At 42.5% G+C, this 119,282-nt stretch overlaps 1 protein-coding gene across 1 annotated transcript; it reads right to left on the bottom strand.

The window, feature by feature from the left end:
- Positions 1-30,457: 30,457 nt before the first annotated feature.
- Positions 30,458-106,486, bottom strand: LOC147893560 (ARM repeat superfamily protein). Its single transcript, XM_087386455.1, has 30 exons — positions 106,374-106,486; positions 106,162-106,284; positions 105,900-106,057; positions 105,750-105,794; positions 105,410-105,488; positions 85,040-85,113; positions 84,795-84,901; positions 84,525-84,707; positions 83,910-84,341; positions 82,588-82,864; positions 82,354-82,428; positions 81,840-82,204; positions 81,548-81,737; positions 65,452-65,695; positions 64,958-65,300; positions 64,619-64,799; positions 64,218-64,355; positions 63,869-64,130; positions 62,719-63,764; positions 62,465-62,607; positions 62,200-62,384; positions 61,705-62,082; positions 59,820-59,945; positions 59,667-59,732; positions 51,250-53,156; positions 50,656-50,935; positions 50,338-50,559; positions 49,306-49,896; positions 31,372-31,504; positions 30,458-31,145 (listed from the first exon to the last, which is right to left on the bottom strand). The coding sequence occupies exons 1-30, from the start codon at positions 106,440-106,442 to the stop codon at positions 30,895-30,897; spliced, it is 8,673 nt and encodes a 2,890-aa protein (XP_087242581.1). The 5' UTR covers positions 106,443-106,486; the 3' UTR covers positions 30,458-30,894.
- Positions 106,487-119,282: the final 12,796 nt, after the last annotated feature.

Genomic DNA, 119,282 nt, shown 5'->3' with positions numbered 1-119,282 from the left:
CAACAACAAGGGAATTAGTGGCATTCTATGCTGATTTGTATCTTTCATGGCAGCTCCGTGTTTTCATGATCACCTATTCATTGCAATGTTTTTTCATTCGGAGAAGATGAAAGTCTCTATGCCTATACTCGTGACAAGATGGAAAGTCTACTTGTTCGTGATATTCCCATGAAGGACAGCTAAATCACTTTAATTTCAGCTTTACTCTCATAACTCATCTATGTATTAAGCCTGCATTCCACGTATTCATTGAATTTGCAAAATCAATATGAAGTTCTTTTACAAAGATTGTAATCACAAGAATCTAAGGTTGAATTTGAATATTACAAATCTAACATGAACACCAGTGCACATTCAACTAGAAAATCTCTCCAGTGAAGTTTTTATTGAGAACAATTTTGCAATCATTTCTATTTGGTCAATGTCTTTCTACCTTGTGCTTCATGCCCCATCTATAGTGAGTGTGATTATTATATTGGGAAGGCCCCATGTGCTAATTATTGCCATGTGAGTGATCTAATACCTTATTTTCAAATGGTTCCTAGTTTGTGCTATCAATATACACATTGAATTGAAAATATTTCATTAATACGAATTTTGTAGAAACCTTGCTATCATTTTAAATTACCCCACATCCAAAACCAATCACAGACAGAGTTTGGGGTAGAGGTCTCATATGGGCTAATTTTCCCATAGTTCTTAGGGTGATAATTGGAGGCAGCCATGACCCTGGAACAAGTCAGAGTACTCCATTGCAATTATAGCTCTATAGGGATTGTCTCACATCATGTGGCTCATGATGGTTGGTTTGTTAGTCATTGTGCTCTCAATCATTTTAGGCATGTTATGCAGGCCATGTCTGATGAAGGATTCCTTTGCTAGAAAACCATGTTTATGATGATTTGTGGTGACGTGTACTGGTGCATTAATGCAGCAATGTGTTGATGGCAGTGCTTAAAATGTTTCTATTTTTCCCCAAAAGCAAGGGTCATTTGAGAGAGAGAGAGAGAGAGAGAGAGCATGGGGGGTAAGGGAGAGAGCATCAACCATCCAATAACCCCCGATGCAAAGCATAAATAAAAATCCCATGCACAAATAAGAATCAGATTGAATATACAGACACTAGGCAAATAGTAGCATAACCAAAGAAAAAGTAGCAGTTTCATGACTAAAAGCAAGAGTAGAGCAGCATGAATAAAAGTAGGAGCGATCATCACCAAGCCATAGAAGTAGCATTACCAATAGTAGAGCAAAATAATTATCAAAATCAAGTAAGCAAGATTAAGCAACAAATTCAAGCAACTAGAGTAGAGAAGAGAAAGCAAAGAGAAAGGGGTGAAGAGAGAGAGAGAGAGATGTGAAGGGAGGCGAGAGGTAGCAAGAAGGGAGATTGGGGGGGAGCAAGAAAATGGAGTAAAGGGGTAGGTGAGGGGATAGAGTGAAGAAAATGGATCTGAAGAGAGAAAGAGAAGCAAGAGGAGAGGAGAGAGGGAGTGTGTGCTCACCTTTTTTGCATGTTTTGAGGGGATAGAGTGAAGAAAATGGATCTGAAGAGAGAAAGAGAAGCGAGAGGAGAGGAGAGAGGGAGTGTGTACTCACCATTTTTGCATGTTTACCAAAAATGCTCCCAAAAAAGAGAGAAGTGGGAGGAGAGGAGGGAGGGAGTGTGTACTCACCATTTTTGCATGTTTACCAAAAATGCTCCCAAAAAAGATCCTTGAGTCCCTCTCATTTCCTACGCATTCCATTCTTTCCATCTGACCTAGATGACCTTTTAAAAAGTAGTCTAACTCTAATGTTAAATGAAGACTTGCATATTTGGAAGTCTAGATTCAATATCATAGTAAAGATATCCTTGGAAAAAATGTCAATCTGAATATGGTTTATCCTTTATCAAGCTTTGTGGACTGATGCTGTGAGACTCAATTTGAGGATTCAAAAATTTGATCATATGTGCAAAGGATGTTTTGGTCACATGGAAGAAATTGTTTGCTTATTTGTCACATGCCTTCTTGTGAGGAAAGTTTGGAAAACAATACAAATTCTTGTTGGAAGCCTATAAATTGGAAGGCCATCATTTTGTCAAAGTAGCAAGAGTAGTAACTGCTCATTGCTTAAAGCTCATGCATTATGGTTTACATGGTTAGATAGAAACGATCTTATCTACAATGCAATATCCTCCAATCTTGATAGTAGCTAGCTATCTTAATATTATAGGAAGAAAAAGCACTAATGTGTGGAAGAAGAAGATGGGTGGGGATGAGAGAGAGAGAGAGAGAGAGAGAGAGAGAGAGAGAGAGAGAGAGAGAGAGAGAGAGAGGACTGCATTCACAAGATGGCCAACTATACATTGCTTTCTATTACAAAGAAAACAAAAAAATATCCATGTTCACCCCTTAGGGTTAGGGTTTACCCCACTTATTCATAGAGGATAATGGCAGTTTACACCTTTCTCAACATCCCCTCTTGAATTTCATTGTATAAGTAGAGGGTGCTTTACAAAAAATGTTTTTTGCCTTTTTGTTGCTTTATGGAAACAACAAAGAAAACTAAAAAATGGTGCACATAATATGTACAGTGAGAACTAACCTTCACTTCCCTCTCTTAAGTTGTGACTGTTTGTGAAACCAAGCAAATGTGGAGGGAAAGTGATATTCTCGCGATGCCAAAATTGATCATCCTTCTCCTTTGTCAATGGACCATTAATGAAATAGCACAAGAATCCTTACAGATGGGAAATGATGATCTTGTGAATAGTTTCAACCATAGGATGGTGTTGTACTCTTGGATAAAATATCAACATCTGGCTAAGAAGCATTTGTTGACTTATTCTGAATTCAAGTTGGAATGTCATTGGGACTTGAATGTGGAATGAAATATATGATAAATTGACCAAGATGGTGTCAAATAACATATTATGATATTTTTTGATCCAATATCATAGACTTGGTCTTGATATCTAGTAGGATCTAATTTAGATATTGAAGGACAAATGTCTTCACATGTGGACAGACTTAAAGATTGATTGTGATTTACATGGACCTATGCCAAATGATTTTGTTGATTCTAAAAAGGTGTGACGTTGAATCATGTTGCTGATTGCTAAAAAAGTGTGATGGCATGTGAGCACTTTGGAACTAGCATAATGGAGAATGACTCAACATAGTTTATCCTTAAGTTTATAAAGCACCTCATCCAAGCTTTTCATTAGGCATGTACTCATACACATAGAGGCTTTGTGTCATGCATAGAGAAACTTTAAGAAATCTTACAATTTGCAAATGCCTACTTATATTGCCAAGTGTTTGGACTTCAATTGAACTCGTAGTATCTTTGCTAAAAGGGATGTTTGTGGTAATGACTTAGCAACGTGTGCTACCATGAACTTGTCCATGATGAATTTTTTTGGTATGCTACAAGGGATGCTATCAAGAATCCTAAAATGTTTATGCCTATGAGATTTCATGTTTTAACTGCTATGTCAAAATAACACACAGAGATTCAAAAATTTACTATTTGACATGGATGGTAATGGTTGGCTCGTAATCAAACTAGGTGGATCTAGTTATTATGTAACCCAATTAGATGAACTTATTTATGATGTAGTCAAACTAGATGGATCTTATTACTATGTAACCAACTAGATTAACTTGATTATTATATGATCTAGCTAAACTATTTTGTCATAATGTAACCAAACTAGAGAAATGCACGCTGCACATCTATGACAGTCTACTCTGTAATGCCTGAGCATCCAAAGAATGCCTATCATGAATCCAATTATGTATGAGATACAATTCTCACATACTAGATTAAGCTTTGTGAGAGGTGATACCTATCTACTGCATCACACACCCTTTTTTAGACGGTGTGGAGTCCTTGATGAGTTTTACCTCGTAAAGCTAATTGATGGGACTCCATTAGGGCACTGGGATTGAACCCCACTATGAAATATTTATGCAATGTATCCCAGTTGATTTTCTCATCAGGGTTCAAAGCCTTTAACCATTGTCCATCCTTGTTATCCAGACTTAATCCAAAAGAATTTACCTTGTCCAAATCTGATGTCACCAAATGTCTCACAAATCTGCTCAAAGCATTCAACATGGGAGACTCGATCTCCTTTCTCAAGAAACTTGGTAGTAAATTTAAAGATTGTAATTCTTGAAGGATTTGTATCCCTTCCTGGAAACATTAGAGGCAAGGCGAGCCCCCTTCCTAGTGCTTGCACTAGGATCCTCTTGGCCTCATCCATTAGAATTGTTTGGGGAATTGAAGTGGCTTGTGGGACAATAGTTCTTGCATCATACACAAGTGGCCTTAGTGGTGCCCCACTGAGGCAATGGCACAATCATGGATTTTGATACATTGGGCACTAGAACGATGACATGGGGCCAAGTAGGCCTTAACAATTGGACTGATGGGCCTTAGGGATTGGCATATTCACCCCAAACATGGATCTATATGGGGCGGTTGTTGGGTGGGCACGCCTCTTGTGTATTGGGTCCAAGTCGAGAGAACATTGTGCTTTAGTGGTAAAGCGTCTCACAAGTGGACCTTCTGGAACGCTACACTACCCCCTTGGATCCAACACTTGGAAGTCTTGAGGTGGTCATGGGCGAGATTCTCTTCCAAGTCACTAGCTATCATCATAGGGTGAATACAATGGGGGTTGGTTACAACCCAGTGGCATATGGCTCCCTAAACACGGACTTAAATACCATAGGTGGAGTGGAAACTGGTGGCTATTAGGGCTCTTCCTGACCTCTGCTTTGCTAAGCAATCATGCTTACCATATTTGAAGGCTCAAACTTCCAAGCCTTCCCATCATATTGGTGAAGGTGCCCCGAATTCGCATTGCTGTTACGAAGGGAGTGGGGAAGTTAGGTGGTATTTAGCTGAAGTTTGGGCCTTCGAGGTAGGAAGAGAGGTAGAAAGGGATGGGCAAAAGGAGAAGGAGGGGAAACAGGGGGAGAGGGAGGGGGAGGGGGAGTGGCAGTCACAAATGCACTATAAGGAAACAAGAGAAGACTCCAAACAACTCATAGAGAGAAGAGAGCTCGTATTCCAAATGGTGCAAACAACAAGTGAAGACCAAATCCAAACTTTTAGTCTTATATACATCTCAACTTTTGAAGGGAGGTCCAACCCTTTTCTCTTCCTTGCACTCTCTCTCCTCTCTTTTTATAATTCTCTTGGGCCTGTGCGGCTCCAAGGCATAATCTCCTATACAAGCTACTCCATGATCCCTATGGGATTACGAAAATGTCTTGAAGTTGAAATGGTACCTTTGTTAACTAATGTGGTTAACAATATGGTGTATCTTTACACCAGCCAATGTATGCTTCACAAAAATGGTATATCTTTACACCACTTATATGCTGAATTCAACAAAATCTTCAATTCCTATATTAAAAACATGAACTCTATGCATATATTATCATATCTCCACTATCAAATACTAAAGAAAGGTGTAGAAGTGAGTTGCATATTGTCAGAATTGAAGAAAATTTTAGAGTTGACTAGATCATTATTGAATGGAGATCACCACTTATAATATTGGAGAAGTTTTGGTCTTAGAATGCCATATATGTGTGGAAATAACCTACGTAATATCAGTTTCACCCAATTTTGGAGTTTACCAAGTGAATATTGAGTGGAGGTGACCATTCTGGAAAAATATTTTAATGAAGTAAGAAAGTCAAAAAATGTTGAATAGTGTGTTCATATGTATATTTAGGATTAAGGGTTGATATTTCAAGGGCTTATAATGTGCTTATTAAGGGCATTTTTAGGGGTCTTTGAAGCATATGATATCATAAACAATGTAGCATTGCATATATATCCTAAGTGGATGCCCTTGTTATTTGCACTCTTTAGCACCAATGAGACTCTCCTCACTACCTTTTGGATTTTACTAATCAATATGTAAGATAGCATGTGGATTCTAATAGGCTTTATTTTCTTGGGGAGTTGCATAAATTATAAATATAAAAGGGGTTTCTTTTAATTGAAAATTTCCATACAAAAGGGGCACTTTTATCATCTTGAAGTTACAAAAGGGGTTATATGGGTTATAAAAGTCTATGAGTAGGGGGTTTTCTAAATGCCCCTTGAACGCACATGCTATATGGGGTTTCTACATAGTGAATGCCCTAGGTTCACTACTAGCTAAAGAAATTGCTCTCAACTATATTAATGCTTTATTAATATCTAACACGTTGTGTCCTTTTAATAAATTTCAATAAATCCCTTTAAACTAAGGCCATAAAATTTTCAACAACATCTCAATAGGGCTTTTGATCTTGCTAACATGGTCAATGGCATGATTGCTTGCAAATTTTGAAATTGGCCTTGTGCCCTATAAACATTCCATAAGAAATATATATTATTTTTATTCTATAAAATTAGGAGACTTGTTCAATAGTTGGATTTGATCCATGATGAGATAGAGGCTCTAAGGTAGCTCTATGAGAATTCAAATATCTTAGGAAATGAACTTTACAAAAGGTGAGATGGAAGTAAACCCTAAAAAGCCCCAATGTATATAACCCTTTCTTTTGTCTTCATTTAGACCAAGCTGGACTCTCTCTCTCTCTCTCTCTCTCTCTCTCTCTCTCTCTCTCTCTCTCTCTCTCTCTCTCTCTCTCTCTCTCTCAAAAACACACACAAACACATACTCTTAATATAACTTAGCTTCCTTGACTTTTCTCTCATATGTACGATAACTATTTTATGGTGCATAGCCTTTCTTTGGATAAGGTGATAAGAACCTTCTAATTGGTTGAAACATGGCATTTTTAATTTTTTGGTCCCTTGTGCCTCTTTATAAGGTTCTTGATGTTGGTCAAACATGGGTTGTTTGTGTAATTTTTTGGTTTCTTATTCCTTTTACAAGGTTCTTAAGGTTGCAAGCATAGGTTCATCTTTTGGCTTTTTTTTTTCACTTCCTCTGGCTTCTATGGAGGATCAAGTGTTTTTATATTGGCAAGAGATTTAAAATATGGAAAACCTTTGCTAAATTTCTCTTGTTAATTAAGAGCTTATTGCCATGTATTCAAGGTGAGACATTCGATCTAGAGAATGCATTTGAATTATTGGAAGGTGAGCATGCTCACACTTTTATTTGATTCACTTGGATGATATACTCATCCATAATTTTGGTGAGATCTCAATGGTGAAACTTTCTCTTATGCTAATCCTTACATGTGGATGGTCCCATGGGTATATTGAATGGATTAGTTGTGCATATTCCAGGGGATGTCACCTCTCCACTCCCCCTCTTGGTGGTCTGCATTGGCACACCCCCTCTTAGAGTGCTAATCCACCCCCCTCCCATAGTTTGCATCCCCCCCTCTCTAATCCTGCCTCCCCCTCTTCCTCTGTGTGACCCTCTTCCCCACTCTTCCCCCCTCATAGCTCGCTTAACTGACCTTTGTTTATACCTCCAAAGTAGGCGTTATTGGTACTAATCTTATACCAGCTCTAAGAATTGTTTTTCTCCATTATATTAAAATGGCCTCAATAAGAATGTGCTTTGGATTCCAAGTGTGGTACTTAGCTTTCTATTTATAAAATTATGTAGCAAAGTACTACACCATAGAAAAGAATCCCCCTTGATGCTCTAGTAGTCACCTCATGACGGGTAACGTAAGATAAAAAGCTCTTAAAGATTTGGTAGCCTAAGCAAGATGATGATACCCTTTATGTCTATGGATCTCATAGCTTATATTACTACTACTCTACTCTATTCCCCCACATACCCCACCTACCCTCTATTGTATAGCATACCTAAAATCCTCTAGGCCCCTTCTCTCTCTTACAACTTCCTCATTTGAGGCCCTCCCTATTACGTAGCCATAATCATGATAGCCATGGCTTAGTTATGGTAAAGTGGGAAACCAAAGGGCTTGCCAATGCTTGCTAATGTGGATTAGATAGCTTGGGTCTTGGGGGTATTCCTAGGCCTAGGCACTAATTAAAGGTTAAATTTGGAATGACCTTGAGAGGGTTTAAGGAAAGGTGCATCATGGGCACATGGAACAATAAATGGTAGGCATTGGGCATGGGGGAGGGTTCCAAAAATATGGAGTTCCATTTGCGAGGAGGTTACGAGAGAGATCTCATGTATGATATCATCCAGCTCCATTCCCATAACTCTGTGAGCAATCACTAACTACACCCAGTCTATCTTTTTTAGGACAACCTTTAAAATATTTAATTTCTTTTTTCCACTATGAGTAGTGATTTTCAAAGTGCCCTAATCCTATTTTATCTAGGCTACCTTGAATGAAGGTCTACCAAGCAAATTTATGGTTTAATTCTCCTTTGTTAGCCCATTTGCACTTGAAAAGGTGTGGGGTCTAATCTAGATAGGCCCATTTTCTTGTACACAAATTGGGGTAAAATGCTTACCTTGGATTTGCCATTTAGCAATATATCGTTCAAGTCCTAATCATGGACTTGTACCTTCAACATCTTTTGGTTCAACATGGTTTATTTGGGCACATAATCATTTCCTCCATGGGAGCATCGATGTTCTCTGTATTACTCTTTGTTATAGCAATTCCTTTACCATTTTCTTCCAAACTTTTGGCACTATGTGCAACAATTGGTTGATCGTGATTTGAACCTGTGCCTATTTTAATGCTTTGAATAAATCAACACAGATATTCTCTGATTCAAAAACCATGGCCTCAATTGATACTTCTCAAACTTCCTTGAATTAGCTTTTGGGCATAAGTCAATTCTTCTTAGTGGTTATGGGTTACCACACCACTTTGGTCGTGTCTTCCACCTGTAAGCTCCCTCTAGCTAACTTGTCAATGGGTTTTTTTCCTTTGAAACTCAAAGTAGTCCCTTGGGGCAGGTGATTCGATGAGCATCCCAAACCTTTGTGGATCCTTTGGAACTTCCTCAATATATATACAAGTTGAACAATCGTACTACTCTTGTGCATCAATTAAATTAATTGCGGGTCTCTTACCAGTTGTGTTCTTTGTCCTTTCTTTTTCTTGCATTTCTCTATGTGTTTTAGAGATCTTTGACTACCATAGCAACAAAATGCACCAAAGAAATTATATATTAAGTATTCTTTCATGTATGTACATTGGCAGTTAATGGATTAAATTTAATAAAAGCACACTTACCTTTCTATATACCTTCAAATTTGTCATGGTAGGCCTTCAAATCTACACAAGCTACACATACATCAAAGCAATTTCACTTGGGTATTTTCATATTCTTGAATTCATTCTTTTATATTCTAGTCAAATGCACAAATGAGAAATAAGGCTCATGTGTGGTGCTCATGAAGTCCTTGTACATGCATGAATTTTCCTCTTGGAGAAGTTATTCAGCAAATGGAGAGTGCCACTATTAGGCGATGATTTTGTGTGTTTTTAAAAGAGTCCATCCATCCATTCCTTGAAAATACTTCCAATTGGACCTAGTGTCCTCATTTTTTGGGCCATGCATATTTGAGGGTCCTCCCTCAATATTTTTTCAATCTATCTAGCCTATGATTTCCCAAGCAACGAGCAAGTTCAAATGCCTTGCAAACCAACTATTTGAGATCCAAAAGAGTACTCAAAAGAAATATCTTTCTCATTCCCCCACATGAGGCCGTGTATATATGCATGACAGGTATAGACTTTGAGATCACAGTTGAGTGGAACATACTCTTCTCATAATACAATTGAGGCATCCTTTTCAAATTTTAAGAGACACTCTTTCTGGCAACAAAGAGTATTGAAGGTTGCATTTATGTGGCCTGATGATAGAAGAACATATGCTCTTGGTCTTGTATAACTTGACAATCTCAAATCCACATTCAAGGGCTTCCCTTAATGATCCCTAGGATTACCTTGCACTGATCAAAGCAATAACTAGGAAGGATACTACCAACTTTTCTTCTTTTGCTGCTCTTTTTACTTGGTGTGACCATAGGGAGTGCTTGACATCATCACATACTCCTCAGTTGAGCTTTTATGTTCTACCTTACCTACCTTCTCTTGTAATGTTGACACAATGATTTTATCATCATTGGAGTTGAAGCTTGGCACACTATGAGCTCTTAAGGAATGAGGAGGTGTGAATTTCTTATGGGATAAAACTTCTACCTTCAAGCAACTCAACTTTTGAGCATAAGTCTTTACAAAAAGACATGACACATGGATTGACTTCTTAATATCCATTGCTCCATTTGTGCCATCAGAGGTAGTGATGGACACAATAATTGTATGAGAGGAGGAGGATGACAAACCCCTTACTATCCCCATAAGGTGTGCATAGAATTTTTATAGGACTAATGCTCCAAGATAGATAGTCCTCTTTAAGGGAACTCAATAACAATAAAAATGCTAAAAGATAGTCCTCTTTGAGGGAACTCATAAACAATAAAAGGATTGTTGAGAATGGTGCGTAAATTGCACCATAAGGATTATGAGACAAAACCTAACATTAATCCTAACCCTAACCCTAAGGGGTCCATGTATATATTCCTATTTTCCATGGAATACAAGTTAGTGTACACTTAGAAATCTTGGTCACACTCCTCTCTCTCCCTCTCTCACATCCGCTATCATGGTATCCGAGCCAATGGTGCTCACAAGCTCTTGAAAGTTGTCAAGGCAATAAGCCCTCCACATGTCGGGCATCCTCCATCTCCACTTTGGAGATTTCCACAGTGAGAGAGAGATTTCTTACCACTTTGAGAGAGTGTGAGAGAGACTTGAGTTCAATATGAGCAACTATGGAGAAGCATTTAGGTCTCCAAAGTACTAAAGCTCAACATAGGAAGCTCACAAAATCCCTTAGGCTCCTAAGGTGCAGCCTACAATAGCAACCAATGACAGACACGATGCTTGAAGGCAACTACAAAGGTCCACCTATGAGATGTGACACCAATTAGCACAATTCCATGACCTACAACTTTGGTCCTCAGCACCATCACAGGGATTTGAATAGCAGCACTAGATGCAAAGCGGCCAAGCTCCAAAGGATGTCGACTACATCAAATGACAACCAAAAGCCCAAGTGAAGCTCTCCAACGACCGACAGCAGTGCCAATCTCTCCAATAGGCCAAGGACTTCAAAACTGAGTGCCACTCCAATCAACTCCCATGGTACTCCAATGTCGCCCTTGTTTCAAGTGGCTCCTATTGCTCATTGCCTCCTCGACTAGCTTATGCCTTCAGCTCCCACAATGGCTCATGAGCCCTCTACAACGAGCAACAAAACAGTGCAAATGAGTTGCCTCCAAATGGCAGCTCTACAATAGATGCTTCTACAACACACACAATGGCTCTAGCTCTGACCTCTGCTCCAACACCATCTACAATGAAGGCCTCCCAAGCTCCAAATAGTGGTGACTACACGACGTGCATGAACAATGACCAATAGGGGCTGTGCCCACATGCCCCAACCAACATAGTCTCCCATCAACGACACTCAGTCGAGAAACTAAAAAGCACGTACAACCAAGCTCCACACATAGCAAGGCTACCAGATCACTTTAACAAGCAACAAAGCTCTTGCCTCCATGCTAAAACACTCTCACCCGATGTGCAATGGCCCCTTTAGCAAAATAGACAAGCGTAAGGTAGTGTAGGCCACATCCACGTCCCTGCCAGAGCAACCTAACTTCATCGTTGACCTGCAGAGAAGCTCACCATCTCTCTCTACTCTCTCACTATCCTATCCCTCTATCTCTCTCTTCCTTCTCTCTCATTGACATGTGGCCGATAAGCCCACCATGGTTAGGTGACACTGACCCTTTTTTACCCTAGGTTTACTTGGTGACATGTGGTAGATAAGCATAGACTCTGGTTAGGTCAATTTGATCTAGGGTTTGGAGAGTAATCAGGTTTTAGCCACGTGGCACCCTTACCCAATATTATGTGCCACATCACCCTAAGTACCTTTAACCATAGTTACCTAACCATGGTTACTTTTGACCAGTGCCACCTCACTTGACACATGGCAATGCCATCTCATAGTGCCACCTCATTATTTGTGCTTCAAAGGCACACTACATGTGACCATCCAGTGCATCCACATCATCATTTTAGGGCCCTCTTGTGCTCAAAATTTTGCCATTCTTTTGGGGGTTGCATCTTTTTATCTAGGTGGAGTTTAGAGGCATTCCAAAAGGAAAAATTGCTCCCCAGCTCATGCTCTACACACTTGTCACCTCAAACTTTACACTTGGAATTTCTACTTTGTAGTATTTGCAGAAACCTCTTCATCGACACCCCACCAATCAGAGTGCATCCTCTCTAAACCAAACCAAATCAAGATAAAATCTATTTTGCTGCTTTTTTATCTCAAAAGATCTGTAGACTAGTTATAGGACTAGCTATCATAGAGGAGAGAACTTTAAAACAAGCCAACTGAAGCCCTGCCCAAAAATTTCCTGTTAGTTCCCAACCGGCATTAGTCCTATCATTGGTATCATCTCACACATATCGATAATTGTCCCATTCTTTAACAAATGGAAGATTCTCTCTTGTTGAGTCACTTGGTAGTTTGGGTTACCGATTCAGGATAGTTGCACCTTTGCACTCAGATGCCACCTTGTAAAGTCACTAGTTGACTATTTGGCATCCTGCACTACTTCTTCAAGCCTTGTAAAGCCTCCGGCTATCACCAGCACTTGCTTGCTATTTGTATACAGGTTTTAATTCTTGGTGCACCATGGCAAAATCACATGATGATGTCATATTTCTTGATCAAAGTAACAAGCTCGATGATAACAACTATGGCAATTGGAAGTTCAAAATGTTGAGCGCTTTTCAGCTAAAGAACTTGTGGGACATTACCACGCAGAAGATGAAAAGAGACTCGAGCCTACCTCGACAACTACTCTTACTACAGATCAACAACTAGAGCTCACAAAGCAACAGAAATTTACTTAGATTGAAGGATCTTGCTGATCAACTCACATCACTTGGACAAGAGGTCAAAGGAGAGAGACTAGTCCATCTTGCCAGTAATGGACTTGGACCAGATTATGGCAGTTTGTGATTGCATTAGTCACATGAGATGCACCACCAACATTTCAACTCATGTCAGACATGCTCATGCAAGAAAAATTGAGACATAGTCTCAAAACATATTCTAAGAATCATGACATCGACTTCACAGAGCAAGAGGAAGTGGAAGAGCATCGTGTAGAGGAAGAGGCAAGAATTTCGGATGCTCTAGAAATCAAGGGAAAGGTCAGTACCATGCAGATATACCCCTTGCAAAATGGGCTTGGTAAATAAAATAATAGGGTGATTGCAAAGTCATTTAGATGCATGCTTGATGAGAAGAATGTTTTGAGACAGTATTGGGCCGAGGCATGTGAGAGTGCTCTCAACGGAAGCAAGAATGGAAGAAGGAGAGAAAGAGACAGAGAGCCACACAACTTTTGGTGGGTGCAGAACCACCCTAATCTTCTTTTTCATTCATTTATATGTGTGTTTGAGTATTGTACATAACTGGGGTTAAGGCACAGTGACCTTTAACCCCCACAACCTCCCACTTAAAGGACAATGTGCCTTTAAGGGAGAACAACCAGTGAGCATACTATCCAATGCCCATCAATACACGAGAATACTCAAACCGCTGACTAGGTAGACTCTTCGTCAGCATATCTGCAGGGTTATCATCTGTATGAACCTTGACAAGCTCTATGCGCTTGTCCTCAAGTACCTCCCTGATGAAATGGTACCTGACCTCAATGTGTTTGGTCTTTGCATGAAAGACCGGATTCCGTGCTAGCTGAATAGCACTCATGGAATCACTATGCAATGTCGGTACACCTGTATGAATCCCCAAATCTCCCACTAGCCGATCAAGCCATATAGCCTCCTTGCAACCCTCTGTGGCTGCAACATACTCAGCCTCTGTGGTAGACAAAGCAACGCACTTTTGTGCGCGAGACATCCACGACACTGCACCACCTGCAAAGGTGAACACATAACCAGAAGTGGATCTCCTACTATCCACATGCCCTGCATAGTCTGAATCTGTGTACCCAAGTACACGCATGTCTCCTTTACCAAAGCAAATGCACATCTCCTTGGTACCCTTCATGTACCTCATGATGCACTTAACTGCCTCCCAATGCCTCTTTCCTGGATTAGCCATATACCGGCTAACAACTCCCACTGCAAATGCAATGTCTGGTCTAGTAGCTATCATAGCATACATAAGACTCCCAACTGCTGATGCATAAGGAACCTTGGCCATCATGGCCCTTTCCTCATCTGATTTGGGACTATCTGTATGACTCAGTTTCACATATGGAGGCAATGGAGTACTCACTGCCTTCCCCCCCTCCATATTGAAACGTTGCAATACTTTTGTAACATACTCTTTTTGTGAAAGCCAAAGGAGTTTCCTACTCCGATCACGCGTGATGCGCATACCAAGAATATGACCTGCAAGTCCCAAATCCTTCATATCAAAGGCCTCATGCAACTTGGCCTTTAATGCATCTAGCTCATAAGTATTCTTGCTAGCCAATAGCATATCATCGACATATAGTGCCAAGATTATCAGGCTATTATCCTTAGCCCTTTTAGTGTAGAGGCAGTGATCAATTTCACTCCTTCTAAAACCCTGGGACCGAATGAAAGCATCAAACTTCTGATACCATTCTCTAGGTGCTTGCTTAAGACCATAGAGACTCTTCTTCAGCTTGCAAACTAAATGCTCTTTGCCCTTTTCTTCAAAGCCTTCCGGCTGCACCATGTAAATTTCCTCATGCAAATCCCCATGCAAGAAAGCTGTCTTGACATCCATTTGCATAAGCTCCATATCCTCTGATGCCACTAGTCCAAGCATGCATCTAAGTGTGGTCATCTTCACAACCGAAGAGAATATCTCATCAAAGTCCACACCCTTCTCTTGCTTGAACCCTTTAGCAACCAAACGGGCCTTGTATCTAGGCACATCATCACCTGTGACCTTCATTTTGTAGACCCATTTACATGGCAATGCTTTCTTTCCATGTGGCAAAGAAACCAAGTCCCAAGTTTTATTCTTCATAAGTGAACTCATCTCTGATTGCATAGCATACTCCCACTTGCGTTGATCCTCACGCATCATAGCCTCTCTGTAGCAAGAAGGCTCCCCGCAATCAGTAAGCATCACATAGTCTACCCCTGGAACAAACCTATCAGGCGGTCTAGACACTCTAGATGATCTTCTCAAGGGCATTTCAGCTTGCTGTCCCACTTGCATATCAGCCACATTTGGCTCATCATTTCCACCAATAGATGATCCATCATCTACCCTTGATTGTATACCTGTGGGAGTACTTGGTTGTACCATTTCTTGCACATTTGGTGCATGGACAGCTTGCTGTCTATCAACATATGCAGGTGGATTCACATCCTGGAAAGTGATTCTCCTCATTTCCACATCCCTCATGGGTGCCTTATGCATCTTCTTCTCATTGAAGACCACATCATGGCTGCGTATGATCTTCTTTGCTTCTGGATCCCAGAGACGATAGCCCATCTCTCCACTTTCACCATAACCTAGAAAGATGCATTTCCTAGACTTAGGATCTAGCTTCTTTCGAAGCTCTTTTGGCACATGTGCATATGCCTCACACCCAAATATACGCAAATGAGAGTAAGAGGGCTTCTTGCCACTCCATGCCTCTTCAGGAATACCACCATCCAAACTCTTACTAGGTGATCTATTGATCACATGCACTGCAGTCTTCATTGCCTCAGCCCAAAAACCACCAGAAAGACTTGCATTGGAAAGCATGCATTGCAACCTTTCTTGAATGGTACGGTTCATCTTTTCTGTAACTGGATTTTGCTCTGGAGTACGAGGGGATGTGAGCTCCCTCTTAATCCCACGTGTATCACAGAAATGCTGAAAGTCATGAGAGAGATACTCTCCACCATTATCAGTCCGTAGGCATTTAAGCGTTCTACCTGACTGATTCTCAACCAAGGCCAGCCATTTCTGAAATACCGGGAACACATCACTCTTCCGAGCTATAGCATAAGCCCACACTTTCCTAGTTGCATCGTCAATGAATGTCACATAGTATTCAGCCCCGCCTAATGACCGTGTAGGCATGGGACCACATACGTCTGAATGCACCAAATCAAGCATTTCAAACTCTTTCTTTCCCCTTCTTTTATGGGCTGATTTAGTCTGCTTCCCATAGAGATAGTGCTCACAAAATTCAAAATCAGAGAAACTCAAATGCGGTACATAACCCAAACGGCATAAGAGTTTCATTCCATTCTGGCTCATGTGCCCCAACCTGCAATGCCACAAAGAAGTGCTTGGCTGCTCGGTTATTGCAACAACATGATCAAATACCCCTGATACATGTAAGGGATACAAAGTCCCACACTTGGCACCCCTGGCCAAAAGCATAGAGCCCTTTTGAATTTTCCAACTCCGAAAGCCAAAAGTGGTGTGAAAACCAGCATCATCTAGTTGACCCACTGAAATAAGACTCTTGGTCAACTTAGGCACATGTCTCACATGTTTCAAAACAAATGCAGACCCATTTGCAAAAGAAAACTTTATGTCACCTGCTCCCACTATGTCACATGCATAGTCATTTCCAAGATGCACACAACCTGTCTTTCCACTATCATAAGTGGAGAACCATTCCCTATGGGGAGTAACATGGAATGAAGCACCAAAATCCAAAATCCAATCCTGGGAATATGCATCATCTGAAGTGGCAAGCAACTATGCAGATAAACTAGACATGAAGAGAACGTCATTGTCACTATCATGTGTGACTGCATTGATCTCCTCGATCTTCACTTTTCCTTTGTCCTCCCTTGGACTCTCTTCCTTTTGATTTGCACCCCAATTTGCATTCTTTTTCTTATCCTTTTGCTCTCTTTTCAGCTTGTAGCAATCCTTTTTCATATGGCCCTTCTTGCCACAGTGGTAACACTCTCAATGTTTCGTGCCCTGGATTTGCTACGAGACTTCCCTCTTTCTTGGGACTTCCCCCTGAACTGTGATCTGCCCCTTTGCACATTTAAGGCTGCATCCTGCTTGTTGCCATCCATGGACTTCCGTCTAATCTCCTCGGCCAACAAGCTACCCACAACATCATCAAATTTCAGTACTCCACCAGGTGCAGAGTTACTGACAGCTGTACGGAAGGTATCTCACGAGGATGGCAATGAACATAAGAGAAATATTGCCTTAGTCTCCGCATCAAAATTCATCTTCTGAGCCTGAAGCTGGCTGAAAATAATATTGAATTCATTCAAGTGAGAAGCAATGGAGACCCCTTCCTTCATTTGCAGCTCAAACAACCTCTTCATGAGGTAAACTTTATTAGAGGCAGTTTCCTTCTCATAAGTGGCACACAGTTTCTTCCACAAATCTTCCGTAGTTTGCTCATTCACTACTGTGAAATAAACTGACTCTGCAAGATGAAGCCTAATAGTAGACTTTGCTAATGCATCCAACTCATTCCAATCATCCTCAGACATATTTGCAGGCTTAGCTTCAATCCCTGCCAAGGGTTTAATCTGCTTCTTTTGAATAAGCACATCCCTTATCTGTTCTTTCCACAAAGAAAAGTTTGTCCCATCAAACTTTTTAATGCTGAAAAACTCCTTTTCAGGCATGGAAGAGGATGCCATGATGCAAATAAAGCAAAATCCCAAATGCTAGTGCCTGCAAGAGAGAATCACACCAAATACTAGGTGCACCCAAATGTGTATGCCACAATAGAGTGAAATATCACCAAAATTCAAAGCTCAAAGCATCAAAAGATGCATCTGACTCATGTGCATATACTATGCATCCATATGAGCAAATCTGGCCCAAAAGAAAATGCCAATAAGTGCCAAATGACTCAAGCATAAACACTGTCCACTGGCATATGCATCAATAATGTCTCATCCAAGAGAGCATAGCACTATCAGTGCATCACCTGCAATGTGTCAAAGCTGTCCCTCAGCATAAAATAGCATCCATGTGCAAAGCGTCCATAAAAATAGCATCCCACAAGGCAATTTGGGCCTATCAGCGCATCCAACAAGGACCGCAATGCATCCAAATGGCCTATAAATCATCCATTGCAACCCAATGCATACCACGAATGAGCGCAAACTGCAACCAGAGTGATCTGCATAAGGTATGCTCAAGAAATCATAGTCCCACGGTAATGAGCGCTAGTGAAAATAGAACCTGAGATGCCTCAAAACATGGGCACCATCGCATAATCGGACTGAGCAAGAAAATCTGCAAATATCTCTCTTCTGCCAGAACTCCAAAATCCCAACCGATGAGTGAGAAACGGGAGTCAATACTTATCCACTGCCATGTGGCATAAATATAAGGTTTCAAAACCTTAGAATGAAAAATGCATAACAGAGAGACGAAATCGAATACACAGAGATTTATAACTTTGAAAATCCTTCATCGAATCGCGCAAGAACTGACAAGTAGGGGTTTTTGGGCGTCCGGAACGCAATGGGACAGACGGTTTTGGAAACCGTGGTCTCAATCACTGGGTCCAACACACGGACTGAAAAACGTTTTTGGAAACAGAGCTATTTGTAAACTCCACCGGAGTACGAATGATGAGCAACATAGAAGTCTTAGGACCTCCTGAGTCCACCGGAACTGACAGATCTGCAAATGGTTACTCCAAACTTGAGTTCCAACTCCCGGGCAAAAAACGCAGGAATTGACACAGTGAGTCAGAAATCCAATGAAATGATCCCAGATTCAAGAATGAAGGTGTTTCCAAGCTCCTGAAGTAATGTGGACACCAAAAGCAAGCAATAGTTGCCTCCACAAGTCAATACGGAGTCTCTGTCATCGAACGGAACAGGGAAAAGCTCAAAAAACGACTTTTTCTTTGAAAGCTCTTAACAGGCTCTCAAAACCACTTCGTAAAGCCAAAGTGACTTTTCCAAAGGTTCCTCCAAGGTCTCTGCACACTCGGTGCAAGTAAAGTCACCCACAAAGCTTCCCACAAAGCTTCTCCTTCCTCCCACAGAGCTGCTGAGCTTCAAAGCATTCACGCACGCTCAGCTAGATCACCCGGGCTCTGATACCAGTTGAGAGTGCTCTCAACGGAAGCAAGAATGGAAGAAGGAGAGAAAGAGACAGAGAGCCACACAACTTTTGGTGGGTGCAGAACCACCCTAATCTTCTTTTTCATTCATTTATATGTGTGTTTGAGTATTGTACATAACTGGGGTTAAGGCACAGTGACCTTTAACCCCCACAGCATGTGACACAGCTATGTCCTTGATGAATAGAAGTCCCATTGCTTCATTGGAAAACATGACACCAAAAGAGGCATTCACAAGAACTAAGCCCTCTATTGGTCACTTGAGAGTATTTGGCTCTCTTTCTTATGCTCATGTTTATGATGCACTTAGAACTAAACTTGATGTCAAATCAATCAAGTGTGTTTTTCTTGGATATGCTGCAGAGTCAAAGGGATACCGACTCTATGATCCCGTCAAGCAAAAGTTGATTATATCCAAGGATGTTATCATCATTGACGAGGCTTCATCATACTTTGACAATTCGACTACCATTTCTACTCCAGCCTCAGCCAGTAGTGCCAATGATACATCAGATTTCTTTGCCTGTAGAGTTAGATAGTATGCAGTCCATAGTGACCACTCAGAGTAAAGGCAAAAAAAAGGTTCTTCACATAGTGGATACAGTAACTACCATGATCATCACTAGGATTCCTAAGAGTTCCACTTCCAATCTCAGAAGATCTTCTCGTGATAAAAAAACACCTGAGAGGTGGACCCACAAAAGCAATTATGCATTCATGGCCAAAGTGACAGATTTTGATGAGCCAACCTCCTTGAAGGATGCAGTGCAAGTCCTTGAGTGGGCAACATGCAATGGATGAAGAGTACAATGCTCTTCTCAAGAACCAAACTTGGACCTTGATAGATCTTGTCGCAGAGAAGAAGCCCATAGGATGCAAATGGGTTTACAAAGCCAAACTCAACTCAGATGGTGAGGTTGATAGATACAAGGCTAGGTTGGTAGCTAAAGGATATGCCTAAGAGTATGGTATAGATAATGAGAAGACCTTTGCACCAGTTGCAAAGATGACTACCGTTAGGATAGCCATAGCTCTTGCAACTCACCTTGATTCGCCCATACACCAGATGGATGTGAAACATGCATTCCTCAATAGTTTTTTGGATGAGGAAATCTACATGGTACAGACTCTAGGATATGCTATTAGCGGGATGGAACAAAAGGTTTCCAAGTTACAAAAATCACTTTATGGTTAAAAACGAGCTCCTCCTGCATGGAATGCAAGGCTTCATAGTCACTTTCTGATCTCTGGTTTTCAGCCATCAAATTTAGGTCCATCTCTTTACATCAAGAAGACTATATAAGACATCCTTCTTGTAGTGCTTTATGTTGATGATTTGATCATCATCACGAGCTCCAGTGGACATCTCATCTAAAAAACAAGGAGTCAGCTCACCTCAAAGTTTAACATGAAGGATATGGGAGAATTCTATGATTTTCTTATGATAGAAATAGGGAGAAATGCCACAAGGATTACACTTTCTTAGGGTAAGTACACTCATAAAGTATTTAAGCAGTTTCAACTACATGATTGCAAGCCATTCCTACTCCTATGGAATGCAATATCAAGTTGTCAACACTTGACATTTCTCCAGCTTTAGATCCTCTACATGATAGACAGCTCATTGGAAGCTTGATCTACTTGACTATCACCAGGACAAACATCACATATGTAGTTGCTGTGCTTAGTCAATTCATGCAAAATCCCAAGAAGACTTGCCTCCTTGCAGAGTAAAGAGAATACTCAGATACCTTCATGGTACATGGGATCATGGACTACATTATGCCATCATCTGACTTACACTTCCATGGAAGCCAAGTCATCCAACTTACACTTCCATGGAGCAGGTCATAGATATCTTCACAAGCCACTTTCCCTAGATAAGTTTGCACATTTTTTACATCACCTTGGTCTTCCAATTGCAACTTAAGAGGGGGAAGTGAAGGTTAAGTTGTACACATTTGTACGTACTTTTTCCACTGTGCTCTTTTTTCACTCTTATGGATCTTTTCTGATCTTTATTTATGTTGCCATCATACAACATTTAGAAAATCTAAAAATTGTGTTTTGTAAAGCACCCTCTTCTTATGTAGTGCAATTTAAGAGGGGGTGTTGACAATGGTGTGTAAATTGCACCATAAGGGTTATGGGACTAACCCTAACCCTACCCTAAGTGGTCCATGTATATATTCCTATTTTCCATGGAATACAAGTTAGTGTACAATTAGCAATCTTGTGTGCACTCCTCTCTCTCCCTCTCTCACTTCCGCTATCAAGGACTTCTAGAAACTTGGAGTGAATTAGAGTTTACATATTGAATATCAATCATGTTCTTTGTCCACCTATTGATCCATGAACAAGACTATGCCCTCTTGAAATATGCAAAATTATTCCAAGCATGTTAAAAATATAAAGAGAAGGATGTGGAATAATCCTTAAGTAATAGTTGTAGATCAGGTCATTTTAGTTGATCCAACTCAATTTCCTTCTAAGCAATCATTTTATAGAAGAACAATGGATGACTACAAGTATTATGTTCTTGGTGGAACAAATTTGGCTAAAGCAAAGAGGCAATTGCATTTAGAATATCCAAACAATCATTATGATAAGGTTTGTAGCTCTAAAGTATTCATAGGCTTGACAAATGAGGAAGCCAAGCTTCTTGCATTATATAATAATAATGATAATGATAATGAACATGGTAGAGCAAGTTTGCTTTTATCATAATGAGTTTATAACTACTTGCAATGAGGATCAAAATATTGCAATTTTTTTTACTTTAAGGCTTCATTATTAGATGGATACCAGCATTTTCTTGCCATTAGATAGAGGAGGTTGGCAAAGTGATAAGTCCAAAGGATATGATAATCTATTTTAGCTTGATTTTCAAACAGGTGAAATTTGGAACTTAATAGATAGTGTCTTTGCAAAGTGGGATGAGCAAGAGGTGAAAGGAAAGAAAGAAGAAAGCAAGTGATTGCATTGAACCTTCTCTTACCCTGTTGTATTAACTTCCTTGATTATAGCTTTCTTCAATGGTCTCTAAAAAATCTATAGAACCATGACCTCCATATGTCATCAGCTTTGGAGGCTGTGGCTCTAGTGGTATAAATACCACTACATTGGGCTCAAAAGTACCTCCATAAAGACCAACTTCTTGATATTGTTCAAGTAGAGTATGCAAGCTGGCAATCCTTTTGTTAATGAACTCGCATTGGAATACATATTCTCTATAGAAATAACATTATACCCATTCTTAAGGGCCGAAGATGTAGTGGTTCCAATTCCAACAATTAAATGTAATACCCAATCATTTTCAAGAAAAAAAGATCCACCAATTCATTGATTGGAAGCATGTAAAGAGAAAACAACATCCTACATGAAAAAATTTCTTTTAGATTCACATTAAAAGAGCTCACCAATACAAGCAATCATGAGAACATAGTTTCTCATGTTGTATGGCTACCTCCACTTGTCTAGCTTGCTATATAGAATGGAATATGACTATTCTCTAGAAATATGACTATTCTCTAGATTGGAGAAAGTGAGACTTCTTTGACCTGTTTAATAGGCTTCCTAGTATTTTGATATGTAAAAGGCTTTTCATCAAAAGTGGATCTTGCATGATTGAAACCATATCGAATATTTGCAATAATCAAGCCGTAATCACCTTAGGAATTAGATTTTGTAATTCCAAGTAATTGCCCATCACTCCATAGTCAATAGATGACCTTGATTTAAGAGATAATGTGGATAATATTATCATCAACCATGACTTGGATTTGTTTATTTCTGCTCTCTCTCTCTCTCTCTCTCTCTCTCTCTTTGCATGATCAATAGTTGACGAAAGCTTTTTGGAACCTTATTTTCTTCTTCCCTTTTTGAATGTTTCTTTATGAGCAAAGACATTATGATAAAAAACTAACTTTCCAAGTTCATAAAGAATGAATACTAAAGTTATAGAAAAATATTACATTCATATGTTTGAAAGCCATAAAGGAGTAAGGCACACCATTTTTGCTTGATACAAACTACTCTTGTACCACCTTCATCTAGTATGCACATTTCAAGATCCTTCCCATGTGCTCTTGAATTATTATATAAATTTTATGCTTGCATAAACACAAACAAATCATTATCATTTCCCAAAATATAACAAACTCGTAACATTATTAAAAATAATAAATTTAGATTTAGGATAGAAATTGGAGAAACTTACAATATAAATTGATTTGACATTTCTTCCCTCACCTCCCTTGAGGTTGATCCAATGTTTGGAGATCGTTAAGAAGCGAAACTTTTATATTGGTGTCGAAAGTTTGTATGCCCTAATAAAAATAAAGTTTTGAAACATTCGCTAAGATTTGAAACTTTTATGAGATAAAATTTAAAGTTTCGCCAGGATTTACAACTTTTTCTTCAAATTTCAAATGAAGACATAATAAATTGTAATATATTCTATCAATGTTACATCCCTGCAAGTTCTTTGTAAGTGCAATCTTTTTTTTTTCTCATTCACACGTTTTATTCAATACATCAACTACATCATTTTATGTTTTTACTTGTTGGTATGATTTATTCAATATAACTAGTACATATAACATTTAGATATAGAAAATATTCATATTTCTATATTTAATTTATAATTATAAGTAATGCTTATGGACTATAACTTTATGAAAATTATTTAGATAAAGAAAATATTCATTTTTGCATATTTATTACTAAATTTTTTGGAGGAAATGAAAAGAGTATCACTAATGATAGAGATAAATATATTGATTCAATTTACACATTTCCATGTGTAAGAATTGTCTCCAAGTTAATTGTCTCCAACTTGGAAGGTATTGGATTTGGTACCACTAATTATTGGAGGAAATAAAAATAGCATCAATAATTTTTAAGTTATAAAAGAGTGTAAATTCACTTAAAGAATAACAAAATATGTTAAGAAAGAGGCTTCAAAGAGATTGTTTTTGAAAATTGTCTATGGACATGCAAAAAAATGTCTTTAAAATAAAGTCACCTTCAATAAGCATCAAATTCATATTTCAATAGATTAAAATAACATGTGCATATCAATATACTAATTGAAAGGATAAGAAGGAGCCATAAATTGATATACCTATATACATAGTCAGGCTCTAAAGAAAATATTTTCCCAATGAACACAAAAAAAGTACACATTGCACCTTTGTGGTCATATGAAGTAGAAAAAGTGAAATTGGTTTAGAAAATAGTTTACCAAAAATATGAGCACAACATTTAAATATTGTTATGATAATAAATCCATTCCCAATGCCATTTTGTGATGCATGCCTAGATGCTATTGCAAACCACAAGGTATAGAGCTTTCTAGATGGCTTCAATGGATATAATCAGATCCAAGTGGCTAAAGAGAATAAGGAGAAGACTGCTTTTATAATAGCATGGGGGGTTTTTGTGAGCAATGTCATGAGATTTGGGTAAAAGAATGCACTTCCTATGTTCTAATCTTGGATTCAAAGGTATTTTTGCCATACTTGATGATCTTCATGAGAGTCTTCCTAGATATCTTTAGTGTATTTAGCAAAAGAATGGATGACATAAAACACCTTAACTCTGTTTCGAGAGAAACTCCCAAGTACAAGAAGTACATACAATAGCTCAGCAAATGGAAGTACATGCAATGGCTCACCAAATGGAAGTATAGAATGAAGTGACTGAGGCAAAACCAATTGGATAAGATGGTAAGTGAAGGTGTATAAGGCACCACGTGTGCACTGGGTATGGGGAGTCCCAAGCCTCGCCCCCTAGCCATGCAAAAGGCCTCTCTCTCCTCCCAAAAAATCTTAGGAGGGATAAGAGAGAGTGGGAAAATGAGGCCTTTATATCCAAGTCCCCCAATATACACATATGCTTATGGGATTACTCCCATTAGATTCCATGTGTCAAATAGGTGAGGGCTCCCCTTGCCAATTCACTATGCTTCAAGTGAGGGGTGAAGGCCACCACCTCCAACACCCTCCTGTGGACAAACTTCGAGCTAAACTTAACCCCCAACGAAACCAAGGAGGGGCCAACCACACAAGAGGCATGTGAGACACAGGAAAGTCCACGTTACCAAACTGCCACGAGTCGCTAGCTGCCAAATCTCACGAGAGGAACGAGTTATGAGAGCCACCGTCAAAAATCATCTCGCACTAAATTCCACATGTAGATCGCAACACTTCTACATGCTGTCGCACTCAATACTCACCACAGATTGCAACGTCTCTGTAGCACACAGTCGCACTTACTACCTGCCATAGATCACGATGTCTCTGTAGCACATAGTCCACAGAAGGTGTGCCGCCACCATGTTCCATGCAACCCACAGTTCATGACGCACAATTTGCATGATCTCTTTTTTGCTCTAATACCATGAAGGCGCAGAAGGTGCCATGTGTGCATCGGGTAAGGGGGGTCCCAAGCCCCTCCCCCTAGCCATGCAAAATGCCTCTCTTTCCTCCCAAAAAATATCGGGATGGATGAGAGAGAGTGGGAAAATGAGGCCTTTATATCGAAGGAAACATAATATACACATATGCTTATGGGATTACTCTCCTTAGATTGCACATGTCAAATAGGTGTTGGCTCCCCTTGCCAATTCACCATGCTGGGGTGAAGGCCACCACCTCCAACAGTAACAATGGTAAATGATGTTCAGGAAAGGCTACAAGAGATGCAAGCAACAATTCATGTGTAGGTAGTAAATATAACCCAGGGAACTGCAAAATTGACAACTAAGAATGCATTGTTCTAGGAAAGACTAGATGCTCTAACAAAAGTGTAAATCAGATTCGAAGTTTAGTAGAGGAGGACAACATTGATGTTGATGGAAATTTCATGAGTATTATATAATTTTCTGACATGCAATAGAAGTTAAAGAGAAAATTGCATGTATGTATGTCAAAAAGAGAATATAAGTTCAGTACACATTATGAGTAATCACTTTACTAAGAAGAATTCACAACTTTCTGTATTCCTTAACACAAACAATTTCAATCATGTTTTTCAACACAACATCTTTTAAAATTCAACTAGCATATTTTGGCACTTAGGTTTCGTAAGTATTTTCTTTTGGGCTAGAAAATACTTATGTTTGGAAAGAGCTTGAGTCTTGGTATTGCACCAGGCACTTCATCCTCTCTTCTAGCATAGTCACGGTGGAGTAATAGATCAAGAATTTTTCCCAAATTCCTAGCCATCGGTGTGTCAATGGTATATGAATAAATATGCATTGTATATTTGGATCTAAGTTTGTGAAGTAAATCTCATATAGTCACATATATGAGGAGACACCACCTATCAATGTAACTCCTAGGTTTTCATACGACTTTTGGTATTGTATCTAAGAGAGAGATCCAAGGAAGTTATATGGTCCTATGAGAAAAATAATCTTCCAAATATGCAATGATTACAAAGTCCATATCTTTCGACTGTTCTATGTTGAATAGGTGACTGTTCTAGTACTTTATCTTAGTATTTGAAGATGGTGTATTCAATGATTGATCTAATGTAGTTTTGCGAAGTTCTTCTGAATTTTTGGAGAGATCTTCTGTGCAATAATATTGATACAGAACATGAATAGTCTATGTATTAAATATGTATGTTCAGTATTTGTTTTGACGTATAGTTTTTGTTCATAGTATTAGAGTCCTAGAACCTCATAAATGCTTCCATACCTTCAAAAATTCATTCTTTCATCCCCGAATCCTAGTCTTTGCCATTTCATCTTTCCCTCTTCTGTTATGAAATTCCCTTCCCTCTCCCCTCCCCTCTCCTTCTCCCTTTTCTCTCTCCCCTTCAAAAATTCCCTTCCCCCTACCATATCCTTCTAAAATTCCCTTCCTCTCTTCCCTTTAACCTCTCTCTCTCTCCCCTTTAAAAATCCGATCTCCATCTTTCCCTCTAGTCCCTTCTTTAAATCTCTTCCCTTCACCCTTTCCAAGTCCCTTCACCTCTCCCTTTTCCCTCTCCCTCTTCCTCCTTTATCAATCTTTGTCTCTCTCTTCTCAACTTCTCCCATTCTCGTTCTACCCTTCTAAATTAACTCTAATTCTCCCCCTCTTATACCCTCTACCCTTCTAAATTAACTCTCTTTAGCCCCCTCCCACCCCTCTCCCCTTCTAAATTCCCCTTCTTTGTATTCCCTTTCCCCTTCTCTACTTTCCTTTCCCTCTCGTCCTCCATGCCCCTCTCCACATCTAAAACCCCCTTCACTTTATCCTTCTCCTTCTCCTTCCCCCTCTCCAAATATTCCCCTAAATTCTCTCTCTCACTTCCATCATGGGCTCCCTCTAAAAATTCATTTCCCCTCCTAGCTTTGGTATATTTCTTGATTTTGTCAACCCCTTGTTCTTTCTTTCGTTGGATTTAAAACTTGGTATTCCTTGTTTAAAATCTCCAATCTAATCTAGAAGTTGGCTAGCAATACAGAATTTAACATATGAATTATTATCTATCAACCTACTGAGGTAAGATTGATGGTTTCAATCCCCATAGAGAATGTAGTGTAGCTTCAAACCATGGCATCTTGTGTTTTCTCTCCCCTTCTCTATTAGAATCCATCTACCCATTTCCAATTCTCTCTCTCCTCCATTCTAAAATTCCCTCCACATCTCCCTCAAGCTATCCTACTTCCACCAATTGTGCACATATGCATATATGCAACTCAAGCTATTAACATGGGCTTTCAACACTATTTTAGTATGTTGAAACATCATCTCATGACAAGTTGACAATTATTTCAAAGTTGCTTAATCCACAAGTTGAGCACCTACACCGTTCTCTTTGAGGTCGAAGAGTTGTCTAACAAGGCCATTCCAACAAGAGAAGGAACTATTGGCATTTTGCTCAAAGGGCAATGTTCTCTCAAGGGTTGATAAATTCTCTTATAAAGACACTTCCAACAAGATGCTTAACATCAAGCAATGATTGATGTTCTCTATGGCAGTGTAGAATTGATTAATACAAATACTCTTGACAATTATAAAAGGTGCCCTTGGGCATTTGGATCAATGGGCAATGTTCTCTCTAGGGTTTGTGGACTTGGTGATAGAAGTACTCCTAACAATCTAAGGCAACACTCGGCCTATAACTTAATTCACATAAAGGGTAGTGCAATATCGAGTCATTTTGTTACCCAACATTTTCTACGGTTACCGTAAATGATATTGAGGCCCAAGATGCACTAAAGCTAGTGTGTTAATGTTTAAAGGGAGGATCCAACAAGAATATGCACCTTAGATAAGAAAGTAAAAAAATTATAAGATGCAACCTTGCTCGATGCATTAGAATGTAAGCATAGCTCATGTGGTTTGTCTAATCTTAAACAAATAAGAGCATTTGCAACAAGACGCATTGTATCAAAACAAGCCTACATTATACCAAGTTATGGAGTACAATTTAACTTCCATGGAAACTCGATAAAGTCTAAAGCAATAATGATCATGTTATGTGTTGGAACAAGACTTTAAAAACTTTTGGAGGAGAATGTCTTACCTCAACCACAAACCTATCCGATAGAAGAACCTTCCAAGAACAAAAAACATTGTATATTCTCAAATATTTAATAAAGCACATGCATGATGCAATTTCTTTCTATACAATGTATAGCTTGTGGAGTCCCAAAGAGCCAAAAGACAAAACATTAATTATGATCACTTAAAATGAACAAGCCGAAATGCACCATAACCTAAAAAGTGAGATTTAACATCAACATTCAATGCCAAAAGGAAGAATCTCACTTCTCTGTCTTATTGCCATACCCCCTAAGCTATAAGTAAACTTTTTCTCAAATCCCATTCAAGTGAGCTAGAGTATTTTATTCTGTTATTTGCGCATGTGTGCATGATGATACTTCTCACAACGGTTACTTTAAAAGCCATCCATGTTTTCATGAATGATCCCATGAAATTCTAGCTCAAACACAAGGTAGAGGGGCTCAACACACCAAAAGATGGAAAGGCCCATTTTTAGAGACACATCAAAATTCAGCCTTCATTGGAGAAGCCCCTGCCTCCATTGCCACCATCTCGTATCCCCCCACCCCTCTCCCCCTCCCACCCCCTTATGGCACCCATCATCACAACTATACCTCTTTGGAATCTTTATGACAAAGATACTATTCATTACATAAAGACATACCAAACCCCCAAGTAAGGATTGCCATTAGTCCTTCCGTACAAGTATGAGTTTGTTTTTGAAATGGAGGAGAATAGTAATTTAAGTTAGTGAGGCTAGAACTACAAGTCATCTTAGCAAAAAGAGGGCTTTAGAAGGAGGATGTGGGGGAGAACTACAAAAGCCTTACACCCATGTATTTGGACTCACGGTATGACTTGACACTGGATGTACGTATGTGTCGATTCCTTCAACGTTATACCAACCAATCCATAGTGTAGATTTAGCGAAGGGTCATCTTTCACCAATTTTAAGGATGCAACCTACTTGGATTGGTAAAAAATGTTTAACTAAGGTTTCTTCTTCTAGGATATTGACAAGGTATTCAACATAGTGTCAAGAAAACAACAAGTTCTACAGACGATGGATATTGATCTTGTAAGCAAATGCACAAGAAAAATTGATAGATGAAAGGAAAGCAGCCATTGTGTATGATTGTAAGAGTCTCATTCAGTCGTACCTACAAGAAGGTGACAAAGCTTGGAGGAGCCGTAGCCATCCACATCACATTAGTTCTTAAAAGATAAGTCAACAATGCAATGGCAACATTGTTCATTGGATAATAATTGGAACACAAGATCCATATTGCATATTGATTTGTGAGCTGCTATCAAGGAGTCCAGCAATAGAGAAGTTTTTTGGACTAAATGGACATCATATTTTCATTGCAAATAACATTATTCATTTGAGAATAATGGAAAACACAAAGATGTATGCTACATATTGACATCAATTCCACCCCAGCAACTGTCTTTCAATTGGGCTTCAATGGAGGAAAGATTGAAATAGATGAACTGCATGTTTTCATTGCGTACAAAGAGGATCTAAATAATAGTATCCATACTGGCAGACACACAACACAAGCGTTATTTAAAAGACCAAAGAACTGGTGTATTTTACTGGATTTCTGAGTATTCATGTGCCCCATCAGTTCCAAGCTTGCCCAAAATTTTTCGTTGTTTTTTAGACATCATATTATATTGCACTTTTTATTTAAAACCCCAACAAGTTTCTGAAAGAGAATATGGGAACCCAAAGAGGTAGTGATGAAGCCACTACAGCCCAAGGGGATGTTACGATAAAAACAAGCGAGTACAAGTACTCGTGAGCACTGCCCTTAGAGGGACGAGTTGATTTGGGAAGAGAGAGAGAGAGAGAGAGAGAGAGAGAGAGAGAGAGAGAGGAGTATGGGTATTGGATGAGTGGTGAAACGTGGCCTACAATACCTGGAAGGACGCTTTTTTAAAAAAGTGTTAAGGAGACTCGGGCAGCCTACAGCAGCACAAGGACAACAAGAAGAGCTAGCCAAAAAACCGCAAACAAAACAAACAAGATTGGCAAGCATCCTTGCAAATGATCAAACCCGAAAAATGGCCATGTAGCATTGAATCAAACTCACTTCTATGTACAATCCCGAAAGTCTACCTGTGACCACTAGTTGTACAAGCAACCATCATGCACAGGAAGATCATCATATCCCCACGAGCCTGTAAACAATAATACTACAAAGCACCATTCATGCTCCCCTTCAAGTCTCCTCACACTTGCTTTCAACTCCAGATACCAAGTGCCAGTGCCAAGGGCATGTACAGAATCGACTGTTCTCAGTCATGGCTGTGTCTAAGTTCAATCTTCTTCCTCCTCTTCTGTGTCTGACGCTTGGCACTAAGCTTTCTCTTTCTTTTAGCATGACGCTCAGGATCTACAAGAACTTTAAATTTTTCGGCACGTTTCCGTTCGTCCCTCCTACTCTTTGTCGTCTGTCTTACCTGATTATACGCTTGTACAAATGTTTCAGTACCAACGACTTCTCTCACATTATTCAATACACTCTCCGCAAGAGTTTTGATATCACCTACACAAAATTAGAGTGCTTAGGACCTGTCTGCAGAAAGTTTTCAAAATGCTTTAAAATTACAACAGAGATGGAGAAATTGTTTGATTCATTTCAATGACAACCTAAAGCACACATATTATCATATATTGCTATACGCATATCCAGAAGCCACAAAGGACAGTTTGCAAAACTTACAACGTGTCCACAAGAACCTATTGTGTACACATTCAGAAAAAAGCCTTACCTGAAATGATTTTAGCAGCAAAATCTTGTGTGATTTTGAAAAGTGGAACCAGCATACTTGACAGATATGGCTGGACACCCTCCCCTCCAAGGTGCTCTGTGATTGCTTCATACCAATGCAATACAGCTTTTATCTGGCAATCACAAGGTAGCACAATTAAACACCTTGTATTGGAGAGATACTAGGATGTTAGCTCTTTTGTAGCTCCCAAAATGCTCTCAAGAGTCCTTAACTACAAGACATTTTCTAACAGAACAACTAACTTACTTCTAGCAGTATCTAGTTTCAGAGAAACCAGAGAAAACAGAAAGCAGACATAGCAGAAATAGAAGGGAAAGATAGAGAAAGTTCACTCTTAATAGGAAGAGGACATGGAATGTAGACAGGTCCCATGATGCTGGCCAGCCAAAGCTAGATTCAGTCCTTGCATGTGCAGCTAATCAAGGCTGATCCTTGAAAGTACCAAACAGTTACAGATTCTAAAGTTTATTGATCTGAATGCTCTGCAAGTACATCTGAAGCCCCTCTTATGGCCAGCACCTAATGGTATATGGGACTATGAAACAGGGTTGCCACATGGCATGCCCTCAGAGACCCAATAGCACTACCATTTGTACAGAAATACGGAAGAAGTTAGAATTATTGTGACCCTTTATGGACTGATAGGGCCCATTATTTAACTAAATGCTAAACTAAATTTCACTATTGTTACAGTCCTCTCCTGCTTATAGGAATTTTGTATACAACTGAGTGGGGGAGAGTATGTATATGTAAAACAGATAGTGATGGAAAGACATCCAACTCATCTCAACAGATGAAACTCCTGCACTGTACTCTCAGGCTGCCATGATACCTCCTCTGGTAACCCCTTCCATTTAACGTAGTACTCTAGCAAGACTTTATTCTGAGGATTTTGTTTCTGTATCCCAAAATCTTTTCTGGTATGTAATCTATCTGCCCTGATTCATCCATAAGAGGCAATTCTGCAGTGACAAAAACATCTGCAAGGATACATGGACTACATTGTGGATCTTTGTAGAGGAAGGCAGGTCCAATTGATATGCAAAATCACATACCCTCTAAGAATTTTACAAGGGCATAGAATCTGTGAGCCAGCTTAGTGTTGGTGTTACCTTTCAATGAGCCATACCTATGCCTGTGCAGCATTCTCTCCGACCCATCCCTTCCATGTTGATTAAGGAAAATCTGATATTTGAGTGGAGAAGGTAACTTAACCTCACCTCCATATAAGGCTCAAATGGGGACACCCCAATGGAAGTGTGCCATGTAGAATTATGACAGATTCTGCCAAACATAACCACTTATCCCATGACATTTGTGTGTCAACAAAAATGCCTCAATTACTCTTCCAGCCACTTATTTACCATCTCAGTTTGACACAACAGCTCCTATACCTTTAACACTTGCATCTGCCTCTATTAGACATGGCCTTGAAAAGTTTGGCATAACAAGATTGGAGCTATCATGAGGGCTTTTTTGAGATCATCAAAGGCTAGCTGAGCAGGAGAGTCCCACACAAAAGCCACTTTCTTGAGAAAATCGGTGAGTGCAGCTGCTCATTCGGAGCAGTGCTTGATATATCTTCTGTAAAATGATGTCAAACCAAGAAATCCTCTCAACTACGTGGGATTGGCCACAGCTTCATCACTTGTACCTTAGAAGGATCAATTGAAATAACCTCGGGAGGAATAATGTGGCCTAGGTATTCCACCCTTTGCACCATAAATGCACACTTAGAAGGCTTGTCCTTGAGTTGATGCATTCTGAGTTGGGCCACATGTTGTAAATGCATTCTGAGTTGGGCCACATGTTGTAAATGCTCCTCCTTACTCTTGCTATATATAAGGATGTCATCAAACAATAGCAACACAGACTTGAAGAGATAAGGCCCAAGAATCAGGTTCATCAAGTATTGGAAAGTGGCAAGAGCATTTAGTGAGCCCCAAAGCCACCACTTGAAATTCGTACTGCCCTCTTTCTATCTTGAAGGCAGTTTTATATTCATCACCTTCCTTGATTCTTATTTGGTGGTACCCTAACTTGAGGTCTATCTTGGATTACTATCTAGATCTCTTCAGTTCATCCAAGAAATCATCCACCCTAGGGACGGAGAATCTATTTTTTATAATCATTTTATTCAACTCCTTGTAGTCAATGCATAATTTGGAAGTACCATCCTTCTTCACCAATCAAACAGGAGAACCAATGAAGATTGACAATGAGTGATAAAACATTTGTCCACAGCTCTCAGATCGGCTTGGCAACCTCATCTTTCTCTACCTTTGATAAACCTGTAAGGAGCCTTCATGATGGGCTTTGATCCTTCCTCCAAATAAATGGGATATCAACTTTCCTTCTAGGAGGGAAAGTAGGAGAGAGTTCTTGGACTATGTCCCGATATTGCTGTAGCATGCCTAACATGTCTACATCTTCCACTTTGAAGCCCTTACTTTGTTTCTGGTTATCTCCAGCCTCAAATTTTATGGCATAAAGAGTGACAGCTTTCTTGAGGATTCTTCTCATTTGTTTGGCTGTGACTAACTACAACTTCTGAGAGTGTATACCAGACACACTTTCTTACTCTTGCTATTGAAAGCCATTGTCATGTCCTGTAAATTCATAGTAAAATTATCCAATATTTTTGAAGCTAGTCACAACCAACTATTACCTCTATGGGCCCTAGATCCAAGATCAATAAATCAGTAATGCATAAGTAATCTGAGGAAAGCTTGATTATTGCATTGGTGTAAAGATTTTAACTGGTAGTGAAGGTCCCATTAGTCACTTCAACCTTTAAGATGTCAAGAAGATCGAGCACATGCAACATCAATGATGGGAATCTACCACTGTCCACAAGAATATACGCATCTCTGCCCATTACCTTCCCCTAGATCTTGAAGGTGGTGGAGCTGTTTACACAATTAAAAGCGTTTGTACATATCTTGTAAAATTCTAGTTGGGAGTCCCCTCTTATTTCTTCATCAGTCATAGAACTCATTCCCCTCAGCCCCTCTACAAGGGTCATAACAATCATAGGAGTTTTCAAAGTTGTAGAGGCTATGCTTCCACACCACAGTAGATGGATTGTGTACAAGCTGTGAGGGATAAGATAATAAATTCCAAGTTCGAGAGCCATTCATAGCTCTCAGTTCACAATGATTGTTGTAACAATGAAGCAATGGCTAAGGAGTTTGGGACATGATTGCAAATGAAGAACTCTATGCTTCATCCACCAATCTCAAGGTACGGAAGTAGTGTAATGATAAATCCATTGCTCTTATTGGTCTTTGTCTAGCAAATACACCCATTCACAACATGGACTTCAAGTCAAAAGCCAAGGCAGTATGGGATCGCCTAGAGAGTTTTTTTGGTAATAAGATCGCTAACTCAAAAGTCTTTTTGAAACTCAAATTCTACACATTGAAAAAGGAAGATAATGATGCGTTAAGTGATCACTTGGCAAAGATGCAATCTCTTGTCCAACAACTCTCAAGTTTGAAATGCCCACCTGATGATGAGGACAAGATGTTTGTCCTTATGAATAGTATGGAAGTAGTTTCCCGGTTTGAATAGACCCTTGAAGTTGCCATTACCACATTTAATGATATGGTGGCTCTACTTATTGAAAAAGATCATCGTAATAAGGAACCCCGTGAAACTTCTCCTATTGATCAGGCAATTGCTTCCATAAGTAAATGGAAGACCAATGAAAATGTTATTTGCAGGTTTTGTAAACAGAAAGGTCACATTGAAGCAGACTGCTTCAAGAAAAAGGCTAAAGAGCAAGATCATCATCATGCCAACTTGGTCGCAGAAGACCAAGTACCAAAAGAGGCACCTGTAGAGATCCATGCGCTTACAGTTGAAGTGTCAAGCCTCTCCATTGAGGAGGATGATGATGTTTGGGTCTTTTAGGCCCCCTTCTATCTGTGTGTTCCTATTGAGTCAATAAAGGTTCTCTACCTTGAGTAGTCACTCTAAAATGATTGTACTTGGAGTCAGTAAGGGTAATTTGCCCTGGATAGTCCCCCAAAAATGATTGTATTGGGTGTTTACTCTTATGGCTATGCTAGACTCCTGCCTAGTTCAGAGTAAGGGAGGGTGACGAGGGATGGTTCTCACTGCCGGTCGCAAGCTGACAAAGAAGTCACTATCACACGCAATATTGCAGTGGAGGGGGGATCAGTCTACTTCTTGCGTGTTGGGTCTCACACTCTTTGCTCTGAGGGGGGATGTTGGAGAAATCATAGTCAAAGAGTCTGTTCTAGTGTGTACTAGGAACTAGTTCATCAGTCTTTGTGTGAGAGAGTGCCATGTGGCATCTTGGGAGTTATTCCATATACGTATGGTACTTGAGTTTGTGTGTCCACTCTATATGAGTGTTGTCCTTTCACTTGTCACATCAATCAAGTCAAGTCCTTTGGCCATGTATGTGCTCTCTTGGTTGTTCATTGCTTTCATTTCCATTTCCTTTCATTTCCATTATGTTTCCATTTGAGTATCATTATCTCTCTCCCTAATCTACACTCTCTCTCTTCCTCTCTACCATGTGCCTTCATCTATGTGAATTCTTGTGACACGACTTCACATCCCGGCTGGGCATCTTCTGCTATCATGTGCACATCTTCATGGGCAGTTCAGAGTATTCTCTTTTCATGGCTGATCACCATGCATTGCTATCCCCAATATAGCACTTGTCACTTTCAGTGTAATCCTTTCCGGACATCAGAGCTCTTATTGCCTTCAGTGCGATCTGTCGCCTTTAGCACGACCATTCACCTTTAGCGTGGCTCTATCACCTTCAGTGTGATCTACCGTCTTCAATACAGTCTTCTTTTGCGATCTTCAGCATAGCCATGGATCTTTTGTGTCCGTCATAGTCAGTGAGACAGCATGTCAGAAGCTAGTGGATGGGGTGGACTTCACACCAGTGAAGTTACGAGTCGAATGACTATCCGGATCACCCTCCACCTAGTATTAAATTACCAACATGCCGTACAAGACTGATGACACTTCGCACATCCACAAGGGTTCTCCAGACCTGATTGTTCTACTCCTAACACCTTCAATGGCTTTGGGGGTGAGCCTTGGTGTGTTAGGCTATGATGCTTAGTCAATGAGGACAGATCTAGAACACATAGTCTTGTGAGTTGGAATTGATCTCAAAACCCAGTCCATGAGTATGTAGTTTCTAGGGCTTTCCGAGAGCTAAAAGATGGCTCCAGTTTGGTAGAATTTTGAGTTGTTTAAAGCTGGATACAAGCGGGTAAGTTCTAGGGTTAACTGAGTCCTAGGCCGTAGATTAATTAATTGTGCGCATGGTTAGAGGGGTCATGGGGCAAAATTTTTAAGAGACCTAATTAAAGTATTCAAATAACTCCTAAAGACTATTCTAACACAGAATAACAAATCAAATACTATAATTAGAGAATAAAATATTAGAATCGTTTTTTCATTTTTTCGCAGCTTTTTCAGCCTGCTGTTGGTGCTCTCTCAGCTTTTGTAGCTTTCTGCTTTCACCCAAGGTCTATATAAGGTTTGGGCTCAGTTCTAAGCAGTCACACTTGCTCTCTCTGCAAATTTGCACCCTCTCCCTGCTGCTCTCTTTGCAAATTCGCCCTCTTCCTAGCCATCCTCCTGCTGTCCAACTAGATGTTTGCTGGAATTTCGGCTTCAGCCTACCTTTCTTCCTTTCTAGTGCCCAAGACGAGTCATGGGGTAAGTATTCTTCGTGTATTTCACTTTTATCAATCACTACACTTTCTTTTACGCACGGTTTTTCTCGCATTCAATTCCGTTTTGTCTTTTAGGCTACCAGAAAGTAATTTTCAGATTTCATTTTTCACTCATAGGGCTTTCTAAAACTTATTTTATTTATACTAAACATGTTCCCTTCAATTTCCAAAGGTTATGTGGAGGTCGAGGAGCAGGTGTTGGACCTGTACCTGAGGTAGAAGGTGGCGATATCAAAGGAGCGCTCAGTGGAGGAGCACTCTGGCGAGTAGGAGCTATATCACCATCCTGAGGAGGACCGCCATGTGGAGGTTGAGGAGCAGGTGTGGTCGCCCTCTAATGCCAAGCTCGCCTGGATTCACTCTTGCACCTGTCGCCTTGTAGGTGTGAGGCCCACAATCGACTTGTCGTGAAGGGACTGAACTCCTTGATGAAATTGTTGTTTGTCAGCCCTTCAACCTCAGGTGCCTCTCGACCTTCTACCTCAGGGGCACCTGACGCATACCAGTGGGTTCTGGTTCGTGTGCAGATTCCTCCTTCAGTTCACGAGGAGACACTAGTGGACTCTGCTTCACCTCCGGTTGTCCCTCCAGTCTCACCTCACACAATCCGAGACGCTTCAGCTACGACCTCCTCTCCGGTTGCAACTTCTCCCCTAGAACCAGCGGTGCCAAACACTCTCCTCGAGGGAATAGAGGTCTCCGCGGCAGGGCAGACATAGGATCAAGAGCAGTCCTCACTTCCTCCCTTAGATAGAGGGAAGGGGATGGTTTACACTATTGATCCTCTTCCCTCAGAGGGGATCCTTCGCACTCCGATGTCTGGCTTGATTCATAGGAACTCATTTTCAGCTCTGACAGATGCTTCAAATTTCCCAGAGGAGTTTGTGCCCTCTACTTTAGTTGAGCTAGTGATTGGGTTTCCTGTTGACAGGGCTTCCTCATCAGGTGACAGGGTTCTTTCCCCTGTTGATTTTCTGCCACTTGGTTCCATTCCTCGCTCCTCGAGCAAGAGGTTTTTCCCTGTTGAAGGGTTTGTTTCCGCCACTAGGTTGGGTAAGGTGTTCCACTCTACATCCTCCCGTCAAGGAGGATTATTAGCTGGAACATACAGGACCTAGGTGGCATCCCACATCGTCACCGCAGAAAGCTGATTCGAGATCAACTTCATCCAGGTATTACTGGGGGTTCCATTGATATCTTATTTATTCGAGAGCACAAACTGAATTCTAGAGATTGTGCACAGTCAGGCAAGTTGCTTTCTGGCCATACCTTTTGGTTGCCTGCCTTGGGCACTAGGAGGGGCACTTCTATTTCAGTTTCGCAGTCGGTTCTCCCCTTAGTTGTTGGACACGGAGTCATTATTCCCTCTAGGGCTCAGTGGATTATTCTCTGATTGGAGGGCGTAAGGTTGGTTTCCTTAACCTGTATGCCTCCAACATTAGAGGGGAACGTGTCATTATGTGGAAGCTGGCGAGATGCCCGGGATGCTCACAAAGGGTCTCATCCACCTTATCCCGAAAGGAGGTTGCAGAAATTTAGTGTCCCGGTGGAGGCCTATCGCACCTTTGGGGACATGTTACAAGATTCTGGCCAAGGCAATCAGCCTCCGATTGCAGCCCCTTCTCCCAAATCTTATTCATGACACTCAGACGGGATTTGTGCATGGCAAAAGCATTTTTGATAGCATTCTCTCTTTTTGGGAAGCTTTAGAGTGGGCCATGCAGAGCGGCCAGAATCTAGCCATTCTACTCTTGGATTTTGAGAAAGCTTATGACAGAGTAGATTGGGGTTTTTTGGAGGGCACCCTTCTACGTTTTGGCTTTACTGATGCTTGGATCAGAGGTGTTTCCTCTTTGTACAGATCAGCCCACAGCGAGGTACTTATTGGTGGGGTAAGGGGTGAGAGATTTCAGATTTCCAGATCAGTCCGTCAAGGATGCCCCCTTGCTCCTTTTCTTTTTTTGTTCGTGGCTGAAGCTATGAGTATATGTTAGATCTCAAGTTGACATCTTTGGGCTGAGACTTCCCATCAGAAGGGAAGAGGAGCTACTTGACAGTGAGTTGGCAGATGACACAGCAATTTACTTGGATGCCACGCCACAGACGCTCACTTCTTTCAGGACAGCATTGGATTTATTTTGCTTGGCGGTGGGGGCGCAGATAAATTGGCATAAATCCAATGGCTTTTGGATCAATGATAAGGACACTCTAGTTTGGGGGCTTGACATAGGATTCACTTGGGTTCAGAGGGGTGTGCCTGTCAAGTATTTGGGCTGCCAGGTCGGCTTGGATAATTCTTCCACGCAGCAGTTTGCTCCCATGTTGGAGAGCATCAGGAGGAAGCTCCTTTTTTGGAGCTCAGCCAAGCTGGATCTTGCCTCTAGAGTTGTGGTGGTCAACCAGGTCCTCTTGGCCACGGCCTGGTTTGTTTGTTCATGCTGGTACCGTTCTAGGGACTACATCACTCAGCTCAGGAGACCGACCAGAAATTTTCTTTGGAGTGGGCTTGATGGCACAGCAGATGCGTTAGCCAGGGTGGCTTGGGAGACCCTCATCCTCCCTACACAAGAAGAGGGTCTTAATATCATTGATCCAGATTTACAGTGCAGAGCTTTAATCTGCACGATGGTGGTGCAGGGACTTATGCCAGGGTAGGAGCCGTGGAAGGCATTTCTTATTAGCAACATACACACGTGCACACCTTCTTCCAAAAGGAGACTCGATGAGCAGTATTAGGTGGATTTTCACCACACCACACCTCAGATCACCTTCGTCCCCTCTCATGGTTGCCATATTGAAAGCATGGGCCAGTTTCAGGAGCACCCTTCAGAGGATTCCTCCTTCCTCTCGTGAAGAGATTGATAGGCAACCGATCATGTGGAATGACAGTATATTGGATGATCATGGCAGACCACTTGGTGCCTCACTCTACATGCAGTGATCCAGGTGGGAGAGGGGACCCGCATCATCTTTGGGGTCATTTAAAGCTTTCCGCAGGCTTCCAGAGGAGACCAGATCTCAGTTGACAGGACATCTCAGAGGGAGTGCAAGGAGGATCTTGCAGATTGAGGCAGCTCTTCTAGCGGATTGGGTAGACACAGATGATATGCCACTCACTTGCTCCACTTGGGCAGGTACTTTTACGAGAGAAGTGTTCCTCTTCAGGTTTTGGCCTTTCGAGATGCACATGAGGATGCTTTAGTCTTTAGTGTGCATGATGGTGGCAAATTGCTCAGGTCCACAGAGGACATCTTACTTAAATCTGCTTTTCAGCCTATCAGGGTTGTAGGTCTTTTGGTGCAGGGATCAGATTCAGAGTGGTTCCTCGACCCAGACCGCGGCTACTCTCCATTGAATCTTGGAGGCTTTGGCTCTACGGGGGAGTTCCCATTAGGTATTTGCAGTGGGACCCTGGAGAGTGGGAGTGGATTGACACAGGGCATCAAGAGAGAGCTTCTCCTTCTTTTGTTACACGGTCAGTAATGCCACGAGATTCCAGCTCAGTAGTAGAGGTTGGAGACCTTCCAGAGTTCCTCATTGGGAGACATTTGATATCACTGCGGATTTGCAGAGGTGCTTTTCGAAGAGACTCTGGAAATCCCACAGGAAGATCACTCTCTTCTTTTGGCTTTCTATCCATGGTGGGATTGCAGTGAACCTTTGGAGATCCAGATTCGGAGCCGACCCTACTTGCCCTCGTTGCCTCTCTGCTTTAAAGACTATTCACCATTGCTTATGGGATTGCAGATAAGCGAGGATGATTTGGATGGGGGTATCTCGGATTTTCAGTCACTTTGCCCACTCCCCGTTCCTTATGACATGGGGCTCAGTGGCCATGGGGCTCAGTGGCTTGGCTTTCTCTTATAGGGCCTCAGATATTCTATGAGAGACTTGACTCCTCTCGGGCCATCTCGATTCGACGTCATCGGGTTGAGTCCTGTTCGTTGGATGTGATACCACACCTTCCTTTTGCAACTGTACATGCCTCTGTGGATACCTCTTGGGAGATTCTAGCGAGCATAGCATCCTGGCATATCTGGAGAGCCAGATGCACAGAGGCATTGGAGGGAACTCAGGTTCATCCCTCGCACACATTGGCTAGTATCTAGACAGACACTGTACATACCTTGATGGCCGTATGGACGAGTATGCAAGGAGAATCCCGTGCAGCCTCAGCTAGGAGGGCTTCTTTCTTCAAGGAATGGAAGGATTCTCCTTTCTTCTCTGAGACTCCTACAGGGTTGAGGTGGAACTTTCAGCCTCAGCCTTGGTTGTTTTCCACCTCACTTTGAGGGGGTTTATTTATCCTCATGATTTCATGATGTATTCCGCTTAGAGCTTGCTCTCGCGGGTTTTTTCTCTTATTTAATAGAAGTCTATTTCTTGAAAAAAAAAAAAGAAGACGACCACATTCGGGAGGTCACCATCTATGGGAGAGGCGTCTTCCTCATCTAGCTGAGCTCCCCTGACACAGCCTTGACACTTGTGGAGCAGAGCCCCATCCTCCTTGGCCTGCATTTGGTGTACCTCTTTCCTTGGTACCATGGCTTTACAATGGAGGACATGGACACAACACACCATGTTTCCTCGCTTCCCGGTTGCGCTTAGCTTCCCAGGGCTCCCAAAGGAGTAGAGAGCCATCCTCCCCTCCATTGGTTGAGCATTGGGCACAGTGCTCGAGTCTCCACCAAATTCGACCGCAACAGTGGTAGCAGATGACGCGGTCCCCAAGATAAGACTAGTGGTTGAGAGCCCAAAGCCCCTCCCAAAGTTGATTCTTCTAGAGACTCTTGAAGGGGGCACACTTCGCTAGCGAGTGGAGATTTCTGGGTTACCAGGCCAGTGTCTCCATTGCAGATTGATGGATCACTTAGCCAAAGATTGTCCCCAAGGCCATGGCTGAGTGCCTCCCTCCCCACCCCCGCAGAGCATGTAGAGTCAGCAAGCCCAAGTCCAGCACCCTGTCAGGCAAGAGCAGCAGGAGTCTCAGACCCCCTGGGTTACCCCCTCCGAAGGGGACTGGACCCACGTTAAAAAGAAAAAGAAACCAAGCAAACAGGCCCGCAAGCGCTGCAGGCAGAGGGGCTAGACGCAGAGAGAGGGAGAAGGTTGACCTAGAGGCCCCTAAGGAGGAAAAGCCGGGGCCACCGCCTAGCCAGATGATCCTCTCGTTTTGGAGGTTCAACCTCCGCACTCACCCTTTCATCAACAGCGAGCCTCGGGAGCTCCAGATGCGGCGATGACGGAAGTTGCGGATGCTAGCCCGACAGCGGCTCTGCAGATGAGCGGATCCATAGACCCAACGAGCCTGATCAATAGGGGGGGCCTGCGGTCATAATTATCCCTTCCCCTCCCCCTTCCCCTCCAGATCCCTCCCCCTCTTCCTTTCCACTTCCCCCACCCCCTCCAGAGTTCCTCCCAACCCCTCCTGCTATGATCACTCCCACCACCCACCCCCCTCCCTCCACCCCCCGCTCCCCTACCTCCCTCCCCGCCTCTCTCCACCTCCGCAGCAGGTTCTTCCGCCTCGACGCCCCTGCCAGCATGCAAGGGTAAGATGACGCCCCCTTCTGCTTCCTCATCATAGCAGTCGGTCCAGCCAAGGAGGGATCCAGAGGGACAAGGCTCGTCCTCCCGGTCAGCACCTTCCAACCTCCAGCTTGGGCGTCCCTTACCACGGGACTTCTAGAGGTTAGGACCCTGGAACTATCTGGAGATTCCGGACTCGTATCCTCTACCACTAGAGGTAACGCTCATGGTCCTACAGCCCCAGAAGGGGGGTTTGATCAGTGCAGTGGGCTCTCAGACACATCCCATTTGGAGATTCCAGTTTGCCTCCACAGGGTTGGAGAAGTGGTCCCCAGAGGTGTTTGATGCTATTATGGGAGATCATATTTCACGCATGATGGACGAGTGGATGGGGCCACAGGGACTGGACCTTTGGCACACCCATAGTGTAGAGGTGAACTTTCAACTGAGCTTCACGTGTATTTGGCGGTAGGAGTTATCAGATTGCCGCTGGAGGCAAAGGTGGAGCATGCATATTACTGGCCCCTCCAGAAGTATGCGGAGCTGTTCGGGGTGGAAGTCTCCTTCATGATGAAGTGGGCACGGAAGATCGGTATTGAGCCGGTATCCACCCTAGTACATCGTTGCACAAACACGGAGTATTCGCCCTCCAAACCCCCAACAAAGTCACACAAGGCAATCTTTCTGGAACAGGCACCCACCTACAGGAGAGCCTTGTTCTCAGCACCCCCGTCCTCATGAGTTGGACCATAGTGAGTTGGAACGTTCACGAGCTCCACGACCGTGCTCGTAGCCAGCCGCAGTACTTGATACTCCGGCAGGAGTTGCAGAGGGCACTGGTAGGGCGGACAGTGGACATCCTTTTGATTCAAGAGCACATGTTTTCAGCATCAAACATCAGACGACGACACCACCTTCTCCAAGGGAGAGGTCCAAAGGAGTGGTCCCCTGCAGTAGGACGGAGCGGTACACGATCAAGGCGAGCTCATCCCAGAACGGGCAGTTTGGATGGGAGTTTGGACAGGAGAGTCCAGGATTGGGATCCTAAACGTGTATGCCCTAGCGTGCAGACAACACCGCCCGATCTTTTGGAGGAGGCTATCAGAGTGTCTTTCGGATGTAGACTCCTGAATTGTTGAAGAGGACTTCAACAATCTAGAGTTTGGGGAAGACAAGCAAGGCGGCGCCGCCTTCTCTGAGATGCCAGCAACAGAGCGTAGCACCTAGGAGCAGTTTATTTTCATGATCAGTGGCAGAGACCTAGATTTCAGTCGGACACCTGGTAGACTTCTCTTCTCCTTCGGATAGAGGAGACATGATGGACTCCTCGAGAGACTAGACCGTTTTTATGTTGGGGACTGGGCACTGCACAGAGGCGGCTCTACCGGGATTCTAGTAGGTACCACGATGTCAAACCACTCTCCAGTAGTACTTCACTTAGATCAGCCCCACTGAGGTCCCCCCCAGAAGGAAATATGCATTCCAGAGGACCTCCTGCACGACAAGGAGATCCAACAGGCCATGGCAGGGATTTGGGAGCAGTCACAGATGACACCGTGCGAGGGCTGGGCTGCGTGGGTGGCCGATGCGATCAAGAGGAGCAGTGAGGAGTTGCAAGCTCACGCCCTTAGGCAGAGGAGGACTCTTCAGGAGCGTGAGCGGGCTTTGAGGAGAGACCTTGCCTCCATAGAGCAGCTCAAAGAGTAGGACCTAGGTTCTCAGTGGCTTAGCAACAAGTTCGATAGCGCTCGCCTTGAGCTTCAGGACACGGAAATTCGGCGGGCTGAGTTCTCCTATCACTCCTCCTGGGAACGGTGGGTGCAGTAGGGGGACAGGATGACGAAGCAGTTTTTTCAGACCATTGGGCCCCGATCGGCAGGCACACGATTGCAACGTCTCCGTGATTTGCAAGGCATCATGCACACTGACCCGCAGGAGATTTTAAACCTGACCACAGGTTTTTACAGCCAACTCTTTCACACGGAGAGGTAAGGCCTCACAAGGTTGAGGCTCCCAATCACACACGAGGAGGAGCTGCTTGACTCGGAGTTTGCAGACGATACGGCCTTGTATGTTGAGGGCACCACAGTGAGTCTGGGGAGAGTCAGGGGCGCCCTGGCTATCTACTGCGAGGCCTCGGGTGCACGGATCAACTGGACAAAATCCATAGGTATCTTCACAGGATTTGAGGAGACAAAGGAAATTCGTGAGTGGGGAAGTGACTTCGGCTTCAGATGGATACCGCGGGGCCAAACAGCGAGATACCTCGGATGCCAGGTTGGTATTGACATTACAGCAGAGCAGTAGATCGCCCCGGTCCTTGAGAGTGTTCGACACAAGTTTCTCTACTGGAGCTTGGCCAATATCTCTCTAACGGTCCGTGCCTTAGTGGCAAACCAGGTCCTTGCCACGGCCTGCTATATCGCCTCCTACTGGTGCTTTCACAGAGGATGCATCGGGCAGCTTCGACGGTTGGTTTGGAACTTCCTTTGGGCAAGTTCGGATGGCACAAGAAACACTAGAGCCCAAGTAGCTTGGCAGACAACGATCATACCGCAGGCACTGGGAGGCTTGGGTATCATTGATCCGGAGATGCAGAACAGAGCCCTTCTGGGCAAGTTGGTTATTGGCCGCCTCACCCCAAGTGCAGAGCCTTGGAAGCTCCTCTTACAGCGAGGGCTTCTAAGGAACACCGCACACACTGGGGGACAGTGGCAACCTTCACACATATGGATCTTCTCAAAGGCTCCCCTTACGGGGTACGGTTCCCCCTTGATGAGGAGCCTCCACAGGGTCTGGCAGAGACTCGCAGGGGGTCTCATTCGTGCTCCGCCCACATGCAGAGAGGAGTTTGAGCGTCAGCCCCTTAGGTGGCACCCAGAGATCGGAGATCAGAAGGGACGTATGCTCGGACAGCGGACTCACTTGGTTGGGCACAGTCGAACAGTGGTCCGGCCGGGTCATTTGGCTGTTGGAGCAAATTACCAATGGAGGCAGAGGCGAGGCTTGACGCCCTAGCGCATCTGCGAGGTGCACGGCAACGGATGAGCGAGATTGACTTAGCCATTCCTGAGTCCTGGTGGGAGGGACTTCGCGTATGGAGAGACAGCAGATGGTTGGGGCAGTTTTCTTGTACTGTGTCCCCTTGAGGATGTTGATGCAGCGAGGCAGCACACACCCCGACTTCTTCCGTGTAGGACCTGGAGGCCTACTTCAACCACTCACTGAGAGAAACCCTGAGATGGATGGGAGTCTTGATGGTATTCATTGGCAGATGATCAGAGTGGTGGGACGTTTGGGGAAGGAGTGGCACATTGACCCTCGCAGTATCTCAGGGCAAGATGCCCCTAGATGGGGCCTTTGGCTGTGGGAGGGTAGACCCTTGAGGGAGGTCCAGTGGGATCCGGGAGAGTGGTTCTGGCCTTCCAGGGACGGCCTTGCTGAGCAGGTGGATCAGCGTCTCTAGAAACGTTTATGGGTTTTGCCAGGTGTTTCGTCTAGAAAAGGGTTATAATTTTGTATTTTATATTAATTATATATCAAACATAAATAATTATCTCCATGTTCTCTCTTTGTGTGAAAAGAGCTCTCAGATACACACATCACACTGGGCACACTCAAAAGAGTAAAAAATAGTAACACTTTGGCACGAGGGCGTTTCGCCCAATGCGACACGTTTCGCCTGGGCGAAACGAGTTTTCTGGTTACACTGAGGTGGATGAGGTGCCCTTCTTTTCCTACACCACATGGATTGACAAGAGACTCCAGATGGACTCGTTGAGGTGGACCCCCTCGAGGGAGAGGCTTTGGGTTACCTAGAGAGTGCCCCGAGATGTTCGTTCTAAGTTTTGGATGCGGTTATGGTCCAGCTTGCGGCCGAGGAAGATATCCTACTTCTGGCTGGCTGCCCAAGGAGGCTTGCCCATCGGACCGTGGTTGGAGCAGATGCGAGTGGAGAGACACTGCCATTGTTGCTCCGATGGTCTTCTGGAGACTATCCCGCACTGCCTGTGCAGCTGTCGTAGTGCAGCAAGGATTTGGATGGGGGCCCTCAGGATCATGACACGTATGCAGAGTCTTCAGAGAGACTACACCTGGGGGATGGTGGCCTGGTTGACAAAGGGAGGACGAGCGCTTCAAATTGATGAGATCTCCCCAGCCTACCGAATACAAGGACAGAGCATCCAGAGGATAGCACTCCATGAGGCAGCCCCTCCTGACAGCCTTGCTCCCCCTTCTCCTAGGGAGGACAGCGTTTGGGAGGTGGCAGCCAGCATCACGGCGTGGAACATTTGGGTGGCTCATTGCAGCCTCGTGATGGGTGAGCACCCAGTTCCACCCTCAGCTACCCTAGTCACCATCTGGCAAGACATCATATACACGCTACGATCCACCTGGGAGCGTGGGACTCCAAGCTCCAGGGCGACTATTGAGAGGCGTGCTTATTTCTACAAGGCTTGGCCTGCAGGGGCTTTCTACATCTTCGCCCCGCGAGGGATTCGTTGGTTGTATAGTCCCCCCACTTGGTTGTTAGCCCCAGTACCATAGCTCCCCTAGGCAGTGAGCTGGGTTTCTCTGGAACAGGCCGGTTCTTTCTTTCAGCCTTTTCGTTTTTTCCATACTCAGCACCTTTGGGGCTGCTGTCTTGCATGAAATCTTTCAAGCATTAATAGAAGGTTCCTTTCTTTGGGGGGGAGGAAAAAAAAGATGTTTCTGAATAGGACAACCTATTTCTGATCAGAATCGACCTTTTCTTTGCCGATTCCAACAGTACATACCCTATTTTGGGGAGCACCGCTTGTTTTTTGGTGGTTTCGAGCTGGTTTTTAGTAGTTTTCGACCTGTTGTCAGTAATACCTCTATACTAGAGGATAATTTGGATGGGACCAATTATTCTCATGGGACTTTCTGGTCAACAATCTTTTGGTTGCAAGGAATTTATGAGGTGATGTTACAGGTGAAGACGCCCGACCAAGAGATGCAATCATTGCTCTTGGTACCTCAGTAGGGAGATAGCCTCAATGGACAGCCAGCTCAGGTCAGGTCAAGCCAGTTGCAGCAGTTGCACCTGCTGCCCCTACACAAAGATCAGAGGAGATGGGCTGCCAGAGATGCCCATGCTTTGTCTCTCATTGTCTTGTCTGTAAAAGGTTCCTCATACCTCATATCTGCTCCTCAAAGACTTCCAAGCAAGCTTGCAATACCTTGGAGAATATATCTCAAGCAAAGTATGTGGCCAAGGTCTCTTTCTTCAAAAGAGAACTTGATAATGTCAAGATATTGAAGGGTGACTCGATGTCAGATTATTTGACTATGATCCAAGATCTTAGAGAACAGGTACTGAACATTGAGGAAGTCATATCCAATAGTATGTTTATATCTGTGACTCTAAATTCTTGCCAAATAAGTACTTGAATTTTTGAATTTGTCCATGAGGAGTACAGTTCCACTCACTTTTCATGACCTTGTGGTACTGTTGTTGCAGGAAGGACAGACTAGGAAAAATATGACTGTTAAGGTGCATGATGATGACCGAGCCTTGTTGGCCAAAGGCAAAAATAAGCCTCACTTTGGTGGCTCTCAATCCAGGATTGATTCAGCTCAGCTATCAAAAAAATGCAGTCAGCCCAAGAAAAAGCGTAAATACTATTATTGCAAGAAGCCTAGGCACCACATAAATGAATGTAGGAAAAGGTTGGAGAAATACAGGAACAAGAGAGAAGCTGGAATGACAGTTTCAGACTCCAATGTATCAGATGCAAACAAGGGTAGTGCCTCAGCTAACCTTGTTACAGAAGATTGGTCTTTTTTGGTTTGCAGTTATGATGATGCCAACCATGAGGTGCCCTCACTCAGTGTGAGTGATGCCTCACATATGCTGTATGGTACTTAGATAGTGGTGCTTCCCAGCACATTACTTTCCAAGGAGTATTTATTTCAGATTTGCAGCCTGCTTCTGTTGGCAAAACAGTGTCTTCTTCATATCCCGTGAAAAGAGTCAGGACGATTTTGCTGTTATCAGTTGATGACACTGATTCATGACATCTGGATGTCCTCTATGTCTAGAGATAAAGAAGCGCTCATATTTTGGAAATCATATACATTCTGCATAATTATCTAAATTGACAAATATGTCCTTTTTCTCCTAAGCATTGAAGCATATGACCCACTAACAATGGCATTGCAGTTACCAAGAGGCACCAACAAGAGCTTATGGCACCTAGGATAGAATTATATTACACTCACAATTGCACTCTTGAATGGGATTCCTTTTGCATGTAGCTATGTTTCTAGATAATATTACACCTAATGGATGTCCACATATATTATCTTTTAAGCACTCTAATTTTCAGTTTTTCTGTGTTTTGTTGCTACAATCTTGAAGCTGAGAGGCCCGCATGTAGGTTGAGTAGACAACCTTGAGATGCACAAAATACAATAAGAGCTTGAGGAGCTGTGCCACTAGGGTGAGGGAGTTCATTGCCTTCCATTAGTGTGGTCCTACACGTGTGAATTGATATTAGTGCAACCGACAGAAGCTAACCCCTCACCAACCCACCACAAAAAAAAAGTCAAAACGAGCAGCTAAATATCACATTGTCAATCATGCATGTGAATGGAGGTAATTAAATAGGAATGATTAGATTACCTGAATATCAGTGCCTCGTAACAAAATCTTTTCCAAGCGTTTGAAAACAGGAAAAAGGACAAAATATCTTCCTCGCTGAACTATGCCCTCATTTTGTTGGCTGTGTTTGATTGTTTGATTAATTGACCCTTCATTTCTCTGCATGCATTCTTCCGTAGTTTTATTGGCCTTCCCACCTTCTCTAAATATCCACGAATGCACCTGAAGAATATTCAAAGCTTTCATGACTCTAGCTTGTTCAGCAGTTTCACTTTGACTAGCCAATTCCAACCATGAAACCATCCCTTCTGTTGTGGGGAAGGTAGAATACAAGTAAGAAGCAACCAGAAGTAAAATTTTCCAAATCTGCTCAGCCAAGACTTCATCTATAAGCTGCGAGCAAAGTCCTTCACAAAGGGTTGCTGCCAGAAGAATAAGCCTAGCAGGTTGCAATAAAATAGACTCCGTTGCAATTTCCAATGGATAACCTTTTCCTGTGCTGTCAGTATGCAACCGATGAGCTGTGAAGTATATGTCTAACAAACGGCAAGATGCCTTCCGAATCCAGACATGGTGGAGTAGCAAGCAAGAGCAAACAAGGTCCCACAGTTCCTGCAGGAAAATATAACAGCTCAAATGACAAGATCCCCCCTCCCCCAAAAAAAAGAGCACAAATAGAAAATACAAAACACCAAGTGATTAATTTCTCAGTTAAATTGTCTCTCAGCATTGAAGCTTCTTTCCTACAACGGATGAATAGCGGATCATGACCTCCTTTTGTTGGATGCTTGAATGCATGCCAACATTGACCTTATGTAGTCCTACTTTTCCATTCACTACATTACGTTATTTGTGTGGAATCTTGAATTTTTCATCTTTAATATTTGTTAAATCTTGGATATTTGTGAAACATTGAGAATGTACCAGCCCCATGTTGCTTTCTATCTTCTGTAGGTTGGCTTGACCACAATGAAGATGAAATATATGCAATAAAGAGGTTAAAATGTGTATACATGACTGTAAGAGAGGCAGGCCATGTATTAAATAAGATACCTCAGAGGTTCTTTGTAAACAAGCATCTGGAAACTGCTTTAACAACTTTTCAAGCAATGTTAGTGTGTAATAACCCTCTTGCCAGAGTGCAGATCCCATTCTTGTATCTTCCTTCCCATCAGCTTCTGATACGAGCTTCAGTAACACAACACTTGATGTTAAGGTTTGATGGATATGAGGAGAGAACCTTTCTTTCATGATCTCAATCAAAAATCCCAGTACCTGCAAACCAAAATCCGTGTTAGTGTATAGTTCTCTTCTTAATTGACTCCAACATTTTGATAAAAACGGGAAGGAGTGCTAGAAAGGAGTGTAAACCTGAGCAGCTGCACGCCAGAGTTGGTGTTTATCTCCCTTCAGCCATGTGAAGCAAAAATCCAGCATTCGCTGCAGTGACCTTTGGCTAACTCTGCCCATCAAAACCTTCAAGACAGTCCCAACCATTGCTCTCGCTTGGTTTGAATCATCATTAACTAGCCTTGTCACTAATGGTAAAAACAAAGTCTCTGACTGTTCATCGACAGCTTGAACTGGGAATTTCACAATAATTGCATGCAACATTTCAAGTGCAGCTTCTCTTCCACTTGCATGCTCATAACTTCCAAAGAGGAAAAAAACCCCACAGGGAAAGAAAAAAATGACAAAAAAATAATGGGTAGAGGAATCAGTTCAGTACCCAGTAAATAAAACATGTTTTAAAGGGAAATGTGTTAGGTGATACTTTTCACGTTCACAGACGAGCATTTAGTAAGTCATGAAAACCTCAAATTTAATCCCCAATTTGTGTTAACTTCCCACCTGAATGCCATGGCTTCTCAATTTTAGACCAGCCTAATCCACTATTTTAAAAAATTACAAATACAGTCCAGTTTTTAAAAGAAAAATGAATCCAAAAGATTATGGGAGACAAACCTGAGGTTTGCAACAAAAAAGTCCAAATGCTGCTGCAGTCTTTTGGATCCGAGGGGATAATCAAGTAAAAATTGTAACAAAATTTGGCTGCAGTAGCGGCGAACTAAGGCAGAATGGCTAGTTACCATAAGGTGAGCAACTCTATTAATCATGTCATAAAGCTCAGGAACCAACAGTTTCCGACCTACAATTGCCTTAAGTAATGCAAGCCCCGTGTTACTTTCAGTCATCCCTAAATCAACAAAAACTGGAAACTGAAGAATCAAGCGCAGCTGCTCCTCTGTAAGTTGAGCACCCTTGGAATGTTTCAGAAGAGCCACAAGGACGTTAAAACATGACTGAGCAACATGGTTCTCAGCTTTCCCAAACCTTTGGGCCATTGTAAGTACTTTTGTGATCAGATCGCCACTTATCAGGCCAAGAGATGGCAGTGGAAACCTTAGTAAATGACACAAGCATTTCAGACCCAAACCCAGGACTCCTCCATGCTTAGATTCGAGGCAGTCTTGCAGGAGAACAACCATTGGGTCCAACATCGACAAAATATGATGATCCCCTTTGTTCAGCTTAGCTCGCTTCAAATGAGAATCCAATAGAAGGAGAGCAAACTCAGTGATGAGATGATGACTGGGCAAAAGAGCTTTATTCTCAGAGTCCAATTTTTGTGAACTGTCAGACTCATCAACTAAAGAAGAATCTTGTGCTACAGACGCACTATTTACATTAGAACTTGAAATCTTTGCAACTGCTCCACCTCTCGATGCCAACTTCTCCTTTATCATGCCATCTTCAACCAGTCCATGAACAAAAACGAACAGCTCCTCTTGCGTCAGTGATGGGTTCAACTGGATACCCAAGGCAAGCTGTTTTAGCACCCTCTCTACTTTGTTTTTGGTCTTGGGAACCAAAGCATCCTTTAGCCTTCCTCTCACTGGTTTCAGTAGAGTGGTGCCATGCAGTTGAAATGTCACTGCTTGGGCAACCATCCTCACACTTTCAAATGACTGGGTCTTTCTTGTCTCCTTCATCTTGAAAGCTATTTGATCTACTTCTCTCTCTTCTGATACATCTTCAAAAATGTCATTTCCCAACACATCCAAAATTTTCTCGACACAATAGTCAATCTCCCCTACTTTGAATGAAGGAAAAACCTTCATAATTAGTGAATTCAAAGTGAAGCCTAGAACGTGCACCTCATATCCTCTTCTTAACGATGATTGCATCTTCTCAACAACAAAACCCACAAAAGGAGCACCTAAAATCCCCAAGACAGCGGCAATTCCAGCCCTCGCTTCATCCCTCACAGCCTGGCTTCGACTTTTTAATAGGTTCACGATGTTTTGAATGATGCGTGGCAGTTCAAGTTCCATAACTTCCTTGGGCATCAGCTGCAATAATTTGACAACAGCAAGCGCAACATAAACATTAACAATGTTTGCCTTGGAGACCATCAACTTGCTGAACTCTGGAAGTATCCGCTTCTGGAGAAGTTTTTGAATTGCCTCTGGCATATCAGAATCCCTATGCATTTGAGTATCTAAATAATCCTTCTTCACACAGAAACCCTCATTTTCAGCCTTTGTACAAAATTCACCCTGAGGTGAGCTTGCCGCCTCCACAACCTCCACAATTTCAAGTCTTCCCTGATCACAGATTGATGACATATGGAAATGAAACCTGTCGAGTATGGAGCACAGTAACCTTATAAATGACTTCTCATGCTCAGGATGCAACAAAATCATACGGGATACCCGCATCAGTAAACCATAATACGGATCCCAGTGCAGCTGTGCAGCAATGCATGCTAACACCTCCACAGCAGACTGCACAAGGTTTCCATCCTTATCTCCTTTTCCTTCAAAAAGTGAGTTCATAAACAGGGGAACAAATATTCTAACAAGAGTTCCCTGCAAAACCGATGTTCACAATACATAATCATTGAATCTGAGCTTCATTCCAATATTGACCCCCTCTTGCTCCAGACAAGAAGAAAATAACCTAGAACAATTTTTGTACACTAATCCAACTTGTGCTAATCACCAACAGCGCTGAATAATATCCTTTTCTTTACCCTGTTACAAAAGAACTGAATAGAAGAAGAATTTTATGAAAAATATCAACTAGTAAATCATAACCACTAACGATCGATCAGATTGTATACGTAAAGTGGCACGTTCACATTTCTGACTCACCAATAAAAGACTCAAGCATTGCTTACGAATACTAACTCAAGGTTGAAGAGTCAGGAGACCTGGGTCCCATTTATTTAGGACATTTTTCAGCCAACTCTCCAAAAAAGCAGCAGGGAGCCCCGGGCGGACCATGCAAGACACCTATCATTGCATGAGACTCAAGCTAGACGTCCGAGTCACACAACACGTCTTCATTCATACATGCAAGACTGTACTTGCGTTAAATATTTTGATAAGAAGATCCATCCATGATGGATTCTGCACATCATCTTGTCCACTCATTCACCTAGTGTCTAGGTTCTTGAGCTGGATCGGGTGCATCAGGTGGTGGTGAAAGAGAAATTCTCTCGACGATGCACACCACAGATAGGGGAAGTCTTGTGTCTTATGGATTTAGAAAAGAGACTCAATAAGGACCAGTGACTAATGATAAGAACCCACCCCCCCTCCCCCCCAAATATTTTTTTGAAAGTTTGGAAACCTGTCTCTAACAAGGGAAATGTTGCTGAGACAACTGTCAAGAACTAAGAAAACAATCCCTTGTCAGACACAAATAGGGCTTTAAAAATTACCCTTGAGCAGTAAATTCCAAATCTTACGGCTGTAGTAAAAGAACACCACGATGACCCAAGAATCTCAAGATGGATAGATGGGTCCTTTGTGGATGCTGAGAAAAGCCTGGAGGATGACGATGCAATTTCGTCGGTTGACAATATGTAGCAGGGTGAAGTCAAATGGGCAAATCATTTGAAAGAGTTGGAATGGCTCAACAATGTTATGATTGGAGAAGAGGAAGGACATGTAAGTCTCTTGCAATTGTGGCAGTGGATAAACAAGTTAAAACATGTTTTATGTAGGCAAGCTAGGTTGGCACTAAAGATGACCAGTGCAAAGCCCACCTCGGTTAAACAAAAACTGAAGTCTAGAAATGGTACATGACAAAGTGAGTATCACAACTCTTAATGTTGAGGGACTCACATATGAAAATAGAGCTAAATGCCTTGGCAGGTGAATCAATCTAACAAATTGTCTCCGCGTATATTAGCTCTGTTATGACACTAGGGAAAGAGCCCGAAGAGTTAAAAATCATAGACGTATGCGCATACACGCAGATGGTTTAAGACTTTGGGGCTCCACATGGATCGCTTACCCCCTTTCCAGTATAGCATTGAGGCCCCTTCAGCCCCGCGCACTTATCACGAGGCCAACCACGTCATTCGAGAGGACCACCTACAGCTACACACATTCAAGACCTGGTTGGCACCCAACGAGCTTCCAGTGAAGCTCAGCTTCTACAAGGACCACTGTTTAACGATTTCAATTCATTGATCCACCGAGATATACATAGATGCACCTACCACATCCATTGAGAATATCGATCGGATAGTTCCATGTCTCATCGCATCGACACCCTGTGTGATTGCCATGAGATCGAGTTGGAGGAGCATTTTGCTCTCAGGTGCCCTATGCACTATGAGATTCAAAGCCGTTATCGTAGCTTCTACAAGGACCACTGTTTAACGATTTCAATTCATTGATCCACCGAGATATACACAGATGCACCTCACACATCCATTGAGAATCTCGTTCGGATAGTTCCATGTCTCATCGCATCGACACCCTGTGTGATTGCCATGAGATCGAGTTGGAGGAGCATTTTGCTCTCAGGTGCCCTATGTACTATGAGATTCGAAGCCGTTATCGTTGTCTGTTCAAAGATGGTTTAGGACCCCTCTCCAACTTCCTCTCTTACCCAAATCAAAGATGCATTGCTGCCTTCATCCATGAGATCCTCAAACATAGAAAGCACTTGCTCAAGATACAAAGGCATGCAGCCAAACTCTACCAAGAGCATGATCACGGAGTTTCTCCATCTAGATCGTACAGATCAATAGACCAAAGGTAGTCAATGCTACTGCAACTGAGGAGCAAGCTTAGGGAGCAAGAGAATAAAAAAGTAAACAAGTTCGATTGTATATGGGTACGAAAGATTGATTGACCTACCAAAGATTGTTTTAGGCTGGTTAGGAAAAAGAGTCTAAAAGAAGGAGTGCCTCTACTAAAAAAGGATGACATACTATTGTTAAAGACACCCAAAGAATCTTAAATTATTGTCCATCATTTTGCCAAATGGTAAAACCCTTGGGAAGGATAGGTTGGGGTATGAATTCCATAAGAAAACATCGCTTACATAGGTCCGAGAAGGACACTCCTACATCATCTTCGTCGAAGTATAATCGAAATGATACCTAAGATAAAGATATGATCATGAACTTGAGAACTCTCTATACGTTAAATTGTAGCTACACGATATTTGCTTAAGCATTGGCTGTGAGGATTAAGAAGGAAAATGACATTTTGGATAAGGGAAGAGTAGGAAGGATTGATTCGTCGAAGACATTTACTCAACGCTATGATCACTTTTGGGAAGGATGTGAACATACCCAAACAAAACACTTACTTTGTGATGATTGATTTTGACAAAGCATACAACTACTTGGATTGGATTTCATCTCTCTCCCACTTTGGGATATGGTTAATTTCTCAACTTTATCTCCCTACTCTGAGTATGAAAGGCAATTATGTCAAATCATTTATGCTTAATAGATCCATTAGACAAGGATGCCCAATTCCCCTTTATTATTACTTGGATGGCTCATCCACCATGAGGTAGTCTCAAGAGAATTGTGTAACAATTTGCCGATGACACAACTCAACACCAAGGAACATTGTATAGGACATCAATGTGGCGCATACAACCATCCATAAAACTAGGGGTGAAGACTCGGATGATAAGTTGGATATCTTACCATCTTGGATAGTGATGCTCCTATCCTTGATGCCTTAAGATGTAAAGGAATTCTTAAAAGACATACTTTTAGCCTCCTAAGGATCCCATGGGAATTGATGTGCCAATGTCTAAAAGATACGATTGGGTGATGGGCAAGGGCAAATTTTAATAGATGGAAAAGAAACCACCTTAACCTTGCGAGCAGAAAGATGAGTTAATTTCGAGGAACTAGTGCCTTTGCTTCTGCAGGAAGAAGACTTTGCAAAGGACTGCACAAAAAGAAGGTGGATCGTCAAAAGGAGAAGAAAGAGTCTAATTCGGATTCAGAGTCGTCCACGAATTCAAGTAATGTGTTAGTCGAGGAAGAGCTTTTCTTGGTGACATCTCCATGTGTTACCGAGGTAAGCTATGCAGACCTAGTGTTACAGCAAGAATGTCTGACATTGAGAATTGGTATGGAGAGGTGTCAAAAAACTTTGTGAAGGTGAAGGACAGCAATGAGTGCTTGGATTCTTCTAGCTATCTAGTTGATATTACTAACATGAGGGAAGATTCCTGGGAAAAACCTTTGGATTCAAGGTCATATGGAAGCTGTGGTACTGAAGGGGGCATACAAGGAAATTGAATGTGCCTCCATGAGAAGGCAGAGGGGGAAGTGTTGGTATTTCTCCAAAGCTCGGAAGCAAGATGCTAGAAGGTGGAAACGGTGGACTTGTTGAAGCCTTTGCCATAGAGACAGAAACATCAATAGGAAAAGAAATTGTGCTGAAGCCAAGAGAGTACTTGGCTTGAGAGCTCAGGGGGAGCTTATGATCCAAGTATTCTAGAGTTATAGTTGCGTTGGGAGATCTGCGTGGATCACGTTATTTGGTTGCGGACCTTGCAAAACAGGTTGAAACGGACCTTGGGAGCATGGTGCCTAGAAGACTCCACGTTGTTCACTCGTTGTGAGGGGGACAGCTGGAAGATGTTTGTATCAGGTTTGTTCAGGATCACAAACGGGAATGTTAACAATGAATGAAGGTGGTGGTAACACCATGTGGTGCTATCAAGAATGGACCTGTGTACCAAGATGGTTTGCTTACACAGGACCGGACCTGAAGGAAAAGGACCCATTGGTTGAAAGACTTGGAAACGACGACAACACCGTATTGTTTCACAAGGCTTCGATAGGAGCTAATGGAGCATCTCCATCGACGAGTCGGGGTTGGCTCAACATGTGTCAGTGAGAGAGGGTGTTGGAACCTCCTCTTATTAAACAGGGATTCCCAGTAAAGGCTAAGTATATTTGATTTAATAGTTACTTTTTGTCTCAACGCCCTGAATATTTTTTCCTTGTTTATTTCAAGGAAAAAAGAGTAATACACTTTTGGTTTGGTTATTTATCGAAGTTACACTTCAATGGATTTTTAAACAATTTCTTGATAGGACAAAACCCAAGCATTGGACATAGCAAAGATATCGAAGTTCTTATGCCAAAAATATATGGAGCTATGGGATTAATTCTTGTGATCAATGAGATCAGATGTCTGTTATGAATTGCAAGAGGTATTTGCAGAGTAAGCATAGATGTGCTAAGGAAGAGAAGTGTTTTGTCTTCAAGATTGTTTCAGAAACGGAGTATAGTTCAAGGGAAGGCCACCTCAATGGAAGCGTGTGTTCATTGAGTTTCAAAATCAGTTTCACATAGCTATTTATTCCAAGTTATATTGTTTTTGCCATTGCAAAGGAGAATGGATATCTTTCACTATGGTTCTATTTAGTGCAAAGCTTGGTCTCTCAGTTAATTCCTAAGCAATCAAATTATATGATTCAAGCATAGCTTGAAGAGTTCTTATACAAAGGGGAGACCTAAGCATGTTCTAAGTTAGCCCAGTCGACAGCCATGAATATGCTTTCAGCCCATCATGACACAGTTATATATTTCCAGTTATCTCATTTCAGATATTCGTATACCTTTGTAAGACTAGAATAAGTCCAATCATACAAATTTAGATTTTTTGTTGTTCTAAAGATAAAAAATCTACACAGAAAATAAAAGAGAAGAAAAAAGAGGTAAACAAAAACTTTTATGAAAAACAAAAGGAAGACATACTTAGCCAGCAAAGCAACACTTATGTCGTCATCAGTGCCCAAGCATAAGCAGCTATACTGGGTTTCTAAAGACCCGCGGAGTCTCTTGGGCAAACCCAGTGCTTACTAAAATACGTCAAATAAACAAAAGAGAAAGAAAACAAGAAATAAAGAAGAAAGGAAGCAGGTGACTAAGCAAAAATAAACAAGCAAGTCAAGAAACAAAATCTTCCAAAGAACTGGAATCTCTCTCTCTCTCTCTCTCTCTCTCTCTCTCTCTCTCTTATTTAAAACATAAAAAGCTAAATGGCCCTTTACACTTATGTATCGTTTCTACAAAGAAGCAAAAATACATTTCTAACGTAGAAAGCACAAGCATACTCAAACAAACTCTCATTTCAGATGTTCAGTTTAATTGTTTCTTAATATGGAGCATGCTATGCTCAAAAACCAGCTCTTTAAATGATATTCAGTTTAATTGTTTCTTAATATGGAGCATGCTATGCTCAAGAACCAGCTCCAGTTTTCTTTTCTTGGGACCTGTTTATAGAATAAATAGAAATCCTTATGGTCTCTCATGGATTAATGTGGCCAGAGTGACAGAGCTTTACAGTTTATCAGTTAGCAATACTCTCTTTTGGATGGAGAAGTTTCAAGAGCGGTACCTAACGAGCAAGTGAACGGAAATTAGAGAAATTCTTGAGAAAGTCCTTTCCAAAGCAATTCCAAGAAGAGGTTCATATTACTTGGAAAAGTATCAGTATGGAATTTATCTGCAAATCACTCCATCTAGACAAAAAAACGCTCCAAGAAATAGTTTTTACAAACGTCTAAGGCTAGGTATCTCTTTTATCTTGCTAAAGTTTGCCTTATGTTTATTTGAATGTATGGCAATGCAAGGAGAATGGTCGATTGTTTTCTTGAAATTGATTCAAGAAGACACTACTCATAAAGTAGAATACTTTAGAGCCTGATGTGCTCTAGTAATGATACAAGTGATTATTAAACAGGTGTTTTCTTCGTCTTATTTGGGAATTAAAGATGGAGCTGCAGCTCAAGAAGGCGAGGGGAAATACAGAGCCCTTAGAAGAAGAAGTCAGTTGCATTATTGGACTCTTAAGGTTAACTACAAGGAAGGCGTTAAGGTAAAATATGGAAACATTGATGGATTTCTATCTTTACTGTTTTGGAATACTTTTCTCCCACCAGCATAAAATGGCAAGAGTCAAGGCCTGTGAAAGGCAAAGAAGAAGTAATTGACTCCGCAAGAAATCATTTCCACGGTCCAGACAATCCATACACTGAAAAGGAAATATTCAGGATTAAAGCTGCAAAATTTTCATGCTGTTGTGCAAATTCACCTGGGAAAATTTATTGAGATTACACAGTTCCCTGAACCTTGACATTGCCCTGATCCTTCGATGGGTCTACAAAATAAGAAACAAGTTATTTGCCAAGCATGCCAATAGAACCATGACATATACCCGCTCCAGAATTTTCATAAGGAATCGCACCTGTATATGATTGATGTTGTTGAAAAAATCAACTTCTGCGTCCATGCTCACAAGAGGAACAAACTCACTCACAGGAGAAAGATCTTGTAAATTCAATGTCATATATCGAAGTAAAGACACCCATTCCTGTGGTCAAAACGAAAGCATAAGAAGCAGAAGGCAAACCCGCTTGCTATATCCAGAATTCTCTACATACATGACAACTCAAACCAGACATGACTAGACTTACAAGATGGTTAAAGGTTTAGAACGCCAAGGTCTTGGATACAATATGTTACAAAGATTCAAATAGGAGTCAACAAAACTGCGCGAATAACTTCCTAATGAAGAACTGATTATTTCTTTCATCATCATTTCTTTGACCTATTGTAGTTTGTCATTTACAGGAAACTTAGTGCAAATCCTCTTCCACAACATAGAGAGGAGAGAGTTATTCTTCTTCTTTTGCAAATCATAAAGTCATTCTCCCATATATGCACAAGTTTGCCTAGCCACAGACAAGAAATTAAAAACTAGAAAGAAAACCACCAAGCGGGAGACGGCTGACACCACTGCAGACCACATCAAGATAACAAAAATCTTAACTCCACGTATGAGGAAGGCCTCAAGATGATTCTAAGCAGACGTATGACATTGAATCAATGACAGCCAATATGCCAACTACATCAAGACTGATAATTTCCGAACATGAGAACAGTGTCTGCAAAGCTGGCAAACTGCCCGGGTGGTCCCAAATCGTTCAAAACAACAGTTTTGACGGCTTCAGACCTAGAATAGCATAGGAGGATAGAAGACGACTGACGCCACTGCAAACCATATCAACATAACAAAATCTCAACTCCAAGTATGAGGAAAGCCTCTAAGCATATGTATGACATTGAATCAATGACAGCCAATATGCTGACTCCATCGAGACATTGATCATTTCCAAACATGAGAACAGTGTCTGCGAAGCTGGCAAACCGCCCAGATGGTCCCAATCATTCAAAACAGCAGCTTTGATGGCTTCAGACCTAGATAAGCACAGGAAGGGTCTAGACATCTCACATTTATCAACATACCAACAATTCAACTATCAAAGGACATGATCTACTTCATGACCCAGGAGTTGGAGCATGGTGGAGCACAGCTATCAAAACAAACGAGGGGGTCATATTCTCCCTCACTCACCCAAAAGTAGTATAGACCTCATGCTCACGTCATGGTTTGTGGTATTGGATACTGTTCTTACTATCAGACGGACTGGCTCATAGATGCTTTAGAGTTTAGACCTCAGCCACCTGTGTGACCAATGGTAGGGTGGCAAGACCACTGTTTTATGTTAGGTTTGAATGGTGGCTAGGCTATCACGCTAAACATGTTTGAATTTGTTATCTATTTGGTTGTATGCTTGCACATAATCGTCTGCCCTACATATGAAGCACTTCATATGCCTGGTTTCCAGACACTAATTGGATCGCTCTCTGGACCGAGGAAAAACAGAAAGTGCTTTGCTTATCATTAAAACCAAACATATTCTTTACTGCTCTTATTATTTGTGTGCAGTGACGTTTGAATTAGGTGCAGATGTTGAGCTAACGTTTGGATTAGGTGCAGATGGTTTTTGGGTTTACAGATTGAAAATTTCCATTGTCGAAATCCTGACGATGACATAGGTTCAGGTATTTTTAACGGAGGTTCAGCAACCCACTTCCTTTCAGCCGTTCATGGCAATTGGTCATTTATGATGTTTAATTCTTTATCGCAAGGGATAGGGACATTGAGAGTGATAATTTACGATGGTTTCTTAACATATCTCAAGATGAATAGCTTCATGAAATGAGCATCTCACTATGTTCAAATCAATCAAATTATCTGCTCCTCATTTGGCAATTGCACTTCTTACCCTTCGTACAGCAAGAGAATCCAAACCCATCCCCTTTCTGATACTTGGAAGTAGCTCCTTCTTCACAACTAATTGAACAGATTCAATGGACCATGAAGTGGACAATCTGCTCTTGTCCTGGTAATTTGTGGTGCCATCCACCACAGATGCCAAGAAGTGTATGAATGCACAGAGACAATTAGAAGCACTTTGCCTTATTGAGATATCATCGGATCCCATATCATAAATTGCCTGTGAGATAGCTAATAAAGCCCAATCATACCGTAACTGAGAGAAGAATGGGGCAGTTAACTGTCCATAAGCCTGTAACCTGCAGTCGTAATCATACTCTCCCACCGTTGAGGTTGAAAATGCATTGAGATCAGCTAGTAGCCTTGCCTGTCACAAGGAGACATGAGTGCATTCAGAATATGATCCAAGGGGAGGGGAACAATGCAGAGTAAAATGTACCCTACAAACTAGAGGAAAATTGAAATCATGTAGAATTCATCTTACCACAGCATCAAGATAAGGGTCAACCCGACAGAGTGACAACAGAACTTGACAGACCGCAGACCGTACATCCTGATGTTGAATATAAGCCAGCAAAGGCCCCAAGGAGGAGACAATATTTTCACAGCTTTCGATGTTCACAGTGGGAGAAAGTGCCTTTATGACACATAAGACCTCAACTAATGCTTCTGCATACATATAAAAAGGCTGATTTAAAAAGTACAGCTAAATTTATATGAAAATGATTAATTGAGGCTCAGGGATATACCTTGGTCGTTTTTTTTCCGTACAGTAAGGAAAGGCATCAACACATCAAGGAGCCGAACAGCATCAGCTGATGTTCTGATGTGCTTGCTGAGCTGAATAAGAATATGCAGCCCGCGTTTAACCACGTAGGATACCTTTTTGCCCCTAAACATAAGAAGTGAAACATATAGAAGTTCATGCTTCCATTGTTAAGCACACTTATATTCTCATTTTACAATCAAAAGGCTGCCAACAAACACATAAAACAATTTTTACCTGGAAGTTCTTTGCTGTGATGAGAGTAGAACTTGTATGTTTGATAGCAATATTGGTAAATGTGGTAAGAGAATATCTAGTACTAGATCCTTCTCTTCCACAGAGGCCTCGTTTTCCAAATCAAGTATGTTTTCTATAAAGCCTAGGGCTGCACTGGCATTTTTGTGAGATAGAACTGACACTAAACTTGGAAGAAGTTCCTCCTCACGTTTTAGCACTAAAGCCAGCACAAGGCTTCTGCTCATTGCTAAAAAACATGAGAATAAAGCACTAGGAGAATCATTGCTAGCACCCTCCTGCCCAAAGTTAATAATCAAGGGTTTGATAACACCTAGAAATATGTCCCAATAATCTGGGCAAAAGTCCAAATTATCATACTTGCTGAAAACAATGGCTATAACTTTAAAAGCAAGTGTCCTCAGATCCTTTGCTCCACTAACTGTCAATTCTGTGGTTTCAGCATCTGAAACAGCCATATCATTGGATCGCTCAGAAGCCCTGGAGTTTATTTCCAAGTTAGAATCCCCTTCCACTGGTGCTCTACCTGAATGCTCATGCATCGACTCTTGTCCAATGTCCCTTGCTGCATGCTCATGCATCAACTCTTGTCCACTGTTACCTGCTGCAAGCTTGCACTGTTGATACACCAGAACTTTGGCTTTGTTTATGTTCCCAGTCCCATCGAGCGCTATCTGGCAATTCTGCAATATTCTGAAAACAAAAGCCAGAAGTGCATTAAGGTAAGGACTGAGGCGATCACCCTCAAATGTTTCCAAGGCATCTTTCACCATATGGAGAAACCCTGTCTTCTTTTTGTATGACAGACAGCTTACTTTTTCCTTGTCTACCCATTCAATATAACTTGGCTTAACCCCCTCCTCTATTGCCAATTGCCATGCACATCTTCCCTGAGTTTGTTCCATGCCATTCCTGGTAAAGGCACTGTCTAAAGGCTTCAAAAGAAGGACAAAAAAGGATGACAATTCTTCAATGTCAAGATGAGCCAGGAAGGAGAGCACTGCCTTCCGCTGAACACCACCTGCAGTCTATAACATGCAGAAAACAGAAGTTAAGAAACCACAGTAGTTTCCGTGAGCAAAAGAAACAAGGCTGCTGAAGGAGCTGTAATATATGCCATAAAACAACATACTTTTTTATGGAGCCTTGACTTGGTTTTCAATATCTTTGGAAATAATAACCGCAAAATCACTGGAATCAGCTCCTTTCGGTGATTGCCTTGCACCTGTTCACTATCTTGTCCTATGTTCCATGTGGTCATCTCTTCACGTGCCGTCTTGAAGGAAATCAAATTCTTCAAGTGTTCCTCATATGGAAGTAAAAAAGTGTCCTTCCAATTAAGCAAACACTCCAAGGCTTTCAACTGAATGGCAGGATCCCTGTCCATCAGAAACCTACAGCAATACTAAATTGTAAAAATAAAATCTCCTCAACCATTTGAAATAACCATGCCCTAATACCAGCAAGACAGCAAAGCTAACCTGTTGATTATGATTTCCTTTACATCTGGACTCTTGAAATAAGACCGAACATTTTTCATCATGCACAGCAGATCTAACCATTCTTTCAGAACAACCTTCCAGTTCTTGCCTCTGCAAAAGGTTTTTGCTTCCATTGATCTGTGAAACAAACAAGTAAGCCACACTTGATCTTGGGAGTACCACTTCAAAAAGAAAAAGAAGGAAAAACCGGTATATCGCATCTCCTACGATCTATGTATCGAAAAATCCCAAGTACTTTAAAAACAATCAAGAAATCGATTTTGAAAAGATATGAAATTTAGATCAAGGCGAGCCAAAAACAAATTGAACTAGGCTTAAGCTGCTTTTGACAGAAGCAAACCATTAATGTAAGTTTCACATTGCATGGGACAAGTGCGTACCCCTCTACATTTGGCTCAGCACGTCCGACGAATGTAAGGAAGAGAGGAATAAGTTGCCGAGATCGAGCCTCCATAATCTTTGGAACCTTTTGTGATGCTTTTAAAAGAAGAGTGACTAGAGTTCCAAAATCAGTACCATCTTCAACATAATGCTGGGAGTGGTCCAAACGACACTGTAGATCTTTTGGTAGTGCCAAAAAGACAAATTGCACTAATTAGACTTCAGAATTATAAAGTCCTAGACATGAACCTTTATTTGATAGCAACATTTAATCATAAAGCGCACACGTTAAACCTGCTGCTCTTACCAAAATTTGGGATTTTGGAAGTACCACGCACCTTTATGCAAATTGTCATCATTAGAAGTCTTTGGATGCTGTGAATCCTCTTCTCTTGACAGAAGCAATGCTTGACAGGAGTCAAGATGGCCAATAAAGGTTTCCCAAACAGTCCTCTTCTGCATCTCTAGGAGTCCTGCCAAGCAATCGATGGCAGCGTCCCAAAGAATTCTGAATCGATTATGCAGTACACCAATGACAGCATGTGTCAAAGGAAGTAAGTAGCACTCAGGCATACTCCCTGTGCATGCACCAACTTTCAATCGAGTGAGCAGAAGGCCGCTTCGCCGACCAGCCTCGAGACTGTAAGGTGCTGCTTCAAGAGATAGGAGATGTCCAAAAATCTGAAAGAATGAAAAATGCAAAATCAGGGAAGAGGAAGAACACTGCATCTAAGCGTGGAAAAACCGCAATAATCATCAAGAAAGCAGGGCATGGCTACTGTCATCTGAGGGAAAACAAAAGGCTACATATTTCATCAAAGAAAAATCATACACTGCCAGAAGTCACATTGCTGTCCTTACAAGGCCTTCCATCACTGGCTTTTCTCCGTTTTGATGTCAATTGGTCATCCAATAATGGATGAATGGAAAAAGATTCATAATGGGTCAGTAACCGCAAAGTGGAAAGTCTCAACAGTTTATTGCAAGACCCCAAATTATCCACAAACCAAGAAAGGGAATCCTCCCCTTTTAACTCTGATGGAAGATGTCCACAAATATCATTAGAGCTGAAGTCCCTGCATGAAATTTCAAATTTAGTGCTGAGTTACCACACTCTTAGTCAGTGAAAAATGACACACAAACTATCATAGCATGCCCATTGATGATTGGCTGATTGGTTGGCTAATGGTTATATATCTAGATGAATCTAGGAAAATGCCCAAACTCAATCCTCAAAAAACACAACTTCAATCTCATAATAGTCACACATAAGGTTGAAAACCATAAACTCCATCACGCATAGCAGGGACTAGCTACTATGGCATCCCCACTGATGTCATCAGCGCCCAACAATGGGTGTAGACCATGGTATAAACATATGCTCTCACACATACAAATCCACACACCCACACATACTTGAGCATCCATTTATGCAAAGTCTTCGTACTGAGTTTCTGTCGGCACTCCGGAGGTGAAGGGCAGACTCAGCCATGACGAAGGCTAACGCTAAAGGAGAAGGCTAAGGTCTGTCTGGGTTGTTGCTCTAACTGAATATCGTTACTATTTTTGGCAAAATTTGATAGCTCCGACGAGATGTGGAAAGACTTAATGATGACTCTCATGGACTCTCCATGTGGCGGGAGTGAAAGGACCGTGTGGCACGATGATCATATGGGCCTTCATGGCGAATTTTCAATAGAAGGGGGGATATACTAGTAACTAACAAGATATTATTCAAGGACCCAATACAGCAAGTGATAATGATACCTGAAGGCAAGCACAAATCAATTCAGAGAGACAATGACTCCCAACAAGTAGCTACATTATGGTCGTCTCTCTTTTTCCCTTTCTTTAATTCTTTTTCCGTTTTGGGTTTTTTTTTTGTTTCTGGGGGTGTGTGTGTGTGTGTATGGGGTGGGGGAGGGGGGGGGAGCTCTCCCTCAAAAATACATGCAATATAACAATAGCTAAGAAATGTATACAGGAGCTGAAAGGCCCACATAGAAGCACTAAAAGATATGTAGAAATTAGGAGGCTCAAAAAGTCCCATATATGTGAAATAAATCAATTATATGCATAGTTAGGGGAGACGGAAACGGTTCGGGGTTTCTAGGAGGGCTGACACGAGGAAACGCTACATCATCAAGGGGTTTCAGAAAAAAGGATTTTGAGCTGAGCACACACAGATTTAGAATGCTACCTCCTACAGCCTACCAGATTTGGAGGGCTGAAAGGGAGTGGATGATAGAGGGGGCCTGAAGCAGCCTCCAAGAGAGAAAAGACTCCTAGGGAGTCAATGGGGCTGAAGGAGGGCTAGAAAACCCTCAAAACTCCAAGAGAGTGAGGCTAAAGGGGTGGAGGGAGTGAAAGATTGCAGTGGACGCCAAAAATGAAAACGCATAGAGAAGAGAGAGAGAGAGAGAGAGAGAGAGAGAGAGAGAGAATACCTGCCGGCGGAAATCGCAATTTAGAGGGAGCCTGTGTTACTTGAAACAGCCCTTTTCAGGGTCCTGAAATGTGTTTCACGCTGAAACATTTCAGCCAGCCGTTTTAGGGGGCTGAAACGTTTCGGCCCTGAAACAGCATTTCTGGCTGGAGCTTTTCCTGAAATGTGTTTCAGGACCCAGTTAGGCCTTGAAACGTGTTTCAACTATATGTGCTAATTGACGTATCCTCCACTGTTAGATGGTCAACCCATTTGGGATAAGTGAAGACTCTAGCATGGCTAGATGTGGATATAGAGAGCCTCCAAGTGGCTGCATCCAAGGCCTTTTGCCCAGATTAGGATTTGGGGGGGAAATCACTTCCAAAAGCATTTGCAACCATATTCAGGTTCCTATCCTATCAAGCACCATATCCCAATTCCCAAAGTTACAACTCCTACATGAGCTCTATGAACCTCAGAAATACCAAGAATATCACTTTTAAAAGAGGCAATCATAACTTTTAAAGCCTTATTGCTTAGATGCTGCACCAGCAGACCTCCTTGCTGCACTGCAGAGCCAATGATGAGGCACTGCAGACCATCTCCTTGATCTCTTCTGCTCTGTATGGGTGGTAAAAATATCAAGCATATCCAGCTGTCCCCCTCGAAATCCAACGACAACCTAGCTCCTACCGAGTACAATGCTCCCAAGATCTGCTTCAATCCGACATCACTATGGCACCATCCGCAATGAGATCCCTAGGTGATCCACCTAGGTACCCTTCACCAAGTATCTCTCTAGAAATCCTGAACTACAAGCTCCAAATGAGCTCACATCTGAGCAACCCACTGGTAACAATATACTCTTTTGACCTATTATGTCCCCGTCTCTACCATAAAGGCTTCAACAGGTTCACCTTCTTCTGCTTCTAGTATCCTCCAGCTGAACCTTGAAGAAACCTCCAGAACGCATGTCTCTGTCAGCAAATCATGTTCCTCAAAGCAATTATCACTGTCTTAGACAAAAGTCATGAAGTGGGCATTCATGGGTTCCTCATGTGGGGGCTCACAGTGGGGAAGTGACCCCTATAATCTCAATACAAGCTGCAATGAGAGAGCACGTACCGCTTGCTGTTGCATCAAAAGTTGAGGCCCTTAGATCCAAAATCACAATTCTGATTCAAGCAATTGGTCCAAGCATTACGAAAGGAATGCAAATACATTTGCTTACCTTGCAAGCCAATCCCTGGGGGGAAAGCCCCTATTGTACATAAAACAATCCTTGTTTGTCTTCCAACTAATCACTCCTCCTAATGGGTCCACTGTCAAAAAGAGCAAACCGGATACCAAAAATATGTTCCCTACTTGAAAAGCTACTTGTGCCACACTTAACAAATGCTGTTCCAGCCAATACTAAGCAACTTCTACACATCCAATACTTTGCATGTGCCTTCTTTACCATCCCAATTTATTTTTTACGGTACAACCAAAATATTCCCAATTATCATGCCAATTATTTTTTACAGTACAACCATATTATCCCCAATTATCATGCCACCTAGGGCAGCTATGTACTTGCAACGACCTCCAAAACCAACTAGATGGAGGTGCAAGTCCTCTAACAGCAATTCATCACTTGCCTAGTGCTTCATTTGTGTCGCATGCCTGCTAAACCCTTGTTTATGGTCGCAGCAAAGAGATTGGTGATTTATTTTGATATGTCCCTTTAACAATTTGTCTGCTCTCCTTTCCAATTTTTTACAGCCAAGAAATGTAACAGTTTACAACTATTTGTTGTTGAAAACAACCAACAAACTTTGTCTTGTTCACATCAGAATCTGAAGACCTTTCCCCAGTGCAATTTCCTTCTCTCGAGCTATCTTTCTTAAGGCTCTCCCAATGTTAGGTAAGCAATTTCTTACACACCTCTAAAGGAACACCAACCTGAGGGTAACAATGCGAAAATTATATTTAGATGAATCCAGGAACATGCACAAACTCATCCTCTTAAAACACAACACAGTGTGCAGTTTCAATCTCATGATAGTCACTCATGAGGTTGAAAATCAGAAACTCCATAGCACATACACATCCCCACTGGCGTCAGCAGTGCCCAACAGTGGGTGTAGACCATAGTATAAACATATGCTCTCACACATATAAATTCACACACCCACACACACTTGAGCATCCATTATCCTGCACCCCATCATTCTGCTCTTCTTCTTCATGCCATGCCCTATATTCAGAGTCAAAGGACTCTGAGTCCTCCTCCCGATCACTGGGTGTGTTCACCATCGTGGCTGAACTTGGTGGCTGTAATAAAAATGCAACAAAGACTTCCTTGTCCCAGCACTACTAGGGCTCACCTCTGTGAAAAGATGGTGATGGCCCTAGCAACGGAACCACTGAAACCAGCCTCTAGCAAGCTGAAGGGCAGTAAACTGTAACTAACTGGTCATCCACATCAATCACAGCCAAATTGCATCATTCCCAGCGACTTCCATTAGTTGAATATCATTGACAAACCAACTTTAAACACACACGAAACAGAGGCTAGAATGCCCCTGCTTAGAAACCATTACACAAAAGATGCAGATTGGCTCCAAATACCTTGGCATCCCTTTTGGTATTTATTTATTGCTTTTTTCAATGGAATTGGCATTTACAACAAGGGCTCACCCCTTGCACTTTGCTTCACTGGCAAATCCATTGTTAAAGCACACCTCCAGGAGGCAACAAATCCACCAAGCAAGGGCTAGCAGGAGAAATTGGCAGCTTGGAGAGAGAGAGAGAGAGAGAGAGAGAGAGAGAGAGAGAGAACTCAGCCTGGAGAAGATCATCAACAAGAGACGGGGATCCGTACAGCCAGCAATGAGCATTGGGGAGCGTGCAAAATGACCCACACAATCAGCAATGAGTTGGGGTGCATGTAAATAGTCTGTACGATCAGCCAATCAGCATTGGGCTGCGTGAAAACAGCCATACAGCAATAATGACACCTCGGGATGCACCCACACAGCAGATGCCAGCCAGCCATACGATCAGAGATCTGCCTTGAAATATGTGAAGCAGGTCCATAGAGCAATAAATGTGCATCAGGCTGCATGCCAACAGGCCTCACGGCAAAATGTGTGGAAAATTTCCCGTAAGCCTCAAAATGCGTGAAGGTTCTCACAGGGTGCAAGAGAGAATTCCGTGCATCACGTAACAGCCTCAAGGTGCAAAGCTAGAGAGAGAAATCCAAGGTAGAGAAAGAAAGAAATTTATATATATATATATATATTAACGTCCACGGAAAGCCTCGAGGGCCTATGGGACAATGTGCAAAACACTCCAAAAAGGGAAAAGAACTCATACAAGCCACAAAGGGCTGGAGCAAAGGATGTGCTAAGGCCCTTGCTGAGTACTATGCAGAAAATAAAATACAGAAGCTCAATAGCTCAGTAGCTCAAGCAAAATCAAGTGTAAGATATATCACGTGCTATCTGGGGTAGGCTGAGACTAGGGTTGGAACTCGGAAGCTTAGAATCCGAAACCCGGCACCGTGATGGCATGTGTATGAGCAGTAAAAATGTCTCGGATCTGCATCTGTCTGGCAGTCTCACGCTGTGGTGGCAGAGGGGGACGCGATCTCCTCGATCTTTGAACTCGCTGAGCTATGTTCAGAGTGACCCCTCGTCTTGGGCGGTCTCCTCTGAGGAAGGTCTGACCTCAATAGAGGGTGCTCTGGTCGCTCTCCGTATCCCGAGTGGACTCTACACCCCTCTCTCAAAAATCCAGACTGCTCGCATATCGGCTAGCTCCTCCTCCTCCACCCCAATGTGTCCTAGGGCTGACTCAAAGGCATAGAAATCTGTGACCCGCCGCTGTGTCTAATCAGCCTCTGTATCATGTACAGGATGAGATAAGGACTATGTCATCAACATATAACAGTATCTATATCATAAGATCAGCCAGTGGTGATCCTACGCCTCCTAGGCGGTCTATGGAAAAAGTGATCTCATCAATGTAGAGCCTAAAAAGGGTCGATGAGAGGAGACAACCAAGCTTCACTCCGATCATACTCTTAACCCAATCCGATAGACCACCTGGGGCACGGACTCTGCCTATGATTGACTCATATAGACTCATCACTCCCCATATCAATGTCTTTGGGATCTGCATCTCCTGTAATCTCCTGATCATGTGAGATCGTGAAACCATGTCAAATGCCTTTCGAAAGTCTACAAAGCATGCATAGACCTTCTGGTGTCTAGATCTCACCTCCTCGATGATAGCCCTCAGAGAAAAGACGTGATCTAGAGTAGAATGTTGTCTCTCGAATCCTGCCTGTCCTAGTGCCCGTTGCCCCCGAGCCTCTATATGACTGCCGAGCTCCCTCTCTAGAACTGGTTCATAAATCTTGGCCAGCGTATGGCCAACCATGAGGGTATGGTAATTCCCGATCTCCATAGGGTCTCCAGCTTTGTGTATCGGCAAAATGGTGGTGGTGCTCCAAGTAGGTAGGAAGCCGTGACATACAGCCCAGTTGAACATCTGTGCTAGGACCGAAGCTAGAACCTCCTGTCCGTGTGCAAAGTGCTTGGTCCGTAGACCCTCATGGTCCTACGCTCTCCGATTGTGTAGTCGACGAAGCACAGCTCGTATGTTCTGTGTGGTGAACAAGTGACGGGTGGTGGGCTTGGGCATAGAGGACGTATCCGACAGTGTCTGCATCTGCGCATCATAGAGGGAACATGCGTATTTGTGTGCCATATATATGGGTCAGTGATGGGAATAAGTGTTTTCCCTTTCAATAGAAACCCCCATCCAGTGGTCGGGTCTCCTCCTCGAAAAGAACTGACAACCTCATCCATCCTATATGTGAGGAAGGCCCACCTCTTACGACATGTTAATCGTCGAAAGATCCTATGCGCCTTAGGTGACGTCAGGTGACCCAAAGCCCGCTCGTGTATGAAGTATGCTCTCGCCTCTCTGCACTCGTCGTCGAACCAAGGGTTTTGAGGCATCTTCCCATCTCGGAGCCGCATGGATTGGGTCGTGGGAAAGGATCTGGTGGCAGCGTTTTGTATAACTGAGACAAGGGTGTCGGATGTGCTGGCAAGGTCTGTATCATCTCCAAGTAGGGCCGAGAGCTCCCTAGATAGGTGACTCACGTACACTAGGTCAAGGGCACAATCAAAGTGGATCTGAATGCGTGCGGGCATGGAAGGCACTCTCTCTGTGGCTGGCATGATGGCAGAGATATGAAAGGCCAAGTATGAGTGGTTAGCTCAGAGTGGGGAGGGGGCTATGGCGAAGTCGTGTACCCGTGAGACAAAGTCTAGTGAGCATAGCAGATAATCTACCATACTAGACCCATCGGCGATCTCAACATGTTTTCCCTGCATAGTGGCTTGTTAGGCTGCCATTTCTTTCTTGAGGTGCTCATTCTCCGATTTCAGCTCATCAATCAGCTTACATCCCTCTTCTGAGGTCCCCTTTGTGTCCTTGAATTGCTTCATTGGTTCAGTTCTTCTTGGATAGGTGGCTGAAGCTCCCCTTCCTCCCAATGTGCCCCTGCCTTTTAACTTCTCATTCTCATCTTTGAGAGTGGCGACTTAGACTTCTAACATCTCAATTTGGGAGACAAGAGAGTTGGTTTTCTCATCTAGCATTCGAGTACCTCTTTGGCCCATTCGTTTGCATTTCCCCTTGCCATTTCTTCATATCATCTTGTAATTGAGCACGTAGGTTGGAGTGGAGAGCTCATCGTTCCAGTTTTCCCCTAGTTTCTTTTGTATGCATTCAATCTCAGCATCATGAAATTCACACCTCCTTGATTGTTGATAAGCATCCTTTGATATTCTTGTCGTCTATTTTCTCCGATTTGGTCCAGATGACACTATACTTATGCTCCTTTTCGCCTCTTGTTTTCTGGTCTTGTGGGCTGCCCATTGATCCCATTTGGTCCCTTTCTTGATCAGTGCTGAAGGGCTGTTCTGTATTTGCAGGTATGATCAGTTGGAGAGGCTTGTAGCAGCCCCCCGTGCAGGGGAGGTGGGGTGGGTCGGTGGAAAGGTTTGTCGGGGCAGGCAATGTGCCTACCAAGGGCCCTGTAGGGGCTACTCCTAGCAGCCAAGAGGGCTGCTGAGCTACCACCTAGCTCGCAGCAGCTCCACGGAGGGGCGCAACAGTGTCAGCTCCATGACGGAGCATACAGCAGCAGCAAGGGGGCTGTAAGCAGTCCCTTAGTGCCCCCCCGCACAATAGCATGATGGTTGGAGCAATCCCGCGGAGCAGAGCAGGGACCTACAGGTCTCGTGGAGCAAAGTAGACTGCTTACATGCCATCACGTGCAAAACCATGTGGCTCATTAAAGCCAAACATGCTTTCACATGCAAAGAGGAGACTGTCATGTGGCTCATTAAAGCCCCTAACCCACTTACCAATGACACACTTATGCCTTCCCTTGGGCCCAACATTTTGAGCTCTCTTTTCCTTGCCTTGGCCTAGCACTTGGGCCTAGTGGGTGCACCTAAGGATTGGACCCACTTCTAACATCAAATCCTAGGGGCTTTTAGTATCCACAGGTTTATTTGCATATAGAAATCATGTCCCCAAGACATAACAAGAAGAGGAAAGAAGTTCACTTTGATAAACATAATCAGGTCTTGTTAAAGATTGACAAGAGGAGGATCAAGTCCGTGAACAAAAGTACAAGGCTGTTAAGCTAGCATTGAAGTTCTACGCTCCATTCCAAATTTCACCAGTAATGTATCTAGCACAGGGGTCACGAGTATACGAGTTGAGATCACCAGCTCACTGGCGTATTTAAAATGTTTTTTATGTGTACAAGGTGATGAGATACTTCGGTGATATTTCTACAGTTTTGGCGGTGATATTTCTATTGTTTTGAATATCCAACATCAAGAGGAACCCGAGCTTGAAGACATGGTTGAAGTTATTACTCCAGACACATTGTATATCAAAAGAGTATGCGTCGAAAGAAGAGATATATGTATCTATTGAAGTTTAAAACCAAGATATATGTATCTATTGAAGTTTAAAAATCAACCAACCAGTGATTCAAATTTCACAATGGATGAAAGAAGAATTCTTGTTAGAATTTTGTCTAATACTTGAAGATTATAAAGAGGCTATGAAAATGAAGTAACGAAGAGAGAGAGCATACACGAGAAAAGAGGCAGCCACGAAGTGATCAAGAGAATCTCAAGAAAGATTTCAGAAGGGGACTTTTACTTATCCAAGCAAAAGGGAGTGTCATTACATGAAAAATATTTATTGCTGATTAGTAAAGTTATCAGATTTAGAAACACTGAACTACTACATTAGAATACTATTATATTATGCACCATTTGGGTGGTGTGACATATGTTTATATGTATGATGGACATTGATCAAGATTCTTATGGCAATTGATCATATGAGTAGAGGGCTCGTGATGTTGGAGCCACAGCTTCACATGGCACAAGTACAAATTATTTTATGAATGAAATAAAAAGAGTCATGCATTAGGCACCTGGGTGGGGTGTTAGACACATTAGAGGGCACTTTTATAAGGTCTAATGACCCTTGGGGGAACTTTGGTCATTTAATTGAGTAAAGTGTATCCAAACTGAGTAAATGGAGATTATTCACAAAGAATTACCATCCCCTTCATGTCTCATTGTGCGCCTTTTTTTTCATCATTCACACATCTCACACAGCATGCTCGTTGATTTGCTTGAGCAAGACAATACTAGTCCCGGGCACTCTTCCCTATTGAAGGATCATATCTTGCGTCGATTTCTCTACCCCTACGTTCTTTGTTGGTTGCATGTCATTGCACTCTACAGTAATCACACAATAATCTGAAGCATGAGAGAGTGGAGAGAGGCTTTTGCATTTCACGCTTGTTGCTTTCTAGACACCTAAATGGGTGCACCAAGAAACAATTGGTTTGGACTTCAAAGGGCTCGAATATTCAATGTAGATAGTAGCGTGTGGGGCTATAGATTGAGGACTTTTGCAGGCTATGTCGTGTCAGCATGGAATGTTGTGGCTTATTGTTGTGTGTCTAGGATGAGGTGGAAAACCTTGGAGCTTTAACTACGAGCAAGTTGCACGGTGACCCTATTTTTTGGGATGGCTTGATGCCTATCATGAGATTGAAACTGCACTATGTTGTGTTTTTTGAGCATGAGTTTGGGCATGTTCCTGGATTCCTCTAGATCTATGCTTTTACCGTATTAGCAGACATGCAAATCTCACCTTGTGAAGTTTTCCTCCATGTTGTGGCCTGCTCATATTGCAATAATTCTTTCTATATTAAGTGGTGTGTTGCCTTATCAGCTAGGTTTAGAAGCTCGTCTGGGAGAGACTAAAATGAAATAGTTCACAAGCAGTTGTAGCTTGAATGAAGAGATTTTTTACTACTTTTTTATTAGCCTTCTCCTTTAATGCTAGCCTTCGTCATGGCTGAGTCTGCCCTTCAACTCCGACAGAAACTCAGTATGAAGACTTCCTTAGAGCATGCTATTGAGGCTTCTTAGGATGAGGCAAATAAGGCTAAAAAATTAGATGCAGAAGCTCAGTTTAAGGTACAGTTGGCAAGTGAAGTGGACACCCTAACACAGTTGACACACAACCTTGCTGAAATTTTGAATGCCCCTTCCAAAAGCAAAAAGGCAGCTAAAAGAAGCAAAGGCATACACCTCGACATATACCCTTTGGCGGACAGCCACCCGTGATGCCTTCAGTTGGTCCTGGAATGGGAAATCCCCAACAGGCCAACAATTGTCAGTCTGTTAACCAAGGACAGCAAACTTTCCCTCCCTTGATGCATCCAAAAACTTTGGAAGAGGCTCTGTTTTTCAGGCAATGGTTGGACAGCCTATGTAGGAAGATAGAAGGTGAACCCCTATCAGTAACAGTAGTAAGCTTAAAATGCCAATATGATGTATGCCAATATAGGGATGCAGCCCGGAATGCAAATGGGAATGCTTCGGATGATGGGTAGCCATGGGAAGTGGCAATAATGCACAGAGCATGGGACAAATGATGGCACCTCCATTTTTGCAGCCACCTATATATGACAGTATTGCACCTAAGGGTAAACTGAAGAACTTCAAAGAAGGTTGGGCCGCAGTAAGGTTTGAGACTTTTAATGGAATGCAAGATAGGCTGAAGGTTGATCTTTGTGTAGCAATTGGTCAGAAAGGCAGCCACCTTTCTCAAAGGCAATGCACTTGAGTGGTGGACCAACTTGTTTCTGCAGGGTAGAGTTCCTACAATTCAAGCAAGTGTTTTCAGCTGCTTGGCTCACAACCACCTTTGAGGTGGATATAATGACAGCTTGGCACAAGCTTATTGCAGCAAATTGCAAGAACCTGAAGAGTACAATAAGAAGTTCTGGAAAGCACTGCTGCCCGTGAGTTCTTACAGGCATGTGGAGCTGTCCGAACAGATCGAAATGTACTGTTGTGGGCTGCCCAAAGAATCCGGTACTGCTGCACTAAACTAAAGTCTCTAACTCATTGAAAATGCCACTGCAGCATATGCCCTCTTGTAGGGAAATACTTCGGGGTTCAGGGGCAGCAACCGAAAAGCTCCTAAAAAGTTTAGGAAATTTGGACAGCCTTCTAAGGCTCGGTTTGTTATAGAACAGAGGCGAGTGCCACCTTGACAGAAGATGATGGTCGGAGAGAAGAAGGCAATTTATGATGCCAACAAGTGCTACATATGCAAGGAAGAGGACCACAAATCATTTGAATGCCTTAACTGAAAGAGGAAGTACCCCTCATAAGAGCAAGGTGAGCAAAGGGAAGAAAGGAAGAATGACCAGAAGGGTAAGAAGCCAAAGCCCACAGCTGGTCTTATGCTGGATGTATTTGGGGGCAAACAGAATGTGAATGCCACGGAGCTCTGCAGAGCGGGGGAAAATCCGTGACCAAATAGCTTTGTTCTTCTTTGACCCAGGAACCCATGCCAATTTCATCTCTTCAGAGCTGGCTGGAAAATTGGGCATCAAAGCAAAAGAGATGGGACTTCTTTGTGATGCAGATATGGCTCGTCCTAGGAACGGTGAGTCAGTCACTCTGGTAATTGGCAAGTTACACATGCACATTCAGAGTTATGTGGACACAGAGGAGTTCTATATCATGCCTTTGAATAGATGCGATGTTTTGGCACTACAGGGTGGGGGCTCTTTGGGATGCCAGAAACAAAACGCTAACATTGACTCATAGTGTCAAAACCCATGTTTTGGATGCAAAACTAAAAGGGAAGTCTATCCCAGTTGTATCTCCTTCAGCTATTTCTAATGTAATGAAAAAGCATCTTTCAGCATGCTTGGTTTTTGCACAAGAAGAACATTCAGCTGAAGAAGGCTCTAATCTTTCTAAGCTGGAAAAAGAGAGGACAGATTTTCTTTTTCATTTTCAAGATTGCTTTTCTGACTCTCTACCACAGGAATTACCTCCAGAAAGACTTGAGGATCATGCCATAGATATAATCCTAGGAAGCAGCCCGCCAAACAAGCCTCCCTACAGAGTTAGTGCAGCCCAGCAGGAGGAGATCATGAACCAGGTAAAAGATCTCTTGGACAAGGGGTTGATTCATCCCAGCTCTTCCCCCTCTTATTCACCAGTGTTGCTTGTGCAAAAGAAAGATGGATCCTGGAGGATGTGCATAGACTACAGAGCTCTAAATAAGATAACAATCAAGAATAGATTCCCTATAACCACGATTGATGATATCTTGGATAGGCTAGAGGAGTCTCCAATGTTCAGCCGTATAGACTTGAAGAGTGGGTACCATCACATAATCATCAGGTCACTGAAGCCATGTGGGCTTACAACATCACCCATAAAATGTCTACAGGTCACACTCCTTTTGAGTTGGTGAACGGTACTGAGGTAGTTTTACCGCTAGAGATAGAGATTCCTGCCTTGAGATTAGCCCAAGAACAGAGGATGACAAAAGATGAACAGGTAGAGGCCAGGTTGGTACAACTTGATAAGTTAGATGAGACTCGATACCTTGCACTACATCAAACAAAGATCCAAAAGAATCAACAAAAGGCCTGCATGGATGCTAAGATTTGCAAGGGATGGGAAAGACACTTTGCTGAGGGAGATGCTATGCTATGCTTTGATAATAGATTGGACCACCGGATGGATAAACAATTCCTTCCAATGTGGACCGGTCCATATAGTCATTAAGGAACGTAGCAATGGGTCTGTACAAGTTTAGGAGCTGCATGAGCCACATGGCAAGAAGGTGATCAACAAGCGTTATCTCAAGCCCTTCTTTGTGCTTGATGGTCCCAAGCATGGAGATGCTGCGTATTCCCTGCCTAGGTGTGTTGTACATAATCCATGGTAGTTATATTATTAAATGTTGAGGTGGCATGGTTCCTCCATGTGCCACCCCTCCACCTAGGCGGCCCCATGCCTAGATTTAGTGAGACATGGCCCAAGTACCAGCCTGAAGATGTGCATAAGACAGCTTTTATGTAAACTACTCGGTGCTTTCTATCAATTCAAACAACGGATTTTGCAGAGGCATTTGAATGAGATGATTGCAAGTTGCCAAACACATATACTTGAACTTAAGAGTTTGCAATTAAGCTGGAATTAAGACTTATACAGCTTAAACACAAAGTGACATCATTGGAGAATGCAATATGATTGAGGGGCCAAGACGGCCCCCCCCCCTTATCCAGGCTCACTTTATTCTTGAAAATGGAGATACAAGACCAAGGTGCAATGCACCTTCCAAACTGATGAACTCAGTGAAAACCTAGGACCTAGATACAAGACTCAAGAGCATATGTATAAGGTAGACAACAAAAAGGAGGACTCCAAGCTCAGGTTTCAGCTCTTGGCTTGCCCAATCCACAAGGAAGAAGCCTGCAACAATCACCACTTACATCCAACATTAGAGACAAACACTAGTTTCTAGAAAGATAGTAGAAACAACATGAAATAGTGCTGTAAATGAGATAAACTTGACAATACAGGCTCCCTTCGTGACTTGACCCTTTTGTAGATGAAGTCCTTGATGCCTCTGAAGCTACCTTAGGTGAGGAGAGTGTGGAAATGGGGCTGGAATGAGAACAGCTTAGAAAAACAGCCTGTAGGCTAGAGAGAGAAAGATTTTATGGAGTGATAGCTGTAGAGAGAGAGTGCCAATGCTGATCCCAATTTCTGCAAGGGAAATGGGCTGGAACAGTAGAGAGAGAAATTCTGCAGTAGAGAGAGAAAGACTGCAGCAGGAGAGAGAAAGGGGCTGTGACTGCTCTAGGCTAGGTGAAGGAGAGAGGATGCTGCTGCTGTTCCAGAAGAGCTAAGAGGGGGCAGATTTCTGGAGAGGAGGGGCTGGAACTGTAGAGAGAGAATGTGCTGTTGTAGAGAGAGAAAGTGCTGCTGAGGTGAGAGAATGGCCTGGGGAGAAGCTGGCTGCACCCAAGGAGCTGGAGAGGTTCTGCTGCATCATCCAAAAGGAGGGAGAAGAAAAGTGACGAAATTTTCATGTGTGGAATGAAGGGGAGAGGCCTTCTTTTATAGGCTCAGCCCCCCCCTAGGCCTAGAGTGGAAGGTGGACACTTGTCCCAGATTTTTGGTGGGCTGCAGTCCCAAAGAGGACAGCCCACAACCTGCCCCAAATCTACCAGATTTGGGGCCAAACACTTGGCCTGCATGCTCTGCCACTTGCCATGCATGCTGCCACATGTGTGGGACAGGTGGACTGACCTGCCAGCTCAGATTCCATGTGGCAGTCTGCCACGTGTCAGCTGCCACGTCACTCCCAAAAACCCTAAAATTTCAAAGTTGTCAGAATTTAATTCTGATCACACCCACGGGTTCCTAACAGCTTAGACTATCTATTGACGTACTCTAAGGTCATAATTGAGCCATACTGAGCTCATTTGTTTGTCGTCTTATCTTGCATCTCCATTACTCTTGGCATGCTGCCAGGCCCACACCCAAAGCTCAGGGAACATTCTCTTGAATGGTTCCTAGGTCGGTATGCAATCTGTGCATTTGATTGGTCCCATGTTTGGGTACTCAGGTGGGGTGTGGTTTCTAGATGTCCCTCTCAAAGAGAGGCCATCACTCTTGTGGGTCACTAATGCCCATAACCCCAAGCAAGGGGGTCCACCCTCAAATGCTAGACCTAGTCCCCATTGTCCGTAACTGAACAGAAGGAAAACATTTCATTTCTTAATAAGCATACTATTGAAAAACAAAAAGAAATAGTACCAAGCAAGTGGATACATGTTGAAGCAGGATGACATTTTAGAACTTCATGTGGCTTGTATGAATTCCTTATTGTGCATTTGCGTTGACAAAAGCACCTGCCACCCTCAATAGAATGATCGACAGAATCTTCAGAGAGCATGTGGGTACCTTCTTTGATGATATATCAGTGTTCTCTAAGAGTGAAGCTGAGCATAAGGAGCATCTAGCAGTTGTCTTTTGCAGAGCTCAGGAAGCACAAGCTGCTAATCAATGCCAAGAAGAGTGAGTTCTTCATGCACGACATCCACTTTCTGGGGCACATAGTGTCCAAAGATGGAGTCAGGATGGACCCTGCCAAAGTTGAAGCCATTAGGAATTGGCTAGCATTGAAGAATATCCATGAAGTACACAGCTTTCTATGTCTATGCTCGTACTACAGGTGGTTCATCCACTATTTTGAAGAGAGAGCATCGCCCCTCCATGTTCTACAAAAGAAAGGAGTGCCTTTTAGGTGGGATACCAAAGAAATTGCAGCCTATGAGGAGCTTAAGGAAAAGCTATGCTCCGATTCTGCCATTATCTTGCCAGATCTACGCAGGTCCTTTGCTGTCCAATGTGATGCCTGTGGGAACAGCATAGGAGGAGGGCTTATGCAGGATGGAAGCGTGGCTGCATATCAGGGCAGCAGCCATATGTGGGCTGCACCACCGCTTCCCACTCCTTTGTACCCTTAGTTTTTTTATAGAACCATATGTGGGCTGCACCACTGCTTCCCACTCCTTTGTACCCTTGGTTTTGGTATGGATCCTTCATAATTTTCTTCTTTTAAAAGGCGGGGCAGACCAACAATATAAAGCAAAAAGATTCCAGTCGGCCAGCTTCATCTAAGAGCTTCTTTTCAAATGTGAGGCAGACTAGCAATATAAAGTGAGATAACTTCAAGCAGCTCAGCTTTGTTTATAAGCTGCAACCTGCTTTTAAGAGTGTCATTTACAATGCGACCCCATCAAGTTCTTTACCGTGGAAAAATTTTAAGTATTCAAGGACGATTTTCAGATGAATATACGAGTTCAGGCACTTGAAAATGCAGTAGGCTACATGATGGGTCTATACCAGTAATAAGAGACCGTCTAATCAGTTGCTACACTCCAATAAATTGCATACCTTGAACACATATCCAGGAAGTCAGATACACTCTTCAACACATGAGGTGAATGCCAAGCTCAAAAACACGAGGTGAATGCCAACCTCAAGGTATCCAATAAATTACATACCTTGAACACATATCCAGGAAGTCAGATACACTCTTCAACACATGAGGTGAATGCCTATACCGAACTGCCAAGCTCAAAAAGTCACTAATGCGTGACGATAGCTTCATCTTTGGAAAATGGGACATAACTTTCAACTCAGATGAGAGTGCTACTGCCAACATGTATTCCCATAGCTCCTTGGAAGTGTCCTCTGCAGACAAGTGACCAAATGCAGCGAGAATAAGATATAAAAGTACTTACACGCAGATAAGCCAAAAACAGATATGTGGCATACAGTGCAACCCCTACGCACCTTTAGATATTGACAGCCAAATATCCAAAGCAAGGATGTAGTTCCAAGCCAATGAGCAATCCTGTTGCCGAAACAAAACTACATATGGGTAGCAATTCAATGCTGCCCACAAGACAGCAGGCTCTCGTGACCATGTTTCTGAGGCCAAACTCACATTTCTTGCCTCTTTGGATATATTGCCCTCCAGCCTTTGCGTAGCATCTTCAATTACAGATAAAATAAAAGAAACTAGCCTGTGCAAATTATCAGACTGTTCTATCACACGAAGTAGTGAGCTCTGTACATTTGTTCCTAGCTTCTCAAAGAAATCCATCATCAAGGGAAGAACATCCATGGGATGTATATCTATGTATTCATCAAAAGTCCTGGGCATTAACAAGGCAACACAGTGAATGCATCAAATCTTGTAATCCATTTTTTAGATGACAATCCTCTATTCCAATTAGATAGCAGAAACAACAAAACAACGTGAATATAAGACACGCATAAAAACCTCCAATGACATGGGTAATACCTGAATAAGAAAGGTGCAAAGGGTTGAATGGCAACGGTATCTTGCTCCAACAAACCACGAACAAAATACAGTAAACTATAGCAAAAAGCTGTCAGTGAGTTCCCATACTCGAAAAAGGGGATGTGAATAAAATCAGCCTCCTTGAAGTAAAATCACACCAAAAAATGAAAATTCCTTGACAAAATAGATTCCTTCAATACCTCAACTATGAATCATTCTTACCACAGCATTTACCTTGTATATTCTGAGCAGCTCCAAACTAGTGTCCATGAATGAGCATGAGATACAATTGCACTTGGCCCAATGCTACCCCCAGCAGCTTGGGAATGACTCTTTATGATTCCTAGTATGAACCTTACAATTTGAAAAGCAAGCTGAGATGTAGCAGCCTGACACACTCTAACAGATGCCAAAGGTCCCATTGACGCTTCAGACAGCCCCCTTTTTTTGTCATGTTGGAAAAAATGTAATTGCAAAAGTCTGCGCGACAGAGCAAAGAGTGGCTCAAAATCTGCATGCAAAAACCACTAACCGTGAAAATGTGCATGCGCAAAAACAGCCATTATAAAATCTGAAAAGAGCAACCACATACAACCATGGACACCTTGCACATCAACCATTTAGATTATATGATTCACTGGCAAATGCTCTCACAGCATGAAATCTATTGTACCAAGAAAATATTATGGCACGCAAGAGCGAGCGAGCGAGAGAGAGAGAAAGAGAGATGCTTGCAGAGCATGAAATCCATTGTACAAAGAAAATTTTTTAGAGAAAAAGAAAGAAAGAAAGATGTGTTAACGTCCACGGGAGGCCTCGCGGGCCTATGGGACAGTACACCAAAAAGAAAACTCATACAAGCCTCAATGGGCTGGAGCAAAGGGCGCACCAGGGCCCTTGCTGAGCACTAAACTATGCTGATCTTATGAGCTCAAGAGCTCAAACGAGAGTTGGTGCAGCTCATATTATCGGAGGGAACAGAGGCAGCACAGAGAGAGAGAGAGAAGAAAAAGAAGAAGAAGAATATATTATCGTCCTCTGAAGACCAAAACCGGCCTATGGGACCTGAGCAATACAATATCACAAGTACATGAAAGCTCCTCCCGAAGATGGGAGGGTGGAAAGAGAAACCACCTTCTAGGATTCAGGTGGATTCCTATGCTTGAAGAGCTTATACACAAATGTTCCTAAAGCTGAAGGTGACCCTTTATGCAGCAAATCAGCCAGTTTGTTATGTCCCTCAAGGAGGTGATTGAACTCTTCCCTAATGTGTGCATAGTGAGGGCATATCATTACCATGTGTTCTTCTGTTTCAACCATACCTTGATCACATAGTTGGCATATTCTACTCTCCCTTGGCATCTTTTTCCATCCCCCTGTTTCTATTTGCAGCTGGTGTGATCAAGGTAGAGAGAGAGAGAGAGAGAGAGAGAGAGAGAGAGAGAGGAGCCTGGTCAAATGTAGGGTCCAGGAAGGGTATGTGCAGAGAAGCGAGAAAGAATAAGGGGTTGGAAATTTCTCAAACAAAGTAGTAACACAGATATTGTATGGTTTACCAGAAACCCGAGTGCCATTTCTGAATTCAAGGACATCATTGAGTAAAGAAAGTACACGAGCCATTTCCACCTGCATGTCCTCCTTTTCTTGCGCAGCGCCTTTTCTCTTTCTAGAAGATATTGACAAGCCAGTTTCCTGTGCAAGCTTGAGATCCACATTTTCAGGACCTGCCAATACACCTGTTTTTGTGTCCTCTGTAACTTTAATGTCTCCGTTTCCTCTATGCATTATGACATTTGCACTCTCGTGGTCAAGCCCATTGCCAACCAGGTCCTTGCGACTGAGGGATGCCTCATCTTTAACATACTCAATCAGCAAGGAGTCAACTTCATCTAGTAGGCAAACCCATAGCAATGACAGTCTCTTACAATCAAGTTCTTCACAAAGGCGGCAAAAAGTCTGTGACAAAACTTGAATCACAACCTGTCCACCTGCAACATTTCAACATATAACACCTGTAGTGAGACGGAAATAGCAAGCCCACAAGAAAGTGGAGTACATTTTCATGTTATGATTCACACGGGTCTGCTCGAAAAATTTAGTGCCTACTTGAAGCCATGTAGGGGCTCCTACTCTCAGGCTATGTCATGATTTGAGAAAGTTGTGGCCTCTACCAGGATCTTTCCTTTTTGCTTTTTGGAACGTTGAGCTTTCCAGAAGTAGCCGTAAAACAGGCTCAGCCCGAGAATGTAATGTGATGCCAGGACCCTTCAGTGTGTGCCATAATAAGAAGCTGCAGCTGGTGACATTTTCCTTTGAAGGTTTGCAGGAAACTTCAGTGACTATCCTTCTAATGCCTGCATGTAGCACCATCCAAACTCACATCGGATTAGCGTGTCACAGCTCTGCTAGGCCTGCCAAAAACTAGAAGAAAATATACATACCTTTAACCAATTGTTCTAGAGAAGTGTTCCTCAATAAGTAAGAGACAGATTCAGCTGCAAACTCTTGAATATAGGACCGATGATAATATCGAAGCCGTTTTGTTGCCCTGGAAATTCATTTACAAAACACATAGCATCTCAATCTACCAGCTTGAAGTTTAAAAGTGTATGGTTCTTGAGAGAGGCTATCAAAATGGAGAATGTAAAGCTTGTAAAACACATAAAAGTATATTTCTATCACTTACTTCAACACATAACCAATATCCTTTGAAAGAAGCTTCTGCATGTACTTGAAAATATAAGATGACGATGTAAAGACCTGCAAAAGAGGGGAAGATAGCTCAAGGTCTAAGCCAGCAAGTAGGTCAGGTGTCATCGGGCAATTTTGACACAGATCTAGCCAATACAATACAATTCTGTTGAACATCCAATCCAAATAACACAAAGCATGAATACATATCAAATCATCCTTCACTTGAGAAGGTATAAGTGGAAATAGCAACCAAAGGTCTCTCGTTTTCTCATAACCTTTCCCACATCATGAACACTGGCTGAAATTCATTTGTCTCCTTTACATGTTAAAAAGCATTAAGAAGGCACCTACCCTAATCCTGTGGACCCTTAGACTTCAGGTCCCATGACTTGCGATGATTCATTTCTATGGCTTAAAAATTGAGATTCATATTTCTCTTAATATGGGGAGGGGAGGATTTAGCCCTAGCCAGAGGATTATTGATTTTGTTAAGCAGTGTCTGTTAGAGCATAACTAAAGACTATGGATTAAGTTAGGCAGTTGGCATATATCTAGATGAATCCAGGAACGTGCCCAAACTCATCCTCTAAAAATACAACACAGTGTGCAGTTTCAACCTCATGATAGTCACTCATAAAATTGAAAACCATAACTCCATCACGCATAGCAAGGACTAGCTACTATGACATTTACGAGCAGTAGGTTAGACCTTAAGGCCTAGGGTAATCCATGCTTTGGTTTTTTGTCACTGACATGGTTAGCGAAACTTCAAGGGGCTATGATGTGGCATATCATTCTCACACATCCCTCGAAGAAGGAAAAGATAGGTGCCACAGTGATCAGCAATGCGTAGCTTTGCCGCATGTCACATGGACATGCACTCACCACTCCACACACTCAAGGCCAGCCAATCACGTCAGAACCCATGAATGTGATTTGAAGACAGGTCACAGGAGGGGCTGAAACCCTACCTTCCACAGCTTCTCCATTGCACCTCCTCACGTCATGTTAGGGTTTTGCTTAAACGGTTTAGCAATCGAAGGCAGCCTTCAATTGCTGCTGTTTTACATCATGTGCACTCTCCATCTCCAAAAGAGCTTGTAGCCTTAGTGTGCACTTGGTTCAAAGTTTGACTGGGAGCCATCTCCAATGCAGTAGTCTTTGTGGCTGCATTGCTGTAAATTGTCTAATAGCTGAGAACTGATTTTTCAACCTGTCCTTAACGGCAGCAAGGTTATCGTGATCAGAAACAGAAATGTGAGCTCCCTGGCAGTGAACAGATATATCTAGATGAATCCAGGAACATGCCCAAACTCATCCTCTAAAAACACAACACATATTGCAGTTTCAATCTCATGATAGTCACTCATGAGGTTGAAAATCATAAACTCCATAGCACATAGCAGGGACTAGCTACTATGACATACCCACCAACATCATCAGCGCCCAACTGTGGGTGTAGACCATAGTATAAGCACATGCTCTCACACATACAAATCCACACACCCACACATAATGGAGCATCAATTTATACAAAGGTCTTCGTTCTGAGTTTCTGTCGGCACTGGCAGACTCAGCCGAGACAAAGGCTAGCACTATGTACAGAATCTAAAAATGAAATAATTGTCTTTCCTAAAGCTGAGGGTGCTTGAGGAACTACTATGAACTCTGATGAACAATCTTGGCCAAGTACCCATTCATAACCAATCATGTTTCCATATTCTGAGCGCATGAATGATGAAAAATTATTTCATGATTGAGCACAGTATCCTTCAACCTCATCTCTCGAAGGCCACTGCAGGTCCTCCATGATCTAAAGACACTCCATCCACATCCACATCCACAGGGCCCATGTCTCTGTCTCCGTCTTTATATGTATGTATAAACAATAGCTGAAATTAGAATGGTTTCCGGAGATCCAGAATTGTTAATACTAGATCAGTGCAAAATGTAACTTTCGACTCCATCCTGCTGTCTTTCCTTTCCCCGACCATCTGAGTTTGTCATAAAGTGTAGCTGCCATGTGAGAAAAATGATAGACAAAGAGATGTTAATAAGAACATAAACCAAAAAATGGCATAACCTCATACACACAACTATTCTAGCCGTGCTTTGACTTAGCTCATACAATCCGTACATTATCCATGGCACCATTTGTGGCCCCAAATACAGGACTTTCTTTTTGTTGTCGATGAGCAAAGAATTGTCTCAAAGAAAGAAAGTTTATTAAAGTCTCCGAAAGTCCAAATGGTCTATGACAATGAAAGCTAAGGGTAGGACCACCAAAACGGGCACCCGTACCCAAGGCAGATGCCTATGACGTGAAAAAAGTAATACATCGCACTACCTCATTGCGAGAGAAACACAAAAGGGGAAAACACCAAGAAAAGAAGACCCTAGCCGTCTACCAATCAGTCAACTGTCCATCCGAGTGGCTAGACCTATGTATGTTGTTAGTGGTACCAACTCCATCAGATGTCTAACAATGGATCGAGATCTGGTGAGGGCTGGCATCCAGGATGAAAACGAGGATGAAAACCAGTGATGGATCGCTGCTAGTGCGTGGCCTATCCGGGTCTAACCCCCCTCCTCTATAGTCTCCATGATGTAGCCCGCTGTCTAACAAGTGCTATCGCGTGTTTTTTCAAAGATGACTATTCGATGAAGTGCCGAGCTGCTTGAGCTCTCTCCTCACATCGCTGCCCCTCCCTCACCTTCTGCCTCAGCTACCCCTCTGCATCTCCCCTTGCTTCGCCATTCCTTTCCCCACCTCCTCATTGCAATCCCCCCCCACCTGTGCTTGCAGCTTTGGGCTGTGCTTTGCCCACGTTGTGTGCACTCAGCCTGCGCAGCTAGGGGCTCCAAAAGGTGGAGAGCAGCCCCCCTTTGGAGGCTGCCCCCCTTGTAGAGGGATCATGAAATAGTATCGGGCTGTTCGCACCTCCTCAAGGATTTCCTGGAGCAGGAAGCCCACCTCAAAGGGCTGCTTGGCATTTGTGGTGCCCTCGCAGCTTCCCCCTGGTGGTGGCTTTTCCTCGGCGTGGTCGTGGTTGCCCTCTCCCTCTTCATTTTCTTCGCTCTTCTCCTCCTGCGCACCCTTGGAGTAGAGGTTTCTTGGTGGTGACCCTGGTCTGCTCTTATGGCAGCACCCTCGATTCCCACTACCGTCAAGGTCCTTTTCTCTCTGGAAGATAAGCAGCAGATGAAACAATCACTTGAATCACTGCAGGATAAAGCAGATGGTAGGCAGGATCGTGAGCCTTACTCCTACGAGGCGACAGGTGCGTGATTGGATCCAAGCGAGCTTAGCATTGAAGGTGACCCCATTCAGGATCTCACCATCTATGGTAGAGGAGTCTTTCTACATGGACATGACGCACCGTGTACTTCGCTTTCTAGTGATGCTCCGCTTCCCGGGGCTCCCACAAGAGTACAGATCCATTCTTCCGTCCATAGGTCGCGCTTTTGGCACAGTGCTGGAATTCTCACTGGACATGGCAGGTTCAACTATAGCAGAGGACGGGGTCCCTAGACTCCGACTAGAGGTGGACTGCCCGGGGTCCCTTCTAGAGGAGATCTATCTTGAGACTCTAGACAGGGGGGAGCTCCACCAGATGCTGGAGATCTCAAGGTTACCGGGTCAGTGCCTTCGATGTCAGTTGATGAGGCACATGGCACGGGACTACCCTAAGGTCAGAGACGGGGCCCTCCCCTGCCTCCGCAGGTTCACCTAGGACAGCAAAGTTTGTCACAGGCAAAGAGACCTTAGCGCGCACATAGAGAGGAACACTTCAGCATCAGCAGCATTTGCAGCAGGAGTCCCAGACCCCTTGGGTGGAGCCATCCGAGAAAGTCTCATCCTCTGGCGTTTTAGGGCGTACAGAGGGGGCACTCCATGGCTGCTCTCCTTGAGCCTGGGAAGCTGCCTCACTCTCTGACTGCATCTTTGCCTTGGCCTTCCTTGTGCGATTCCACCCTGCTTTCTTTGTTCTCAACCTTCCAGAGGACACATGGGTGATTGGGGCACAAGGTATGCATCCACAGGCCCAAGAGCAGGATGCGGGATCCCTAAAAGTTCCAGTGTCAAGAGGTCACCACACAGTCTTCGATTGCAGGCAATAATGTGTGCAACACATGTTTTGAACAGATGCGCCACCAAGGCCTTTGCGAATTTTTACACTGTTTGAGGCTTGGTATAACAGGAAACCAAGGTGGACTACCTCAGGGTGTTTGGCTGTGTAGCCTATGCACATATGCCTAGTAAGTTGAGCAGCAAGCTAGATGATAAGGCAATAAGATGCATTCTTTTTGGCTATAGCAGTGAGAGCAAGGCTTACCATCTCTATCGAACTCGGATCAGTCTGTGACTGAATTTGATGGACAGCTGCAATATAGGAGCTCAGGATGTGTTGGAAGGGTTGATTCCATCAACAGTTGAAGGTACTTCAGGGCAGCCAATAGAAAATCAGTATATACAGTGTTTTCATACTGATGCACAGCAGCCTTTGGAAGCTTAGGATATCACCTTGTGCACTTAAAATTTCAGAAGTTGGCTGCAATTAGGCCACATGAGCATCTCCTGTAAACTACTCCTGTCGTTGGATGCAAGAAGATTGTCTAGCACCGAGGGCTTCAAATATTCAAATTTGAGACATTTTATATCACATGTGATCATCCCCTAAGAGATATTCATGCCTAGTGAAAAATAGTCATAGTATCAAACTCTTTCCCAAGGACTAGTGATCCATAATCACATTGAGGAACTCTTATAAAAATGTTGGCTTCATTTGGAGAGAATTGTATCCCACACAAAGGCCTCCAAAATTTATGTGCAAGTCCTTAGATACTCCAACGGAAAGTGCATCTAGCCATTTCCATCAGAGACCTGTTCTTTCTCTCAGTAACACCATTTTGCTAAGGCGTACAAGGAGTTGTGCACTGATACATAACACCTCTTTCCTTCAAGAATTATTTGAGGCATCTAACGCATAGTCCCCTCTATCTGCTCTCAAAGTCTGCACTTTGCATCAGACTTATTCTCAGCCATAGCTACAAATCCCTTGAAGCACTGAAAGACATCAGATTTTTCTTTCAAGTGATACACCCAAGAAAATCTGAAAATCATCTATGAAAATAACAAAATATAGATGCTGTCCTAGAGATGGTGTCCTCATGAGCTGCAAGTTTCTCTCAGCTCTAACAGATCCATCTCTAGGAAAGGCATTCCTGTGCATTTTTCCCAATAGGCATTCACAGACCTGCCTAGGAGGAGTCTCCGAAGAAGGCATATCATGTACCATCCCATGTCTCTATAACAACTGCAAGCTGCTATAGTTCACATGGCCAAGTCTAGCATGCCAAAACTTTGCATTTTTCATTTCAGCAATCAATGTTGCCACATGCATTAGATGCATTGTTGTATGGGCATCTTTGGCATCCCATCTCCTATGATCCTATATTGGGGGGCAGCGGGTGCGACTGGTACAACTGGCCTCTCCTAAGCCTGCTGTCCACCTCCTTGCTGAGGTGTACCAGGAGCAATGACGGCATCTCCTGGTCAGGCCTCTTCACCTATAACATAACCCCATAGGTTCTTTGCAACCAAAAGATCCTTAACCATAAAGCTCCACACATAATAATTGTTGCCATCCAATTTATCCGCTTGGGTCAAAACTCCAAAAACATCCCTAATACAACACACACTTTATTTCCCGTGGTTTTTCTTCTGTAGAGCCCCCAATCTCCCTAGATGGGCCTAGATTGCCACATTTTTTTTGTAAGGCCACACTTAGATGTTCCTGTTTACCCTTCTTGGGATTCCTTCAAACCATTTGCCCTACGCACAATTCATAAGAACACCTAGACCTTGGACAGAGGATAGGTGCGAGGAAGGAGCTCGCCCCTCTGCCACAGACAGCGGGAGTTGGTTCTAGGTTCGATTTTTCCTTGTTCTTTCTTGCTTTGCAGCTTTTTGCGGTGCATGCGTGTTGTGTGCAGTCCTTTCAGGACTCCAACAGATTCTAGTAAGCACCCAAAGGCAAGGGTGATCCTATGGAAGGCCTAAGGATGGTGTGGATGCATGTGATAGCCTTGAGGCTGCCTTGAGCTCAGTTTGCCAGTGGTTTGGATGCCTGAATGCGGTCATGTACAGACTCTCCCTCATCCATGTGCATATTGAAAAGCTGGTGCTGGAGACTCAAGATACGAGAAGTGTTATCTGTCTCGTACAAGTCCTTCAGAGTGGCCCACACCTCCAATGACGTGTCAGCCATCTGGATATGAGAAATTACAAAGTCCGTCGTCATCCCTATGATTAAATCCAAGGCCTAGGCATCTCTATCCTCTCATGGTTCGAGCTCATCTTTGTCCACCGGCATCAAAATCCTACCTTTGTGATGTGGGGGTAAAGGCACTAATGCCACCCTGGTACAGTTAGTACACTTAAGTACAGTTAGTACATTTGTTTGCTAGGTACACTAAGTACAGTGTACTTAGTGGTTGTAACCTTATCCATTAATATAAAAGGTCTACCGTGTGCTTGGGGAGGCACACACATTACTCATTGCTTATCCCCTAACTTGTGTGTCACTGTGCTCTCCTCCTCTCTCACTCAAACTCTCAACTGGTATCAGAGCGAGGAACACAATCTCTCCCTCTCCGGGTTGCCCATCCCCCTTCTCCCTCCGAGTTCTTCTAGCTCTTCTCTCCGTCTATCTCATTTTTCAGCTCGTCCTTGTTTCTTCGAAGGAGTAGCTCTCCAGGAGCCATCGAGGCGGCTGCATTGCGCACGAGTCTATCTACCTCATTGCGCGTTTTGAAGCTAGGCGTGCAGCTTGCTGTCACATCAGGTCGTGCGAGGGATTGAGCAGGGGTCGGCTGCATAACAGCCGTCTGCTGTGGCAAGGGCAAACAGCAGCCGGCAGCTAAGCTGCGGCTGGACATCTGCAAGAGCAGCCGAAGGCCACTAGTCTTGGCCTAAGGCAAGGTCAGAAGCAGCACGCGGGCGCAAGGACTGCCAGCAGGAGGTGTGGAGGAGCAGATAAGCGCGCAAGCGAAGCACGCTGTCGCGCGCATCTACTGCAGGCAAGCGCGCAATACAGGCGTGCTGTCGCGCGCATCTCTGTCGGCCAGGAGCAAGGCCGACAGGGTCGACCTCTAACAGGTCGACAGTCGACCTACAGCTGACTGCCGACTGTCGGCTGTGGGCCGACAGCCATCTGCCTCCGACTAGCCTTCCCTCTTCAATCCTCGTCTTGCGCACCTCCTCTGGTATAGAGGCTTTTTCCCTTTCATAGCGCACCTGACGAAGAAAAAGAAAATGAAAATCAGATTCTTTGTCTGAAAAAATCAGAAATACAGCAAGGTACATCTTTGTTCTTTGCGGATAAGAATGTGATTTGAGAGAACAAGTGACAGGATAGAAGCAGAAGTTTTTTTTTTGCATTGGGATGCGTGCAAGCAGGTACAGACAGTAGTACAGTTGTACAGCAGGTACAAAATTGTCCTTGCAGGTGCAGGAACAGCCACAGGGTCCTGTGAGCTCTAACTGAGCATCTTTAGTGTCAGATGCAAATACAGTGAGCTTGTATGCCACTGTGTGAGGAAATCCTCAATTTCCTTTGCAGAGTCAAGGGGGCTTTTGTAGCCAGAGCCTACATTGGGCTTGTGTACGCAGGAATTGCGTCTCTGACTCCACATTGGAGATTGAATTTTGCAGATTTAAATGCATTTGTGACCAATGGTACACAGGAAGTGAATGCAGACTTCAGCACGGAATGTGCTAGTCAAACAAGGGGCTTTTGCAAAGGGAATGTTTTTTTTTGCCAGAGACTTATGCATATGCCTTATAAATGTCAGGAGAGCAGTAATGCAGTGAAATTGTGATTTTTTTTTTACCTCCAGTCAAGGGGCTTTTGCCCAATTTCTGTCCTAAACTGTTAAATACAGTTTTAGGAGTGTCAAGGAGGTTGAAATTCATGACATTGAACTGTTAAACAGTGAAAATCTGTTGCTGTACTTTCTGGTACAGTCAAGGACAGTTAAAAGTCAACAGGTTTGACTGAATTCAGTCAGCGTACAGCGGTACAAAAAGCTTTTATTATTGCTATTTTTTACTGATTTTACAAGGGCAAATGCTTCTGATTTTTCAGAGATAAGCTGGTTGTACAAAAGTGCATTAAATGATGCAAACAGAGTTGCTGTACTGAAACTGCAGCAAGCAGTAAACAGTGATACATCTCTGTTTAAGTGGGAGATATTGTGTGCATTTCAGTTCCTATTTATTCCGCTGCGGGAATTAAATATTTGAGCACAGTTCAAGTGCAAGTGTGCACTTGGTTTGCAGTGAGTCAGGCACCCAAACTTGGGTTGAATTGTTTATTTGCTGATTATAATGGCTTCATCATCGGAGTCTTCACTTCTTAACATCAAGAAGTTGCAGGGTGCTGCTAACTACCCTATGTGGAAAAAGATGGTCCTGAATGTTCTTATTCTCAGGCAGTTTCATGCTCCAATAGTGCACAAAGGTGTAAAGCCCACGGGCATGACAGATGATGCTTGGGCACTGGCTGATTTGTCAGCAAAATCCATCATTGAATTGTCACTCCATGAGAGTGTTGTTTGGAATGTTGATGGTGAGAATACTGCCTGGGGTGTGTGGAAAAAGTTACAGGACACATATGAGCAGCAAAGTGCAGCAACAAAAATATATTGGTTGAAGAAGTTCTTCAACCTGAAGATGAAGGAAGGCACTTCCATTGATGCACATCTGAATGAGTTCAATTCTATCATAACTCAGCTTGCAAATCAGAAGTATGTGGTGGACGAGGAAACCAAGGGTATGGCACTCTTGATATCCCTTCCTGAGAGTTGGGATACGTTCGTCACGGCTGTTACAAATGCAAATGCTTCTATAAGTTTTGCAGATATTACAGGGCTGATTATGCAGGAAGAGCAAAAGCTGAAAGCTCAGAATGTGTCAAAGCCTAACAATGCCTTGAATGCAAGGGGAAGAAATCAGCAAAGGGGTAAATCCCAGGAAAAGGGAAAGAGTAGGAGCAAGTCCCGCTCCAACAAAGATATTGAGTGCCACTACTGTGGCAAGAAGGGACATACAAAGAAGCAATGCTATAAGCTGAAGAATGATAAGAGAGACAAGGCCAAGGAATCTGATGCAGATGCAAAGGCAATAGTACCAGTAAGCAAGGGCAAGAGTACAGTGAAGATTGAAGAAATTCATTCTACACATGGTGATGACAGTGAGGGAGAGGTTCTCTTTCTCTCTACTTTGGATGCTCATTCTCTTCATGCAGGCAGTCTTGCAGATATGCACTCTTGGATTATTGACTCAGGTGCCTCATTCCATGTTACACCTTACAGAGAGTTGTTTGTCAGGTACACAGGAGGCAGTAATGGAGTCGTGTTTCTGGGAGATAATCATGCATGCAATATTGTTGGCATTGGAGATGTGAGGCTTGTATTTGCCGATGGTACTCAGCTTATGCTACACAATGTCAGGCATGTTCCTGAAGTCAAGAAAAATCTGATTTCTACTGGTATGTTGGATGATGAAGGTTTTGTGACCAGCTTTGGTCATGGTTTATGGAAGGTCACCAAAGGTGCCTTGGTTATTGCCAAAGGTCCCAAGGTTGACACTATGTATTCTCTTCATGCCAATGTATGTAATCATGCTGATATTTATGCAACCGAGCTGCCGAATATTTCTATGTGGCATAGCCGGTTGGGACATATGAGCATAAGTGGAATGGAGCAGTTGGCTCGTCTTGGCTACTTACCGTCTCTCAAATTTTCTGATCTTAAATTTTGTGAGCATTGCATTTATGGCAGACAATTACAGTGCCCTCATAAAAGGAAAATAGGACATAAGGATGCTCAGCTTGAGCTTGTACACACAGATGTGTGTGAGATGCCTAGTCCTTCACTTGGAGGTGCACGGTATTTTGTTTCTTTCATTGATGACTCCACACGGAAGGTGTGGGTGTATCCTCTTCGGCTGAAGAGTGAGGTCTTTACAGTGTTTCAGAAATGGCTTGCCATGGTTGAGAACCAGACAGGCAAAACACTGAAGGTTTTGCGTTCAGACAATGGAGGGGAGTATTTATCTAAAGCATTCAGTGATTTCTGTGATGCTAGAGGTATTCAAAGGGAACTCCCTGTTCCTTACAGTCCACCGCAAAATGGTACAGCAGAGCACATGAATAGAACTATACAGGAAAAGGTCCGCTCTATGATGTCACATGCTGCTTTATCTTATGGATTTTGGGCTGAGGCTGTGAAGACAGCAGTACATCTCATAAATAGGTCGCCTAATAAGAGGCTAGCAGGCGAAGTGCCTGAACAGCTTTGGACAGGGAAATCTCCGTCCTATAAGCACTTAAGGGTCTTTGGTTGCACTGCGTACGTGCACATACGCAGAGAAGAGCGCAACAAGCTAGATCCTAAGTCTCTTAAATGCATATTTCTTGGATATGGTGACAAGGGTGAGATGGGGTACCGCCTATGGGATCCAGTCAGTAGAAGAATTGTACGCAGCAATGATGTCTTATTTGATGAATCATGCATGTTTAAAGCTGTAAAACAGCCCTCACATGTGTCAGATATTGACATTGATGATTTGGGACATTCTGTAGAGTTCAGGCAAGCTGTAAATCAGCCACAACAGGCTGCAGCAGGTCCAAATGGACAGCCCGCTATGGCGGAAGACATCTTAAATGATGTACCACATGTGGAAGATGTTCCAGACATTGTTTTGCCACAGAATTTGATGGAACAGCCACCTGTTTTAGGTGAAAACCAGGCTGGACAGCAAGACCAATGGGTCAGAAGGTCCACTCGGAGGACAAGGCAGCCACAAAGGTTTGTTCCAGGGGCAGACTTTATAATGCTTACTGATTGTGGGGAGCCTTCCTGTTACAAGGAAGCTGTGCAAATGCATGATAAAAGGCTATGGGAACTAGCCATGAAGTCCGAGATGGACAGTCTCCATAAAAATGGTACTTGGGAATTGGTGCATCTGCCAAAGGGTATGAAAGTACTACCATGCAAGTGGGTATACAGATTGAAAGTCACACCTGATGCTAAGCCAAGGTATAAAGCCAGGTTGGTAGTCAAAGGATTTAAGCAGGAATATGGTGTAGATTTTGATGAGATCTTCTCTCCAGTGGTCAAGATGACTACACTCAGGACTGTACTTGCTTTGGTTGCATGTGAGGATTTGGAATTATGCCAAATGGATGTGAAGACAGCTTTTCTTCACGGAGATCTTCAAGAGGAGATTTATATGCAGCAACCAGAGGGATTTGCAGTCAAGGACAAGGAGTCACTTGTATGTAAGTTAAAGAAGAGTCTTTATGGGCTCAAACAGGCACCAAGGGAGTGGTATAAAAAGTTTGATATCTTCATGAGGTCCCAAGGTTTCAAGAGAAGTGATATTGATCACTGCCTTTATACTAAAAGGGCTGCAAATGGCAGCTTACTCATCCTTATCTTGTATGTGGATGACATGCTTATTGCAGGTAAAGCTCGTAAAGAGCTTGATGATCTTAAAAGGAGATTGCATGAGGCCTTTGATATGAAGGACCTTGGTGATGCAAATCACATACTGGGCATGCGGATACGGAGAGACAGGAAACAGCGGTTGTTGTACTTGTCTCAGTCAGAATATATTGGCAAGGTTTTGCAAAGGTTTCACATGGAGAAGGGGAAGACTCTTAGTTCTCCATTGCCTCCATATGTGAAACTCAGTGCAATGGACAGCCCACAGTCAGATGTTGACAGGGCTGAGATGGCCAAAATTCCGTATGCTTCAGCTTGTGGCAGTCTCATGTATGCCATGGTTGCTACCAGACCTGATATTGCTTTTGCAGTGGGAATGGTTAGCAGGTATATGGCAAACCCTGGTAAGAAGCATTGGGAGGCAGTGAAAGGTATTATGAGATACCTGAAGGGCACACAAGGGTTGTGCATATGCTTTGGCAAGCAGGATGCAAAGGTGCATGGTTTTGTTGATTCAGATTATGCTGGTCATCCCGATAACCGAAAGTCTACTACCGGTTATGTATATACATTCACAGGAGGTGCAGTGTCGTGGGTATCAAGGATACAGCAGTGCATAGCTTTGTCCACCACTGAAGCTGAATATATTGCAGCTACAGAGGCATGCAAGGAAGCTTTATGGCTATCTCGGCTAGTGGGAGATTTGGGCATTACAGGTGATATTCCATTGTTGCATTGTGACAGCCAGAGTGCTATTCAGTTGGCACATAACCCTGTCTTCCATGCAAAGACAAAGCACATTGATGTGAAGTATCACTTCATCAGAAAGGTGATAGATGATAAGCTGATTCAGCTTGTCAAGGTTCATACGGATGACAATCCAGCAGATCTGTTGACAAAAGGTTTGCCTGCAGAGCGGTTAGCACACTGTCGACACTTGATGGGTATAGGATGAGCCCAACTGGGCTATGTACTCCATTGTGTATATGCTGTTTTTTTTATTTACTTAAGGGCACTTTGCCTTTAAGTGGGAGGTTGTGGGGGTAAAGGCACTAATGCCACCCTGGTACAGTTAGTACACTTAAGTACAGTTAGTACATTTGTTTGCTAGGTACACTAAGTACAGTGTACTTAGTGGTTGTAACCTTATCCATTAATATAAAAGGTCTACCGTGTGCTTGGGGAGGCACACACATTACTCATTGCTTATCCCCTAACTTGTGTGTCACTGTGCTCTCCTCCTCTCTCACTCAAACTCTCATGTGATCTACAACATCCTCCGGCCTTGTGTCCACTCCTGTCGAGAGCTTCCACAGCTTCTGGGCCACAAGGTGACTCCGGATCTTTACCTTGCACATGGGGTAATTTTTCCCAGCCAACTTCCCAAACTCTCCAAAGTTAGGGATGGTATAAGAGAAAAGATTACTAGCGGAAGGAGTATGAATGCCCTACTTGGTATGGCCTCCATCCAACCTCTGTTTGCTACTAGTATGAAGCCCAAAACTGTCCCCTATACCTCTATGATTCCATGCCCCTTGTTAATCAAGGGCTCACAGATGGGTGCATTGACCTCTAACATTATGCACATCCTTGGCTCTAATCCGGATTTGATAGTAGCCACTCTTAAGATCTACCTTGCTGAAAATTATGGCTCCATGTAATGCATCGAGCCATCGGATACATGTGCTTAATAGTGATATTGTTCAATCCTCTGCAATCTATACAGAGACGAAAGGTACCATCTTTCTTCTTCTTCAATGTCACTGGCGAAGCGAAGGGTGAGAAATTGGGCCGAAGCTGCCCTAACTTGAGGTATTCTTCCAATTGACCATATGTATACTAGTTTCAGACTCCATAGAAGCTTTTTCTTTATCTTCCCTGGATGGTCTCATAGATATACTTTGGCCATCTTTCTAAGTTTGGATTGCCCTACATTAGCCTGTAATTGCTAAGTCAAGAATTTGTTGTAAGGCATTCTCTAATAATGCAATCCTCTTTGGACCGCAAGGCGTGACACCTACTATGTCAACCAGACTCCAATACGACGAAATCCACCTGTGAGGCTTCTTGCCCAACTTCCATTGCAATTGCTTTCCCTTTTTCCATAGAGTCTCAAATCTAGAGTCAAAAATTTTATTCTTCCTCGGGTTGGTCTGTTTGGTTTTGGGTTTTTTTTTCCACACACTACCCAAAGCTGAAATCAGAATTCCAAAACCCTTTTGTTCACAACTGATCCAAGTTCATACTAATAAAGATGTAATTCACAACCAAGAACTATACTAGGGAAATACCTGCAACCCAAATAACTTTAGATACCCAAAACTACAATTCAAAAGCTCAAAAGAAAACTTTCAAAACTTAAAGAGACTGAGAATGAGGAATAGAGAGCTCCCTGGACTCTTGCATAGATTAGTTGGGATAGTTGTATAAAGTGGCATCTTTGATATCCTCTAAGTGCTTAGAGAGTGTTTACGAGTAAAAGTGGAGCTATTTTATTCGATGTGCATTGTGTTGTTGGGTGCAAAGTGGCATGGTCATTTTTATCTCTCTTACCTTTTTAGTTTAGTTAGGAAATATGGGTTGTATCTTTAATGGAGGGCCAATAGAAGTATTGTATGGACATTGGGCTTGTTTCTGTTATTGTGGTTTAATTGACATAATTATTGGCTTCCTATGTGGTTTCAGATGTGGTTTGATTCACATAATTATTGGCTTCCTATGAGGTTTCAACAAATGGTGAAACATTTTTTGCTCTTGATTATGCTTTCTATTACGTGCATTTGAGTTTGCGTATTGTGGCATGTATTCACTTCCTATGAATTGATCAACATGGCTCCTAGGCCTCTATCAAGTCATGTGGATAGCAACTTTGAGTTTTGTTTTCTCAAAAAGAGAGTCTTGGTGATGGTATGACTCTACTCAAACTACACGTAGACAAAGAAGTGTGCCTTTTTGTAAGTGCCTCAAGTTTTCTCCTTGCTTAGCGTTTTGTTTGGCTTTGGGTTTGTTCTGTTGGAAGTATGTTACTAAATTGGTTGGATTCGTTCGTATCCAAGTATTTTGTGAGTTTTTCGTGTGCACGTTTTCATGAGTGAATAGTAAGTGTAGATCTATTCCGCGAAACTTTTCTTCTTGCATCATGGTTAGGCTCTTAGAAAGCTAGCTCCCATTTTCTCCACCAAAATTTTCACGTGGGTAAATTTGGAACTCTATCTAGCTACCATGTGGGGCAAAAGATGGGCTCCATGTGGGTTGCACATATAAGGATTCCATGGGGGCAATGTTGTTGGATTTGGCGACATGGGCACAATACAAGACCTACCCAAGAGGGCTAGGTAGCTAGAGTAGGAACTAGAATGGCAAAAGGGATTACGGAGGCCCTATAGGACAGCCCTAAAGAAGCCTAACTAAAGGTCACTTGGGACCTGTGGGCCAAGTCAACAGTATTTCTTAGAACTAGTGAAGTATAGACTGTTGGAACTATCGGAGTCCTAGTGTGTGGTCCTAGAGTCCTAGGAGTGTCCTACAGTTGTGTGAGTGTGAAGAGTCTTGAGGCCACTTATGCCACCTCATGTGGTAGGTGTAATTCCTCCCCTAGATTAGAGGATCTAGATTCTCTTGTGTGTGACCTCATCTATGAGGTGTCAGTGTGGGAAGATAAGGCTTGCCCAGCCTATAAATGAGGCCATGTACTTGCTACGATTCAACCATCTATCAACATCAGTTCGTGCCTCAGCTCTTGTCTCCAATCATGTGATAAGTGTCTCTCACCCTCTCCCCATTTTCAACAAATGGTATCAGAGCTATGGAGAGGCTAGCTCCTGCACTCCCTCTCTTGGAGCTGTAGCTGCCACCATCACCTACAGTTGCTGTCTTTGGGTCGTCATCAACAAGCGCTACTTTGACAATCTGAGATGTCAGCCATTTGCTACTTGACATCTACTGTTCGACTGACGACCTGATGCTGATCGTGACTTTTGCTGCTGCCCGAAACTCTACCTGCGCTGTGTGTTGATATGGTCCTGCACTGATCATCTGCGCTGCCCTGTTTGCCGCTACCCGTCCTCAATTTTTTGCTCATGATCAGCAATACAGCCCGCCATTCCCTGCCGACCTGAACTAATCTGGACACCATACTCGAAAAGGATGGCGTGATGGTCTGATGCTGTTTGCTGCTTGACGAGCGGACGCCCCCTCACTATGCAAACTCGCCAGGATGATCGTGATGTGACTCGCCACCAGTTCTCCAACAACATTTTGCTTATTCTTTTGGGATCTATGTCCATGATCTGAGATCTCTCTCAGGCAGCAGCACGAAGGCAGAAATTGCAGATTTGTTCTTTCAGTTCGTGGGTTCACTTGTGGTCTAGATCAAACTGTATGCTGCTTGCGGGATGTAATGACCTGCGACAGCTCCTGCAAAGGTGTTGTGATCCGTGTCTTGTAATAAGTGCGATGATTTGGCGGCGTCTCGCATGCACAGCGATTGACGACCTTGTGAAGGCCGTGGCCATCGACTCGCATGTCACCGTCTCACCCGGCCATCGAAACTGCATCAAAATGCCTCTTCACGCCATCTTGGAACTGTCGCCATGCCATGCTTTCTGAAGACGCCACAGTCAAATCTGCTCCTGTTCGTCTTCTCCAGCCCTCTTCATCGCCTTTAATTCAGCAAAGGGGCGCACTGTTTCCAACAGCTGGCCGTGAACTGAAGAAGGTGCTGCTGCAAGTTTCAGTCCGGACAGGATGGCTCACATGGTATGACATGAAAATTGTTGTTTTTAAGCTACTGTCGAAACATGTATCTAGTATAGCTCCATGTCTTCCAATTCCATTCCTGAAGTTATGCTTCTGAAGGCTGAAATCAGCATTCTTTCTTGATAATCTGAGGTCTCCTCTGTGCCTATTTTTTTTGAGTAAACATTGTAAGGGATTTAGACACTGGCTGTAATAACAGCTAAGACCTTCCCACCAATGGATAGCATAAAAATCTCCTCGTTCATCGAGAAATTCTCATGGAACAATTTCCCAACTTGGCAGACGAAACTCTGGCTTCTTCTTATGCGAGAAGGCATATGGAATATCACCAATGGCAAGGAGCCAAAACCCCAAAGTGATGATGCTAGAATCAGTTGGTGGGAGAACCAAAATGATAAAGCAATGGCTATCATTGGCCTAGCTTTAGCTGACAACCTTATCCACCATGTGGATTTTGATAAGACTGCAAATGACGTTTGGGAAAAATTAGAGAATTTGTTTGGAAATAACATCAATAATTCCAAACAAAAACTCTTCAAGCTCAAGATGAAGGAAACTGAAACCCTCAATGAACACTTGAGCAATCTTGGGTCAATTCTCCAACAATTATCTGCCATCCGAGCCATTGTTGAAGATGATGATCAAGTTGTTGTACTTCCCTCAAGTATTGAAGACATTTCCAAGTACAATGAGATCCTTGCTGTCCTAAGAGTCAGCCGCAATATGAGCTTTAAGGATATGGTAGCTACCGTAGGTTTACAGAGAAAGCAGAATCTTCTTTTGAACCTGACAAAGCATTCTTTCTCAAGAATAAGCCCAAGAAGAAAGGAAAACCTCTTAAATGTAATTACTGTCAGATGCTTGGCCATCCAGAGGATCGTTGCTTCAAGAAGATGGCAAAGGTACAAGCCAAAGAACATGCCAATCTGGTTGCGGAGCAGAGCGAGGACGAAGACGATGAAGCTACACCTTCTGGACCTGAGGAACAAGCTTGCACTGTTGTTGTTTCTGGTCTATCCCTCCATGAGGTGATAGATGAAGAGTGGGCTTTCTAGAATCGTGTGTGTGTAAGGTACTCTGCCTTGGGTAGTCCCCCTAAAATGATGTAATAATTTGTCATTTTGTGTGCCTTGTCCTATAAAAGGCTCCACTTATTTCCATGTACCCAGTTAGGAGACAGGGGGGTTGTTATGTCTTTCCTTTATCAGGCCTGGCCGAGTTCCAGGATGTTGGTGTACTCAATAGACCTATGAGTTGGTCATGTATTCATGCTCAGATTTGAGTCTCTGATCACGTTGACACCTAAGCCATGAGAGTGCTTGGTTCAACCTCTGAATTATGCTCAGTTGTTAGCCTCTGAGATTGCCTGGGATGCACAGTCTGGATGATGTCATAGTTTCTCACCCTAGCTCCGAAGGGGGGTTTGTTGGAACTATCGGAGTCCTAGTGTGTGTGGTCCTAGAGTCCTAGGAGTGTCCTACAGTTGTGTGAGTGTGAAGAGTCTTGAGGCCACTTATGCCACCTCATGTGGTAGGTGTGATTCCTACCCTAGATTATAGGATCTAGATTCTCTTGTGTGTCGACCTCATCTATGAGGTGTCAGTGTGGGAAGATAAGGCTTGCCCACCCTAAAAATGAGGCCATGTACTTGCTACGATTCAACCATCTATCAACATCAGTTCGTGCCTCAGCTCTTGTCTCCAATCATGTGATGAGTGTCTCTCACACTCTCCCCATTTTCAACAAAACTTGGACATGAGGTAGGGTTGTAGCGAGGTCGATCAGGGTCTGTGGACCAGCTTGGTTGTCTAGTCAGGCCTCTAGAGGAGACAAGTCAACCAATCATGGGAGGGGGGATGCAATTAACTAATCCACCTATATAAAAGGAGTCCTTGTGCCTCATTGTGCCCATCCACCACACTGGACGACATGTGGTGATAGCAGTTGTCAAACGACCTATTATATTGCAAGCATCGAGGAAAAGTGTGTACATATAGCCTCTATATACCTAGATGAATCTAGGAACATTCCCAAAGTCGTCCTCTAAAAACACAACATAGTGCAGTTTCAATCTCATGATACTCACTCATAAGGTTGAAAGCCATGAACTCACGCATAGCAAGGACTAGCTACTATGACATCCCCACTGACGTCATCAGCGCCCAACAGTGGGGTTAGACCATAGTATAAAAATATGCTCTCACACATACAAATCCACACACCCACACACACTTGAGCATCCATTTATACAAAGTCTTCGTACTGAGTTTTTGTCGGCACTCCGGAGGTGAGGGACAGAGTTAGCCATGATGAATGCTAGCACTAAAGGAGAAGGCTAATCAAAAAGCAGTCCAAAATCTCTTCATTCAAGCTACAATTGCTTGTGAGGTCTAAACAATTTCATTTTAGTCTCTCCCAAACGTATAGCCTCTACTATGTTTATGCTAAATGCTTCAATGCTAATCTGGAAACTTTCCCTTGGATAGTTATCGAAGCATGTTTCTCTAGGGTATCTCTCAAAATGGTGAGGTAGAACAAAAAAGTAGAAATATTATTTTGATAACAAGCAGCAACTATAGTTCTCAAATTTTGATACGACATAGGTAGGACCTTTAGCCAACTGCTCATGGAGTGTTAAGCTCTAGGTTAACAAGCGACTTGGGTCAAGGCCCAGATCGGTTTACCCTAGCTTGGATTACACTAGTATAATGGCCCATAACTACCACCACGATGGGTAATCTAAGCCTATGAATTGCAAGTCCAAACAATTGAGGAAAAGATTGGCAGAGAAGATGATAATATGAGATGAGGACGATGAAAAAGAATTGAAACTACCATTGCAATCCAGCCAATTGAGGAGGAGCTCAAGGAAGAAGATGATACCAGCAATGAGGATAATGAGAAAGAGGAGGACCTTATTGGTCTTCCAAACCACAATGATGAGGAGCACTAGTATCAAATACATGGTCGTTACAAATTCTGTGGTAAGAAGCACAATCTTTCTCACCACTATGCCTCTTGACAACAAGTTGTTGTTAGGAGACATAGTGGTGGGCTTTCCCGCCATTGTTGTTAGGAGACATAGGTGGTGAGATTTCTCCCCACTGTTGTCATGAGATGTAGTGGTGAGTGAAGCTAAACTTCCATTTGGTGATTGAGATCACTCCTTGTACACAAGGACACTATCATTGCAAATACACAAGGACATTGTCATGGCAAGGGGGTGTTGGAAATATGTATTTAAGGAAAAGGTAAATGTAATCATTAGTTAGAAGATTTTCTTATTTAAGGTTTTTCCTCTGACCACAGTTAGTGGTTGAGTTTGGGCTCTAACCCTACATTGGGTTGCCTAGGGTTTTGTCATGTTGACAACCCTTGGTACTCTTTCATTCTTCATGCTTGAAACTTTAATTCATGGATTCACGATTTTGCTCTATCTATGTTGTGTTCTCCATCCCCATCTCCACCACCTAATGCATATGCATGCATTCTTTATTAATTATAAATTGTCCAATACAATAAATGTTCACCAAACCAGCGATTCAGTGATCCCATCAAGAACCTAGGAATCACAATTAACAGTCATAACCTAACAACTTACAATTGTCCTATGATCTGTCCGAACCCTAGCTAGCAATCAGCCCCTTGGCTTGCGTGTTCATTAAACTTGTAAATTGAATAATTTGGTAGGGACCGAAATTGATACAATAAAATTAAAAGCATTCCACACATAGAGTATTTGTGAGCTCCTTTTGTGACGGTTGTACTAGCCGATATCCGTATTTTGTGAAGCATGATAATGAAGCTCTCTAGCTGCCTCTTCTGCTGTGTACTTCTAACAGATTATTTGTGTCTATCTTATCTGCTTGTGTTAGGAAGATCTGAGAGCTAGTGTGATTCGTGGGAACCATTCAAGCTGCGGGAGTGAGTTGTTAAATTAAAACTTTTAAGGCAAATGTCAATCTTTCTTAACTTCCTGACGACTTTACAAAATAAAAACACCTTTTAGAGATATCAAAACCTGAGGAAGCTATTCAACTTAGACTTTTCAATTTCTTAAATAAGTTCACTTGGCAACCAACGGCATTACCTGTTCAATAACTTCAGGTTCCCGATCTCCACCTGAATGGAAAACGTCTACACAAGCACCTATGAACCTAGGTATAAACCTATTCAGAAAACAAGCAAGGATAGAAGCTTAGACAGAACATCCACGACTGCTGGCTGCTGGCTATCCCTCTTTGCCTACCTATTAGAAACTGATAGTTTCCATAGAAGCATGCGGAATTTAAATGTGACATAAGAACAAAAGGTGAAATTCCACGTCGAAGGTAACTGTCCTTCTACCCCTTGAGTCACTTAGAGAGGCACTTAGAGAGGCTTATCAAAAGATTACAAAATATGAATGGGACAGAGAATGTCATGCTTACGGAATAAAGTCTGTCCGTAGATCACGGGATAATATGGCAATCAGGCTGCATACAAAATGGACGTTCGAATTACAACCCCCAGAGGTGAATGGACGTCTTCTGACGAAAGGAGGAAAACTTATTTTAAGCTCGGATCACGCATTCCATTACCTGAGTATGGGCTCCAAAGAAAGAATTGCACTCATTTGCAATCGTGACAGAAGTTTGTTCATAATCAATTCTTTATGCAGTAGCAACTGCGGCAGAGTTTGCACAATTGGCAGCAGCTCTTCGTAGACTGATGTGAAATCTGCAGCGCTGTTAAGCTCCTGTAATGAAAAGGGTAAGACGATCAAGGACCGGCCTTCAGCAAATTACCGATAAAGCGCGAGGAAGATACCGAAACAAAGAGCAAAAAATGCCATTTCTGTACCCTCCATGCGACGAGGGACTCGTGAAAAAACGAAGTTCCCGAGGTAGGCTCGAACTTGACAGGGGCCAAGCTGCGGAAGACGGCGACATCAACCTCCTCGATTCTTGAGGCGAAGCTCTTGAACTGGGAGGACAGAACAAAAGATTTGATGAGACTAATGATAAAACGAAAGGGGAAAGGGGGGGGAGGAAGAGGCAGAAGCGGAGACATACAACGAAGCGCTTCCCGTCGGGGCGTTTGTTGAGTCCCTTGATGGGGCGTTGCTGCGACTGAGAAGCCATGATTGTGGAGAAGCTCTCAAACTGATTGTTTAAGTGAGGTTTTCTTTCATATGTACTAAAGTGGAATTAGTTTAAGAGAGGTTTTCTATCATCTTTACTAGAGTGCAATTAGTTTAAGAGAGGTTTTGTATCATGAGTGGACGTTGTTTAAGAGTGGTTTTAGTTTAAGAGAGGTTCTGTATCATATCTACTAGAGTGGACGTTGTTTAAGAGTGGTTTTCTACATATACAGAAGTAGTCTCAGAGAGGTTTTCTACATATACAGAAGTAGTCTCAGAGAGGTTTTGTATCATATGTACTAGAGTGAAAGTTGTTTAAGATAGGTTTTCTACATATATAGAAGTAGTCTAAGAGAGGTTTTTTATCATATCTACTAGAGTGGACTTTGTTTAAGAGAGGTTTTCTACATATACAAAAGTAGTCTAAGAGAGATGTTGTATCATATCTACTAGAGTGGACATTGTTTAAAAGAGGTTTAAGAGAGGTTTCTACATATAGCGAAGTAGTTTAAGAGAGGTTTTGTATCATATGTACTAGAGTGGATGTGGTTTAAGAGAGGTTTTCTACATATAGCGAAGTACTTTAAGAGAGGTTTTCTATCATATGTACTAGAGTGGATGAAGTTTAGGAGAGGTTTTGTATCATATGTACTAGAGTGGAAGTAGTTTAAGAGAGGTTTTGTATCATATTTACTAGAGTGGAAGAGTGGAAGCAGTTTGTAGGTTGTCCCCCGGCACTGTTATTCCTCTATTTGTATTAGTAGCGACAGGTTGATGGAAAATTAACTTGAATATAACTGGCGAATTACCATATGGTCGGAATTGTCGGTTTGAGAACATTCATCGAAGAACATTCGCGCAGCTCCCGTCCATGCACCTCCTCTCGCCCTGAGCGAATATATGTGGAGTCGAAGAGGGTTCAATAGGTCGGGTTGAAGAATGAAAGAGTGGGTTTGAAGAGAGACTTCGGCCCGGTTCGAATCAACCCTCCCCCCACGAGAATGAAAAGAAACGGACAAATGGCCTCCCATGTGTGGTCGTTCATGCCACCCAACGGTCAACCATGGGCTCTGCAGCCTCCATATGCCACCCACTATTTTCCTATGCGAGTGGGTGGGGCCCTTTTTTTTGCTGGGCCACCTCCACCGACTACCCTTCACTTGAATTTTTTGAGGGCAAGCACCGAGCAGTATGAACACACCCTTAGGCCGGTTACACACTAATGCCCACCCACTGTAAGGAAGGGGCGTCCCCCTACATGGTGCCCAAGTAGTGAGGCACGATTGATCACACAAAAAGGGGGGGATCCCATCTTCATGGACAGCCACTATCCCCCACTCATCATCTGAAGACAATATTTAAGGCCAATCAACGGGTCCTCAGCCCAAAACCACGTAGGCAATATCACCTTGTTGCAATGAATGAAGAGCCTATTATTCTTATTTTGTCCAACTAGTGTGTAGCCCACGCCCTACTAATTCCTGCTTTCATTTGGGCATGCGCTAGGCAGTGTGACTGCCCTAAGCTAGGCAAGTTTCACGCCCGTCTGAACGAAGAAAGAGTGTAGGAGCGTAGAACTTAATTGGCAAAATTATATTCGCTTGCACCTTTGGGCGCAAACAACAACATTCGCAAAACTCATTCAAGGGGATGATGCCAGATGGTGTGTGGATATCTGAGACGAGTCGTATGCTTGTCTTATCGTTCCAATCGCTAAACACATAGGCCATGCCTCTAGAGTTGGCACATAAATTTCAATTATGTCATTTCTCAAGCCTATGGCATTATAAAAGGCAAGCCTAAACGGCTACCACTTATTGTTTATCCAATTATGGAGCACTTTTGAGAAGAAAAAAAGGAAAGATTGGGCCAACATACAAGAGGGCCAGCAGAGGTTAATTGTTGTAGACACGTTTCAAAGGGGGCTTTCTTCTAGGGTAGCAAGGTGTACGGATCAAAGGAGCAAGCATTGCCTTGTGTTTTGGCTATCTGGGAGAGGCAATAGGGAGTGTGCTTGCGGCAATATAGCAAGGCCAACTTAAGAACTATGGGAGCATGCAGGCCGAGTGTTCTAGAAGTGCCATGGAGGTAGGAGACACTACAAGAAAACTAATTAGAAATGGAAATAGGGATCAATATTTGCTTAGGTGTAGCCAATCGTGAAACTATTTTTGGGGCCATTTTGGGGCTGTGACATGATGCACTTTTGGGTGAATATTTGAATTTTGTGCAAACCCGCGCTCTCACCGAAAATTTTCTCGACGTCATGAACGCGCAATAGCGTAATAATGAGATGCAATCTTATCATGGTCATTAGCGTAGAGCTTGACACATGGCACTATATGCATTTACTCATGAGCACATAGACTGTTGCTATGCCTCTGGCCTGACTACATCACACAGCCTTTGCCTTGCCATGTTTGCTTGCACAACTTCACCATCTGCCACCATTGTGCAACACAATCTTTTGCTACGCTGACCATCGTGCTAGTTCAAGCACAACCACTTTGCCTGACTATAGCATAAAACTTTTGCCTTACCACCTGTCATTATGCAGCGATTTGCAAGCTTGCTCATTGTGAAAGTAGTAGACGCCCGCACAAGAATACTAAGTGCATCATTCAAATGGCGTCTGAAACGAGCCTTAGTGTGATGACAAGTAGGATGCTCTTAAACCTAGACCAGGGGACTAGTGGGGGGTGTGTGCATTGCTGTTGTTGCTACTACTATGGCACAATGAAGCAACAAACCTTCTCTAGAATTCAAAAATGGCCAGGGGGTGGGAGTGCGTTGGGCAAGGCTTATGGGGGGAGGTACCACATGGCAAGCCCTTCGCACCTTAGTGGGTTGTTTCTTCTTTCTTTTTTGTTACTCATTTTTTGAGCTTTGTGAAAGTGGCACATGTAGAGAGAGATCATCAAGTTCTAGAGCGTTAGTTCCTTGACCAGGTCACCAAAGGTTCTTCCAACCAACGCCTCTCTCACTAAGGGCTCCAAAGGGGGGGCAACTGGTTGCCAATGCAAGCGAAGAAGCACTACCTATCTTTTAACCTATTAACCATGGACAAAGGGGGGGGAAAGCAAGGACACGTGGTAGCTTGGAAGAGAATAGCTTGCCACGTGTCACAAAGAAGGAGCTCTTGGACAGAGGTTGGGAGAGGGGAGGAGGTGGAAAGACAAGAGGCAGGCTTTGAGTGGGGAGGAGGTGGACAGACAAGAGGCAAGTTTGGGAGGAAGGAGGAGATAGAAGGTCAATGGAATGGAGATGGAAGTTCACCTTTGGGAGGAAGGAGGAGATGGAAGGTCATTGGAATTAAAGGAGGAGATAAAGCCATGGGTTAAGACTTAGCCAATGGAATTAAAGGAGGAGATGGAAGGTCAATGGAATTAATTAAAGGAGGAGATGGAATTAAAGAAGGAGATAAAGCCATGGGTTAAGACTTAGCCAAAATTTCAAAAGCCAATCCAAGTATGCAAGGTTAATTGATTAGCAATTTAAGAACCAATCAATGCATGTGCCAAAGGATCTCTCTCTCTCTCTCTCTCTCTCTCTCTCTCTCTCTCTCTCTCTCTCTCTCTCTCTCTCTCCCCCCTGCAGCAACGCGCGGGTTGCATACTAGTTTTACTTATTACCCTTGGATCAAAAAACAAAAGAAGGATGCTTTTTTGACACATGGAAGCTTGGAGGAGAAGAGCTTACAAAATTCATTCTACCTATTACCCATGCGAGAAAAAAACAATGATAATTTTTTTGACTTGTGGCAACTTGGAGGAGAATAGCTTCTAAAATATTGCTAGATGCCATCCAACTCTTGACTTTTGGACTTCAGTTCTTGGCGCTTGAACTCTAATCCACTAGACTATTGGGTCTTGGACTACAACCAATGGAAACCACTAAAAGCATGCATACACATTAGATTTAGAGGTTGGGGAATCTGGCATTCAATGTGACTAGACACAAGTCACATTGTCTCACATAGAGAGTGGTTCTTTGTAATGCCTACAATTCAAATTGAGAAAGCAATAATTTTTAAGACATGGTAGCTTGGGGAAGAAGAGCTTATGAAATATTGCCACGAAGTCAGTTGACTCTTGGCCCTTGGACTCCAATCTGCTAGATTGTTGGCTCTTAGACTACCACTAGGTGCAATACACTATAAGCGTGTATACACACATGATTTAGAGGTGGTTGAATCTAGCATTCAATGTGACTAGACACAAGTCATGTTGTTTTGTATAGAGAGTGGTTCTTTGTAATGCGTGCAACGAAAAGTGAGAAAGGAAGAAGTCATTTCTTACTCTACCTACCTGCAAATCAACGATGCCGATGTGATTTTGCCTTGGCAGATGGGAGCTAAACTATAGCTTGGCTTGACCTAACCAAAAAGCTCTAATAAAATACAAGAGGGGAAGGACTTATTGACTTCTACGTGGGGTCCAAATTCGTATGCTTCAATAATACTCCATTGAATCGTTATATATGTTCTCGTCTGGAGCATCTAATTGATCCAAACCACTTCTAATGCGTATAGATTGACTGAGACCATAGATTGGATCAAATCTAGCTTTGAATATGGAAATTTGTGCCAATGGCATGGATAACCATAGCAACACGACACAAACAAAACAACCACATTGACAACCTATATGATCACACACTCCTGATTAAAATTGGTTGTTGCCAAACAACTAGACCCTTGTTGATTAGATTGATTTTATATGTTGTTGCTAATTATATTGCGAGGTTGGTGCCACTACATCTTCAATCACATTGCCCATCCCCCACCATTGTGATCTACATCATCATGTACATTTTGCTAACCACTCTGCTAGAGCTGCAAGAGCCATTGTGAGGTATGTTGTTGAATCCATGACACATGCGAGTAATATTACGCCCTTATGGTTCTATAAGTGGAAATTAGAGGTCATAAATTTCATGCCTTCTTTGTCACCATGGTGGGATGTGAGCCTAGGCTTGCATCTACATGGGATAGAATCATTGTCTGCTAAGACTTTGGCCTCAGTGTCCTAAGTACCATCAAATCTCACAAGTCGCCCATGAGAAAATTATGCACATGCCTAAGTTGCAACATCCATCCTCAATGAAAGCAACAACAGAACACGATATGCCACGCTATGGCAATGTAGACCCGACTAATCACCAAAGCTCTCCTTACCGAGGAAGTTTGGTGGAACTCTGATATAGGACTTTATGGTGGACACTCTTGAGGATAGGGGCAATTTGTTGCTCGACTAAGAAAGCAATCCCCACGTAGCACCCAAGCTATCACATGGTCTCATCTCTTGATAATATCTAGCAAAAGCCTAGGGCCTATGTGAGAGTGTCTTCCATGCATGTGAGAAAGTGAATTGACTTGCTCCAATTGCAATTGGCTCTGGATACCAAGCAATATACATCTAGCAAGTGTCTCACCCTCTCTAGGCAAAATAAAGTTATATCTAAAAAGAGGGCACTATCATATGCATAGACGCAAGGCTCTTTATTCTGACAAAGAGGCTAGCGCAACCCTACCAACCCTACCCTCTATGAGTGAAAAGATACCTCACATCCTTTGTCCATAATGATGAGCTAGTTGGAGCTCTATGCATGCTAGCCTAAGATTGCATTCCCTATGCTTAAAAACCTAGAGGTTGCATAGTGCCCTCAAAAAAGGACCAAACAACTTAGTCACATGCTTTTTGAAAATCCAAAAAAAGGATCACAAGTGGTGGTGACTCTTGTTGCATCCAGTCTATGGCCTTATAAAAAGTGAAGACATTGTCTACGATGCTCCTCTCTTGAATAAAACAATTTGCATGCCATGTATGATCTTTGAGCGAATTAGACAAAGTTACAAACTCGAGACACAATGCCTAGTTGTAACATGGGCCTCCAATGGCAGATATCAATTCTATCTCCCCCCTTGGAGAGCATATCCATCTCTAGGAGAGTGATAAGGTCACCTATCTTGAATCAAATATCTCCTAAGAGGCCAAGCAGAGAGAGGTACTGATCAAGTACCAATACTATCAAAAGGACATTAGAGCTAAGTCGTTCTATCCTTGGGTGGTCCTTCGAGACCTCAAGCACTCGTCTTCAATAATGGGGCCTCCAACATCTCATCATGCACAAGGTGGGCATTCAACAATGTCTCAATCATCTCCTCATCAATAAAAGGGGACTCTAACCATCTCATCATGCGTGGTATTACTACTAAAAGTATATAAGTTGAGACCTCCTTGCTACATTCACCTAAGTAGTCTCCTTTCTTTTGCATGAAATAGCTAACTATAAAAGGATTTGGTCATCTCTAGGATGTCTCATGGGTTTAAGTGTACATCCCTCAGCCATGGAGTTGGGTCTCTTCCAATCTAGGTCCCATGGTCTTGAAGAAATGTGACAGCAACATCCTATCACTCGTTGAACCCATTGCATGAAGAATGGAAAGAATACTCAACATGATTGAATCCAACGATAAGTTTGGCTCCTACACCCTAAGCCTCTCAGTGGAGGCCAAGTCTCATCTTAGATATCTCTCCATCTCATAAAGGCCTTTCCTATGGTTGAGATCTTGAGCCTACTACTTCATGCTACATTGTATATCTTGACCATCAAGCCCACCCATCATGTGGAAGGGTATCCTTAACAACCCATATCTATATCATGGCATGGTGAACATCCTCCTTATATTGGACATCATTTGGTATCCTTAATCCTCTTTATGAGCATCCTTAACATAAGTGCTGCTGCAAACATAACACTACAAATATTCATAATCTTTTCAATGCTTTTTCTGGAAAAAAAGATTAAATAGCAGAGAACTCTTTCTATAAAATTTGAATAGCATCACAAAAGGACATAAAAAAAGTTGGAAATAAATCCATCTAAGATAGCACAAAAATATAAATAAGAAATATAGTCACTATTCTATATTCCATGCCTTTATTGATATAAAATCAAATTCTTATTTTGATGCTTAAAAAATAATAGAATATAGAGGCTTATATTTACATTATTGGATTTGGGCAAATTTCTTTTAAGTGAGATCAAGGTATGGACAATGCCTTAATTCACACACAACTATTCTCCTTTTTCTTTTGCATCCACTTAATTTCTTAATTTTCCTTTTTCCTATTTTTCCTAATTCCTTTTCCTTCTATCTCACCTTTTCTCTCTAGGCCCTTTTTTTACACCTTTAAAGTCTACATCGAGCTGTTTAAGTTTGGACTCTATAAATGTGAATATACATTCTTTAGAGAATGGGTTTTATTATTGGTGGATATACATCCAATGGTGAGGATATTATTTTACCACGTGGGTCCCTAATTTAATTGGTTTATTACACTATCTTAATTGCAATAAGGATATGAATGAAGTGGAGTATGAAGCTATGGATAATATTTATGGATATATGAAGCTATGGAGTGGGATATGAGGCCATGGACCTCTCTCCATTGGTAATTTTTATTTAAAGATACATCCACAAACTATAGAGAGTGTGCATTGAATGCGATGGACACTAACAAGCTTTAGTGCATGTTATAATACACAGAGAGGAGATACTATTGCTTTAGTACCCGATTGGTATAATGTACCCTTGGATACCCTTTGCATTAGACTAATGGAGATCTTTTATTTTGTAATGTGATGAGCTACATAGAGTTAATGGGCCAAGTGTGACAATGGACTAGTGCTTTACATCAAGGGTAATTGAGAAGTGATTACTTAGTGGCTCACTAGCTAGTGACCATGAGTGGGGATTTAGCATATGTGCCATCTGGCTCTAGCATTACTCGCACAACTTGACATTATAGTTTGACTTGAGGTAGGACATGAAGACCCAAAAGCATTGCACGGAGCTTAGAAAACTTGATGCAAGAAGTGGAAAAATAAAGAGCACAAGGTTCGAGCACCTCAATACAAGGTAGTTGCACTTTACTGCCTATGGTATGAAGAAAGGAGATACAAGGCATTGTGACAAAACATTAGAGCAATGAAGCATGATCTATTCAAAACTTTGGTTGGCAATGAAGTGCGGGCTATTCGAAACTTTGGCTGGCCTCAATCTCGACTAGGTAAGAAACTAATTTCTATCACGAGAACTTCCTTTACTCCTTATTCTACATGTTTCCTTCTACATAATGGGGAGGAGAAAAGAGACTAATTTTTTTCAAGTGCTTGACCTCTACTCGGCCCAGAGCTTCACGAACTTTCATGCAATCATTGCTACACTGTGCTTAGTAGGATCTCTACGGAGGAGACAAGAGATGAATGCAAACTACTCAATCGATGATGCAAGGTAAACTACTTAGTCAACGTCACGTAGACTCCATAGTCCCTCCTAGAGTGTTTTACAATTGTTAGGTTCTCATTGAGTCCTCTAAAAAGGTCTTTTTAAATGCTCATTGGTCAAAACAGTTCTCTGTGGCCCACGGAGTTATAATGAGACAAAGCAGTTCATATGAGAAAAGCTCTAGAGAAAAAATAGATAGAGCCCCAGCTCTCTCGTGGTAGTATTCCCTTATACATGGTGCTCTTTACTATTCAAAGTTCTCTATAGCATGCAATCGATTGTGTTCTCCGTAGAATGCACTAAGAGGGAAATTCAAAAAGGAATAGAGATTATCAAAGCTTTGAACTTCTAGTTCCCATGAGCATTCTATTGCTCACCCACGATAATAGTATGAAGCATTGAGTCGTGTGCTTAACTATCTACTGTGAGCAGTCCACTGCATTTGTCAAAACGCAAGGATGCAGGCATGTGCAATTGGAATAGCTTGAGATATAGGAAATTGTAAAGTCAATTCCAGGTTCTTGTTCACTCTCCCATAAAAAAGCAGCAAATGTATCTACCGCACACATACCCGGCATAATTTCATATCGTTAGAGAAATCTGTCAATGAATGCCCTATTCAACTAAACGCATTGCCTAAGATGCCATTTCATTTGGGAGGCTATTGAATGAGAAGTGACCTTACAAGAAGGTCCATCAGATCGAAGGCCTTATATGGGTCCTTGGTGCCCTGGGGAAAGAGCATATGGTATACCCTTTTTGTGAAACCTAGGGAACCTCATAATAATATAGGTGACTTGCGCCCTTGGGGTCACTAAGGGGTGTGACCAATCTCTTGAAGGGTTATGGCTCTTCGTGAAAAGGGACCATTGAAAGTGCTTTGCCTTTTTATAGGAGATAAAGAAGTCAAATCGTGGACCAAAAGATTCAATACCATAAAGTGTTTCCATAGATTCCATTGCCTACTTAGCTTTTGGAGACTATGCTAAGTAGGGGTTTGATAATATTGAAGAAGGAGGAGATAATGATTTTTCCTAACTAAGATTTACTTGGGAGTCTAGAGTATATTAGAGATCCATATGAGAAGTAAAATAGATATATATTTCCTTATAAGAAAATTTCCATGTAGAGTCCATATACATGGCAAGAGATGATCATATATTAGGATGTATTTAATGGCGTACATTTTTTACAGTCACAGAATAGTTTTGGACTTATTGATGGATGGAGGGGATTTTTGGATTAGTTTAATGTTCTGGTTTTTATATTTTACCCTTAGTTCAACACTTTGGACTCCTAGTTTGGAAAATATATTTGGAGACTCCTAGCTTTTGAAAATATGGTTAGATTGGTCTAGTGGATAAATAAATTATTGTTTTGATTCCCATAAACTACAAGATATTTCATATAATATGGTTAGATTGGTCTAGTGGAGAAATAAATTATTGTTTTGATTCTCATAAACTATAAGATATTTCATATATATCAACTAATATGCTAAAGTAGAACTATGGGGGAATAGGATTCTCTTATGGAAATGCATTTCAAAAACATGATTCCAACTTTGATTGAAAAGGAAGGTGCCAAGGTCCCAAGGTCAAGGAGACATTAAGCCTAATTTGTGGTATTTATGAAGCAAGGATTAGTCAATACATATTTCCATTGATTTTAAATTCATTATAACACCCCTTGGCAAAGTAATCCTTTATACTCATGAATAGAATGACCATGGTGATGAAGGAGTGGGAGACCATTTTAAGATTCTATCTTGCAGGTTTATGAGCATGGATTACTTGAAATGGAAACCAGAGGGTTCCATGTCATGATTAATGTCTCTACTTTAAGGGCCCCCCAAGTTTTGGGGTTTTTGGTTACTCTCTTGGGAATTTTTCTAACATGTTATAAAAATTTCACGAACTTTTTAGCAGCCAACCTCTGATTACTTTTGGAGTTTTAAAATGTTAATTGCTAAGCTAGATAGAGTGACATGGATAACAACTATGGAAGCTAGGCTTCAGTGCTGGCACACATCAAAAATGTATTTTTTAAACCTTTATTATTGTTGTGATGGTGCCAGGTGAGACAGCATACCTCTCCATTGGTTTAGCATTGATAAATCTAAGGCATAAGGATGCATCATTGGCAACTTTGGGGAGTACTCTATGGCAGATTATCCCTAACTATTCATAATTGGAGACTAGTCATGAGTATTGTTGTACTTTTTACAATTTATAGATGTGAATTTGATTATGTAAATGGAATTCTACTTGGACACTTTGTCAGAAGGGTCGCTATAGAAAGGAATTATTCTCACTTGTGCGGTGTTAAGGGCAATGGTATATGGTTGCATTTGATTTTACTTGTACATTGAAAATTGATCCAGTCATGTAGTTGATAGGACAAATGCACACATAAGCCAAGATCAAAAGTGAGAAGACATACCAGGATACTACTAAAAAGTTCAACGAACATTCATGCTTACTACGTGAATGATGGATAATCTTCATATGATATTTGTTGTCAATGATTTATATTATTCTAGAAATATATTTCATCTACATATTGCTACATAAAGATGGTATATGGTCGGCTTCATGGATTTTTATGATCTAATTGAGAGTCATTTGCTATGTATGCCTTTTATTTGGGTGCTTTTTGGTTAATGTGTGGAGTTCCTATATGTCATTCAAAAGGTTAGTTGCTTTCCCATCTCTTTCTTCGGGGTCATATTGTTGACTTTTTGTTGGTTTTTAATGTCGATGTTATAGATGGTGTTATATAAGTATTTATGGAAATTCCAATTCTATCCATAGGCTTATTAAAATGAGCAGTGGTCTAATAGTCTCTTAGCTTAAAAGAATGGTCATTGAGTCTAACTTGATAATTGATTTATATGGTGTTAAGCATATAGGATAGTCTTCCTTGTCGAAAGTTGATTTTCATTCTCTCAATGAAATTTGATTAACCTTTTGTTTGGTCTCATTCATTAATGTATGAGCCTATAATAGTCATATACATTTTTATTTTATTTATAAGAGTCAAAGAGTAGGATATTGAGTTCCTCCGCCATCAACTTAGATGGCTTTCTCTTGATATCCCTTGGTTGGTGCCCTTCGGTTTGATTCTTCTCTCATTGATAGCTTCCTTAATTGAGGGTTATTTAAAAGTGGCAGCTTTAAATCAATTGAGAAAAAATAGTGGGTCTAAGGTGAAAATTTGTTTATAAAGTGATTCTTTCTTATTTGTTACATAAGTATGCATGGATTTTATTTAATCTAGTCCAAAGAAGTTTCACTAGTGGGGTGCTAGAATTTTGAATTAGGTTGATTTATATGATGGTAATAAAATCTTTCATGGTGATTTTGATCGTGGTAGTATTGAAACCATTAGAAAGGGCTTTATGTTTTTTGCACATAGTTATAGTTTACTGTAAGCCGTGTTCTCCCACCTGCTTCCTTGCCATTGTTTCATTATTCCTCCTCCCTCTCCTACTGTTTGGGCTGCTTTGTGAGCTTATGCTTACCAAGAGTGTTTAACTAAGGCTGTGTATGATGTTTTAAGGTGGTCGCCTTTTTGGCCCATCTCCTATGGGTTTCGACTAGAATGTCACCTCTTTGCCCTTAAGCTATTGAGAGTGCTCTTAACAAAAGCATAATGGAATAGGATGAGAGAGAGGGAGAGCCAAAAGAGAACCACACAAGTTTTGGTGGGTGTAGAACACCCTAATCTTCTATGTCATCCATATATATATATGTGTTTGAGTATTGTACATAACCGGGGTCAAGGCACAGTGGCCTTTAACCCCCACAACCTCCCACTTAAAGGCCAATGTGCCTTTAAGGGAGAACAGCCAGTGATCATACTATCCAATGTGGCTTTAAGGGAGAATAGCCAATGATCATACTATCCAATGCCCATCAATACATGACAATATTCAAACCACTGATTAGGTGGACTCTTCGTCTCAGCATATTTGCAGGGTTATCATTTCTATGAACCTTACTACAATCCAAAGTCTTACTAGGTGATCTATTGATCACATGCACTTCAACCTTCATTGCCTCAACCCAAAAACCACCAGAAAGACTTGCATTGGAAAGCATACATTGCAACCTTTCCTAAATGGTGCAGTTCATGTTTTCTACAACTAGATTTTGCTCTAGAGTATGAGGGGACATGAGCTCCCTCTTAATCCCACATGTATCATAGAAATGCTGAAAGTCATGAGAGAGATACTCTCTATCATTATCAGTCCATAGGCATTTAAGAGTTCTACTTGACTGATTTTCAACCAAAGCTAGCCATTTTTGAAAAACTTGGAACACATCACTCTTTTGAGCTATCGCATAAGCCCACAGCTGGCTGAAAATAATATTGAATTCATTCAAGTGAGAAGCAATGGTGACCCCTTCCTTCATCTGTAGCTCAAACAACCTCTTCATCAGGTAAACTTTATTAGAGGCAGTTTCCTTCTCATAAGTGGCACATAATTTCTTTCACAAATCTTCCATAATATGCTCATTTACTACTATGAAATAAACTTAGCCA

This window comes from Dipteris shenzhenensis, chromosome 15 (genome assembly GCF_047967505.1).
Source record: "Dipteris shenzhenensis isolate YYH24624 ecotype China chromosome 15, Dip_SZ_1.0, whole genome shotgun sequence".
NCBI classification, from domain to species: domain Eukaryota; kingdom Viridiplantae; phylum Streptophyta; class Polypodiopsida; order Gleicheniales; family Dipteridaceae; genus Dipteris; species Dipteris shenzhenensis.
The sequence above is the reverse complement of the archived record's forward strand: the minus strand, read 5'-3'. Positions and strand labels throughout refer to the sequence as shown.

Coding starts and splice junctions, on each gene's coding strand:
- LOC147893560 (XM_087386455.1), bottom strand. CDS start 106,442: ATGGCTTCTCAGTCGCAGCAACGCCCCATCAAGGGACTCAACAAACGC. Junction 64,356..64,618: donor GCTGAGCCAAATGTAGAGGG/GTACGCACTTGT, acceptor TTTGTTTCACAG/ATCAATGGAAGCAAAAACCT. Junction 59,946..61,704: donor ATTCTCTTGCTGTACGAAGG/GTAAGAAGTGCA, acceptor TTTTGACCACAG/GAATGGGTGTCTTTACTTCG.